This window comes from Oncorhynchus clarkii, chromosome 25 (genome assembly GCF_045791955.1).
Source record: "Oncorhynchus clarkii lewisi isolate Uvic-CL-2024 chromosome 25, UVic_Ocla_1.0, whole genome shotgun sequence".
Taxonomy (NCBI): Eukaryota; Metazoa; Chordata; class Actinopteri; order Salmoniformes; family Salmonidae; genus Oncorhynchus; species Oncorhynchus clarkii.
In genome coordinates, this window is record NC_092171.1 from 17277097 (window position 1) to 17421275 (window position 144179).

General features: G+C 42.7%; 6 protein-coding genes across 17 annotated transcripts in view; 2 read left to right on the forward strand and 4 right to left on the reverse strand.

Annotated features, from left to right (window-relative positions):
* The first annotated feature begins 2015 nt into the window (after positions 1-2015).
* Positions 2016-13278, forward strand: LOC139383925 (neuroglobin-like). Its single transcript, XM_071128537.1, has 5 exons — positions 2016-2302; positions 6148-6255; positions 7111-7231; positions 7333-7413; positions 11206-13278. The coding sequence occupies exons 1-5, from the start codon at positions 2142-2144 to the stop codon at positions 11323-11325; spliced, it is 591 nt and encodes a 196-aa protein (XP_070984638.1). The 5' UTR covers positions 2016-2141; the 3' UTR covers positions 11326-13278.
* A 1812-nt stretch (positions 13279-15090) lies between these two features.
* On the reverse strand, positions 15091-26131 carry LOC139383926 (signal recognition particle 14 kDa protein-like). The gene is made up of 5 exons (XM_071128538.1): positions 26030-26131; positions 25539-25611; positions 17064-17176; positions 15395-15427; positions 15091-15222 (listed from the first exon to the last, which is right to left on the reverse strand). Exons 1-5 carry the CDS (start codon positions 26051-26053, stop codon positions 15133-15135), a joined length of 333 nt encoding a protein of 110 aa, XP_070984639.1. The 5' UTR covers positions 26054-26131; the 3' UTR covers positions 15091-15132.
* An 83-nt stretch (positions 26132-26214) lies between these two features.
* On the reverse strand, positions 26215-31912 carry LOC139383313 (5'-3' exonuclease PLD4-like). Of its 5 annotated transcripts, none has more exons than XM_071127796.1 (11): positions 31816-31912; positions 31650-31741; positions 31312-31484; positions 30975-31158; positions 30775-30895; positions 28026-28153; positions 27737-27937; positions 27409-27548; positions 27122-27287; positions 26932-27028; positions 26215-26779 (listed from the first exon to the last, which is right to left on the reverse strand). In XM_071127796.1, the coding sequence occupies exons 2-11, from the start codon at positions 31722-31724 to the stop codon at positions 26574-26576; spliced, it is 1491 nt and encodes a 496-aa protein (XP_070983897.1). In that variant the 5' UTR covers positions 31725-31741; positions 31816-31912; the 3' UTR covers positions 26215-26573. The 5 variants fall into 5 exon arrangements, with proteins under 5 accessions (XP_070983897.1, XP_070983896.1, XP_070983898.1 ...); XM_071127795.1 differs by having other exon boundaries at positions 26219-26779; positions 31650-31725; positions 31816-31878; XM_071127797.1 differs by having other exon boundaries at positions 26233-26779; positions 27409-27509; positions 31650-31725; positions 31816-31878.
* Positions 31913-32080: 168 nt separating this feature from the next.
* Positions 32081-75593, reverse strand: LOC139383299 (centrosomal protein of 170 kDa protein B-like). 6 transcript variants are annotated; one of them, XM_071127764.1, is made up of 20 exons: positions 75262-75292; positions 70751-70888; positions 61144-61233; positions 60129-60209; positions 59498-59554; positions 57876-58026; positions 45038-45151; positions 43520-44005; positions 42655-43436; positions 42478-42618; positions 42100-42249; positions 41455-41572; positions 39668-41353; positions 38274-38502; positions 37431-37566; positions 36870-37007; positions 36619-36707; positions 36206-36299; positions 36060-36111; positions 32081-35912 (listed from the first exon to the last, which is right to left on the reverse strand). In XM_071127764.1, exons 1-20 carry the CDS (start codon positions 75289-75291, stop codon positions 35686-35688), a joined length of 4989 nt encoding a protein of 1662 aa, XP_070983865.1. In that variant the 5' UTR covers position 75292; the 3' UTR covers positions 32081-35685. The 6 variants fall into 6 exon arrangements, with proteins under 6 accessions (XP_070983865.1, XP_070983866.1, XP_070983864.1 ...); XM_071127765.1 differs by lacking the exon at positions 75262-75292 and adding an exon at positions 75366-75593 and having other exon boundaries at positions 42478-43436; XM_071127763.1 differs by having other exon boundaries at positions 42478-43436.
* Positions 75594-89545: 13952 nt separating this feature from the next.
* On the reverse strand, positions 89546-133608 carry LOC139384197 (RAC-alpha serine/threonine-protein kinase-like). Of its 3 annotated transcripts, none has more exons than XM_071128918.1 (14): positions 133423-133608; positions 120966-121133; positions 100546-100674; positions 99175-99286; positions 98934-99060; positions 98373-98504; positions 98181-98246; positions 97680-97748; positions 97391-97516; positions 96476-96604; positions 93045-93259; positions 92873-92960; positions 92640-92742; positions 89546-91502 (listed from the first exon to the last, which is right to left on the reverse strand). In XM_071128918.1, the coding sequence occupies exons 2-14, from the start codon at positions 121009-121011 to the stop codon at positions 91423-91425; spliced, it is 1422 nt and encodes a 473-aa protein (XP_070985019.1). In that variant the 5' UTR covers positions 121012-121133; positions 133423-133608; the 3' UTR covers positions 89546-91422. The 3 variants fall into 3 exon arrangements, with proteins under 3 accessions (XP_070985019.1, XP_070985021.1, XP_070985020.1); XM_071128920.1 differs by lacking the exons at positions 120966-121133; positions 133423-133608 and adding exons at positions 111367-112333; positions 115094-115189 and having other exon boundaries at positions 89556-91502; XM_071128919.1 differs by lacking the exon at positions 96476-96604 and having other exon boundaries at positions 89556-91502; positions 133423-133597.
* Positions 133609-137198: 3590 nt separating this feature from the next.
* LOC139383948 (zinc finger and BTB domain-containing protein 18.2-like) overlaps positions 137199-144179 on the forward strand; it is a 6988-nt gene continuing 7 nt past the window's right edge. Inside the window, exons 1-2 of the mRNA XM_071128568.1 lie at positions 137199-137363; positions 138707-144179. The exon at positions 138707-144179 is cut by the window's right edge and continues 7 nt beyond it. Coding sequence (XP_070984669.1) covers positions 138721-140295 — 1575 coding nt within the window. The 5' untranslated portion in view covers positions 137199-137363; positions 138707-138720 and the 3' untranslated portion in view covers positions 140296-144179. The remainder of the gene's footprint in view (positions 137364-138706) is intronic.

Consider the following 144179-nt stretch of genomic DNA (forward strand, 5'->3'; position numbering starts at 1 on the left):
CTCAATCAAATTGAGAATCTGTGGTATGGCTTAATAAAGATTGCTGTACACCAGCAGAACCCATCCAACTTGAAGGAGCTGGAGTAGTTTTGCCTTGAAGAATGGGCAAAAATCCCAGTGGCTAGATGTGCCAAGCTAATAGAGACACACCCCATGAGACTTGCAGCTGTAATTGCTGCAAAAGGTGACTTTACAAAGTATTGATTTTGGGGGGGTGAATAGTTATGCACGCTCAAGTTCTGTTTTTTTGTTTATTTCTTGTTTGTTTCACAATAAAACTTAATTTGCATCTTCAAAGTGGTAGACATGTTGAGTAAAACAAATGATACAAACCCCCCCAAAAACGTATTTTAATTCCAGGTTGTAAGGCAACAAAATAGGAAACATGGCAAGGGGGGTGAATACTTTCACAAGCCACTGTACGTATTTGAAATCAAATATACCTACTGTTACAACGTGTGTGTCGTTGGCAGGGAAGTCAGGCACAGGAGAATCGGACTTGGTATAAATGGAGTCGTTTAATAAACTTAAATAAATTCCAAAACCAAAACTACAACATAAATAAAAGTGGGTACAAGAACCCGTCGCGCACCAATACATAATACTCGAACATACAAACAAACAATCTCCAACAAGGACATGATGGGAAACAGAGGGTTAAATACACCACATGTAATTGATGGGATTGGAACCAGGTGTGAAGGAAGAGAAGACAAAACCAATGGAAAATGAGAAGTGGATCAGTGATGGTTAGAAGATCGGTGACGTCGACCGCCGAACACCGCCCCAACAAGGAGAGGGACAGACTTCGGCCATAGTCGTGACACCTACTTGTCTTTAAAAATAAATTACAAGAGGCTATTCATTTTTGTCGGCATTCATGTGTTATGTTCTATGTTGATTGTCAGTTATAAAAGTGAGAATAGACTATATTGAAATGTCTGTTACCTTAATTATTTATTAATTTTAGTAGTGTGCATAAGCATCTAGGAAGAGATGGTAAGGGGACTCTCATTAGCCCTTAAACGTAAGATATCTTGCCTATGTATTGCATGATGACAAGTGTCAGCAACAAGTGTCAGCCTCAACCACCTTTAGATTTGTATTCAAGGTGGGGTACCTTGGAGAAATTGATTGTTATAGTTAACATTTTCAAACCCCCTGCACTTGGGAAACATACCCCCCTGCAAGTCTTTCTTCAAGTCCTATTTTAAAGGCATTGTTCATCCACATTAATTAATGTTATTTTATATTTTTCTTTACACAATTCTTAGTGCTCTAATCTCTCAATGTTCATCTCAAAGTACACCAGATGAATGCATGTAGCTGCTGAAATTAAATAGTTATTCTCCGGGGGAGGATTCCCCCATACACCTCTACTACAATTCCACCTCTGGCTTTGGGCTAAGCCTCCATTGTCTTCAAATCTTGGAAACGCCCCTGGAAATATGATAGAACTATTATAAACCATGGTCATATTTACCTATATGAAGCCTATAAAATACATACATAAGATGCATAGACTACTACAGTATTCATCGTTGTGCTTTTGGCAGTAGTTATGGGAGAACATTTTTTTACCCCTCCCCTCAAGGTTACAGAAAATGAACTCTTATTACGAAGCACTCCTGCGCTCTGGATATCACTGAATCCCATTCATGCTGGATGGTGTAGCCCAGTTGTTTCCAATCTGTGTTCCGTGGTATTGTAGGTCGTCTGTGACTATTTTAGATGTTTTATAATAAATAAATGAATTCTAATAACAGCTGGGATTATTAATGGTATTATAATACATTTTATTTTACTTTTCACAATAAAAATTGTTTATAATAATAAAAATAGCCTTTTAATGTGTTACATTCATTTCAAAAAAATTAACTGCTAAGATATTTTATGTAAAAAAATATAATATACGAATCCACGATCTTTTGATAGCGATTTGGTGGTCCCCGGAACGGAACATTTTGGGAACCTCTGGTGTAGCCTAGATTTACAGCCATACGCTCAAGAGGAGTATACGTGAACCATATGCCAGGGGAGCAGACCTTTCTCTCGGCAGTAATTCGGTTATTTTTGCGTCTGTTGTGTTATTACTAAAGTAGGTTACCTACATTTAAGTTAATTGTACTGTAGCAAGAAGAATGGGCTGCGCAATATCAGGACTGGCACCGAAAACACTTGGAGAGACAAAAACGGAAGAAGATGTTGCGCATCTCAACGAGAAGCAAATCCAGATGATCAAAGAGTCCTGGAAAGTTATCCAGGAGGACATTGCGAAAGTTGGAATTATTATGTTCGTCAGGTGAGATGTTTTGAATAGTTTTTGTTTTAGTTATTTGTAAGCAAGTTAGATATTCGCTTTATCAGACTGAACATTTTCATAATACACATCTCGCACATAGAAAGGCAAAACTCTTCAACACTATTGCTCTCAACTTCAAATAACAGAGATAAATACATTCCAGAAATGATTGAATAAATTGTCTAGAACAAAGACAGTTTGACCGCATGATACTGTAAGTGACTAATGCTACGTTTATTATCATTCATGACCTATTTGTATTTAATATGGATCCCCATTACAGCTACTCTACATTGTGTCCAGCAAAATTAAGGCAGTTATACGAAATTAAAAACATGACAATAAATACATTCATTATTCACAACACACTATCTGTGTGCCCTCAGGCCCATACATGACTATAAATTAAAGAATATGCCAACTTCACATTACTCAAACTGTTATTACACAGTAGTTATTTGTCTATGTGTGTTAATTATAGCTGCAATACATATGACTTTGTGGAAACAGTAGGATCAAAATGTAGGATCAATACATTATAATTGTTATATTGTATGAGAATTAAGCCCCATCATCCTAATACAATTATGTCACTCCTTGTGCTGCCAAAAAGCTCTCAAGGCATTTTAGGGAGAGACATGATTTGGTTCACAACAGAGAGGAGTCTCGGGGCTCAATGATTGAATGTGACTGTGACATTGTGCCTAACCTCTGCTCACAAGCAAGCAACTGTACATAGTCATATTCTTTAACCTCTGCCACATCCTTCTGCCTTGGGGCTTGGAGACTTTCATGAAGGGGTTGGAGGGTGTTGCCTCCCTCCCATCATCCAACATTACATCTCAATGTTGCATAACAAATATACAGCACCAGTCCTCTTCCCATCTACTGACAAACAAAGACATTCACAGCAAAGAAAATACATTGCAACAAGCACGATGGCCAGCCTTTGAAATGTAATAGCTTGCAGAGAGAGAAAAAAAACATGAATATTGAGTGCACAATGCATTCCTAGTTTGGTGCTAATGTAGTCAGACATTATGGCTGTTAGTGGATAGAGATGGAGAGAGAGAGACCACCAGGCACAGCACGGCAGATGGCTTCAAGCCCAATCAGGGCAATGTGTCCCTGGCCTGGAGGAGATCCAGAGAGTTGAAGAGATTGACCTTAGCGTGTTGGCCTGGGACCACTGGGGCCTTCCTTGGTTTAAGGTCACTTCAAGGCCCCTAGAAACAAAGGCTGACCTCGGGTTATCAGCAAGGCTGTCCTCAGGTTAACAGCATGCACATTCAATTAGACCAGCAGCACTGTGAAGACTCCACCTTGTTGCCCTCCTCTGCTCTGTGTACTACTAGACCAAGAGTGTCTCACCAGGGAATGTATTTTCTATAAGCTGACAGTGGAAATGTAATTGATGGACTGTACAGATCATGCTGTGTGTATGCTATGTGAGGAAATGTAAACTCTTCTATCAAAGGCGAGCCTTTGAAATACCTACTGCATATGAGAGAGCAGGAATTAGAATTCCACTTCCACTTCAAACCCCTCAAGTACAGGGAATACACTGTAGATCAAAGTGTCGAGCTCTTGAACCGTGGTTTTCTGTGTGTGGGAGAAAACGAGACCAGGGTCATTTCCCCTGTGCTCTCACATCAGTGAGGTGTGGTATGAATTACATTGTGCCTATAAAGTGAGAATGACATTCACAGTAAAGAATATGTCCTCTAACAGCTTTGCCCGGAATAGGACTCATCTCGAAATCCACTTATCTTGACATCCATTTCACCTAGCCACAGAATTGTACAATTTATTCGGGTCTGTATTCAGTGCAGCATATGTCCAGAAAATGTTTTTTTCTTCAGCATGTATTACTTTGCTTCCCTGTTCATACTTTGTCATTCACTGTTGTTCTTTAACGGTTCTAGTAATTGTGGCATAATTCCATATCATTCATGTGTCAACTTAAGTCCCCTGAGACGTATCACTTATAGTACAAGTTTTATTGTCAGCCAAAATGCATAAAAAAAACATTAATTTTTAATGCAAGAACATAGCCACCATTCAAAGAGACCTATTTTGAAATCACCCCACACACCTCTTCTCTGCTCCTATTCATTTATTTCAAGGGCCTTGTGTTTCTGACAGTAGCAATGGACTGAGATACAACTCTGAGTGTAAATAAGGTTCTCTCCCTCACACACAGAGGCAGTAAGAGGTGCAAATCAAAGTGTATGTGCAAAGCTCTTATACCTCACTTCATAAAATGACTGACTAGAGGGATGAGGGAAAACACAAAAAAGAGGAGATGATTGGTTGATTACTATGAACATAATTAGCATTATAAAGCCAAGTAATTCATGCATGGTTCCTTTAGATCCTACAGAGCTGTATGGTATATTTATGGTATATTCCATAAATGGTGATGTATACATTTATGGAACTCACAATAGGGTATGTGTTTACTGATTTCATGACTATATTTAAGGTAGACACCTCTGCTGGAAATGCTCACTGATAGTATTGCAACATGAGTTAAATCTCTTGTTAAAGGACCAATGAAGCCATTTTTATCTCAATACAAAATCATTTTTGGGTAACAATTAAGTACCTTACTGAGGGGCGGCAGGGTAGCCTAGTGGTTAGAGCGGTGGACTAGCAACCGGAAAGTTGCAAGTTCAAACCCCCGAGCTGACAAGGTACAGATCTGTCATTCTGCCCCTGAACAGGCAGTTAACCCACTAGGCTGTCATTGAAGATAAGAATTTGTTCTTAACTGACTTGCTTAGTTAAATAAAGGTAAAATTGTGATTGTTTTCAATTAAAATAAACAGAAATGTCTATTTAATTTCTCAAGCAAGACATTTTATAGGACTTTCTGGGAGTGGTCTGAAAACTATCTGTTATTAGCAGAGAAGTTTGGAACTTTCTTTCTTATTGCTCTATTAAATAATTTGGTGATGTCACCAGGCAGACCAAAACTCCAGCCCATCAAAACAGGCAACAATTTCCGGTGGTCATTTAAAACAGCTCTTACACTAAACGGACATTATCATAATTTTCACAATTTGATAGTAACCTCATAGTGTGGAAATATATATAAAACAGAGGAAAATCACGTTTTTGACTGCAGCATAAAAAATGAAACAATTTACTAAGTCTGAATCAGGCCCAGAATGCATAAAATAAAATAGAAAATAGAAAAATTGTTTAAAAAACAATATATAGAACCATATCATGAAAGCAACAAAGTCTATGAGAAAGGCCATACATGAATGGGTCTGAAATGGCAGGGGAAGATCACACGGCCAGGGCCAGATCACACATCTGGGGACGGGAATTATGACATCTTAAATGGCAGGGGAACTCAATACAGGCAGCTCTATGAGGAGACGGACAAGTGGGTTTTACACCCCCCGGCACTGAGTGTGTTGATGTTGTGATTGCAGCCCATAGTAGGCCCAGAGCAAAGCAGGCAAGGACTGAGGGTTAGAGAGCAGCCAGGACTGATAGCTGCAAGGGGATCAAACGAACAATCAGATCTCAGAGATTTTCTTAAAATCACTGTGTGGATGAGATGTGATGACTTTAAACGCCACCTTGAAGATATTGACAAGGATAAAGACAGGAATGGCTTAACTAGAGGACCATATCAACACTTACATTATAAAAAAAACAATGGATGACTTTTAAGACCTTATTTACTTGCTTGAACTCTGTTACGTAGTCAGTGGGAGAATTTGGAGGACGGAGGGATGTTTGTGTGTGGGCATGAATACGTCAGTTTGGTTAAGGCAGGCTTAATGAAGCTGGCTCTTGTAGGCTCATGTCTGTTGTCTTGGTAACAGGTTATTTGAGACCCATCCAGAATGCAAGGATGTATTCTTCCTGTTCCGAGACGTGGAGGACCTTGAGATGTTACGAACCAGCCGGGAGCTCAGGTCACATGGCCTACGGTCAGTCGCCACACCACAACACTGTACAACTCTTAAGTTCAATACACTACAGCTGGTGTACCAGAGGGAATGGTATTTATTTAAAAAATAAATACATTTTTTTTTTTTTTTACATATATCTCGAAATCTCACAATGTACCATCACTGATTACATTGAAGCAAACTAATGTATGACATACTGTAGAGATTAAGTTTCCTATTTCAAAGATCTGTCAACACTGTTTGGGCACATATATGAGATTATCATTATCTGGCTAGCTATTATCAGGTCTGCTGCCAGTGAAGAACACACTTATCCTCCACATGCAGCTCCCAATGGTGTGTTTTCTCCATTCTGTTGTGTCACTGGGGTATGCTGAGCCTCTTAGTTTTTCTCCCCACAAAAGGCCAATAAACCTAATTAAGCCTGAGGACTCCACTTAATCAAAGGTATGAAGGCTACAGTGGTATTACAGGAGACAGACATGGATATGTACACTACATCTCCACACGGCCCTTCCGAGCTTATACTCCCAGGAAAAGGCCAAGTGCCCCTCAAATCACTTGCACAGGCATTAGTGCCAAATGTCCTCACCGGCCCCCAGAGGGAGTACACCCATTTATTATTCTTGTGCATATTTATCTTTCTGCATAAACTATCCCTAACATGCTCTTCGGCGTAAAATACAGGCCTACGGGAAACAACGGAACCATGTTCAGTTTCAGCGTTTAATGTCGGAGAACAATTGTTGAAAGAGAGGATAAACGATGACTAAATTAATTGGATCACATTAAGTGCCCGCTGTATGATCAAATGATGGTGATAATCAAGGTGTGCCTGTGGGTCCTAATATCCAGGCCTGTGTTTCCTCTCAGAGTAATGTCCTTCATTGAGAAAAGTGTGGCCAGACTGGACCAGCTGGAGAGACTAGATGTTCTGGCTGTGGAGCTAGGGATGAGCCATTACCATTACAACGCCCTACCCAAATACTACAGTGTAAGACACACACACTGGCGGTGCATCTTAAGCAAAGTTAGAGTTTGCATTTTTTGGGGGATACATGTATACATCCCTATTCTGGTGTGATTTCTTTCCAGTATGTAGGAGCAGAATTCATCTGTGCTGTCCAACCCATTCTCAAAGAGAGATGGACCCCTGAGCTTGAGGAGGCATGGAAGGTACAGAGTTCAGTCTTTCTTGGCGACCCCTGTGATTTAATATGTGGGTGTCAATCACATGCTCTTCTAGGAATTCACCCAGTATAAATGTTCAGCAGAATGCGTTGAATTGGTATAATCATGTGTGTAACCAAATATTGTCCACGAGTTCCCTTGGCTTTCTGCTGTGCCAGAGTTATTCACATCCAATGATTCATGTCAAGATGGAGATTATCACCAGTGGATGAGATAGGTTGACTGACATGAAAATTTCAATTAACCCGAAATGACCATATTGTGGAACCAGTGCATGGCTCTGTCACATCATGTAACCCTGCTTTACATAACTAACAAAGTATTATATCATACACTCTTATTAAGTAAAATATACATTTCAGTACAATGTAAAACTGCGCTGTGTGTGCTACTGTGTATGATGTGAATAATGTTTTGTTTTTTTGATAGTCACTGTGTTTTCTAATTAGTTTTATGGGTAACATGACTCCATGAAAACAATGGCTAATTTTACCGAGTGAACTAGCCTGGCTATTATAAATAAAATGAAATGAGTGAATGAAGCTCTGTATTTTATCATAAATGTTCCATTGAAACTGTCTGTACTTGCCTCTAGTGGATTCATGGAGAACTACCCTTAACTCCAACCTTGTGCTTACCAGTCCTAAAAAAAGTAAATGAGTTACCTCAGGTTCGTTCAGCCATTCCTATGGGGTAAATGAGTTACCTCAGGTTCGTTCAGCCATTCCTATGGGGTAAATGAGTTACCTCAGGTTCGTTCAGCCATTCCAATGGGGTAAATGAGTTACCTCAGGTTCGTTCAGCCATTCCAATGGGGTAAATGAATGACCTCAGGTTCGTTCAGCCATTCCTATGGGGTAAATTAATGACCTCAGGTTCGTTCAGCCATTCCTATGGGGTAAATGAATGGGGTTTAGGGATAAACGCCAAAAATAAGTTCTGAGGTTAACACAGGAGATCTTATACGTTTTGATCTAGAAGATAATATCAGTCAGTTAACATGACCTCCATGTATGAAGACTATGTGCTTGTTTTGAATACATAAATGCTTTAAAAAAAAATCACAAAAAGGGACGTTAGCTAATGAAGATGATCTCATAGAACAACATGTACAAGATCTGCATAAGCCTGTGTTTACCACAGACCTTTTTTTTCGGTCTTTATTGACCCCACGCACAGTGGAGGATGGTTAGAGTGGCCAAAAAATCTCCAAGGATCACAGCTGGAGAATTGCAGACGTTAGTTGGGTCTTGGGTTCAGAAAGTCTCCAAAACTACGATCAGACACCACCTACGTAACCACAAGTTCTTTGGGAGAGTTGCCATAAAAAAAATCCTTTGCTGTCATCAAACAACAAACTCAAGCGCCTAGTGTGCCAAACGTTACTGGAACTTGTAATGGGACAGGGTTCTATGGTCAAATGAGTCCAAAATAGAGCTTTTTGGAAACAAACACCAGAGGTGGGTTTGGCGTAGACAGAAAGATATCCATGCAGAAAAGTACCTCATCCCCACTGTGAAGTATGGTGGTGGTTCTTTGATGTTGTGGGTCTGTTTTTCTTCCAAAGGCCCTGGACAACTTGTTAGGATACATGGTATCATGGACTCCATCAAGTATCAGCAGATATTAATCAAAGCCTCTTCTAAGAAGCTTAAACTGGGCCTTCATTGGATCTTCCAGCAGGACAATGAACCAAAGCACACCTCAAAATCAACACAAAAATGGTTCACTGACCACAGAATCAAGGTTTTGCCATGGCCATCCCAGTCCCCTGACCTAAACCCCATAGAAAACCTGTGGGATGAGCTGAAGAGGAGAGTCCACGAGCTTGGACCTCAAATCTGAAGGATCTGGAGAGATTCTGTATGGAGGAATGGTCTCAGATCCCTTGCCATGTGTTCTCCAACCTCATTACCCATTTTAGGAGAAGACTCAGAGCTGTTATCTTGGCAAAGGGAGGTTGCACCACAAAGTATTGAATGAAGGGGTGCCAATAATTGTGGCACACATATGTTTGAGAAAAATATTTGTTTTATGTTAGAAATGAATTTTTTCTTTCAATTATTTTACTTTAATTGAAAGTTTGATTTCTGTGAATATTTTGAATGAAAGACCAAGAGGATAACCAATAAATATGTTTTTTACAGCCTGTTTTGCTCATATTTACAAAGGGTGCCAATATTAGTGGAGGGCACTGTATTCATACCCTTTGACTTATTTCACATTTTGTTGCGTTACAGCCTAAATTCTAAATGGATTAAATAAAATAAAAATCTACACACAATACCCCATAATGACAAAGTGAAAATGTGTTTTTAGATAAATACAGAAATATCGAATTGACTTAAGTATTCACACCCGTGTCAATACTTTGTAGAAGCACCTATGGCAATGATTACAGCTGTGAGTCTTTCTGGGTAAGTATATACGAATTTTCCACACCTGGATTGCGCAACATTTGCCATTATTATTTTCAAATTTCTTCAAGCTCCATCAAATTGGTTGTTGATCATTGCTACACAACCATTTTTAGATCTTGCCATAGATTTTCAAATAGATTTGAGTCAAAACTGTAACTCGGCCACTCAGGAACATTCACTGTCTTCTTGGTAAGAAACTCAAGTGTAGATTTGGCCTTGTATTTTAGGTTATTGTCTTGCTGAAAGGTGAATCCATCTCCCAGTGTCTGGTGGAAAGCAGACTGAACCCAGTTTTCCTTTAGGATTTTGCCTGTGCTTAGTTCCGTTGTTTATTTTTATCCTGAAAAACTCCCAGTCCTTAACGATTACAAGCATACCCATAGCACGATGCAGCCACCACTATGTTTGAAAATATGGAGAGTAATGTATTGGATTGGCCCCAAATATAACACTTTGTAGTCAGGCCACAAAGTGATTTTTTTTGCAGTATTACTTTAGGGCCTTGTTGAGAACAGGATGCATGTTTTGGAATCTTTTATTCTGTACAGGTATCGTTCTTTTCACTCTGTCAATTAGGTTAGTATTGTGGAGAAACTACAATGTTGTTAATCCATCCAGTTCTCCTATCACAGCAATTAAACTCTAACTGTTTTAACATCACCATTAGCCTCATGGTAAAATCCCTGAGCTGTTTCCTTCCTCTCTGGAAACTGAGGAAGGACACCTGTGTCTTTGTAGTGACTGGGTGTATTGATACACCATCCAAAGTATAATTAATAACTCCACCATCTTTTTTACCCATCTGCCAATAGGCTTCCCTTCTTTGCAAGGCATTGGAAAACGTCCCTGGTCTTTGTGGTTCAAATCCAGTGCTCGACTGAGGGACCTTACAGATAGTTAGTTATATGTGTGGGGTACAACGATGAGGTAGTCATTAAAAAATATTTTTGAACACTTTTTTTGCACACAGTCAGTCCATGCAACTTGTGCCTTGTTAATTAAACACATTTTTACTCCTGAACTTCCCATATCAAAGGGATGGAATACTTATTGACTTAAGACATTTCAGCTTTTCAATTATGGGATAGTGTAGGCCATGGGGTATTGTAGGCCATTGACAAAAACATCTCAATTTAATCCATTTTTAAAATTAGGCTGTAACACAACAAAATATGGGAAAAGTCAAAGGGTGGTATGACTACTTTCTGAAGGCACTGTATAAGGGTGGGAATACTTTGGAACAGATTTCCAAAATTAATAAACTCACCAGTTGGGGGAACCCTGCATTCAGACACCTTGATTCGAATTCTACATTATTACAGGTATCCTCATAATTCCTTGTGTGTTTGTGAACCAGACCCTGTTCCTGTACCTGAGCAAGCTTATGAAGCAGGGCTACCAGGAAGAGACAAGCAGACATCACCATGAGGCAGCATCCCGCAAGGAAAGGCCAGAGAAGAGGAACACACCCAGATGAGAGGCCTGGCTATGGCTGGCCTCCACCCAGAGACTGTTGAGCATAGCACAAAAATGTGGCACGTGGCTTTTAGCTGTGTATATAGTGTATTTATCGCTTACAGTATTCATTTTCTACATACAGTTGAAGTTGGAAGTTTATATACACTCAGGTTGGAGTAGTTTTTCAACCACTCCACAAATTCCTTGTTAACAAACTAGAGTTTTGCCAAGTCGGTTAGGACATCTACTTTGTGCATGACAAGTAATTTTTCCAACAATAGTTTACAGATTATTTCACTGTATCACAATTCCAGTGGGTCAGAAGTTTACATACACTAAGTTGACTGTGCCTTTAAACAGCTTGGAAAATTGTAGACCTCCACAAGTCTGGTCCAACGCCTAAACGTACCCTGTTCATCTGTACAAACAATAGTACGCAAGTATACACACCATGGGACCACTCAGCCGTCATACCGCTCAGGCAGGAGATGCGTTCTGTCTCCTAGAGATGAATGTACTTTGGTGCGAAAAGTGCAAATCAATCCCAGAACAACAGCAAAGGACCTTGTGAAGATGCTGGAGGAAACCGGTACAAAGTATCTATATCCACAGTAAAACGAGTCCTATATCAACATAACCTGAAAGGCCGCTCAGCAAGGAAGAAGTCACTGCTCCAAAACCGCCATAAAAAAAGGCAGACAACGATTTAAAACTGCACATGGAGACAAAGATCGTACTTTTTGGAGAACTGTCCTCTGGTCTGATGAAACAAAAATAGAACTGTTTGGCCATAATGACCATCTTTATGTTTGGAGGAAAAAGGGGGAGGCTTGCAAGCCAAAGAACATCATCCGAACCATGACGCACGATGGTGGCAGCATCATGTTGTGGGGGTGCTTTGCTCCAGTAGGGACTGGTGCACTTCACAAAATAGATGGCAGCATGAGAGGAAAATTATGTGGATATATTGAAGCAACATCATAATGCTTGGTTGCAAATGGGTCTTCCAAATGAACAATAACCCCAAGCATACTTCCAAAGTTGTGGCAAAATGGCTTAAGGATAACAAAGTCAAGGTACTGGAGTTGCCATTACAAAGCCCTGACCTCAATTCTATAGAAAATTTGTGGGCAGAACTGAAAAAGTGTGTGCGAGCAAGGAGGCCTACAAACCTAACTCAGTTACACCAGCTCTGCCAGGAGGAATGGGCCAAAATTCACCCAACTTATTGTGGGAAGCTTGTGGAAGGCTACCTGAAACGTTGACCCAAGTTAAATAATTTAACTTTTTATGGCTGCCCTCCCGTAAACGAGATAATTGTCATCAACAACCGCTGAATTGCATAGCGCCACATTCAAATAATATTACTAAAAATATTTATATTCATGAAATCACAAGTGCAATATAGCAAAACACAGCTTAGCCTTTTGTTAATCCACCTGTCGCCATATTTTGAAAATATGCTTTACAGCGAAAGCAATCCAAGCGTTTGTGTAAGTTTATCGATCGCTCGACAAAACATTATGTACACCTAGCATCAAGTAGCTTGGTCACGAAAATCAGAAAAGCAATCAAATTACCTTTGATGATCTTCGGATGTTTTCACTCACGAGACTCCCAGTTACACAATAAATGTTCCTTTTGCTCCATAAAGATTATTTTTATATCCAAAATACCTCCGTTTGTTTGGTGCGTTATGTTCAGAAATCCACAGGAAAGAGCGGTCACGACAACGCAGACAAATTCCAAATAATATCCGTAATGTCCACAGAAACATGTCAAACGTTTTTTATAATCAATCCTCAGGTTGTTTTTAAAATATATAATTGATAATATATCAATCGCAACTGTCTTTTTCAGTCGGAGAGGGAAAGGCAATGGCTGCCCAAACTCTTATGCATACAAAACGCAGCTGGCACCCGGCCATACAATGACGCAATGTTATCTTTCTTGCTCATTTTTCAAAATAAAAGCCTGAAACTATGTCTAAAGACTGTTGACACCTTGAGGAAGCGATAGGAAAAGGAATCTGGTTGATATCCCTTTAAATGGAGCAAAGGCAGGCTATGGAGCATGGAGTTTTCAAAATAGAAGCCACTTCCTGGTTTGATTTTCCTCAGGGTTTCGCCTGCAATATCAGTTCTGTTATACTATAATATTTTGACAGTTGGAAACTTGTGTTTTCTATCCAATACTAATAATATGCATATATTAGCAAGACTGAGGAGCAGGCCGTTTAGTTTGGGCAACTTATTCATCCAAGCTACACAATACTGCCCCCCAGCCATAAGAAGTTAAAGGCAATGCTACCAAATACTAATTGTGTGTAAACTTCTGACCCACTGGGAATGTGATGAAAGAAATAAAAGCTGAAATAAATAATTCTCTACTATTATTCTGACATTTCACATTCTTTAAATAAAGTCGTGATCCTAACTGACCTAAGACAGGGAATTTTTACTAGGATTAAATGTCAGGAACTGTGAAAAAATTAGTTTAAATGTATTTGGCTAAGGTGTATGTAAACATCCGACTTCAACTGTAGCTCGTGTTATCAGCCTACAATGTAAAGTTAAACGGCGTATTCCTTATTACAACAAATCGCTGCCAGATTGATATTTATTCCAACAAAGCACTTTATTTCTCATTTTACAGTAACAATTTGTATTCCTCAATGACATTGTGATAAACGATGACATGACATCATTCATCTGACATGTGTGTTAAAAGCTGCAGCTGTGTGTCATTCACTGGAAAGTAATTATAATCCTTAATGATAATTATCATGGTTAGGTTTACACCCAGTAAGGAAAACCAAGCCTGTTGATTAAAAACTAAATTTATCAAGTACAAGGTTCTCTCTGTATCCATAAATCAAATATGCCTTTCAGCCACCAGTAAATATACTATATTATTCAGAAGTTTCTAAATACTTTCCCCCTCACTCAATCTTCCATCAGATGGCAAATACATCCTACAAATTAAGAGGCTACAGCTTTTCTGCATTTGAATTGATAATACAACAGTACAATAAAGGCCTTACAATGTGTCAGCTAACTTTTGGATCCTCGCTTTACTGCTTAGCTTACAACTATGAATTTACCACCTTCATTAAGTGGACACATGAGTGACGAAGAACTAATTGGACCAATAAGGAACGTCTTAAGTAAAAACAAAAACAACTCTGTATCTCACTTTCCACCGTAAAATATAATAATCTAACATTTTCCGAATGTCAAAAAACCATTCAGCCCCAAACCTAACAAATATATGTGGCAGCTTCACTCGTAGTTAGTATATAGTTACACATTTAATCATCCATCCATAAATGGTTAAGACAAGGCCCGGTTGGAAGGTAAATCACAACTTTAGTGAACATGTAATCAAATTGATGCATGCAAACCGAACTGACTAAATAGGTAGTAGTTCAAATGAAAACGATTTGAAAGGCATTTTATCAACACGCTCCATCCTTTCCATGACTACATAAACGATGCAGCTCTCTGTGTAACTTGGATCCAGGCCAGAGATGTTGACATTGGGGTGGGGGGGGTTGATCTAAAAAGGCAGCTCACTTACAGTATCCTCTCTGAGTGTTAAACTCCTCAGCTCTCCCTTCATCCTTATAGACCGATACCATTCACTGGCCAGGGATGAGACACTGCTGTGTAAACAATGGCATGATGTCAAAGCAGTCCCCAGGTGGAAGATTGTGGGCCGCAGCCAGCAGCAGGAAGGATGGGGGTAGAGATGATAGTTAAGAGTGTCTAGGAGGTGGTACAGGCAAGTCTGGGTTCCGCCAGTATGCTATGAAAGAGTCTGTTGCTCATTGGGTGGCTTTGGTTTTCTTGCTTTTGCTTTTCTTGTCTTTCTTCTTAAGGCCGTCCATATGTGCTCTCAGGAGGTTAGAGTATGCCTGACAAGTTGAAAAGAGAGAGAGCAGACGAGGAGTTTGTCAAGAGGAACGTGTTTAAATGATTTGCTAAATCATTTTTAGCATTACATAGATCTAGTCAAACAAGACAATGTGCATTCAGTGCTCCAGTGTGCATTTGTTACAAAAACCATACCACAATGTCAGTACCTACCATCTGGAACTTGATTACTTCTTTGGTGCTAACCTGGCGATAAAAGGAAAACTGATTAGCACTACTGTCTGCAAGGTATAGCAAATCATTTGGATTTATTTCATCAGCGAAGTTAGAGTTCAACATCATAGTACCCTCAAAGCTAATCACTAAGCTAAGGATCCTGGGACTAAACACCTCCCTCTGCAACTGGATCCTGGACTTCCTGACGGGCCGCACCCAGGTGGTGAGGGTAGGCAGCAACACATCTGCCACGCTGATCCTCAATACTAGAGGTCCCCAGGGGAGCGTGCTCAGTCCCCTCCTGTACCCCCTGTTCACCCAAGACTGCATGGCCAAGCACGACTCCAACACCATCCTTAAGTTTGCAGACGACACAGTGGCTGCCTGCCATACAGGACCTCTACACCAGGCAGTGTCAGAGGAAGGCCCTAAAAACTGTCAAAGACCCCAGCCACCCCAATCATAGACTGTTCCCTCTACTACCGCATGGCAGGCGGTACCGGAGTGCCAAGTCTAGGACAAAAAGGCTTCAACAGTTTTTACCCCCAAGCCATAAGACTCCTGAACAGGTAATCAAATGGCTACCTGGACTATTTGCATTGTGTGCCCCCCCCCAACACCTCTTTTTATACTGCTGCTACGCTCTGTTTATCATATATGCATAGTCACTTTAACTATACATTCATGTACATACTACCTAAAATTGGGCCGACCAACCAGTGCTCCCGCACATTGGCTAACCGGGCTATCTGCATGTCCCACCCACCAACCCCTATTTTACGCTACTGCTACTCTCTATTCATCATATGTGCATAGTCACTTTAACCATATCTACATGTACATACTACCTCAATCAGCCTGACTAACCGGTGTCTGTATGTAGCCTTGCTGTTTTTATAGCCATTGCTACTGTATATAGCCTGTCTTTTTACTGTTGTTTTATTTCTTTACCTACCTATTGTTCACCTAATACCTTTTTTGCACTATTGGTTAGAGCCTGTAAGTCTACAACTGTCTACAACAGTTGTATTTGGCGCACGTGACAAATAAACTTTGATTTGATGTCAGAACACCCAAGAGCAATGGACAACATCTGATTACTAAGTAGACGGAATAGATTCCGACCCTACGCTTGCTTACAGCTGCACTGGGGTTGGATAGGCTTGCTGTTTACATTAAGTCACCGCAGATCCGGCTCAGAAATTGCACCTCAATCCAGGGATGTGAAATTGCGTTGGCTCAGAAATTGTACGTTTTGAAGTAAAGTGCTAGTTTAATTAAACTGCTGTTTTCATCCTCATGCTAGCTAGCAGTAGCCACAGCAACCATTATGGAGTGGCACGTTGCATTGAACAACAAAAGAGCTGATTGGCTGACGCTGTCATTACAAAATGGCTGTGGCTTATGCAACCGAGCATGAGGACGAAAAGGGCAGGTTCCTGAAAAACAAGCAATCTCGCACCGGTTCCAGTGTCTTAATCGAAACAGGAAGTCTGTCCAACCCCAGTGCAGCTGTACGCAAGCGTGGAGTCTGAATCTAGTCTGGCTAAATACTAAGTAGAGATGTATGGACTAATTGCCTGACTAGGTAAGAAAAATATTTGATTCTAAAAATCAACCAAACCATCATAAATCACTTCTTTGCCACATGATGTTTTAGACTGACCACTGTGCTGATTTTCTTCTTGCCGTCTGACGCTCTGAGTAGACACTTGTTGTCTGCTGGTTCATAACTCTCTGGGTGGCCTTTTCTGGGGACTGGTTTGGTTCTCCCGTCATCTGTAAAGTTCATGACGACAAACTACAGGTCAACAGGATTACTCACTGTAGTTGGACTGATCAGACAGCCTTAGATTCAATAACCCTGAAGCAACTACCAGCAGATAGTCACAAAAAAATTGAGAAAAAATAAATAAAAAAATCACAGAAAAATAAATATTACACAATTAAAACATTTGCGCTGAGAAAAGCACCGGGGATGGACAGCTTTCCCATAGAATTGTATTTTATATTTTGGGACAAGGTAGCGCCTCTATTTACGGAAATAACAACTCATGTCACTCAATTCAGTACTTCCTAGGTCCATGTATCAAACAGTTATTTCAGTGATATTAAAACCAGTCAATTCTGGAGTTCAACAGATTAGACCCATACATTTGATAAAAATGCAACAATAAAATGATTAAACTCAAGGGCAACAGAATAGCAGAAGTATTCCCAGATTTGATACATATTAATCAAACAGTGTTTATTAAACATAGACACTTAAATACAAGAACATTTCTCAGCATAATACAATACGCAAAAAGACAAGATGTAGATTTCTCAATGGCTGTTGATGCAAAAAATACTTTTGGCCGTCCTTGGAAGCATTCAACTTCCCAGCTGAAATAATACATTAAATTAAAATATATAAATATCCAAAAGCAAAAATACAGTACATACCCCATAATGACAAAGCGAATACAGGTTTAGAATTTTGAGTCAAGGACTGAGCCAAGGACTACATGCTTTCTGCTAAGTTTTGAGGGGTGTTAATTCACCTGTTTCCATATATGTTTCATTTTAAAACATTTATCTTACAAAGGAGTTGTTTAACTGCTTAACTATTTATCTCTACTTGGAATTGTATTTGGGATTTTTTTACTCATTTTTTCCTAATCTTTACAGGAAAATGCCACAGGCACTATCTGATGTGTGGAGCCATTTCAATGTAGAAGGAATAGCTGTGTACATTTGCAAATACTGTGCCAAATCATATGTGACAAATGCAACAAAGATGCAGAATCATCTGGCCAAGTACATCAAGTTCCCTCGGCGCTCACAACAAGCAACCTCTGACAAAAGTCCATCTACTTCTATTCGAGGTGAAAAGGATGAATCAGACACCTTACGATAGCAACAGCTCATGGTCCTCCTGGAATCAGAAGGTTTTTTTGACTCAATGGAGGAACATTGTCAGAGAAATGCTGATGAATGTTTTGCTTGAGCTGTGTATGCAATTGGTTCACCTCTGATGCTCACAGGCAATGTGTATTGGAAGAGATTTCTGAATGTTCTTCGCCCAACATACACCCCTCCAACCAAACATGCTTTATCTACTAATTTGCTGGATGCAGAGTTAAAGTGAAAGTCAAGCAAATCATAGAAAAAGCAGACTGTATTGCAATCATCTCTGATGGGTGGTCGAATGTTCGTGGGCAAGGAATAATTAACTACATCTCCACCCCTCAACCAGTAATCTACAAGAGCACAGACAAGGGACAACAGACACACCGGTCACTAAATTGCAGATGTGCTGAAGGCAGTCAACGACCTTTGACCACAGCATGTATTTGCAAGTGGAGTCCCTCACGTCACACCGATTGGCTGTGCTGCTCATGCATTGAATCTGCTCTTCAAGGACATCATGGCACTGAAAACAATGGATACGCTCTACACGAGAGCCAAGAAAATGGTTAGGTATGTGAAGGGTCATCAAGATATAGCAGCAATCTACCTCACCAAGCAAAGTGAGAAGAATAAGAGCACCACATTGAAGCTGCCCAGCAACATGTCTTCATGTTTGACAGTCTCCTGGAGGGGAAAGAGTCTCTCCAAGAAATGGCGATATCACAGTCTGCCGATATGGACTTCCCCATCAAGAGGATCCTCCTGGATTATGTATTTTGGAAGAGAGTGGTAAGCAGCCTGAAATCTATAGCAGTAGCCATTGCACAGATTGAGGGAGACAATACTATCCTGTCTGATGTTCAGACTCAGCTTGCAGATGTAAGAGAATAAATCCTTACTGCCCTGCCCACTTCACGGTTGCTCCAAGCAGAAGAAACTGCAGTTCTGAAATACAAAAAAAAACATGAAGACTTCTGCCTGAAGCCCATACACGCCGCAGCGTACATATGCTGGCAAGAGCATCCTGTCTGGTGCAGAGATCAACAAGGTCTATGGTGTCAACACTACCGTGTCTCGCCACCTTGGCCTGGATGAGGGCAAGGTTCTTGGCAGTCTGGCGAAGTACACTTCCAAGCAAAGGCTTTGGGATGGAGATGCAATATGGCAGTCGTGCCAACATATCTCATCAGCCACCTGGTGCAAGGGACTTTGTGGATCTGAGGCTCTTTCCCCTGTAGCCTCCATCATCCTTCAAATCCCACCAACATCAGCCGCCTCAGAGCACAACTGGCCCTTGTTTGGGAACACACACACACACACACACACACCAAAGCACACAACAGGCTGACCAATACAAGGGTGGAAAAATTGGTGGCCATCTGGGCAAATTTGAGGCTTTTTGGGCCTGACAACAAGCCATCCATAACAAGGTTGGAAAGTGACAGTGAAGATAAGGCCTCAGTCTGATGTTCCATATGTGGACATTGAGGAGGTCCAGGATGAAGACATGGAAGCATGAGAGAAAGACAACCAAAGCTTTAGTTTCTAGACTATCATTTTACAGATATTGAAAATGTTCTGGGGAGATGCGATGGATCATTGGGGATCATTCAATATTCCGTTTCCTTTGTTGTTCAGTGAAATCATCCCATGTGAAGAGTAAACTCATTTAATTAAAGTTCATTCAAAATGTTTATTTTATTTTAATTGGAAGGATTTAATAATTTGCAATTATGTCTATTTATGATAAGGGAATAGGTTTTTGTTTCTGTCTCCATATGATATGGTAAATATATAAAATGCAAAAAACACCTACATTTAAATGGTATTAATATTAATTTGCATATATTTCTGTTAATTCCATCGGAAAGTTTCCACCACTGAATATTCCCCAAAATGTGCAACCTTATAACCAACAAGACCCGAGGCTGTAATCGCTGCTAAAGGTGCTTCAACAAAGTACTGAGTAAAGGGTCTGAATAATTATGTAAATGTAATATTTCAGTTTGTTTAATACATTTGCAAAAATTTCTAAAAACCTGTTTTGCTTTGTCATTATGAGGTATTGTGTGAATATTGAGGAAAAAAATGTAATTTATACAATAAGGCTGTAATGTAACAAAATGTGGAAAAAGTTAAGGGTTCTGAATACTTTCCGAATGCACTGTACCCGACTAATATTGAAAAAGAATGCCCCCTTAATAAAAAAATATTTATAGAATCTCAGGATATGAAATTAATGTGGAAAAACATGTAATGGCAATAGGAAAAAAATAACTAACGATCTACAGCAGAAGTCTCCAACCGTTTTCTAGCATGAGAGCTACTTTAAAAAAAATTAAACGTCATAAGCTACTTTTTTCCCCCTAGCTTTCAAATAGGCACATTCTTCTCTTCTCCTCTCTCATGCAACTCTTCCCCAGGTCCTTAGTGTAAAAGAGAAAGTAGAGCACTATGTTCTGTCAATATACCTGGTAAAATAATGGTTACTAAACTACTAAGGGGGCCCTATTAAATGTTATTTTCTCCCAAAAATATGCTTTATATTTTCCCAAATTAACTTACGCTTTCCTGGTTTTAGATTTTTGGGGTTTTCACTCTTAAAATGAGAATTATTCATAGAGAAACAACAAAATTGGATGTTCTGAGTTAATGTCAATGAATAAATCACATTTAGATTTGAGATAAATTTAGATTAGAGTGTAAACCCCATTTAATCGCGCATCTGGCCCTTTAATTGCACATCTAGCGAGTGAGGAATGTGTGGTCTAAATTGCCGGTCTAGCAATGTTTCTGTGCTGCTGCTGCTCATTTCATGGCAAAGTGAACAAATAGCAAAGAATAGATACAAATTATATACTTACTCATGATATACTTCTGCCAGGTAAGCCTACTTTGCAGTTAACATTTAATTTAAATGTTTTTGGGGAAAGTACTTCTGCCAACCCACAAGATGGTTATCACATCCACTGGCTACCCACAGAGTGATAAACAAAAGCGCACATCACACAGACAGAGGGGCAATATTGTTGGAAATGAATAGGCAGATAGTGTGTTAGGTTTGGGTTTTTAAGCCAAGTGGCTATCCAGGGATGGTATAATCTAAATGTTGCGTTTCTTAAGATAGTAGCTGGGAGCTTGTAGTGTCTGATACTTGTGAGATGTGTTTATGACAGTTTGCTGTGGAGCACGTGAAAATTGCATGCACTTTCAGAAATCCCGCTATGCCCTCAGACTAACCATCAAACAAGCAAAGCGTCAATACAGGATTAAGATTGAATCCTACTACACCTGCTCTGACACTCGTCGGATGTGGCAGGGCTTGAAAACTATTACGGACTACAAAGGGAAACCCAAACGCGAGCTTCCCAGTGGCACGAGCCTACCACACGAGCTAAATGCCTTTTATGCTCGCTTTGAGGCAAGCAACACTGAAGCATGCATGAGAGCACCAGCTGTTCTGGCTGACTGTGTGATAACGCTCTCGGTAGCTGATGTGAACAAAACCTTTAAACAGGTCAACAGTCACAAAGCCGCTGGGCCAGACGGATTACCAGGACGTGTACTTAAAGCTTGCGCGGACCAACTGGCAAGAGTCTTCACTGACATTTTCAACCTCTGAGTCTGTAATACCTACATGTTTCAAATAGACTACCATAGTCCCTGTGACCAAGGAAGCGAAGGTGACCTGCCTAAATGATTACCACCCCGTGGCACTCATGTCGGTAGCCATGACGTGCATTGAAAGGCTGGTCATGACTCACATCAACAGCATCCTCCCGGACACCCTAGACCCATTCCAATTCGCATACCACCCCAACAGATGACGCAATCTCAATTGCACTCCACAACGCCCTTTCTCACCTGGACAAAAGGAACACGTGAGAATGCTGTTAATCGACTACAGCTCAGCATTCAACACCATATTGCCCACGAAGCTGCTTGTTTGTTACCTATACATAGTCACTTCACCCCCACCTACATGTACAGATTACCTCAACTAGCCTGTACCCCTGCACGCTGACTGGTACCAGAGCCTTGTTATTCTTATTGTGTTACTTTTTACTTGGTAAATACCAAGTTGGTAAATACTTTCTTCTTCTAGAACTGCACTGTTGGTTAAGGCTTTGTAAGTAAGCATTTCACGGTAAAGTCTACACTTGTTGTATTTGGCACATGTGGCAAATAAAGTTTGATTTGATTTAAAGAGGAACACAAAGGATGGAGCTAAGAATATTAACACCTTAGTTAAGAACACTATTACATGGAAGAAAATGAAACAGATTGTACAAAGAACCAATATTACTGCCTAAAAACACACCACTATGGAACAATCCTTGGGTAGCTTTTCAGAGTCCACTGATAAATTGACTCACATGGAAAACTAAAGGCATAGAAACCGTAAATGACGTGGTAAAAGTAAATAAATATTTCCCTGCCAGAATTAAAAAGCAATTTTGGACTGACCAATGTAGACATGATCAAATATACTGTATGCAACTTAAGTTTTATTTCACATAAGCTTTCAGGTCAAATAAAAATAACTGATATTGGAACAAGATGTAGGGAGTGTTTGTTATATTCAAACTAAATTACCGTTAACAAAAATGTGCCTAACCCAGTATAAATTAATGTATAGAATTTATTATACAAGAGACAAAATTCAAATTATGGCAAAGTCATGTCGTAAGTGTAAAACTAGCAATGACTCAATAATGATTGCATTCTGGGAGTGTTATAAAGTCCAAAAGTTATGAGCAGAATTCAAAAGCTGACTGTAGGAAGTTTTACAATGTAAATGTATGTTTAATCTGTCTTATCGGCATTTTTCAAGACATGGCATATGGGAGTGTGGAGGATAAACAATATTGTCCAAACCATTGGGTGTCACTTATATCAAAGAAGCTATTACTTAAATACTGGAAGTATAAATGATACTCCAATGTTGAGAGAATGGAAGAATCAAATGCTTTATTATTTAAATATTGAAAAAAGTCTGGCAACAAACAGAAACAACATAACACAATATAAAAAGTAATATGCGGTAGTCTTAAAAGTATTAGAAACAACATTGGGTGTGGATACTTTGGGGACATTTGGGTCTGAACATATGTGATGTTATACATCTAGGTGGAAAGGTATTACGGCTGTCCCAAACTAAAAAAAATATTGTGTGACCGAAAGCCGACAAATTGATTGGTAGAAATGTTTTACAATGTATTTTTCCATATATAGACACACCCTATGTGTTTTAATGAAATCAAATATACACTTGTCTGATGAAATACACCACAAATGACTCAAGAGGGAGCCAGAGATCAAGATAACCAGAAGCTAAAAACCTTAACCTAACCCCGACTATTCTCCTTCAGGTCCTACTGGCTTTCACAACAGTTACTATCCTGAAGATGGCGTTAATAGGCTACACGAGGAGTTGGTAACCTTTCTCATGTGGAATGCCAATTTATCTTACAATTCCTACCGATCTGCGTGCCAGTTATGGTTTTCTTATGCACAATTTCGTGGAACAGTTTCATTTAAATTTATAATAACGTCTTCATATCTAAAAATCATTGTCATGTGGTTAATCAAAATTCTATCCAAATGTAAATAAAAATTATACAAACCCAAAAAGTAACTTCTATTGCCAACTATGTAAAAAATAGCCTACACAAAGCAACAAATAAAAATATTGCAGCCTGCAGGTAGAAAATATCCTAAATATTGGCTACACATGGCCTTTCTGCAACGAACTTGAAACATTGTATCAACTATCAACTTGGCTCCAGCCAGAAGTTCAAGCTAGCAAACTTGCAACTATAAAATATTCTGGGCCCTCAGAGTTTCCCGTGCCAGTGAGCCCTGGAAAGATTTTTCAACTATTGTCATTCTCAATGCATGTAAAAACAGACTTTGTTTGCTTGTTGTTTGAGGTTAAGAAAACATTACTTTGAGAAGCTCCACAGCTCATTAGTGGTGGTGTGTTAAGCCAATCAGAAATCCTATCAGATCCCCAAATGGGCACATTTATATGCCTACATTTGCATGCCGGCCAGGTAGCCTACCTCTATGCGTAATCAGTGCGAGTCCTTACTCAACATTCACAGTAGAGCTCCAAACAAAGACAAACACTAAAATTGACATAACTTGTAAACGTAATGAACCAAAACTTGTTTGCACAAGTGTAGCATGGGTTGTGCGCTCTTCAAACAACGTGTCCACTCTGACAATGATCATGGTAAAAGACTGGAATAATAACATATTGAATGTATTAACAAATTACCATAACCAAACAAAAACTGTAGATTACAAATTAACGGTAAATATAAACTATGACTGATGATATATGCAATGTGGAATTGATATACTAACAATCAAGGCAAACAATTCACACAATTAAGTTATGAAATAATGAACGTGCACAAATTGGCAGTAGAGTAATTTCTGGAGTGAGACGTGCATTTTAGCCTCACAGACCTTCTTGGACTGTGCCATCCACCCGGCCTCCGCAATGGATTAAGATTAGTCTCAGCCTCCCCAATGGATTTGTTCACTGAGATGGGCGCGAATCAGACAGGCGTCTTGTGCCATAAAAATATATATTTGCTACTGCAAGACTAAAAAAAATCCCCGTCGACCAACAGCCAAACAATAGACCCGTCGACTAATTGGGGTCAGCCCTAAAAGGTATGCATGTTAAATATGCACTATGCAGAATCGCTACGCAATTTCATGGTTGCTAAAATTCTAATAGTTTGCGTGACAAAACAAGCAAGTATAGTGCAGAGTATCATTTTACTGTCTAAACCACTCTGAAATATATTTTCCATAACCAAAAACATTGTATTTTCAGCTGTTTAAAGCTGGTGTACAAAACTGAAAGTAAGAGGCAACATTTTTACTTAACAGGAAGCATAGAAATAGCACACATAACATATCTACCGTTTCTAAGAGACTTGCGTTCAATGAGAATGATAGTTCTATAACTCACATTTATATGGTGGAGTCGCCCAAAAAGTAACATATTGCTGCTTTAAGTTTATTGTTTTTGTCTATGCATGTTTGCTTGTAAAAAAAGCTGCAAAAAGTTAAATAAAATGTATAAATAAATATCACTGTAAATGTAAACCTCTGAGGTTGAGCTCAAAAGAGGATATAGGCCTAATATGAACATTTCCTGGAAGAACTGAAGGATAAACTCGGCCACCAAATAACGTTAAGTCACAGCTGACAAGATCTGAGCACTTACATTTCTTTAACGTGATGGCAACACTGCCTGTGGTCCTGCATTTCTGGAACAGCCGTGTCAGCTCCGTCAAAAACTAGAGGAAAATAATCAGATGTAATTTAGGTTCGTTAACAGTGAAATCAACTGTGGTGGTAGCTTGTAACGTTATGTTAATACTAGCCAGCTGGCTAATGAGCTAACGTTAGCTACCTAACTCGCCGACATATATCCATGTGTGTGTAACGTTAGATATATTTTTTCGAACTCACTCTCTGACCTAGCTATCTTGCTAGCTACTTCTAACTAAAAACTTGTCCAGTATTTCTTATTCTATAAAGCTGACCACAGAAGCAATCCAAATTAATAGTTAGCAAATGCTAGCTATGGCGACAGACGTGGTTTATTTTCCACTTATGCCAATGCAGAATACTTATCAAACTAAACCAGTCTTCTAATAGTGACAGTATCTAACTAAGATGTACTACATTAGTCGATGGGGCATTCTGTCATACCGAGTCGTTTTCAAGTAGTACCATGATTCCCACTGCAATTCTGTAACTTCAGCTAGCTGGCTAGCCCGTCAGAAGCACACGTACTACAACATGAAATTCTGCTCCGTGACCTTTCAACTTACAAAGTACACGCTGAATAATTTACGTTACCGCCATCTAGTGTAGAGGAAAAAAACACAAACCCTTGAATAAACTAGACAGTGCTCAGTCTTTTTCTGCCTTTATTTCAAATTAATGAACTTGTATAATACAATTTCGTTGCAAAAATAATTAGCAATAAAGCACATCACGAAACTGCATTTATCAGCTTGTGAAAGGTAACACAGTGAAGTATGAAACATTCCAAAAGTAAATTTTCAGTAGGATAAAAAGGTAACAAGTGGCCTAACAAACGATGATGCAAATCATGTGTTCAGTTGCAACGTCCCTTATAGAAACAACCCAAGGCTAGGAAAAGCAGCCAAACAGGCTTACTGTTATTTCCCTAAGCCATACTTAAAGTAAACATTGTTATAGCTAAGTGTATGGATGGTAGTCAAAGCACCTATCCTTTTGAGAGTGCACAATCAGGGTGATGGCCCAAGTCAGCAAAACATACAGTAAACTGAGAGTGCCAGTCCCTGTCAAACACTGCTCTGAGCTGCCCCTGCAGAGCCTGGGTCCCCCAGGGCCAGTTTGGTGTGTGTTGGGAAACCACCAGCCCCACTCCAGCTGTGGTGTTGAAGTAGTCAGCAGACCAGTTAGACGTCCCTGAGGGGCAGAAGGATTTGGAATTCAGGCTGTTCATTACATGTAATGTCTTCATATACAACTGTGTCTGTTCACAATAAAGTAGCATCATATTAAACTATTTTCTGAAAAATCTACTGTAGGCCTTGTTGTTAGACATGTCTAACACTTACCAATATATGCCACTCTATCAGTCACCATGTATTTATTATGGTTTACTCTGGAGTAGGGAATCTCTGACTGGTTCCCTACTGGCACAATGGACAGTTTCTGAAAAAGAAGACAATCTGGCATTACAGTACAGAAAGGAAGACAACCACATGGTTGAATAATAATACCAGTAGGCTATATGTGTCTTCCTACCACTTGAATGCTGATGTTATGGGCAGGGTAATTCAGGGAGGCTAGAGACTGAAGGAAAGGTAGCATGGCTGGATCAGAATCACGTCCACAGCTGACCAGCAGACGGACCTTAACATTCCGCTCAAAAGCAGCTCTCTTTAATGCATCATCAATGGCCGGCCAGTACCTAAAGGATGAATTAGAGGTTGATTAAATTCATCTAACAATAAAACAAGAAGGCAGAGTTGTAACTAAAACTCAAGGGCGTATTGAAAAATGCTATGAGCCTGGTAGGACAGTAGGTTCACCTTTGAGGGTGTATGAAGCGTGTGGTGGGAAAATACTCCATGACTGCCACATCAATGAAGTGCTGCGCCCCTGATATCACTGAGAGGATGGCATTCAGGTCCTGAGTCCGAGATGTTGGGCAGAAAGAGGGAGGAGAACCCTGGGAGAGAGAGGGCAGACATGCCATGGGAAGAAAGAGGTCTGTGAGGAGTAGAACCATTCAACCTGTTATGTGTTGGACAATGGGCACGCTCTTTAATTCTTTCAGGTTTTATTCAGATGCTATTGGTTTTATCATCTGGGCCCTCTGAAAGCACAGAATGGGGAAGTGAAACAGAAGGGACTCACTGTAATGTAGATTTTGCTTGAAACATTATCAGCCTTCAGCAGCAAGGGATGCTCTTTGTTGATGGCAGTGTCATATTTGGAGGGCCAAGGGTCTGGGATGGAGCTGTTGAAATGACCCATCACCCAGTAGGACTCAAATATCTTTTGGAGGTCTTCAGCCAGACTGGAGCAGTTGTAGATCACCACTCCCAGTTCCTTAACCTAAGATGATAGTGCATTGTTACCGGTCATGACACATGTAGGACCAAAGCGAGTGGAGTATTCTATTATATCATCACTAGACCTTTACCTGTGTAAGAGCCCTCCAATCCATGTTGGCACTTCCAAGGAATATGTGTCTCCTATCAACAATCCAGAACTTGCTGTGGAGTACACCCCCAGTCAAACGCCCAAAGTGCACCTTTCTTACTTGGACTCCTACAGAAAACCAATTAAATTACATTTAAAGATTAAAATACAGTAGGATAATTTACAAGGTACACTGGCTTCATAAACAAGTGCATCAATGATGTTGTCGCCACAGTGACCGTACGTACAAACCTCAACCAGAAGCCATGGATTACAGGCAACATCCGCGCTGAGCTAAAAGGCTAGAGCTGCCGCTTTCAAGGAGTGGGACTATAACCTGGAAGCTTATAAGAATCCCGCTATGCCCTCCATCAAACTTGCAAAGCGTCAATACAGGACTAAGATTTAATTATACTACACCGGCTCCGACGCTGGTCGGATGTGGCAGGGCTTGCAAACCATTACATACTACAAAGGGAAGCACAGCCGAGAGCTGCCCAATGACACGAGCCTACCAGACAAGCTAAACGACTTCTATGCACGCTTCGAGGCAAATAACATTGAAACATGCATGAGAGCACCAGCTGTTCCGGATGACTGTGATCACGCTCTCCGCAGCCGATGTGAGTAAGACCTTTAAACAGGTCAACATTCACAAGGCCGCAGGGCCAGACTGGTTATCAGGACGTGTACTGCGAGCATGCGCTGACCAATTGGCAAGTGCCTTCACTGACATTTTCAACCTCTCCCTGCCCGAAATCTGTAATACCAAAATGTTTTCAGCTGACCACCATAGTCTCTGTGCCCAAGAACACTAAGGTAACCTGCCAAAATGACTACCGATCCGTAGCGCTCACGTTTGTAGCCATGAAGTGCTTTGAAAGGCTGGTCATGGCTCACATCAACACCCTTATCCCAGAAACCCTAGACCCACTCCAATTTGCACACCGCCCTAACAGATCCACAGATGATGCAATCTCTATTGCACTCCACACTGCCCTTTCCCATCTGGGCAAAAGGAACACCTATGTGAGAATGTTATTCATTAACTACAGCTCAGCGATCAACACTATAGTGCCCTCAAAGCTCATCAATAAGCTAAGGATCCTGGGACTAAACACCTCCCTCTGAAACTGGATCCTGGACTTACTGACGGGCCGCCCCCAGGTGGTAAGGGTAGGTAACACCACATCCGCCACACTGATCCTCAACGCAAGGGCCCCTCAGGGGTGCGTGCTCAGTCCCTTCCTGTACTCCCTATTCACTCATGACTGCACGGCCAGGCACGACTCCAACACCATTAAGTTTTCTGATGACACAACAGTGGTAGGCCTGATCACCGACAACGACGAGACAGCCTATAGAGAGGAGGTCAGAGACCTGGCCGTGTGGGGCCAAGACAACAATCTCTCCCTCAAAGTGATAAAGGTTAAATAAAATGGAAAAAAGACAAAAGGAGATGATTGTGCACTACAGGAAAAGGAGGCCCGAACACGCCCCCATTCTCATCGACTGGGCTGTAGTGGAGCAGGTTGAGAGCTTCAAGTTCCTTGGTGTCCACATCGCCAACAAACTAACATGGCCCAAGCACATCAAGAGAGTCGTGAAGAGAACACGACACAACCTATTCCCCCTCAGGAGACTGAAAAGATTTGGCATGGGTCCTCAGATCCTCCAAAGGTTCTACAGTTGCACCATCAAATGCATCTTGACTGGTTGCATAACTGCCTGGTATGGCAACTGCTCGGCCTCCGACCGCAAATATTACAGAGGGTAGTGTGTACGGCCCAGTACATCACCGGGTCCAAGCTTCCTGCCATCCAGGCCCTCTATACCAGGCGGTGTAAGAGGAAGGCCCTAAAAATTGTCAAAGACTCCAGCCACCCTAGTCATAGACTGTTCTCTCTCTACCACACAGCAAGCAGTACCCGGAGCACCAAGAGGCTTCTAAACAGCTTCTACCCCCAAGCCATAAGACTCCTGAACATCTAATCAAATAGCTACCCAGACTATTTGCATTGCCCCCCCCCCCCCCCCTTTTCACTGCTGCTACTCTCTGTTTATTATCTATGCATAGTCACTTTAACTCTACCTGCATGGACATATTACCTCAATTACCTCGATTAACCGGTGCCTGCGCACATTGACTCTGTACCGCTACCCCATGTATATAGTCTCGCTATTGTTATTTTACTGCTGCTCTTTAATTACTTGTTACTTTTATCTTATTCTTTTTAATATTTTTTAAACTGCATTGTTGGTTAGGGGCTTGTAAGTAAGCATTTCACTGTGAGGTCTACACCAGTTGTATTTGACACGGGACTAATAAAATTTGATTTGTTTCCCAACCATTGTCCTCCAGTTCCCCCAACAGTACACATTTTCATTGTAGCCCTGGACAAATGCATCTCACTCAACTCATTGAGGGCTTGATGATTTGGGGCGGCAGGTAGCCTAGTGGTTAGAGAATTGGGCCAGTAACCGAAAGGTAGCAGGATCGAATCACCAAGCTGACAAGGTAAAAATCTGTCATTCTGCCCCTGAACAATGCAGTTAACCCACTGTTCCCTGGTAGGCCGCCATTGTAAATAAGAATTTGTTCCTAACTGACTTGCCTAATTAAATAAGGTAAAAATACGTTTTTTTTTGTCTGCATGTTGAATCAGGTGTGTGTGTCCAAGGTTACAATAAAAATGTCTACTATAGGGGCTACTGGAGGACCAGGGTTGGTTTAAGGGATGTTTTCAGACCTTTCTGTCTCAGAACTTGTAGATCTGTGGAGTTTGTCAGCATAGAGGGAATACTCGTCACAACCCTCACTGATACGTTTCTGGAAGGCAAAGCTCCAAGCTGCTCCAGTATGTCCTTTCCCTGTTGATGACATTAGATAAAGTGCAGGCAAATTTACAGGGATGAATTTGCCTGCACTGGCTTTTTTTTAATAACTCACAGGTAAGTCAGTGGAAGAGTTCATATTGATGTCATCACCGGTAAGAGTCCAGTAGAAGGAAGCCACATCGACTTGGTTAGTTGCCATGGACAGGAGATCTCTCCAGGCCTTGTCCACTGGGGTCCCAAAGGTTGCATTGTCGTCATATTTCATATACAGGGGAATGCTCTCTACAAGGATAATTCTGAGGAATTCACAACAGGACCTCTTAATTACTAGTCTTTGGGGATGATTACAAACGGGAAACAAAGCATCCAATTCCCTTGAAAAAAATGGCACTGTTTTACATTGTCAATTGTGTTAAAGCAAAAACGTATACTGTGTACATTAAGCTCACCGGCTTTGCTCATCAGAAATGTTATTTTGATCTGTTCTTGTTTCTTGGAAGAGCTTGTCATTTTGGAAATGCTCTTCTTCTGTGCACTTGTCCAATATAGAAAAGGAGAGCAGTGCACCCAAAGCAGTCAAACATCCCACAACCACAGCTATAGACACAAGCCGTTTTGAGCCCTGAGAGCACGGACACACAACCAAGTGTGATGTTTATGAAAAATGAGGACAGAAAAAAATGGATTTCAACATAAATATGAACAATAGTTAGAACAGACTTCAGTTGTAATCAACAGATAAGATTCTACTGAAAAGTTTGACAAATGCTTGACAAGCAACTCTTACCCTTCGGTTGGGAACATAGCTATCATGTAAAGTCTTGTAAGGAGAGGACATCTCTGGCACTAATGTTCCTGGCATCCTGTTGAAATTCAGACCTAAAATGTAATTGATCATCAATATAATTTTAAACATACATTTAAACAGCATTTAACATACAAAAACAACTTACAGAATAAAGCAGGTGTCTACTACAAGGGATTTGTTTCTTCCTCTGATCCACAGAAACTGATATGAAACTAAGAAGTATGACATTTACTGTACACAGTAACATACATGGTTCCTGTTTTTTCTTTCATTTCTCTTTCTGACAGATCAGGACATATAAATACAATGACTTGTAAAACATGTAAATGTGTTGAGTTCTACAATATTAGGCCTACATCAAACAAGTGACTTTGGAATAAATATTATGAAGATGACAGTACACCACATAATTGATTACAAATCAGTTTATTACAAAAAATGGAATCCCATTTTCTAAATTATGCACAAAATTATAACTTTTTCAATAGATTTAATTCTGGAAAACATCAATAAAAAATAAAGTGGAAACTTTTTTGTTTAGGGTGCAAGAGCCAAACAACCAAAAAACCAAACCATGGTGATGATATTGAAGGGATACGAACAGGTTTAACAAAATGGGACTCATGACTTACACCAAGGTATTTCTAATTTTGATGAAGAACTGCAATGAATAGCACAGAGCCATAGCAATCAAAAGCTCAAAGAGACAGATTTAACTGAGCTCATACAAGTGCTGTACTTTGTGGTATGAAACAATATATCCCAAAAGGCTTTGTGGCACTGAGGGAAATTGCGGTTACTACTTCATGGACAGCTACACAAACTGGTTAGAAAAGAGGAAAGCACTTGTGGTGGACTGCAGTCCTTTCATTTCATTGAACTTTCAGCCTCCTCTCATTCTGGACAGGAGAGCATTTATACAATCTTTAAAATAATTAACGCAACCCCATTAGTAAAAAAGGGGGCTTAAAGTGTAGCTTCTCAGCATATTAGGTTGAAGGTTCCCGATGGTATTACAATAGTGCAAAATACTAGATGAAGGTCATCTCCAGATCAAACATTTAGATATGTACATACATTATAAGACATGTTTATTTAATTTATAATTGCACAGAATTTCTGCTAATTGTCACTCCCAATTATAATTAGATTATAACAAAACAATGAACAGCATGTGCATCTTGCTTTTGACACTTCACTTAATAGGCCTAATAAACTGGCATCAACAACACAGGAGACCAGGTAGTGTGGTGTGCTTAATGAAGTAGTGTACAGCAATAAAACTGGAGGAAATATATCCAGAAAGCAAAACTGTCATAGAGCATTTGAGTCCGTAAAGTGTTCACTTTTACTATAAAAAAAATAAAAGGAGAGCTGCACACTCTAGGAGCTCTGATGCAATCATTTTAGAACCAATGTTTCGACAGCCAAGCATCGGGGTATAATGCCAAACACTGCGGGTCACTAGTTTATATAGTTTGAAAGGACACACACAAAAGCTTTTACTAGACGTTTCAACGGTAAACTTCAGCAAAATTGAAGCCACGGATCACAATTTAAACTGAGAAAGGGGAATCAAGAAGGGAACAGAAAGTAGACAGCGCTGCGATATCGCTGACCACACTATGGACAGCTATGCAATCAACTGACAGGTTGACAATCAAACCTATCGGCAATACTAACAAACATTTTCCAAATGGCGCTTGCTGGTAGAAGTCCTGAATGAGTCCTGTGTTTTATTCGGTGTTAAAGCTTAAAATCTCTGGGCTGAGCTATGCAACGACTCACTCCAGACAGTAGGCTGTTGTCAGGTGGTTAAACCTAGATGTTCTACCGCACCACTAAGCCCCACTGCCCTGCCCACCCAACCATACAGTACATTCTACACAGATGTTCAGTTCTGAGAACAAGGAAACTTCTAAAATCAGACATGAGGCAGACCTAATTGCTACTTTTGACTCTAAAGAATAAGGCACAAAACACATCTGATCATGACATGATTCTACTGGCAACGTGAGATACCTTGTGAAACAGTGACTCCTAGACCCATTCTTACATTTCATCTCTAAAATGATTCAGTCTCTTTTAAAAGACCAGAAAAATAACATTCTTCTCTTAGCTCAAAGCAAGTGTCCAAGTGCCAACTTATAAACTCTTTAATACTATATAAATCATTACAATTAAATACTTGATATACATTCTTCAAGTCTGGTCCATAGAGATAAAAAGTGGTCAATAGAAAAATAAAATACAGTGGGGAAGTCTTTGATAAACCCAGTCACTGGTTTATCAAGGGATCCTGGAGAACGCCTTTCTACTTATTCATACATTTCATCAATCAAAGTCAAAATTGTATTTAATTGCATTAGTAAGAGATACTTAATTAAATAAAACATACTCAAGCAGATTTTAAATATACTGTGCTTTAAGTTCATTGCAGCAACACTTTCCTAATTAATGGAAATCACCGAAACGTGTCAATAAAATGCATATAATCAAGTATGCTTTTGTGAAAGTGAGATCAACTGAGATAAGTATTCAGACTTTTTCCACATTGTTACGTTACAGCCTTATTCTAAAATGTACTAAATTATATTTTTTCTCCTCATCAATCTACACACAATAATTTTGTGCAAATGTATAAAAGAAATAAACAAAACACCTTATATACATAATTATTCAGAACCTTTGCTATGAGACTCGAAATTGAGCTCAGGTGCATCCTGTTTACATCCTTGAGATGTTTCTACAAATTGATTGGAGTCCACCTGTGGTCATTTCAATTGATTGGACATGACTTGGAAAGGTACACACCTGTCTATACAAGGTCCCACAGTTGACAGTGCATTTCTGAGCAAAAAAACAAGCCATAAGGTCGAAGAAATTGTCTGTAGAACTCAGAGACCCGATTGTATCGAGGCACAGATCTGGGTAAGGGTACTGAAACATTTCTGCAGTATTGAAAGTTCCCAAGAACACAGTGGCCTCCATAATTCTTAAATGGAAGAAGTTTGAGCAATCGGGGGAGAAGGGCCTTGTTCAGGGAGGTGACCAAGAACCCAATGATCACTCTGACAGAGCTCCAGAGTTCCTCTGTGGAGATGGGAGAACCTTCCAGAAGGACAACCATCTTTGCAGCACTCCACCAATCAGACCTTTATGGTAGTGGCCAGACAGAAGCCACTTCTCAGTAAAAGGCCCATGAAGTCTGCTTGGAGTTAGCGAAAAGGCACCTAAAGAATCTCAGGCCATGAGAAACAAGATTCTCTGATTTGATGAAACCAAGATTTAACTATTTGGCCTGAATGCAAAGCGTCACGTCTGGAGGAAGCCTGGCACCATCCCTACGGTAAATCATGGTGGTGGCAGCATCATGCTGTGGGGATGTTTTTCAGCAGCAGGGACTGTGAGACTAGTCCAGATTGAGGGAATGATGAACAATACAATTGTGCCAAGATTGTAGCGTCATACCCAAGACAACTCTAGGCTGTAATCGCTGCCAAAGGTGCTTCAACAATGTACTGAGTAAAGGGTCTGAATATTTATGTAAATATATTTCCGTTCTTCATTTTTAATACATTTGCAAACATTTCTAAAAACCTGTTTTTGCTTTGTTATTATGAGGTATTGTGTGTAGATTTATGAGGAGGAAAAACTATGTAATACATTTTAGAATAAGGCTGGAAGGTAGGAAAATGTGGAAAAAGTCAAGGGGTCTGAATACTTTACAAATGCACTGTATATGGCACAATAATGGCCTTGCCTTAAAGGGGTTTTCCCTCAGCTGAACTAACCAATTCATGGCTTTAGTATGTCTTCTACAATCTCCTTCTCACACCATGGCAGTTCAATACGCATTTCAGTTCTCTAGTAGTGTACACACAGTGCAGTAGTGTCATCGTGCAGTGGGGCCACAGTTGTCTCTAGCAGTACCCATTTCCCCCTCTCAAATCCACTCTCTCAACACCTGGGATTGTGGCGCAGCAGTGAAGAGGAGGCACTGTGTTCCAGAACCTCAGACCTCATAGCTCTCTGCCTCTGAGGCCATAGCTGATCTCCTGACACTCTCACTGGACCTGGAGCTGGAAGAGGAGACCCCACCCTCACCCCGCTGGGAACCTAATGATCTCCAGTCTCTCGAAGGGGCCCTGGATGGCCTTACACTGGCTGAGGAGGGGGAGATAGGAGTGGAAGTTTTGGCTGGCTCAAGGTTCCCACTGGGTTCAATGATGGTGTTGATGACTGGGAAGGGGACAGACAAATTTGGCACAAATCAACATCTGAAATGCTGAGGGAGAAAAGCAAATGACAAAAAAAGAAATAAAGCTTTTAAGTGATGCTTGTTTACATGGAGATTTTACTCAAGATTTGTGATGAAGGTGCACTTGCCTTCAAGTTGTCTCTGAACTCTTCTGAGCTCTTTGAGAATAGATGTGATTTCCTGAAATACAGATAGACATTTTACACTGCAGAGGGAAATAAACAATCATCGGAAATACCTATAAACCTGGTCCAATAAGTCTGGAAATACCAACCTTGTTTGAGCCTTTCAGGACAGGGATGTCATTTTCAGCATTGATCTTTGCTTCAATCTCCTCCCAAATGTCCTGTTTTTTGTGGAATAGTACCCTGAAAGCACAAAAAAAATCTAGCTTGAGTACAGACAAAGCAACCACGTATAAAATGAGGAATTACTAAACTGAATATCTGATGTCCCATATCTCCCTAAGGATAGACTATCTGCCCAACACAGCATATTCTACTCACTTTCAGTCCATTAACCATGCTGGCAGGCTGTGATCACTCACTTAGTCATGCAGAGCTAACTGCATATCAGAGAGGATTAATACAACTTCTCATCTGGTTCTGGTATGAGCTGTGGGGAGAATGGCCTGACAAAGTATTGTGAACTTTTACACATGCTTCTTGTCAAGGTAAACATTCTTACTTTATTTTCTCAGCTAGTTGCTCTGTGTTTTCTCGAATAGCCAGAGAGATCTGGGACACTGGATTCAGCATAAGGTCATCAACAACAACCTGGAGAGAGAGATGACAGACATTCAGTCAGCTCTCCACTTCACAAAGACAAGGCTGATCACCGCTGGGCTAAACAGCAACTTATCAAGAGACAATCTATTTGCTTTTAAATTTAAATTCTCAAAAGGGATTGAAATGGTATGAACAATGTTATTGTCTAACCTCTTCCTGGTTCCATCCTCTGTGCTTAGAGTTGTGTTCCTGCTCATTCATCATGGTCTGGTCGGGGGCCCCGGCAGCAGGTGAACCAGGGGGAGCTCTCTGGTCGTTCACACCAGCCTCAGGAATAGGATGGACCAACTGCAATACAACAGGAGCCAGACATTAGTTAAGGGTGGTTACGATATGTGCCAATCAAAAGGTAACATATAGGAACAGAGCGATCAAGATGAATCCATGGATACGACCCCATTATTGACAGCGGAATGTTTTGCATTGGCCCCAGATGTGAGAGCAACCAATTTAAATGTTGTTGTGAGAGTGAACTGATAAATCTGCACCTGAGAAGGCTGGGCAGCCTGAGGAGATGGCTGTGCTGTCTGATAGCATGGAGTGAATGGAAACTCTTGGTTTAAAGGTTGAGTATGTCTTCTCCAGCCATTGTAACATGAACCAGTAAAGGCAGGTACGGATATACTTTAATGGGTGCTAAAGAAAATATATACATTGAAAAGCTCTCCATCAGGCCCATAAGTGTGTGACTTGGCAGTGTGGTTAACATACCTCGTCCTGGGTGGTCATGGTAGAGGCAGGTGTGTTGGCCTCCACTCCAGAAGAGCTTGGAGGATCAGTATCACCAGCCACGTCATGGATCTCCCTGGCCAGGATGGCCAGATCTTTAGCCAGGTCCTGACTCAGTCTAGAAGGGGAGAACAGACCAACATAGGGACACCTCAGGCACTCTTCCAAGAGCGAAAAAAAGTGTTGCAGTTTTGAAGCAAGCTTTCAGAGGTTTTACACATTTTGCCATGGGGCGGAGAGACATTTTTGCAATTTTATAAGAAATGTAATGCTGTTTTTCTAATTTTGCCAAGGGGCAGAGATATTGTTTAGGGCATTTTTACAGCTAATTTCCTGTAATATCCCCACAAAATTGTCATGGGGTGGAGAGAATTCTTTTACAGTTTTAAAGCCAATTTTCTGCAATTCTATACATTTTGCCATGACTAATGCCATGTTAATTATATCTGAGTGAGAGTGACTAACAAAATCCATGGGGGCTCCCTGGATGTCAGGGTCCCGGTCAGTATTTGGCCTTGATTACTACATGTTTAGATAGCTTGCTAGACAGACTTACCAATCAAATGATTGCTAGCCATCATTGAGTGACTGCTAATGGCTAACATAAAAAGAGAAAAAATGCTGATGCACAAACACATTTCTAACTCAATGTTGAGACACCGATTGAGATCCTAAAAATAAATAAATGATATATATATATATATATATATATATATATATATATATATATATATATATAAATAAATTTAAAAAAGAGTCTGGTGCCCTAAGCGGCCGTTTATGCCTGGAGCCAGCCCTGGTTGTACCCCTGCTATCTCAACTCACTTTGCTATCTCAGCACTGTGGGAGGACCAGTTCTGGTAGGCGTCTCCCTCGTGACTCTCCTGGTCCGAGTCTCTTGAGCGGGCTCTGGGGCGCGGGGGGATGAGGGGCTGGGAGCGGGAGGCTGAGGGGGTCTGGGAGCGTTTGTGTTTAGGGGTGATCTGGTTACCAGAGTCATACTCCTCCTCCGAGGTGGAGGTATAGTCAGAGCCTTTCTGCCGTCGTCTGGAGCCTTGGAGCCATGAATTGGTTTGAACGGTGTTTGTGAGGTTAGGAGGATGAGGAGAAGGAAGGCAGGAAAAGACAGAGACACCATGAAAAGGACACCGCAAAAAAACTACAAACCCCAGATATCGCAAAAACACCCAAATATACCCCAGAGACCCATACAGAAGTGTTTTTGTAGAAGTGCTCATTCAGATGGTAAATGTACTGATGCAAGATCACAACCTGTCTTTCTGTATATGTTATTCATTAGGATTTTCTTTTATTCAAAAACATTCACAACCTGAAATGAGCACTCAACCCAACAATAGTAATGGCTACCGTAAAAAATAGTAATGCTGTTGAAGACCATAGAAGAAGTCACAAAGTAAAGAGAAATTTAATTATTATCGCTCAAAGGATAATGTACGTACAGTATTCGACATCTGACCCACAATACTCTCATAATTTTCTAGACAGTCGTGTTATAATTGAACGTTATATAATGATTATGAGAACATTGAGCAGATGGTATCCACTTTCACCACAGGTATTCTAGGGGAAATTCCACGGTAACAGAGTGATGCTGAGACTGATTTCACCTTAAAAGCCTTAAAAGCCTTTTACATTTTCTGTGGAAATTGTTAAGTCATTGTGCATTGAGTTGTATAGTTTGTTGAACTTTGCAATCATTGGGTTTTGTTTTGCATACATTTTAAAGTGAAAAATCCACATCTGTTACCGTGAAATTGCCCCTATAGAAAATAATTGCAGGGGTTATATTTAAATTACAAATAGAAATTCAGCATAAGTGTTGTTAGTGAAGGTCCTTATTAAAAGCCAAAGGTCAGGGACCTTTAAACCATGGCTCATGAAACAAATCTCCAGAAGAATACAACCTAGGCTTGCCCCCTTGTAACTTACTTGTTAGTTGAACTAATTGTCTCAAACTCACTTAAACCAATTCATCCAGATCATTAATAGGACTGGTCTCCTTTACGCAAACCTACATTGTGATGCTTCCAATCCAGAAGTTGACATTTTTATGTTTCATTACATTTCTGAAACATTTCAAGATTGTCTGGGACATATTTAAACACTTAAGACAGATGTTTCTACCTGTAATGACCACTTTGTCAAAAGACTAATGTTATATCATATTTTGCAAAGAGTAGATTGTGTGTGTAACTCACTGGCTGTGCTGCTGGTGTATTTGGCGCTGCTGGAGCGGCCGCGGGTGATGGGCTTGCAGGGAGCTCCAGAGGCCCTGCCTAGCACAGGCTTAGAGCTGGGTCTGGCGACGGAGGCCTTACGCCCAGAGCCGCTGTTGGACTCTGTGCTGCGGTTGGAGAAGCCTGTCCTGGGTGCGGAGGACTCTGTATCACTGGGAGTGGTGAAGGAGCTGGTCCTCTTCCGGGGCAGAGCCAGCATGTCCAGCCTGGAGAGCTGCTTCTTACTGTCCTTGGTGGTCCCACTGGCCTCCTGGGAGATCCTGTCCGTCTCTGTGCCCTCGTTGTCGGACGCCTCGCCCAGGCGAGCCCGACGAAGCATGGAGGCTCTAGTAGGCCTTGGGGCATACATGCTGTTGGAGCGGCTCAGGGCCTGGGACCCTTTGGAGGACTTAGAAGACTCCTCCTTCTGCAGGGGGGTGGTGTACTTCTTGCGTGCAGTGGGCCAGTAGCCCTCCTGGTCTGAAGAAATGGTATCAGGCCAGTAGGGTAAGCTGGAGCCCTGGGGGTCATCGCTAAGGTCCATGGAGCCATGTTTGCTCACACTACGTCTCATCCCCAGCCTCCTGCCTGGTTCAGGCTTACTATCTCTGCTATCTTCTCCCTGAGACCGCTGCTTTTCTGACAGGCGATTATGGGCTGACGGCTGGCGACTGGGCTCCTGGGTGAAGGAGCTGGCAGAGGACCTCTCCCTCTGAAGGCCACAGGTGATAGAGGGCTTCTTAGATCTGGTCTTGGGTGTAGTCTGGTTGCTGCGCTGGCTGGCAGTGCTGGCTGAGTCCATGTCAGACTCCCCAGACAGAGTGTCATCTATGGGGCAGGGAACTACATCAGTTTGGGCCTGGAGCTTGGCCTCCAGGGCAGCCAGAGCGTCCTCAGTCTCCTTGAGGTAGGAGTGGGTGTCCTGGCTGCAGATACCCTGGAACACCTCAGCAGGGTCTGGGTCATTCTGCGCAGGCTGGCTGGAGATGTGGGGGAGTCTGGTGACCTGTGCAGCATCACTTGGCTGGTCCTTAGTGAAGCTCTCCTGCCTGACCAGAGACACTGAGATCTCCTTGGGCTGAGGGCTGACTCTACCCTGGTAGTCCTGCTTGGGAGCTGACGAGTTGGGCTTCACAGTCTTCTGTGAGTCCTGTCCACCCCGTTGTTTGGTCAGGGTGGCTGTGGAGAACTGTGGTGTATTAGGAGGAGGTGGTAGTTTTCTCTCAGTCCTGGGCGTATTGGGTCTGGATCCCCGCTCCTCAGAGTCGATGTAGAATGATGTAGACTTGGGTGGAAGTCTGGGCCTCTCCTCTTCTCTGCTCTGAGATGAACTCTTGTCTGTCATATCTGGTGTGGGCGTCGTCCTCTGTTCTACGATGGAGCCGTCGTCTGACTTACTGGCATCACTCAGGCTGTCTGGGTCTAGGTCATCCTGTACAGACAGGTTGTGGAGTCCCTCCTGTGGACAGAGGGCTCTGGAGCTCTTCTCTCTGACATCATAGGTAGAGTAAGTGTCCTGATGGACAAGAATGCTGGGAGTTGGAGTCTCATTCTTCTCCACCAACGGTGCCTGAGGCAGAATCCGCCGTGTTCTGGAACTCTGGCCTTCTGATTCCACACTTTTGACGTTGCGACTGAGCATCGCCTGATAGCCGGTCCTCCCACCAACTGAATGGAAACAGAAGGATGCATTTTTTATGAAGTTGATAATCAGGACTATAACTCATTATCATTTCAAATTCTGTGCAAATTCCCATCAGGTGACTTACCTCCTCCTGACAGCTCAATCTGTGAGGGGATGTCAAAGAGGCCTGAGGAAGGGCCAGAGTCTGTGTAGCTGTCTGCCAGGCTGGCCCAGCGAGACACCCACTTAGAACCACCAGACACCTGCATGAAGGATCACTAGTTATTCATGTCACAACAGCAGTCAGTAAACACAATAACGCTTACAATACAAGGAAAAATAACACAATCCCGTTCAAGAAATTATAATTTACGCTTTAAAAATCTATTAGGGAATAGACACATATACAGCTAGGGATGTTAGTGTCATTTCCAGATATAAAAAAATATCCTAGGACAGCAAAAACATGCCAACCGCCACAAAGCCATTCCTATTCCTCAGATAGAAACCAAGGACACCACAAGAGAAAACCAGTTGGTCACATCCAAACCCAGCAGGAAGTAAAGAACTACAACACCAACACCCCCATAAACCAAAAGACACTACACAAAATCTGCGAGGGAGATAAGGAGAAACCATGGAGAATCAAGAGACCAAAACATGCAGATTTGTGCTTCCCAGTTTATTGACCCAGTAGATGAATTAAATGACTGATTGATTGATTGATTGTTTGTTTGATTGCGTTAGCTCTGGGAATCTGTCACCACACGGAGGCCGGCTGGGGGTTTACCTGCAGCTGATTCTGTCCCTGCCCTGGAGCTGGCCTTAGATCCACAGAGCTACTCTCCCTACGCTCCTCCCTGTCCTGAGCCTTAACAGGCTTATATGATGCTGCTGCAGCGTCGCTGGGCTGCTCTGGCCCCTCAACAACCCCAAACACCTGTCAGAAACAAAGCATGATGTGTGAATGCTGTCGCTCCAGGGCTGTCGGCTGCCAAGTCCTCTGCGCTCCTGTGTGACACCCATGAAAGCTTTTGTTAGATAGCATGGCTGTCGGATACTTGACAAAGCAGGTTCTCAGGCTGAAGCGCATGGCATGACAAGGTGTGATATTAAAACAAACTTGGAGAGATAAGACTATTACAGAGAGTAATGCAAAAAGACTTGCCTGGTCTATCTTGCTGCGTGCCTCCACCACCTCTTCATCCTGGACCTCTGTCTCGATGGTGTAGGTGCCTGCTTCACTCAAGGCATCGTCCTCCTCATTCCCCAAGCTTCTGGGGCTTCCAACCTCCAGGATCCGTGCGGCCTCCAGGCTCCGTGCGGCCTCCAGGCTCCGTGCGGCCTCCAGGCTCCGTGCGGCCTCCAGGCTCCGTGCGGCCTCCATGGTGTGGTTGACCAGGGATATTAGAGGGGCTTTCAGGGGCACAGGCTGGTTGACGGTGGAGGTCTGAGTCAGATATGGGACAGGGGGCTGAGGGGGGCTTGGTGGGGTATGGTGGGAGTTGGGCACTGCTGCCATTTCTGTTGGTGGTGGGCTGATGGTAGGAGACACAGGTGAAGTCTTCCTCTCCCAGGTTGTGTTCATGCTCGGTCTAGTCTCCTGTCTGGACTCCCTCAGGAACTCAGCAGTGAAGTCCTGGGCCAGTTTAGACCTCCGGCCCACACTTCTAAAGGGCCTGGGCTGTATGGAGGAGGATTGGGAAGAGAAGCTAGTATTGATCCGATCCTCTGTCTTCTCCCGCCTCAGGGAGCCGGCCCTCTGGGGGCCTCCAGAGCCCGGGCCCTTCAGGGGTATGGTGTACTGCTGGGTGTGGGAGCTGGGGCTCAACTTCTTCTCCAGCTTGTTCCTAAGGGCCGGGCTGTCGGGCTGGACTGTGTTGCTGGTGAAGGTCTGTGAACGCTTCTTGCGTGGATTGTCATCAAAGAACTCGATGACGAAGGCCTGCTGGGGGTCTTCTTTGCCCTGGCTCTGAGGAGGGGAGTGAGTCTCTGGAAGGGAGCTGGACAGAAGGTCCTCTGAGTCAGGGGGTGTGAAGGGTCTAGAGGGCTTTGACTGGATAACCTGCTTCCCGTTCACAACAGAATCCTCAGAGTTGCCCCGAGTCCCATCCTCATAGTGATGGCCTGACGGTAAATACAGAAACATGTTAACTTGAAAGCTCTGACAGTAACAGTGGATTCAGTGTATAAATCATTGAGTCACTCACCTGTGGAAGCATTGTTGTAGATGGGCAGGTCACTGTTGGTGCTGAAAATGTCCTCTGTCCGAGACCACCTCTGCATCATGCGCACATTGCTTTGGTCCAGCCAATCAGCCACCTTGCTCTCTGCTGACATCACCTCCGTGGGTGCGGTGACCGCCTCCTTACTCAGGAGCTTGCGTTGCTGGCGGAAGGAGAACTTGGTCACATGGTCTTTGATCTTGATTTTACCAGGCATGCATTCATCAAACTCGATGGTGAAGGAGGCGTGGCTCTGCACCACAGGGGGTGTGGGGGTGGGGGTTGGGGGGAGAACAGGGACAGCAGGGGGGTCAGTGTCCTTAGTGGGAACCTCCTGGAGCTCCCGCTGCTGGAACTCCTTGGTGGGGATCTCAAAGTAGCTGGGCTCCCTGTGGTGCGAGTAGATGGACTTGGCCTGGCTATCTGACAGGGAGCCGTTGACCTCTTGTCTGTAGCTCTCGTTAGTATTCTCTGTAGGGGCAGACACAGGGGACAATATAGATAAATACTATACAGACCAATACTGTAAACTAGTGATTTTGGGGGGACGGGGAAATCAATAAAGTTGAATATCGCAATATTATTTGACGATATTATATTGATATTTGATATCATTAGCATTAGCTAGCGCTTGTGAGCGCCAAAACTCACACTTTCATTTCCCTGACTGATCAAAACTAGTTTTATCATGCTCTCTCATCTTTCTGCAGCAGACATATAGTGAGAAATATTTTTGGAACATCAAATCGCAATATCGAATCACAATGCACAGAATTGTGAGAATCATGAGAAACGCAGGATATATCATAACGGCACCTAATTATCATGATAATAACGTATTGTGAGGTCCCTGGCAATTCCCAGCCCTACTGTAAACTGCAGGCACAAAGGATATGCAGTATGAGTTGGGTAAGGGAAGGAATCACAGACACTACTCGAATGAAATATTAAATATGCAAAGGAAAACAAATCACAGAAAAACTCTGCCAAGTATTCCCTATAAATCTGCAGCCACAAATAATAAGGTGGCTTGACTAAGTAAACAAACAAAAACATCAGCCAATCAATGGGTGCCAGGCCAGCTGTTCCAGCCAGGCTGGGCAGCATGAGGCTAACAGTCACCCTCCCTCCTCTCTCCTCCACCCTGTCCCCTGGTCTTACAGGGGTAATCCATCACGAGGCACTGCCCGCTGGCCTGGGATGGCCCTGGACCAACCTGGCTCAGTGTGACACTGGCAGCTCCTGGTCACTAGTCGGCACTACAGAGCTAAACACCATCCATCTCTCAATGGATGTATTGAAAACTTTTGGTGTGATGCATAACAAAGTATTATGCTTGCCACTCTAATCAAATACATTTGGCTGTAACCTTTATGAGTTATCACAGCTAATAACAATATTGAAGTGCCAGGCCTCTTTCAGAGTGACATGCTCACGCTCACATATCCGGAGAAACAAATGAACTGATAGTATACGAATAGTAGAGAAGTGTTTGTTCAAGACCTGCAGGATCCTCGTCTGGCTGCTGTCCTTCACCGTGTTCAGCATCATCCTCCCCCCACCACGACGGCTGCCCATACAGAGGAGTGGGTCTGGACACTGGAGCCTCGCTGGCCACTAACAGACACACACATGATAAGATACATGGACAGAGAGAGAACAGAGTGAGTACTGCAGCAACTGCCTTAATTTTGCTGGACTATAATAAATACAAAAACTGAGTGATGTAATAGTCACATAGCAGAATGATTGCAAACCCTATAAAGTCTGGGTTTTAAGTGAAGCTGTGCATTGAAACATTGCAAATAAGCGTAGCACAAACAGTCACAGTGGATAATATTCTGCATTTTGTCCTACTAAAATGTTTCATCAATTTAATAACTTTGATAAGAATCAGCCATTGGCAAAGCAGGTAGAGGGGCCTGGAGTTATGAGGTCACGTGATACACAATCCTCGGAGGAGGAGAATGAGACTGGACATGGTAATCCGAATCTTCACTAAAGGGGGGAGATGCAGAAATATAACAAATGAGAAGCTTTTCAAACACTGGTTTACGATGACTCATCTCTCCAGAGCAGAACATTGAGACGAACTGATAACCTTCCATGTACAGTATATGGTCATACAGTACTTGCTGCTGTCCTGCTTGAATGCATTATCACGGTTGAGCCATGTAGTGGTGGTCCCTAGATTCTAAAAGGTCACTTCTATAGATGCCAAAATACAGGTTGGTTCCACGCGCGTTTCCATATATGAGAGGTTGCTGACACAGTTAAATTATATTTATTGTTAATTGATTGTCACACAGATTCTAGGTTGGTAAGTGGTTTATAATTCAATAACAAATAAACCAAAATATATTCTTTACATTTTCTGTCTTTTATATAAAATTGCACTAACAAACCATATGAATCTGTTTTTATCCATCTCCTACATCTGACCAATAAGGGCACTAGGGCAGATTTCCTGTCACCCTCAATAATGTGATGACATCCAACAGCTGGTTGGCAAGCCCAGGGCACTAGCCTATATGGCATAAATCAGATTATCCACATGCCTGGTGTCTGTGAACTAAACAGACACATTAGGGCTCTCACACTGGAGTTGTAGTGCTTTGGTTTATTTAGGCCAAAGTGCTGTTGCCCAGGACACACAATAAGATATCAACAGAGAGGGAGGGAGGGAAACAGAAGGGCATGTCACTAATTCCATTTGGCTTACCCAATGCTTCATTTCTAGCTACACAGGATGGATGACACAGCCTAAAATGGTTTGTGGACTTTCTCTAGTGCTGCACTGAGTCATTTTAAGCTTTTCTATGTTGGTGTGTATCATGAATGATGAAGCCGCTAATGAAAGACATGAAAATAAACTTTAAATCCAGAGCTCTTCTCAGGCAGTGGAAACCATAAGGATACATTTCCACATTACGTTCTACACCGAACAAAAATAAAACGCAACATCCAACAATTTCAAAGATTTTACTGAGTTACAGTTCATAAAAGGAAATCAGTCAAATGAAATAAATAAGTTAGGCCCTAATCTATAGGTTTCATATGACTGGGAATACAGACTTCCATTGGTTGGTCACAGAAACCTTTAAAAAAAAAGTAGGGTGTGGATCAGAAAACCAGTCAGTATCTGGTGTTACCACCAAATCAAATCAAATCAAATTTTATTTGTCACATACACATGGTTAGCAGATGTTAATGCGAGTGTAGCGAAATGCTTGTGCTTCTAGTTCCGACAATGAGGTAATAACCAACAAGTAATCTAACTAACAATTCCAAAACTACTGTCTTATACACAGTGTAAGGGGATAAAGAATATGTACATAAGGATATATGAATGAGTGATGGTACAGAGCAGCATAGGCAGGATACAGTAGATGGTATCGAGTACAGTATATACATGAGGTGAGTATGTAAACAAAGTGGCATAGTTAAAGTGGCTAGTGATACATGTATTACATAAGGATGCAGTCGATGATGTAGAGTACAGTATATACGTATGCATATGAGATTAATAATGTAGGGTAAGTAACATTATATAAAGGTAGCATTGTTTAAAGTGGCTAGTGATATATTTACATAATTTCCCATCAATTCCCATTATTAAAGTGGCTGGAGTTGAGTCAGTGTCAGTGTGTTGGCAGCAGCCACTCAATGTTAGTGGTGGCTGTTTAACAGTCTGATGGCCTTGAGATAGAAGCTGTTTTTCAGTCTCTCGGTCCCAGCTTTGATGCACCTGTACTGACCTCGCCTTCTGGATGATAGCGGGGTGAACAGGCAGTGGCTCGGGTGGTTGATGTCCTTGATGATCTTTATGGCCTTCCTGTAACATCGGGTGGTGTAGGTGTCCTGGAGGGCAGGTAGTTTGCCCCCGGTGATGCGTTGTGCAGACCTCACTACCCTCTGGAGAGCCTTACGATTGTGGGCGGAGCAGTTGCCGTACCAGGCGGTGATACAGCCCGCCAGGATGCTGTCGATTGTGCATCTGTAGAAGTTTGTGAGTGCTTTTGGTGACAAACCAAATTTCTTCAGCCTCCTGAGGTTGAAGAGGCGCTGCTGCGCCTTCTTCACGATGCTGTCTGTGTGAGTGGACCAATTCAGTTTGTCTGTGATGTGTATGCCGAGGAACTTAAAACTTGCTACCCTCTCCACTACTGTTCCATCGATGTGGATAGGGGGGTGTTCCCTCTGCGGTTTCCTGAAGTCCACAATCATCTCCTTAGTTTTGTTGACGTTGAGTGTGAGGTTATTTTCCTGACACCACACTCCGAGGGCCCTCACCTCCTCCCTGTAGGCCGTCTCGTCGTTGTTGGTAATCAAGCCTACCACTGTTGTGTCGTCCGCAAACTTGATGATTGAGTTGGAGGCGTGCGTGGCCACGCAGTCGTGGGTGAACAGGGAGTACAGGAGAGGGCTCAGAACGCACCCTTGTGGGGCCCCAGTGTTGAGGATCAGCGGGGTGGAGATGTTGTTGCCTACCCTCACCACCTGGAGGCGGCCCGTCAGGAAGTCCAGTACCCAGTTGCACAGGGCGGGGTCGAGACCCACCATTTGCCTCATGCAGTGCAACATCTTCGCAAACATGCTCAATGGGTGACATGTCTGGTCAGTATGCAGGCCATGGAAAACTGGGACATTTTTAGCTTCCAAGAATTGTGTACAGATCCTTGTGACATGGGGCTGTGCATTACCATGCTGAAACATTAGGTGATGGCGGTGGATAAATGGCACGACATTGGTCGTTGTCCGTAGCTTATGCTTGCCTATACCATAACCCCATGGGGGTTAATCTGTTCACAACATTGACATCACCAAACCGCTTGACCCCACACAACGCCATACGCTGTCTGCCATCTGCCCGATAAAGTTGAAACAGGGATTCATCTGTGAAGAGCACACTTCTCCAGCCTGCCAGTGGCCATCGAAGGTGAGCATTTGCACACTGAAGTCAATTACAACGCCGATCTGGAGTTAAGACCCTTGTGAGGATGACGGGCACGCAGATGAGCTTCCCTGAGACGGTTTCTGAGACTTTGTTCAGAAATTCTTTAGTTGTGCAAACCCACAGTTTCATCAGTTATCCGGGTGGCTGGTCTCAGATGAGCCCAAAGGGGAAAAAGTCAGATGTGGAGGTCCTGGGCTGGTGTGATTACACATGGTCTGCGGTTGAGGCTGGTTGGACATACTGCCAAATTCTCTAAAACAACATTGAAGGCAGCTTAAGGTAGATAATGACCATTCAATTCTATGGCAACTGCTCTGGTGGATATTCCTGCAGTCAGCATGCCAATTGCACACTCCCTCAAAACTTGAGACCTCTGTGGCATTGTGTTGTATGTCAAAACTGCACATTTTACAGCTGCCTTTTACTGTCCCCTGCACAAGGTGTACCTGTGTAATGATCATGCTGTTTAAAATCAGCTTCTTGGATTATTTTAGTGAAGGAGAAATTCTCACTAACAGGGATGTAAACAAAACTGTGCACAAAATGTGAGAGAAATATGCTTTTTGTATGTATGGAACATTTCTGGGATGTTTTATTTCAGCTCATGAAACACTGGACCAACACTTGACATGTTGCGTTTATATTTTTGTTCAGTATATATTAAAAAGTAGTTGGCCTGTCAGGGTAGACTACAGTAGGCCAGACAAGGTCACCTCAGAGAGCCAGCAGGCTGCTTTACAGACAGCAGGAGGAGAAGACAGACTCCACAGTCCACACCCTATAAGACTTCAGGAAAAACAGACATTTCTGAGCCTCACAGTGTTGAGTCCCTTGACTGTCAACAGGGTGTGGCCTGTAGGGAACGGGACACTGGTCACCTCACCAGTCCAGCTGCTTCAGGAGGAAATAAAGAGTCAGACAGCAGCTACATAAACCCATCACATACAGGCAGAGTGGGATGAAGGCTGAATGTAAACATTTAAACTAAGTGTAAATGGCTGGAAGTCTGGCATGTCATAACCTTCTGACTGTCAGTAGTTAAAGACACTAGTGATGGTCCATCCTTGCATTCCACTGCTGGATAATTGGTCTGGATGAACTGGATTACAGAGTGGGATCAGCTGGGTTAAATGGTTTACTCTACTGTCATAGAACATGGTTGATCAACTTACAGTTATGGGAGCTATGACATCCAGTTTTAAAGATTGTGGAGCGAGACAGCAGTACTGCTTATGAAGAGTTACAGTATATGATCAATACAAGTAGGCTTGGCTGGCTTACACAACCAACTGATATACCCAAATTCCAAATCCAAGTCATCAAGGCTATGTACAGTATGATGACAATTCAAGAGAAAACATCAAGTGATCAGTGAATTGTGCGTAAAAATGTGCCCCAATCATTGGTAATAAAGAGCTCTTTTGTCAAGTAGAGTTCATGTCTGCATCTTGTAAATTGAAACTATTTGAGAGTAGTGTGGAAATTGCTCAGCCAACAGCAGTCGTGTGTGTTTTGACCCTGTGAATGAAACTCATTCAAAATGCACTGCTTGAACCTTCGATTCCCCTGTGCTATTTAGATGTTTAGCAATTTGCCAGAGGTACTGACTGTGTGTGTGAACAATGAACATCTCTACAATATTTGAAATAAGATAAAAAATAAGATATCCCTCATTGGAATCAGACAGTACATCCGTCAGCGATTTAGTAACATAACTGCCCTGAAAATCATATTAAAGTAGAGCCCGACCAATGCGTTTTATCGGGTCCGATTCTTGGGAGACAAAAATTACTGATACCGACATAGCTGACTATGACAGGGGGGGGGTCATTTTCCCACATTGAATTCTCATGATTTGTCATCCAGAAGAGCATTTGTCCTATAACTATGCTTCAAATGCTGATTTCATACATTGTGGCAATAATGACATCATGAGAATGGTCACAAGTGTTCAGATAAGCAAGTGTTCAAATAAGCATGAAATACCATTTTATCATCCTATTTATTGAATATTGGTCGAATTATCGTCCGATACTAGGGCTGTTACGGTGAACACATTACCACCACATCGGCGGTCGTGACCATTTAGTCAAGGTAACTAGGCTTCTTCAAGCTCTGATGCTGCCGATGGTCATTCGTAGCCTACCAAACTTGCTAACTGCCTGGTACTAATCACTGTGACATCAATGCATTTTTTCCCAAAATTCAAATCAAAACACTTCATGAGAGCCAATGAGCACATTGCGCAACATTTCTATAGACTCTGCAATTGCTAGAGAAAACAGAGTTTTGATAGCATCTTTTAAAGAAGTGGAGGACCTATCATCTTTCTATAGGCTTGGCCTACTATTTATTTCTCAATTTCTTAATATTAAGCACATTGCTTTGCAACAGGAGTATAGCCTACCTGGCTGGCATGAAAATTAACCACGGGAAAAGTGCTCTCCATTAGCTATTTAAGTGCATAGATGACATGTATTTATTTTCCCCATTCCCTTGAGTGCATGATAATGGTCCATTCTAAATCAAAACTTATTTCACACATTATTTAGAATAAGGCTGTAACGTAATAAAATGTGGAAAAGGGAAAGGGATCTGAATACTTTCAGAATGCACTGTATATGCTTAAAGTTATTTATGAAACTTTAGATGAGACATACGTTGGGCTATATGTTTTGATTTTTAATACATTCTAAGGTTGCATGATGCGACTCGAATGATGATGATTTGAAAAAAGGTACGAGTTCTGCTTTGTTTCTTGTGCAGGCTGCACACAATTCATCAGTCTCTCATTCCCTATTTAGCAAGCCCTTGATAATATTCCCACCAGGCCTTGAATTTCCTGGCAGCTTCCCCCTTGTGTGTCCATAACGACCCCTAAAAAAATCAATACCTTTTGAGACCAAAGTGGCCGTTGTGGGCTTAATAAAATAATTATAATTCCCTTCTCCCGGCTGCCATGCTCCGAAGCACCTCTCACTCACACGTCACGTGCTCTCGGGTCCTTCTCAAAGCATCTCGGCTAAGAAGTAGGCTACAAGTGAAGACGCACACATCGGGGATGCAACTGCGCACGTCCTTCTTATCGAATTTCGAGGCGCATATTGAAGATGCTAGAACTGTCCACGTTTAGCCTACTTGTCGTCAGCCAACAAGATGAGTAGGCCTAACAAACAGCAAAAGCACTGGCCTATGTCAATATGCTATCGCCCATAGTACAAAAGTTGACCTATTCTATTGGAAGAAGAAATACATATTCCAAACATACTCTGGGACAGTTGTGGGATGCAATAGACCCCAAATTATACAACCACTCGCATCAAAAAAACTTTAAAAGCAATGTGGCTGATGCAACAGATCAGAACGTTAGCCTAATAGTTTATCAACATTTTAAGCTATTTATTCGCATTATAAGCGCAGCAATGCACTTAAGGCAGTAGGCTATAGGCATGAATGTTCCAAGATGCAGTCAATTAGCGGGAAAACGCTATTCTCATAAGTAACCACAAAATGTGATTATGCATGTAATGCTTTATTATAAAAGCAGCATTTTTATGGTGAAAATGATCTTCCCCAAACGTGAAACTCATACACCGCCTATGTTTGCCAATAAGGCTCTTCACCGGTTGTAAAGCGGATTAATATGCTTAATTTTGAGTTATTTGGCCACTTTAGTCAAAACATATAGGCCTATGGGCTAGGCTACATGAGGTGTGCGACTATGAAAAGTTGCGCACAAAAAAAGGCATGCGCTTTTTCTTGCCTTGCTGCACGTACTGGGGATCATTCACAAGTGATAATACATCATTCACAAGTGATAATACATAATTCACAAGTGATAGGCTATTATCACCCATCAGACTATTCTTCATTTAATGTGGTCTTTACCTATTCTAAAATAGGTAAAATAACAAATGTTCCACAGAAATCTACACAAACACTTTTACAAATGCACAATAGAGAGCATCATGTATCACCGACTGGTACGGTAACTGCACCGTCCGTAACCGCAGGGCTCATTAGAGTGATGCGGTCTGCCCAACGCTTCACCCAGGGCACACTGCCTGCCCTCCAGAACACCAACAGCACCCGATGTCACAGGAAGGCTAAAAAGCTCATCAAGGATATCAACCACCTGATCCAAAGCCTGTTCACCCCGCTATCATCCAGAAGGCGAGGTCAATAGAGGTGCATCAAAGCTGGGACAGAAGCTGTTTTTCAGTCTCTCGATCTCAAGGCCATCAGACTGTTAAACAGCCATCTCTAACATTGAGTGGCTGCTGCCAACATACTGACTCATCTCTAGCCACTATAATAATGAAAAATGCATGTAATAAATGTATCACTAGCCACTTTAAACAATGCCACTTTATAATGTTTACATATCTTACATTACTCATCTCATATGTATATACTGTCCTCTATACCATCTACTGCATCTTGCCTATGCTTTTCGGCCATCGCTCATTCATATATTTTTATGTACATGTTCTCATTCATTCCTTTACACTTGTGTGTATAAGGTAATTGTTGTGAAATTGTTAGGGTAGATTACTTGTTAGATATTACTGCATGGTCAGAACTAGAAGCACAAGTATTTCACTACACTCGCATTAAAATCTGCTAACCGTGTGTATGTGACAAATAAAATTTGATTTGAAGTCCATGGAGAATAAGAGCACCTCCTCCCAGCTGCCCACTGCACTGAGGCAGTGAATTTCAATAAGCTTTTCTCTACGGCTAGCCATGCTTTCCACCAGGCTACCCCAACAGCTCTGCACCCCCAACAGCAACTTGTCCAAGTCTTCCCCCATTTCTCCTTCACCCAAATCCAGATAGCTGATGTTCTGAAAGAGCTGCAAAATCTGGACCTAAACAAATCAGCTGGGCTAGACAAAATGGACCCTCTCTTTCAAAAATGTTCCGCCTCAACCCCTTTTGCTAGCCTGTTCAACCTCTTTCGTATCGTCCGAGATCCCTAAAGATTGGAAAGCTGCCGCGGTCACCCCCCTCTTCAAAAGGGGGATGAACCAAACTGTTACAGACCTATACCTATCCTACCCTGCCTTTCTAACGTCTTCGAAAGGCAAGTCAACAAACAGATCACCGGCCATTTCAAATCCCACCGTACCTTCTCCGCTATGCAATCTGGTTTCCGAGGTGGTCATGGGTGCACCTCAGCCACACTCAAGGTCCTAAACGATATCATAACCGCCATCGATAAAAGACAATATTGTGCAGCCATATTCGTCGACCGGGCCAAGGCTTTCGACTCTGTCAATCACCGCATTCTTATCGGCAGACTCATCAGCCTTGGTTTCTCAAATGACTGCCTCGCCTGGTTCACCAACTACTTCTCTGATAGAGTTCAGTGTGTCAAATCGGAGGGCCTGTTGTCCGGACCTCTGGCAGTCTCTATGGGGGTGCCACTTGGGCTGACTCTCTTCTCTGTATACATCAATGATGTCGCTCCTGCTGCTGGTGATTTCCTGATCCACCTCTACGCAGACGACACCATTCTGTATACTTCTGGCCCTTCTTTGGAAACTGTGTTGACTAACCTCCAGACAAGCTTCAATGCCATACAACCCTCCTTCTGTGGCCTCCAAATGCTCTTAAATGCAAGTAAAACTAAATGCATGCTCATAAACCGATCTCTGCCCGCAACACTACTCTGCACGGTTCTGACTGAATATGTGGACAACTACAAATACCTATGTGTCTGGTTAGACTGTAAACTCTCCTTCCAGACTCACATTAAGCATCTCCAATCCAAAATTAAATCTAGAATCAGCTTCCTATTTCGCAACAAAGCATCCTTCACTCATGCTGCCAAACATACCCTCGTAAAACTGACTATCCTACCGATCCTCGACTTCGGCGATGTCATTTACAAAATAGCCTACAACACTCTACTCAGCAAATTGGATGCAGTCTATCACAGTGCCATCCATTTTGTCACGAAAGCCCCATATACTACCCACCACTACGACCTGTATGCTGGCTCTCGCTTCATATTCATCGCCAAACCCACTGGCACTGGTCACCATAGCAGCACGCACTGCAGCAGGTATAGTTCACTGGTCACCCCCAAAGCCAACTCCTCCTTTGGCCGCCTTTCCTTACAGTTCTCTCCTGCCAATGACTGGAACTAATTGCAAAAATCACTGAGGCTGGAGACATACAGTGGGGAGAATAAGTATTTGATACACTGCCGATTTGCAGGTTTTCCTACTTACAAAGCATGTAGAGGTCTGTTATTGTTATCATAGGTACATTTCAACTGTGAGAGACGGAATCTAAAACAAAAATCCAGAAAATTACGTATGATTTTTAAGTAATTCATTTGCATTTTATTGCATGACATATGTATTTGATCACCTACCAACCAGTAAGAATTCCGGCTCTCACAGACCTGTTAGTTTTTCTTTAAGAAGCCCTCCTGTTCTCCACTCATTACCTGTATTAACTGCACAGGTTTGAACTCGTTACCTGTATAAAAAGACACCTGTCCACACACTCAATCAAACAAACTCCAACCTCTCCACAATGGTCAAGACCAGAGAGCTGTGTAAGGACATCAGGGCTAAATTGTAGACCTGCACAAGGCTGGGATGGGCTACAGGACAATAGGCAAGCAGCTTGGTGAGAAGGCAACAACTGTTGGCACAATTGGGGCGGCAAGGTAGCCTAGTGGTTAGAGCGTTGGACTAGTAACCGGAAGGTTGCAAGTTCAAACCCCCGAGCTGACAAGGTACAAATCTGTCGTTCTGCCCCTGAACAGGCAGTTAACCCACTGTTCCTAGGCCGTCATTGAAAATAAGAATTTGTTCTTAAGGGCCTTGTTAAATAAAGGTCAAAATAAAAAAAATATTAGAAAATGGAAGTTCAAGAAGTCAATCACCCTCAGTCTGGGGTTCCATGCAAGATCTCACCTCGTGGGGCATCAATGATCATGAGGAAGGTGAGGGATCAGCCCAGAACCATACGGCAGGACCTGGTCAATGACCTGAAGAGAGCTGGGACCACAGTCTCAAAGAAAACCATTAGTAACACACTACGTAAACACTACTACTACTCATGGATTAAAATCCTGCAGCACACGCAAGGTCCCCCTGCTCAAGCCAGCGCATGTCCAGGCCCATTTGAAGTTTGCCAATGACCATCTGGATGATCCAGAGGAGGAATGGGAGAAGGTCATGTGGTTTAAAACTCCACTCTCCGTGTTTGGAGGAAGAAGAAGGATGAGTACAACCCCAAGAACACCATACCAACTGTGAAGCATGGAGGTGGAAACATTCTTTGGGGATGCTTTTCTGCAAAGGACGACTGCACCGTATTGAGGGGAGAATTATGGTCAGATATGCCAAATGGAGGGCTTCGTATGTGTGGAGTAAAGTTGGTCTAGAGTTGTTTTCTTCTTGTTGCACATGCTGGTAGAAATTAGGTGAAACGTATTTAAGTTTCCCTGCATTAAAGTCCCGGCCACTAGGCGCACCGCCTCTGGATGAGCATTTTCTTGTTTGCTTATACAGTTTTATACAGCTTGTTGAGAGTGGTCTTAGTGCCAGCATCGGTTTGTGATGGTAAATAGACAGCTATGAAAAATATGAAAACTCTTGGTTAGACTAAGTGAGGCGAGCAAAACCTTGATACTTCCTTAACATTTGATTTCGCACACCAGCTGTTATTGACAAATAGACACAGACCGCGACCCCTTGCCTTACTGGAGGATGCGGTTCTGTCTTGCACGGAAAAACCAGCCAACTGTATATTATCCATGTTGCCGTTCAGCCACGACTCAGTGAAACCTAAGATATTTTTACATTTTTTAATGTCCCGTTGGTAGGAAAGTCTTGAACCCGAGCACATTCAATTTATTCTCCAATGATTGCACATTGGCCAATAGAATGGATGGTAGAGGCGGGTTACCCACTCGCTGACAAATTCTCACAAGGCCCCCAGACCTGCGTCCCCTGCATCGGCCCCTTCTTTCATTCAAATTATGGGGATTTGGGCCTGGTCGGGTAACTGGAGTAAATTCTTCACGTCCGACTTGTTAAACCTCTAATGACTCCCCATCCCGCATGAGGGAGCGTAATCATAGCCTGACACTAATTAGCATAACGCAACAGACATAAATATTCCTAGAAAATATTCCTATTCATGAAATATATTGAGACACAGCTTAGCCTTTTGTTAATCACCCTGTCATCTCAGATTCAAAATATGCTTTACAGCCAAAGCTAGACAAGCATTTGTGTAAGTTTATCGATAGCCTAGCATAGCATTTTGTCCAGCTAGCAGCAGGTAACTTGGTCACGGAAATCAGAAAAGCAATCAAATTAAATTGTTTACCTTTGATGAGCTTCGGATGTTTTCACTCACGAGACTCCCAGTTAGATAGCAAATGTTCATTTTTTCCAAAAATATTATTTTTGTAGGCGAAATAGCTCCGTTTGTTCTTCACGTTTGGCTGAGAAATCGCCCGGAAATTGCAGTCACGAAAACGGCGAAAAATATTCAAAATTAGCTCCATAATATCGACAGAAACATGGCAAACGTTGTTTATAATCAATCCTCAAGGTGTTTTTCAAATATCTATTCGATAATATATCCATCGGGACAATTCGTTTTTCAGTAGGACCGATTGGAGTAATGGCTACCTCTGTATTTTACGCGAGAATCTCTCCGGGAGCATCAGGTGACCACTTGCGCAACGTAGCCGCTTACGGGTATTCTTCAACATAAATGTGTAAAACTACGTCACAATGCTGTAGACACCTTCGGGAATACGGAGAAAGAGTAATCTGGTTGATAGCCCATTCACTGCTCAATAGGGACGCATTGGAACGCAGCGCTTTCAAAACATGAGGCACTTCCGGATTGGATTTTTCTCAGGCTTTCGCCTGCAACATCAGTTCTGTTATACTCACAGACAATATTTTTACAGTTTTTGAAACTTTAGAGTGTTTTCTATCCTAAGCTGTCAATTATATGCATATTCTAGCATCTTGTCCTGACAAAATATCCCGTTTACTACGGGAACGTTTTTTTTCCAAAAATGAAAATACTGCCCCCTAGTCACAACAGGTTATTAAAGAAAAAAAATCTTTGTCCAGTTCGAGGAGAGTAATCGCTGTTCTGACATCCAGAAGCTCTTTTCAGTCATAAGAGACAATGGCAGAAACATTATGTACAAAATAAGTTACAAACGCCGCCAAAAAAAAACAATTGGTGAGGAGCCCGTAAAACGTCAGCCAACTCCTCCGGCTCCATTCTTCTACATTTGCAGAGAAAATTCATAGGCCTGGTCTATAATGTAGGATAGCACCTAAACTGTGGTCTCTAGAAGAAAAGGACAACAGGACTGGGCAAGGTTACCTGCTGCGAGGGCAGCTTTACCCTCGGCTTTCTCCTGTTTGGAGCGAAATGAGTCTCTGGTTCTCTCCTCAGCATGCTGCCTCTCTTTCTCCCTCTTCCTGGCTTCCAGGGCCTTCATACTCATCTCTAGCTGGCTGGTGTACTTCTCATGCTAATAAAAACAAAAGGGAAAACAGGAAATAAAAATAAAAAACACAAAAGGGAAAACAGGAAATTAAAAAGCCCCTACCGGACTATCACTCACATTCATAGATGACATGTACAGTGCATTCGGAAAGTATTCAGACCCCTTGACTTTTTCCATATTTTGTTTCTACACACAATACCCCATAACGACAAAGCAAAAACAGGATTTTAGACATTTTTTCATTTTTTTTAAAAATATCACATTTACATAAGTATTCAGACCCTTCACTCAGTACTTTGTTGAAGCACCTTTGGTAGCGATTACAGCCTCAAGTCTTCTTTGGTATGAAGCTACAAGCTTGGCACACCTGTATTTGGGGAGTTTCTCCCATTCTTCTCTGCAGATCCTCTCAAGTGCTGTCAGGTTGGATGGGGAGAATCACTAGACATTTTATTTTCAGGTCTCGCCAGAGATCGGGTTTAAGTCCGGGCTCTGGCTGGGCCACTCAAGGACATTCAGAGACTGGTCCCAAAGCCATTCCTGCTTTGTCTTGGCTGTGTTCTTAGGGTCGTTGTCCTGTTGGAAGGTGAACCTTCATCCCAGTCTAAGATCCTGAGGGGTCTGGAGCAGGTTTTCATCATAGATCTCTCTGTACTTTGCGTCGTTCATCTTTCCCCTCAATCCTGACTAGTCTCCCAGTCCCTGCCTCTGAAAAACATCCCCACAACATGATGCTGCCACCACTGTCCTTTACTGTAGGGATGGTGCCGGGCTTTCTCAAGACATGACGCTTGGCACTCAGGCCAAAGTGTTCAATCTTGGTTTCATCAGACCAGAGAATCTTGTTTCTCATGGTCTGAGAATCTTTTAGTAGCCTTTTGGCAAACTCCAAGTGGACTGTCATGTGCCTTTTACTGAGGACTGGCTTCCGTCTGGCCACTTTACCATAATGGCCTGAACCATCTCTGCGGCCTGAGTGCTGCAGACATGGTTCCAAACTTCTTCCATTTAAGAATGGGGGAGAAGGCCACTGTGTTCTTGGGGATCTTCAACGCTGCAGACATGTTTTTCTACTCTTCACGAGATCTGTGCCTTGACAAAATCCTGTCTTGGAGCTCTACGGACAATTCCTTCAACCTCATGGCTTTGTTTTTGCTCTAACATGCACTGTCAACTGTGGGACCCTTATATAGACAGGTGTGCGCCTTTCCAAACCATGTCCAATCAATTTAATTTACCACAAGCGGACTCCAATCAAGTTGTAGAAACATCAAGGATAGGATGGAAACAGGATGCACCTGAGCTCAATTTTGAGTATTATAGCAAAGGGTCTGAGGGTTTTCGCTTTGTCATTATGGGGTAGTGTGTGTAGATTGATGAGAGGAATAAATATTGTATCCATTTCAGAATAAGGCTGTAACGTAACAAAATGTGGGAAAAGTCAATGGTCTGAATACTTTCCGAATGCACTGTACATGTGGACGTTCTCACTTACTTTGAGAGCCTCCTCTGGCACCTTGTGTTGACTCCTCTCCAGGATGTACACATGAGAATGTGAAAGCAGAGTTAAGGAAAGCATATTCAAACTGGAGCCATTGGGTTAGAATAATACATGTCACTGACACTTGCCATTTTGGGTAATTATTAGTCTGTGCAGTTCTTGAAGCTCTAACTTTCTGAGAACTCATGTGACATGTAGCATGCATGGTAAGTTCTGGTAACGCATACTAAACGTCTACCTTTAAGCAGCTTTTGTCCCAGTTATCGAAACTCATTGTCACTATTCGTGTTTTTCAGCTCAGAGGTTCAAGGGTCCAAAAGATTTTCAGTCCAGAGTTGGACATAATCCAAAACCCCTGACTCAAACCACAGGGAATTAACATATTGGGAGGGTTTGGTGCACAAACCAGAGAGGGAAAAGAAAATGAATGTTTTAAATTCCTTTCAACCAGCAAGTATAGACCAAAGCCTTATGGAATTCAATTGTTTGTAAGAAACTAGCACAAAAGAGCACTTAGAGGTTGAAAAGTACACATCCTTCTGATCCAATCAAGAAAATCCCCAAACAATGAAGAATCAATAAAACAATAAAATAATTACAATCATTATCAGATAATCAAAAGGATATCATATCCAAAGCGGATGACATCAGCGAGCTTCAGGGTGATGTAAGTCTGGTCTGGGATTCTCAGATCATTCACAAAAGTCTGGGGAGAAAATAGATAAAAGTTTGTTTTGGTGTGTTTACATTGAAAGCTTCAGAAAAATCTAGAGGCTAATTATTTGTTTTCACAACAATCATGATTAGTTCAATACCATTGGAATAAAAACAGACACTGACAATGAGAGTTAGTTGTCAAACTGGCAACAGGTCATTAAATTGCTAGGTGCTGCTTAGCAGTTGCCTGTGAGTGAAATTGAAGCTATCCTACCTGTAAATTAAGGCATTAACGAGATTATGCAGTTCTGTAATGGCCATCTGCCCTGAGTAGGCTGAGAAAGGCAGTCAGGGGACAAGTGGGTAGAGAGCAGGCTGACACAAAGCACTCACACACCAGCAAAAGCTACACGACTTAATTACATTACACAATCTAAGTTACACACAATCCAGAGGTATAGATACTGTATCGCTTAGTGGAAGGTTAAAGCCTAACCGTGTTTAAAACAATGTACTGTAAGTAAGAGGGCTCACCACTATAAGTAGACTAAATAAAGAGAATTGTCAAAGTAAAAGGAAACAGCCATGGTACATTTCAGTAACAAGCCTCTGATGTTAAGTTCTGCTCTGTTTAGAGTTGGCTGCTACAACTGCTGGTGCCAAGAGAAACACTACAGTGAAACAAAGGGCAGTCTTTCCCTCTCCTCAGTCCTGTGCTTGGCTGGAACAGTGCAATGAAGTGGCAATAGTACAGGGGAAGGTGTCAGGGGGAAGGAGGGAGAAAGGAACACCAGAGAAAAGGCCCAGGCCAGCAGAAAACACAGTACTCATTACTGCTCTAGCAACTGTCTCTGGCACTGAGAGAGGGCTCTTTTGTGCTAAGGCCTGAGGGACTGGTAGTGGTGCTCTGGACCCTCCAGAGAGGGCTGTGGCTGGCTGGATCCTTTATTCAACTTGTAAGCAGGGGACATGATGAGACTCACCCCGTTCAGGCTGCCCAGGTCCTTCACCATGTGCTCGTCTGTGGCTGGGTCGTAGTTGACGACAGCATGCTGCTTGTCCACACTGCGCGACTGTAAAGAAACAGAGAACATACCTGAGCATCTCATACTGATGGGCAATGGCTAAGAAACTTCAGACTGGATACTGTCATGAGTATAAGCAGAAAAACAAAATATCCGCAATGAAGGCAACATGCATGTACAGTAGATCACCGTGCTCATAGTCAAACAGATAGGCCTTCGAGTTTGCTTACATTCTTGCAAATTATCCCTATTACTCCTAACCATTACAAGCCGGGTCATTATGGTACCCACTGGTTGAAGACAACCCCAGTCTGACACTGAACAGGCAGAAAGAGCACTTTACACAACTCAACCAATCATCCTGGTCCTCAACAAGCCACCAGCCAGCAGGGCAGGAGGACAAGAAAGACAGCTCTACTGTAGTTCTGCTCATTAATTAATGGGCAGAACAAAAGCAGTAATTAAGGCAGGCTGAGCCACTCGCTCTCTCTTCCACTCATTATTCACTCCAGGCCTCCTCTTCACCACAAAGACAGACCATTCACCCACCTAACTCATTTGCAGAGTTATTACTGTTACTATCGTTCCTTCTTATTGTTGTCACATGCTGCATGTTAACCACAGTGTCAGTTGGTGCCATTTAATATTAGGGAGGACACTTTTTTTTATGAGCATGGCCTTATTTCTATTACAGGATATTGGATGACGGTCATTCATTTTCCATTCACCCAGCTCAATGTGACAGATAGGTTAAGGCTTGACATGATAATAACATTTTCCCTATACCAATCATCAGGTTGCTACAACCTAGCCTACAAATTAAAGTTTAACATTGGTGCACACTTTCGAGAGAAAAATTGGCGTCATCAAGGTGACAGACAGTAACGCATTCAATTTGCACACTCTTGCCTGCATCTAGCTCCTCTAGGGTGTAATCATTAGTCCAAAACAGTTGCAAAACTTTGTGTTTAGTAACCAAAACTAGTGTTTCTATTAGACAAATTCAGGTAGATGTCCTTCAGGGAGACAGACCATTGCAAAACAGTGTATTTTAAAACAGTTATTTGGTGACGTTAATATATTTAGTATAGTTTTATCTAAAAATGATAACTTAATTAATGTTTCACTATTTTTCTGAAGTTCAGAGTTGGATGGTCCTCCCCTTCCTCTGAGGAGCATCCACTGGTTTACCACTAATTTTGAGATTTGAGAGGCTCTGGCTTTATGGAGTAGCTTTTTTCCTGTCTCAATTAGCACTGGGCAAGGCAATGGCTAGTATGATTATCCTGCTTTGTTTGGTATTATCATCAACACTTTGAAAGCTCTACAGTATTGAGTAATTTCCATGTAAAAGGATTAATGAGCATCAATGTGAAGTTCATTGTAGCATATCAAAATTGGGTGTTAAATGAAAGCAAAGATATATATATACACACACACACACTACATAACATACAGTGGGGCAAAAAAGTATTTAGTCAGCCACCAATTGTGCAAGTTCTCCCACTTAAAAAGATGAGGCCTGTAATTTTCATCATAGGTACACTTCAACTATGACAGACAAAATGAGTGAAAAAAATCCAGAAAATCATATTGTAGGATTTTTAATGAATTTATTTGCAAATTATGGTGGAAAATAAGTATTTGGCCAATAACAAAAGTTTTTCAATACTTTGTTATATACCCTTTGTTGTCAATGACAGAGGTCAAACGTTTTCTGTATGTCTTCACAAGGTTTTCACACACTGTTGCTGGTATTTTGGCCCATTCCTCCATGCAGATCTCCTCTAGAGCAGTGATGTTTTGGTGCTGTTGCTGGGCAACACGGACTTTCAACTCCCTCCAAAGATTTTCTATGGGGTTGAGATCTGGAGACTGGCTAGGCCACTCCAGGACCTTGAAATGCTTCTTACGAAGCCACTCCTTCGTTGCCCGGGCGGTGTGTTTGGGATCTTGGTCATGCTGAAAGACCCAGCCACGTTTCATCTTCAATGCCCTTGCTGATGGAAGGAGGTTTTCACTCAAAATCTCACGATACATGGCCCCATTCATTCTTTCCTTTAGATCAGTCGTCCTGGTCTCTTTGCAGAAAAACAGCCCCAAAGCATGATGTTTCCACCCCCATGCTTCACAGTAGGTATGGTGTTCTTTGGATGCAACTCAGCATTCTTTGTCCTCCAAACACGACGAGTTGAGTTTACCAAAAAGTTCTATTTTGGTTTCATCTGACCATATGACATTCTCCCAATCTTCTTCTGGATCATCCAAATGCTCTCTAGCAAACTTCAGACGGGCCTGGACACGTACTGGCTTAAGCAGGGGGACACGTCTGGCACTGCAGGATTTGAGTCCCTGGCGGCGTAGTGTGTTACTGATGATAGGCTTTGTTACTTTGGTCCCAGCTCTCTGCAGGTCATTCACTAGGTCCCCCCGTGTGGTTCTGGGATTTTTGCTCACCGTTCTTGTGATAATTTTGACCCCACGGGGTGAGATCTTGCGTGGAGCCCCAGATCGAGGGAGATTATCAGTGGTCTTGTATGTCTTCCATTTCCTAATAATTGCTCCCACAGTTGATTTCTTCAAACCAAGAGGCTTACCTATTGCAGATTCAGTCTTCCCAGCCTGGTGCAGGTCTACAATTTTGTTTCTGGTGTCATTTGACAGCTCTTTGGTCTTGGTCATAGTGGAGTTTGGAGTGTGACTGTTTGAGGTTGTGGACAGGTGTCTTTTATACTGATAACAAGTTCAAACAGGTGCCATTAATACAGGTAATGAGTGGAGAACAGAGGAGCCTCTTACAGAATAAGTTACAGGTCTGTGAGAGCCAGAAATCTTGCTTGTTTGTAGGTGACCAACTACTTATTTTCCACCATAATTTGCAAATAAATTCATAAAAAATCCTATAATGTGATTTTCTGGAGAAAAAAAAATCTTATTTTGTCTGTCATAGTTGAAGTGTGCCTATGATGAAAATTACAGGCCTCTCTCATCTTTTTAAGTGAGAGAACCTGCACAATTGGTGGCTGACTAAATACTTTTTTGCCCCACTGTACATACATAAACACACACAGTTGAAGTCGAAAGTTTACATACACCTTCGCCAAATACATTTAAACTCAGATTTTCACAATTCCTGACATTTAATCCTAGTAAAAAATGCCCTGTTTTAGGTAAGTTAGGATCACCACTATTTTAATAATGTGAAATGTCAGAATAAATAATGCTTTTATTTCTTTCATCACATTCCCAGTGGATCAGAAGTTTACACACAATTAGTATCTGGGAGCATTGCCTATAAATTGTTTAACTTGGGTCAAACAGTTTGGGGTAGCCTTCCACAAGCTTCTCAAAATAAGTTGGGTAAATTTTGGCCCATTCCTCCTGACAGAGCTGGTGTAACTGAGTCAGGTAGGCCTCCTTACTTGCACACGCTTTTTCAGTTCTTCCCACAAATGTTCTATGGGATTGAGGTCAGGGCTTTGTGATGGCCACTCCAATACCTTGACTTTGTCCTTAAGTCATTTATGCCGGTTTTGGAGCAGTGGTTTCTTCCTTGCTGAGCGTCCTTTCAAGTTATGTCGATATAGGACTCATTTTACTGTGGATATAGATACTTTTGTACCTATTCCTCCAGCATCTTCACAAGGACTTTTGCTGTTGTTCTGGGATTGATTTGTCCTTTTCGCACCAAAGTACGTTCATCTCTAGGAGACAGAACGCGTCTCCTTCCTGAGCAGTATGACGGCTACGTGGTCCCATGGTGTTTATACTTGCGTACTATTGTTTGTACAGATGAACGTGGTACCTTCAGGCGTTTGGAAATTGCTCCCAAGGATGAACCAGTCTTGTGGAGGTCTACAATTTTTTTCTGAGGTCTTGGCTGATTTCTTTTGATTTTTCCATGATGTCAAGCAAAGAGGCACAGAGTTTGAAGGTAGGCCTTGAAATACATCCACAGGCACGCCTCCGATTGGCTCAAAAGATGTCAATTAGCCTAACAGAAGCTTCTAAAGCCATGACATAATTTTCCTGAATTTTCCAAGCTGTTTAAAGGCACAGTCAACTTAGTGTATGTAAACTTCTGACCCACTGGAATTGTGATACAATGAATTATAAGTGAAATAATCTGTCTGTAAACAATTGTTGGAAAAATGACTTGTGTCATGCACAAAGTAGATGTCCTATCCGACTTTCCAAAACTATAGTTTGTTAACAAGAAATGTGTGGAGTGGTTGAAAAATGAGTTTCAATGACTCCAACCTAAGTGTAGGTAACCTTCTGACTTCAACTGTATATATAGAGAGATATTATTAAAAAAAAGTCAAACATTTTCCATCCTATAAATTAGGACTAAGCAAAAGCTTTGATTTCTGGTCAAAGAGATAGAAAAGGGGTCTTAGAAAACATCTAGCAGAAAAAGTCTTTAAAGGTATTAGAAATACATCAAAACACATATTTTAGAGGGTGACGTCCATAGACTTCAAAACAAATACTACAAACTGGCAGCTGCTTCCTGCTTCATATCAAAAAGGGTGCTTATCCTACATAAATGCAATTTACCCTTTACAATTGAAAAAAGTGGAAATGATACAGGGCAGATTTACTTACTTATGCTCCACTCTGTATGGAAGTAAAATAGCATTTGTATCAATTTATGCTCCTAACCCATATGACAAAGATGTTCTCCCTTCTGTAACCAGAAGCCTGATCAATTTAAATCGGATTATACGCGTATTATTGGAACTGACATGAATGCCATTATTGATGCTATGCTAGATAGATCTGAACCTTCTCATAGCTCATCACAAGTGAATGCTTCCATTGCACTTAACCAATTTATTAAAAGATCTTAATGACCGTAGGAGACTTCAAAATCCCACAACTAAGGACTATACTTGCTTTTCTGTTAGATTTAAGACTTTACTATGTTTCAACATCTACTGATATTACAGGTAACCTGGAACTTATAAAAACATTACAGGCCATTCCATCTGATCATTCTTCTGTAAATGTCAAATCTTCCCAATGAAAAAATGTGCACTGAGATGGTTTAATAACACTTCACTACACAACTGACTTCCTTTTTCAGTTTAAAATCCTTTAAATTATTATTCAATTTAAAATATTTTTTTTAAATAAATTATTACTCAGTGGAGGACTCAAACTATGGTATGGTTAGCTGTAAAAGGTTTTATAAGAGGAAACACTACACATTTTCCTCCCATTTCCAGAATGTAAGACTTCAGAAGATCAGTGAATTGGAAAAGCATTGGAAAATGCAGGAAGACAACTACTCAGAGAGAGAAATTGGGATAAAAACAAGTAGACTGAAACTTAATGACCTGTTGCAACAGAGCAGAGGGTGTGACAAAAATACTGTTTAAGGGAGTAGGCCTAGCCACTTACTGGCACTGCAACTTAAACATGCTGAAACAAGATCATCAATACAGCTATTCAGATCCCATACTAAGGGACTGATATCAGATCCTACAGAAATAAATAACTTTTAGAGCATATTAGTCAGTCATACAGTTCTTCAAATAGCTTGATAATTCTGCTTGTCGGTGATTGCTTGAGAACCTTACATTGCCCAAACTTTCTCAGGAAGGAACAGTTTAATTAGAGGAACCTGTCACTTATTCTGAACTGAAAGCTGCTCTTTTAAATATGAAGACAGATAAAGCACCTGGTATTGATGGAATACCTCCTGAACCCCTTCAACTTTTGGGATGAGCTAGGATCAGTTATTATTGAAATCGCTTAACATTGCTATTGAAAAAGGACAATTCCACAGAGATATCAACACAGCTACTATATCCATAATCCCTAAGAAAGGAAAATAACTCACAAATTGGGCTAATTTTCATCCACTCTGTTTAATTGGAACAGAAATGAAGATGTACAGTGCATTCGGAAAGGATTTAGACCGCTTGACTTCTTCCACAATTTATTACGTTACAGCATTATTCTAACATTTATTAAATAGGTTTTTTCCCTCATAAATCTACACACAATATCACATTAGGACAAAGCAAATACAGGTTTAGAAATGTATTAAAAAACAAATAAATAAAATATAACATAAGTATTCAGACCCTTCACTCAGTACTTTGTTGAAGCACCTTTGGCAGCGATTACAGCCTCGAGTCTTCTAAGGTATGACGCTACAAGCTTGGCACACGTGTATTTGGGGAGTTTCTCCCATTCTTCTCCGCAGATCCTCTCAAGCTCTCTCAGGTTGTAAGGGGAGCGTTGTTGCACAGCTATTTTCAGGTCTCTCCAGAGATGTTAGATTGGGTTCAAGTCCAGGCTCTGGCTGGGCCACTCAAGGAAATTCAGAGACTTGTCCCAAAGCCACTCCTGCGTTGTCTTAGCTGTGTACTTAGGGTCGTTCTCCTGTTGGAAGGTGAACCTTTACCCAAGTCTGAGGTCCTGAGTGCTCTGGAGCAGGTTTTCATCAAGGATCTCTCCATACTTTGCTCCGTTCATCTTTCCCCTTGATCCTGACTAGTCTCCCAGTCCTTGTCGCTGAAAAACATCCCCTCAGCATGATGCTGCCACCACCATACTTCAATGTAGGGATGGTGCCAGGTTTCCTCCAGACGTGACACTTGGCATTCAGGCCAAAGAGTTCAATCTTGGTTTCATCAGACCAGAGAATCTTGTTTCTCATGGTCTGAGATTCTTTAGATACCTTTTGGCAAACTCCAAGCAGGCTGTCATGTGCCTTTTACTGAGCAGTGGCTTCCGTCTGGCCACTCTACCATAAAGGCCTGATTGGTGGTGCTACAGAGATGGTTGTCCTTCTGGAAGGTTATCCCATCTCCACAGAGGTACTCTGGAGCTCTGTCAGAGTGACCATCGGATTCTTGGTCACCTCTCTGATCAAGGCCCTTCTCCCCAATTGCTCAATTTGCCAGGGCGGCAAATTTGTAGTGCTATGTGATTGGAGTCCATCTGCCTCATATCCAAATGGATGCGGACATGAGGCATCCGCCAGAAAATGTAGCCAAACTTTAAATTATACTTTTAATGACATAAATACAGGCTAAACGCCAGTCATGTTTGACAAATATAATGAAGAATAATTAACATTATGTTGACTGAATCAAGCCTTTGGACGTTACTCAAGGCATGGTTTGTTTATTTCAGATGGTCACAAGACCAGAGAGTGAAGGACAGTGCATGTTGCGCACCGCATATCACCCACCTTGATTCTGAGTGGAGGCGGTCAGCATTTTGAAACTATTTAACCATAAACTTAATTGTTTAAAACATGGATGTTTTATGTCATTTTATGAAGCATGTCTTATCTTGTTTCAAAGTAGCCTAGACAAAATATGACTTTAGAAATGTTGAGGGAATTATTTTATAAACACTTAATATGGCATTGAAATCAGCATTTTTCTCATGATCTATTGGTTTTCAAATCAACGTTATTTTAATTGTCCAGCAGGCAAAGGGATAATCCTCGTCATATTAGTAACCCATGCTAGCTGAAGCACCTTCAGAGCTCCCCTTTCTTCATTTCTAACAGATATTTTCATATCTGTCACATGATACTGTTTGCGCTTGGGGTGCGCGTTTGAGAATTGTGTTTTCCCCGCTAATTGCATTTTGGAACATTTGCGCATTGCCTATAGCCATGTACGCATTGTTGAGCTTTTAATATGAAGAAATAAAACATTAAGATTTTAAGCTAAACAGTCTGATCGGTTGCACCACTTATATGCAGTGGTTGTATGAACTTTGGATCAGTTGTCCAAGAGTCCGTTTTGAACCATTATTTCTTTGATGATGGGACGCCATTACTGTCGAGCCCTGGAGAGCATTATTTTACAAAAACAAAAAGTATTTGGTTGTAATTGTAGCCTAATGGTGCAATATGTTACAGGCTACCAAGGGTGGCCAACCATCCCCCAGGAGAGCCTTAAAAGGGGAGTGTTGTATTTTGAGACAGGCTTGAATATACAAATAAGCCAATAAAAAGACTGTAGCCTACATTTGTCTGATTCTCTGTGGTAAAAAAATAGTAATGCATTTTATTTTGTAAAGTAGCATGCTTGCATCTTCCAATGATGTAAAACAAAGTTTGGGGGAAATGTGGGACACAAAAAAAAGGAGGGAGATTTTACCGAAATTCTTTTACCAAACTTTGCATCTGCACAGTTCTTCCAGTAAATGTGTTTTTATACAATTTACAGTGTAAATTGTTAAAAGTGGTACTTGTGCATAGAGTTGTATGTATTGTTACATTTTGAAATCAATATTTTTTGTTTAGCATACATCTTAAGTGAAAATTCCTTTACCGTGGATTTGTCCTTGACATAAAAAAAAGTCTGGTCTCAAATAATAAATAAAACACCACTCAGTTACAACATTACCCCACTTTCCCAGAGGAATGTCCATTTATCTTATCTGAGACGAATGTGACCTTTGGCACCCCACAGCCGTTGCAGAGTGACGAATACAGTTTCTCTAAGGACTTCATGGCCTACTTGTTGGGCTTGTAGAGGCACATACTGTTCAGACAGACTTCTACAAAAAGAGACAACATCAAGGCCCTAAACAACTTTCATTTGAAATGGCCCCAGTTCCACATCTGTCAAAAAGCCAAACGGAATGCTCACATGACAGACAGTCACCAAACTTTGGTTTTTGTGGGTATTGTCATTTTACATTGTGCTGCAAATACAAAAACAAAAGACTGTACAATGCCAAAAAGGGACAAGACTGAAATATGCTTGGGCTGTAGCACATGCCAGACCAGAAAGCATGCACACTTAAAGAGAGATTATAAGTAAGCATAATTTCCAATATGAGAGGCTGAGGTTTTGCTGGAGCCAGTGATGCCTGAATGTGGAGAAGAGCAACTTTTCAATTCTACAAGCAGATGTGGTGGGCTGGGCATGTTGAGCAAACCACAGACTGAGGAAAGTGTATAAACTATTTTGAAGGTAGTGTTCTTTTTTCCAGTGGCAAGAGCTAGAAGGCAAGAGCGAGAAGTACACAGAAAGAAACTCCCAAATGATTCCAAACAGCTATTAGAACCAGAAAACATGGAGAAAAATAGCAGGATGGAATGTGTCAGTTCCATTTTGCGTTGACATTTGAGGGAGGCAATTCTCCCAGCAGGCACTGCTCTTAAAACACACACACGTGCACAAATAAACACCTCTCACGTACACACAGGTCAACTCCCACAGATCTTTTGTACATTAATAAAACTTGCTTTCCTTGAGTCAGGACCCTAATATAGGCGTCATCCTTTCACAAGAGGGTGGATGGCCAGTTGATTGGCTAAGGGTCACATGACAGGTTGATGGCATTTGGTGTCTAAACAGAAGGTGCTGCGGATGTCATTCGGTACTCCCTAAAAACACACCACCTCCATACAGCTACGACTGACAGTGACTTTTCATAGCAGGTTAGGAGAGCATTTTAGCTAATCCTAACCCTTTTCCTAACATTAATCTAATTCTCCTAACTTGCTACTTTAAAGCCAGTTCTGGTAGTAGCTGTATGGAAGTGCCGTGTTTTTAGGGAATCTTGACGTCATACACACCTGCAGCATGAGTTCGCACTCCTCCCGGCCCACAAAGATCATCTCCGGTGGCAACCGGTGTCTTGTGCCTGAGCTGCTGACCAGGAACCATGACGTCACACTCATCTTGGAGCCCCGACTCAGAGCCTTCTTAGCATCCTGGGAGGGGCGAAAAGACTTGATATATTAGTCAACATGTAGAACAGTAGATTCTTGTTGTCACCACATTCACTGCAATTCTGGTACCAAATTTGGACAACTAACAACTCAATTAAATATTTTCAGATCTATTAACACAATCACCAGGAATTAAGATATAAAACTAATTTTTGTTTAGGTAATATTATCACAAATATTCCCATTAATAAAAAAATAAAAAAAGTGATCAAGTCTTACTAGCTAGGTTTCTATCCAATTGGTGACAGACTTTCATGTGAATATTCTAAATTCCGCCTAAAGATAAAACGACACAACAGTGGTAGGCCTGATCACCGACAACAACGAGACAGCCTATAGGGAGGTCAGAGACCTGGCCGGGTGATGCCAGAATAACAACCTATCCCTCAACGTAACCAAGACGAATGAGATGATTGTGGACTACAGGAAAAGGAGGACCGAGCACACCCCCATTCTCATCGACGGGGCTGTAGTGGAGCAGGTTGAGAGATTCAAGTTCCTCGATGTCCACATCAACAACAAACTAGAATGGTCTAAACACACCAAGACAGTTGTGAAGAGGGCACGACAAAGCCTATTCCCCCTCAGGAAACTAAAAAGATTTGGCATGGGTCCTGAGATCCTCAAAAGGTTCTACAGCTGCAATATTGAGAGCATTGCCTGGTACGGCAATTGCTCAGCCTCTGACCGCAAGGCACTACAGAGGGTAGTGCATACAGCCCAGTACATCACTGGGGGTAAGCTGCCTGCCATCCAGGACCTCTACACCAGGCGGTGTCAGAGGAAGGCTCTTAAAATTGTCAAAGACCCCAGCCACCCCAGTCATAGACTGTTCTCCGCATGGCAAGCAGTGCCGGAGTGCCAAGTCTAGGGCAAAAAGGCTTCTCAACAGTTTTTACCCCCAAGCCATAAAACTCCTGAACAGGTAATCAAATGGCTACCCGGACTATTTGCATTGTGCCCCCCCAACCCCTCTTTTACGCTGCTACTACTCTCTTTTTATCATATATGCATAGTCACTTTAACTATACATTCAACTACATACTACCTCAATGGGGCCGACCAACCAGTGCTCCCGCACATTGGCCAACCCGGGCTATCTGTACTGTGTCCCGCCACCCCCTCTTTTACGCTACTGCTATTCCCTGTTCATCATATATGCAAAGTCACTTAAACCATATCTACATGTACATACTACCTCAATCAGCCTGACTAACCGGTGTCTGTATATAGCCTCGCTACTGTATATAGATTGTCTTTTTACTGTTGTTTTATTTCTTTTACTTACCTATTGTTCACCTAATACCTTTTTTGCACTATTGGTTAGAGCCTGTAAGTAAGTATTTAAGTAAGCATGATGTAGTGCACACAGCATTTAGTATCCACTTACGTTTTCATGCGACAAATACAAATCTAATGTTCAATGTGTTTCCAGCGCATTTTCAACTCTACCAAGAGTTTTGTCACAAACGGTTGCATTAAATAACAAATGTACCTACTCTGGTCTTAGCACTTTCACTACAGCCAACAGCTTGCAGATACAGTGCGGGTAGGCTCTGCAGGTAGGTTAGTCTACTTGATGAGATTATTATGGTTAAGAGAATATTTTTATTTGTCAAGCAGCAGTCTAGCATCGACCACCATGTCACCAGAACAAGAACCTCAACGGTTATTGGAAAGGAGCATCAAGCTCATTCTGTACACTTTCATCACCCTATGAAGTTCATCATAACTTATTTAATCTGTAGCCTAATAAACTGCATGATTTCCCGAGTCGTAGTGCGAGGACCACACACCATGTCATCAAGTGACTCCAAGTTGACCTCAATATTTGCGCAAAAAGGTGTTTCCACCACCATTTTGCGCATAATTAATTTTAGAGACACAAAATGACCCACCACGTTGAACGAACAAATGATCTATCAGCATTTATAAAATCATACTGCAACTTCCCGTTTCCATCACCGTTTTGTAAACGGTATGACTTTACTTGCATTAAAACTGTGGATGGAAACGTGGTTCATGTAATCAAGGTATGAAATGGTTGTATTGGAAAATACAAATCTCTTTTTGGGCTTAGTTGTAGTCAATTAGCAGTGTACAAGTTATTATAATTATGTTCTGGTCCCCCAACCTTCCGCTCCGACAAAAATAGACACGCGGCAGAATCTAGTTGTGTACCCCTCTTCTCAGGCACGGTTGGTTGTGTCATCAAGTGATGCTCATGCACACACCACACCCAGCAAAGGCAGACAACAAACAGGGATTCCTTCTTCAATACAGGCCTGGTGAAAAGGAGGAAATTCCTACATGTTTATTCCCCAATTCATTTTCCACAAAGCTGAGCATGACACTTACCTCCAACTGTTGCAGCAACCTACAGCAACCTACAGTCTACAATATACATGATTGAGTATCCATTGGATTTTCAGCGGTTAGCGTCGCCCACGGTTGGCCGCGTGTGAACTACAATTGGCACTATGTTCTCACGTTTAGAAACATCAATAATCATCACTTCACTTTTTGAAAATGATTTCTTGCTGATATGAAGGATAAGTTCCTTAGGTTTCCAAAAGCGCACCGCAAGCAATGCATTTTAATGTTCTTAAGCCAATTAGTCCCACTAACGCTGCCGTGTTTTGGACTTCGAACCTCTTTAAAACATTTTGAGTTTGAGTTACAGACTGAGTTGTACCATTGGATTAGTCTATTTCTTCTGCTTCCGTCTATGTGAATAACTGGGGCTGAGTTAGAGCGGTGTTTGTGAGACAAGGGCGGATCCCGAAGGGGCCCAGGGCCCGAGGCCCTGTATTTTTTTACAAAAACGTCTGTAGAGCCTGAATGGTTTGAGCTACAAACTATTAAAGATATCTATGAAAAACAGAGACTCTTAGGAACATGTAACATGTTTTGCTTTATGGAGCTCACAAGCTACACAAGAGTCGTTAGAAGGTAAGTGGTTCTTCTACATGGATCATAGGAAATCCCAAGACAGTCTAATACTGTAATAAGCTCACATTGGAGTCTGACAGAAACTCCAAACAGTTGTCACTGACTAGTTGGATATTCATTTCCCAGTAAGTAAACCATTTCTGTATTTAAAGCATTCATATAAATTCATTTTTCAAATCAGGTTTTTGCTTTTCGTGGACCTTATTATTATTATTTATTTTTTTACATTTGTCAATAAAACTCACAAATGCAACTGTTTGTGTCAACTTGTTGTGTCTTGTACTTGTAGCCCTGGTTGTCCTGAAAAGAAAATGGTTAAACACTTCATTGTGAGGCTAAATATAAGGTCTGGACATGCAGATAAATGAAAACCCAATTTTTGCTGGGGTCTCTTTCATATCGGTGAGAAATAATAATAAAAAAAGTGAAATTACTACACACCTTTTATAGGGTTAGTGTTCCTTGAGGGGCATATATCCATGTTACAGCGCTTGTTAATGGAAGACAGACAGAAGACCACCTGTGCTAATTAGCATGACCAGTGTAACTGGGGAGGAAGTGTAGTTTGTCAACTGGAGGTAAACACATTATGGATCTGTGCAAAACTGCTACAGTAAGTCTCTTTTATTTGAAATATTATTTCTCGCTGTAATGAAAGATAACGGGCATATCAGCATATGTTTGGAAAACCATTTCGTAAGCGATGATTGACGTTCCTAAACGTTAAGTTTACACGAAGCCAAATATGGGGGAATGTAATGGCTGAAAACCCTACATACTGAGTAGAAGGGTTTTAGAGCTAGCTAGGTCTTATCAAGTTAGGCTGTTTGTTCAGGTACCTTAACTATGCTAACTCCTCAATTCTGATCACCTTTGCTGATATTAGTCCTACAATTCTGCTCAATCATGCAGCCAACCTAAATTGCTGTTTGCTTAAACTGACCTACCATTCAACATTGGTTTGGAACGAGGTGCAACTAATTAAACATATGGCTATGCTATAATACCAGAATGATCTGGGGTCAATGAATTGTACTGTAGTAACGTTAGTAGGCTAGTTGCTATCAGTCTCAGCCACTTTCCTAACCAATAATTCCCATATTAATAGCTGGAAAATGATACATATGCAATTCATCATGTCTAGCCAACTCACTTGTCAAACAAGCTGGGCCAGGTAGAAAGCTACAAAAACATCAACAACAAAAAACGATTCTGAAGGTTACAATAGTTGTAACAACACTTGTTGCAACGTTAGCCAGCAGTTGACACTGACTTTATGGTGAGTTTGCAAGCAGACTGACCCTCCACTTTTAGCAAGCTAGCTATAGTAGCTAAATTATTTTATTTCGAAAGAATGTTGGAATTACTGGTCCGTTAGCTCCTGTCTCTGGTTAGTTAGTTACCTGTTTCAATTGAAGGCCAAACATCATCATACAGGAAATAGGAAAGGTTTTCCCGAACGAGAAAAAAACAGTACTAGTTCACGACTCCCCCTTCACAAGCATACCTTTAATCCGGACTCTGCTTTCTCCAGAATAGTAGCCAGCGTTAACACAATAAATAATAATTTACAGCTGTATCTATGTCCTCTTCTTTAGTAAAGTAGTTTCAAGAAACAATAATGTTAGCCCAGGTAAATGACGAACACAACCTCCCTTCAATATTTGACAAGCCGACGAAAATTGACATTACACTTCCACCGCCACGCGTAAGGATCAACGTTCTCCAGACGAGTGACGCAACTAGTCAGTCCCACATGTCAACTCAAATGCTTAGCACCTGAACGAAAGAGAAGAGTAATGAAATATTTGAAGTTGCTAAATAAAAGCGCCATACAATTATGGGGTATTGTCCAACTTCGATCAAAAATGTTGGAATGGAAAATAATGATGTCTTTACAATTAATTAAATCATGTCACATCAAAGTAGTAAATATAATTTTGTAATAACAGTTTTCGTGAAATTATGTTTCAGAAACGGTCAGTAATCTCAACTCGCCCACATGGAGACAGCGTTCCTATTAATATTAAATGACTAGATGCAGTTGATTTCAGCACAGTGTTCTTTCTGGTGGATGCAATGTAGTATGTAGACAGGTGTGGAGTTATTTTTACTGTCAAACCACAGAAGACTGGAAATAAGGTTATTATATGCACTATGTAAACTTTAGTAGCGTCATCAATCACTTTGATTAGCGTAACGGCAGCGACACTAGCTGGATCCTATCCACAATAAGACTTCCGGTGTTGGGATTTTCCCTTCAAAATAAAAGTCCACCGTAAAATGTATTTGTATGATATTTTTTTTGTTGTTTTTCTTAGTGCATAATGTTAAAATTATGAAAAACAAAACAAAGGTAACTAACTACACGTGGGAAAAATCTAAAGAGAATCACTATTTTATATAAGCTTAAGGGGCGGCAGGTAGCCTCGTGGTTAGAGCGTTGGGCCAGTAACTGAAAGGTTGATCGAATCCCCGAGCTGACCGGGTAAAACTCTGTCGTTCTGCCCCTGAACTAGGTAGTTAACCCAGTGTTTCTCGGCCGTCATCGTAAATAAGAATTTGTTCTTAACTGACTTACCTGGTAAGAATATAGAATATTATGGAGTGGAGCACATTGAGAAACGGTTGGAGCTTAAGTATATTAATGTCAAGAACATAATAATAGCCTACTGGTAAAAAAATATACAGTAAAAATATTGGACACATTGCAGGGTTTTTCTTTATTTTTTACTATTTTCTACATTGTAGAATAATAGTTAAGACATCAAAACTATTAAATAACACATATGTAGAAGAAGTGTTAAACAGATCAAAATATATTTTAGATTCTTCAAAGTAGGAACCCTATGTCTTGATGACAGTGTCATCTGGAATGCTTTTCCAACAGTCTTGAAGGACAGCACTTCACATCCCAAGCCATCTCAATTGGGTTGAGGTCGGGTAATTGTCAGTTGATTGTGGAGGCCAGCTCATCTGATGCAGCCAGTTAAGTGTGCCTTGAATTCTAAATAAATCACTGACAGTGTCACCAGCAAAGCACCCCTAAACCACCACACCTCAACCCTCCATGCTTCACGGTGGGAACCACACATGCAGAGATCATCCGTTCACCTACTCTGTGTCTCACAAAGACACAGCGGTTGGAACCAAACATCTGAAATTTGGACTCATCAGACCAAAGGACAGATTTCCACCGGTCTAATGTCCATTGCTCGTGTTTCTTGGCCCAAGCAAGTCTCTTCTTATTATTGGTGTCCTTTAGTAGTGGTAGTAGAAATTCGACCATGAAGGCCTGATTCACTCAGTCTCCTCTGAACAGTGTATGTTGAGATGTGTCTGTTACTTGAACTCTGTGATGCATTTATTTGGGCTGCAATCTGCGGCTGTTACCTCTAATGAACTTATCCTCTGCAGCAGAGGTAACTCTGGGTATTCCATTCCTCTGGCGGTCCTCATGAGAGCCAGTTTCATCATAGCACTTGATTGTTATAGCGACTGCACTTGAAGAAATTTAAAGAATTCTTGAAATGTTCCTGATTGACTGACCTTCAGGTCTTAAAGTAATGATGGACTGTCATTTCTCTTTGTTTATTCGAGCTGTTCTTGCCATAATATGGACGGTCTTTTACCAAATACGTGCTTCTACACCTTAAAACCCCCTTGCTGTTTGGGGTTTTAGGCTTGGTTTCTGTACAGCACTTTGAGATATCAGCTGATGTACGAAGGGCTATATAAATACATTTGATTTGATTTGATCTTCTGTATACCACCCCTACCTTGTCACAATACAAATGATTGGCTCAAACGCATTACGAAGTTAAAAGTTCATTTGTGGAATTTCTTTCCAAGGCACACCTGCTAATTGAAATGCATTCCAGGTGAATACCTCATGAAGCTGGTTGAAAAAATGCCAGGAGTGTGCAAAGCTGTCATCAAGGCAAAGAGTGGCTATTTTGAAGAAGCTCAAATATAAGATATATTAATAAAACAATCTGCAAAATCGGCGTCCAAAAATACCGATTTCCAATTGTTATGAAAACCTGAAATCGGGCCTAATTAATCTGCCATTCCGATTAATCGGTCAACCTCTATACTGTATATACAATTAAAATTAAACAAAATAAATTATTTTGATTGTATGATTATTGTTTATTTACTATTGTTCAAGGATGCAATTTTGTGTCCATAAAACCAGGGTTCAGCCTACTCATTAGAGTCCCTAGAATACAAAACAGGTTCGTATTTATATGGGGCAGCCATTGAGGGTGCCTCCTTTCAATCCAGCTCCTTCACCCAGACAGAGTTGAGCACACCAACAACAACCAGTATGCATCATTGAATGTGAGCAGTGAATACCAACATCCAATATTGCATAGAAAAGGACTAAGAACAGGACTTCCTCACCTCTGTTTTGTTTGTTTGGGATTTCATCTGCTAATGGCCGCCACATGCTTTATGGGTAAGTCATTGTGAGTTTATTGATCTGTTCCTTTGTTACATGTAGCTGGTAATACATGTTAATAGTTCACACACCTTTTGTCCAGCTGCCTTTTGTATGATAATTATTTACATTTTAGTCATTTAGCAGACACTTTTATCCAGAGCGACTTCCAGTTAGTCCATTCATCTTAAGATAGATAGGTGGGACAACCACATATCACAGTCATAGTATGTAAAAAATAAAAAATACATCTCAATAAAGTAACTATATGCAAAGTCAGAGCAAGTAAGAGGTAAAAGAGGGGGGAGTGCTGTGGGATTATTTAAGATTTGTTGAAGAGGTAGGGTTTCAGATGTTTTCGGAAGATGGACAGGGACTCTGCTCTTCTAGCTTCAGGGGAAGGCTGGTTCCACCATTGGGGTGCCAGGACATAGAAGATCTTGGACTGGGCTGAGCTAGAGCTGTCCTCCTGTATGGGTGAGAGGGCCAAGAGACCAGAGGTGGCAGAACTGAGTACTCCGGGTTGGGTTGTAGGGTTTGAGCAGAGGCTGAAGGTAGGGAGGGGCAGTTCCTCTTGCTGCTCCGTAGGCAAGTACCATGGTCTTGTAGTGATGCGAGCTTTGACTGGAAGCCAGTGGAGTGTGTGGAGAAGCGGGTGATATGGGAGAATTGGGGAAGGTTGAACAACCAGCAGGCTGCAGCATTCTGGAAAAATTGCAGGGGTTTGATGACACAAGCTAGCCAACAGTGAGTTGCAGTTTTCCAGACGGGAGATGATAAGTGTCTGGATTAGGATTTACTCCGCTGCCTGTGTGGGGTAGGGTTGTACTCTATGGATGTTGTAGAGCATGAACCTTCAGGAGCGAGTCACTGCTTTGATGTTAGCAAAGAATGACAAGGTGTTGCCCAGGGTCACGCCAAGGTTCTTTGCACTCTGGAAGGGGGACACCGTGGAGTTGTCAACCATGATGGAGAGGTCTTGGAGCAGGCAGGCCGGGAGGAAGAGCAGCTCCGTCTTGTTGAGCTTAAGGTTGTGTAGCCGACATCCTCTCTGAGATACGTGTCTCCACCTGGGTGTCAGAAGGGGGGGAAGAAGAAAAGTAGCTGAGTGCCATCCGCATAGCAATGATTGGAAAGACCATGTGAGGATATGACGGAGCCAAGTGACTTGGTGTAAAGATAGAAGAAGAGATGGCCTTGAACTGAGCCCTGAGGCACCTGGTAGGAGCGGCCTGCCAGGTAGGATGCAATCCACAGCGTGCAGAGCCTGAGATGCCCAGCCCTGAGAGGGTGGAGTGGAGGATCTGATTGTTCAAGGTGTCAAAGGCAGCAGATAGATCTAGGAGGATTAGAACATTGGAGAGAGAGTCCTCTTTGGCAGCGCAGAGAGCCTCCGTGACAGAGAAGAGCAGTCTAGGTTGAGTAACCCGTCTTGAAGGTTAGTGTCAAGAAGATCGTTCTGAGAGTGATAATGAGAGAGTTGGTCAGAGACCGCACACTCAATGGTCTCGAGAAGGGAGGACGGGATGGCGTCAAGCGAGCAGATTGGACCTCACTAGTCACAGGATTTCATCTGGAGAGAGAGGAGAGAAAGAGTCCAAGGCGTAGTTCTGTGAGTGGGACCAGTGGATTCAATAGGCTGAGTGAATGAGGAGTGGATGTCGTCAACCTTCTTTTCAAAGTGGTTGACAGTCGTCCGCAGAGAGGGGGGGGTGGAGGTTTGAGGGGTAAAAGGTGGAACAGAGTTTCCTAGGGTTAGAGGCAGAAGCTTGAAATGTATAGTGATAGAAAGTGACTTTAGCAGCAGATACAGAGGAAGAGAAGGTAGAGAGGACGGAGTGAAATTATGATAGTTCCTGTAGTTTACTTTTCTTCCATTTACGCCCAGCTGCCCGCATCCCTCTTCTGTAACGCTGCTTTAATGGCCATTGCTTGTTACTTGAATATTATTTCATTAGCTTTATTTATCGTTTGTTAGTTTGCCACATGCCATGCTACGGAGCCACTGTTCATGTAACCTGCTCTAGCTTCCCTCACCCTCACCTAAACCTTCATTCAGTTACATTGGTCCTTCAAGACAGATACAACACACCTACTGTGACATGCCCCCCTTTCGGAAAAGCTGACCACGACTCCATTCTGTTGATCCCTGCCTACAGACAGAAACTAAAACAAGAGGCTCCCACGCTGAGGTCTGTCCAACGCTGGTCCGACCAAGCTGACTCCACACTCCAAGACTGCTTCCATCACGTGGACTGGGACATGTTTCGTATTGCGTCAGACAACAACATTGACGAATACGCTGATTCGGTGTGCGAGTTCATTAGAACGTGCGTTGAAGATGTCGTTCCCATAGCAACGATTAAAACATTCCCTAACCAGAAACCGTGGATTGATGGCAGCATTCGTGTGAAACTGAAAGCGCGAACCACTGCTTTTAATCAGGGCAAGGTGTCTGGTAACATGACCGAATACAAACAGTGCAGCTATTCCCTCCGCAAGGCTATCAAACAAGCTAAGCGTCAGTACAGAGACAAAGTAGAATCTCAATTCAACGGCTCAGACACAAGAGGCATGTGGCAGGGTCTACAGTCAATCACGGACTACAGGAAGAAATCCAGCCCAGTCACGGACCAGGATGTCCTGCTCCCAGGCAGACTAAATAACTTTTTTGCCCGCTTTGAGGACAATACAGTGCCACTGACACGGCCTGCAACGAAAACTTGCGGTCTCTCCTTCACTGCAGCCGAGGTGAGTAAGACATTTAAACGTGTTAACCCTCGCAAGGCTGCAGGCCCAGACGGCATCCCCAGCCGCGCCCTCAGAGCATGCGCAGACCAGCTGGCCGGTGTGTTTACGGACATATTCAATCAATCCCTATACCAGTCTGCTGTTCCCAAATGCTTCAAGAGGGCCACCATTGTTCCTGTTCCCAAGAAAGCTAAGGTAACTGAGCTAAACGACTACCGCCCCGTAGCACTCACTTCCGTCATCATGAAGTGCTTTGAGAGACTAGTCAAGGACCATATCACCTCCACCCTACCTGACACCCTAGACCCACTCCAATTTGCTTACCGCCCAAATAGGTCCACAGACGATGCAATCTCAACCACACTGCACACTGCCCTAACCCATCTGGACAAGAGGAATACCTATGTGAGAATGCTGTTCATTGACTACAGCTCGGCATTCAACACCATAGTACCCTCGAAGCTCGTCATCAAGCTCGAGACCCTGGGTCTCGACCCCGCCCTGTGCAACTGGGTACTGGACTTCCTGACGGGCCGCCCCCAGGTGGTGAGGGTAGGCAACAACATCTCCTCCCCGCTGATCCTCAACACTGGGGCCCCACAAGGGTGCGTTCTGAGCCCTTTCCTGTACTCCCTGTTCACCCACGACTGCGTGGCCGCGCACGCCTCCAACTCAATCATCAAGTTTGCGGACGACACAACAGTGGTAGGCTTGATTACCAACAACGACGAGACGGCCTACAGGGAGGAGGTGAGGGCCCTCGGAGTGTGGTGTCAGGAAAATAACCTCACACTCAACGTCAACAAAACTAAGGAGATGATTGTGGACTTCAGGAAACAGCAGAGGGAACACCCCCCTATCCACATCGATGGAACAGTAGTGGAGAGGGTAGCAAGTTTTAAGTTCCTCGGCATACACATCACAGACAAACTGAATTGGTCCACTCACACAGACAGCATTGTGAAGAAGGCGCAGCAGCGCCTCTTCAACCTCAGGAGGCTGAAGAAATTCGGCTTGTCACCAAAAGCACTCACAAACTTCTACAGATGCACAATCGAGAGCATCCTGGCGGGCTGTGTCACCGCCTGGTACGGCAACTGCTCCGCCCTCAACCGTAAGGCTCTCCAGAGGGTAGTGAGGTCTGCACAACGCATCACCGGGGGCAAACTACCTGCCCTCCAGGACACCTACACCACCCGATGTCACAGGAAGGCCATAAAGATCATCAAGGACATCAACCACCCAAGCCACTGCCTGTTCACCCCGCTATCATCCAGAAGGCGAGGTCAGTACAGGTGCATCAAAGCTGGGACCGAGAGACTGAAAAACAGCTTCTATCTCAAGGCTATCAGACTGTTAAACAGCCACCACTAACATTGAGTGGCTGCTGCCAACACACTGACACTGACTCAACTCCAGACACTTTAATAATGGGAATTGATGGGAAATGATGTAAATATATCACTAGCCACTTTAAACAATGCTACCTTATATAATGTTACTTACCCTACATTATTCATCTCATAGGCATACGTATATACTGTATCATCGACTGTATCCTTATGTAATACATGTATCACTAGCCACTTTAACTATGCCACTTTGTTTACATACTCATCTCATATGTATATACTGTACTCGATACAATCTACTGTATCTGCCTATGCTGCTCTGTACCATCACTCATTCATATATCCTTATGTACATATTCTTTATCCCCTCACACTGTGTACAAGACAGTAGTTTTGGAATTGTTAGTTAGATTACTTGTTGGTTATTACTGCATTGTCGGAACTAGAAGCACAAGCATTTCGCTACACTCGCATTAACATCTGCTAACCATGTGTATGTGACAAATAAAATTTGATTTGATTTGATTTGATTTGATGGCAGAGGAGCAAAGAAACACAGCAAAAGTCTCATCGTCAGAAGATCCCATCCCAGGACATGATCTCAGAAACCGATGAATACCGATACCTCTACAACATCCCATAGCAGCACATGCCCAACCTCTCCAACCAGCCCCCACAGTTTTACCTGACTTCCCCAGCAGGAGGATTACAGGTACAGAGTGCCAGCACCATTAAGCTGCAGCCCATCGGAGGGCAGGCCGAGAGTTCACTACCCTCGACTACATTATATCAAAGGTAGTCAACCTGAGTGCCCAAATCACCGCCAGGGCCTCCCAGCTCGGTCAGGCCGTACTAATCCATTCCCCTGTATCAAGCCTGCTCAGTGAGGGTCCAGGTCCCTACAGTCTTCCAACCACCAGCTGTTCCAACCACCAGCTTGTTCCAACCAGCAGCTCCTGCTCAGTCTGCATCATCCACTGCTCCGGTCTTTTCTGGGTATCGGCCATCAGCTACTCAAACTCAGTCCACCTACCAACCTCAGTCATCTGCTCGATCCTATTCAAATGACCAACCGTGGACTGCACCTACCCAGCTAGCTTATCCTCCATGGACCGGTCCTCTCCAGCTGGCCTATCAGCTACTACCTGCTGCACCTCTCCAGCCAGCTCACCTGCCTGGACCTGCTGCACTTCTTCAGCCAGCCCACCTGCCTGAACTTGCTGCACCCTTTCACCCAGTTGATCCTGCTCCCCATGCACCTGACTTTGGATGAGGCCAGGCTGATAACACAAGCATGTAGACACTACCAGCAGCCCTACACTGCAGCCATGCAGGTCTTGCAGATGCAGTACAGGCAACCACACTAGCTGGCACAGAGTGAGATCGCTGCAATCCTCAATGCCCATGACATCAGAGGTGGGGATTCCAAGGTCTTCCAGAGCTTCGCACTCAAAGTAGACCTCCTGGTCAGCATGCTGAAATCCCTTGAAGGTCCCCAAGGCATAGAGCTGTCATACACAAGCCATGTGGGAGTTTGCTCAGCAAACAGGTACTACAGGGACATCTTTGTGGAGCACTTACAGGCACGGTGCAGGCTGCAGACAACCCGTACAACCTGACAGACCTCTCTAAATGGCTCAAGACCAAGGCCGAAGCAGAGCAGCTCTCCTCCAAGATGAAACAGCGCCACCAAGCAAACGACCATCTCCAAGGCCAAAAAGTCAACCTGTCACCACCATTTACCATTGCTCTGTCCAGTTCAGGTTGAGAGACGTCCAGGTAGGCAACACTCCGAGTCCAGACATCCAATGTCTTAAGGAACCACATCAAACATCTGTGCCTCTTCTGCCATTGTGTCAAGCATTATATACAGTATCAGTCAAAAGTTTGGACACAACTACTTATTTCAGGGTGTCTTATTTTTTTTTACTATTTTCTACATTGTAGAATAATAGTGAAGACATCAACTATGAAATAACACATATGGAATCATGTAGTAACCAAAAACGTGTTAAACAAATCAAAATATACCTTATATTTGAGATTCTTCGAAGTAGCAACCCTTTGCCTTGATGACATCTTTGCACACTCTTGGCATTCTCTCAACCAGCTTAATGGGGTAGTCACCTGGAATGCATGTCAATTAACAGGTGTGCCTTGTTAAAAGTTAATTTGTGGAATTTCTTTCCTTAATGCGTTTGAGCCAATCAGTTGTTGTGAAAAGGTAGGGGTGGTATACAGAAGATAGCCCTATTTGGTAAAAGACCAGATCCATATTATGGCAAGAACAGCTCAACTAAGCAAAGCAAAAGGACAGTCCATTATTTTAAGACATGAAGGTCAGTCAATCGGAAAATGTCAAGAACTTTGAAAGTTTCTTCAATTGCAATCTGAAAAACCGTCAAGCGCTATGATGAAACTATCTCTCATGAGAACCGCCACAGGAAAGGAAGACCCAGAGTTACCTCTGCTGCAGACGATAAGTTCATTAGAGTTACCACCCTAAGAAATTGCAGCCCAAATAAATGCTTCACAGAGTTCAAATAACAGACATATCTCAACATACATTGTTCAGAGGAGACTGTGTGAATCAGGCCTTCATGGTCAAATTGCTGCAAAGAAACACTACTAAAGGACACCGTTAAGAAGAAGAGACTTGCTTGGGCCAGGAAACATGAGCAATGGACATTAGACTGGTGGAAATCTGTCCTTTGGTCTGATGAGTCCATATTTCAGATTTTTGGTTCTAACTGCTGTGTCTTTGTGAGACACCGAGTAGTTGAACGGACGATCTCCGCATGTGTGGTTCCCACCGTGAAGCATGGAGGAGGAGGTGTGGGGATGCTTTGCTGGTGACCCTGTGAGTGACTTATTTAGAATTCAAGGCACGCTTAACCAGCATGGCTACCACAGAATTCTGCAGCGATACACATCCCATCTGGTTTGCACTTGATAAATCTGGTTGAGGGAACACCAAAAGTGTGCAAAGCTATCATCAAGGCAAAGGGTGGCTACTTTGAAGAATCTCAAATCTATTTTGATTTGTTTAACACGTTTTTGGTTACTACATGTTCCCATATGTGTTATTTCATAGTTTTGATGTCTTCACAATGTAGAAAATAGTAAAAAAAGAAAGAAAAATCCTTGAATGAGTGTGTCTAAACTTTTGACTGGTACTGTATATTTTAGTGCACAGAGATGGGGAATCAGTCGCCAGAACAGATCAAAAAGTGTATCAACGATGGCAAGCGTTGGCTAAATTGTGGTCTTACTTGCCATGGGCAACGGTATACAGTGATTTCCTTACAAAAAAAAAGATTGACGTTTTGAAACTGCAGTCGATTGTGGTATATTTGAAGCGGTAGTTGCAGAATTTTACGTTTATTTAACTAGTCAGTTAAGAACAAATTCTTATTTTCAATGACGGTCTAGGAACAGTGGGTTAACTGCCTGTTCAGGGGCAGAACGACACCTTGTCAGCTTGGGGGTTTGAACTGGCAACCTTCCGGTTACTAGTCCAACGCTCTAACCACTAGGCTACCCTGCAAATCCAGTAAAGAAAACTATTTTTATGCAGTATTTTCAGAATACTGCATAATGCACTATACCTGCAGTTGTGGCCTGCAGGTATATCTGACTGCAATCTTTTTTGTAAGGGTTTGCATTGGGGCCAATGTACTGGGCGGAGGCCAGCAACACTCTGTATTATTCATGGCCACGTGAAATTACGCCATACTGTATATCGATTCTACAGAGCCTACTAAGTATTCCCCGCTATATTTGTACCGTATTGTGTCCAAGCACCCCATTTTAAGCTGTTTTGACCACTGTAAAAGGCCAGCAACACTCCGTATTATTTATAGCCACGTGAAATTATGCCATATAGATTCTACAGACCCTACTGATACTCCCCACGTCCCATCGGCACAAAGAATAATTTATTCTCTGTAAGCCAATATACACTGCTCAAAAAAATAAAGGGAACACTTAAACAACACAATGCAACTCCAAGTCAATCACACTTCTGTGAAATCAAACTGTCCACTTAGGAAGCAACACTGATTGACAATAATTTTCTAATGCTGTTGTGCAAATGGAATAGACAACAGGTGGAAATTATAGGCAATTAGCAAGACACCCCCAATAAAGGAGTGGTTCTGCAGGTGGGGACCACAGACCACTTCTCAGTTCCTATGCTTCCTGGCTGATGTTTTGGTCACTTTTGAATGCTGGCGGTGCTTTCACTCTAGTGGTAGTATGAGACGGAGTCTACAACCCACACAAGTGGCTCAGCTAGTGCAGCTCATCCAGGATGGCACATCAATGCGAGCTGTGGCAAGAAGGTTTGCTGTGTCTGTCAGCGTAGTGTCCAGAGCATGGAGGCGCTACCAGGAGACAGGCCAGTACATCAGGAGACGTGGAGGAGGCCGTAGGAGGGCAACAACCCAGCAGCAGGACCGCTACCTCCGCCTTTGTGAAAGGAGGAGCAGGAGGAGCACTGCCAGAGCCCTGCAAAATTACCTCCAGCAGGCCACAAATGTGCATGTGTCTGCTCAAACGGTCAGAAACAGACTCCATGAGGGTGGTATGAGGGCCCGACGTCCACAGGTAGGGGTTGTGCTTACAGCCCAACACCGTGCAGGACGTTTGGCATTTGCCAGAGAACACCAAGATTGGCAAATTCGCCACTGGCGCCCTGTGCTCTTCACAGATTAAAGCAGGTTCACACTGAGCTGTGGAGAACATTCTGCTGCCTGCAACATCCTCCAGCATGACCGGTTTGGCGGTGGGTCAATCATGGTGTGGGGTGGCATTTCTTTGGGGGGCCGCACAGCCCTCCGTGTGCTCGCCAGAGGTAGCCTGACTGCCATTAGGTACCGAGATGAGATCCTCAGACCCCTTGTGAGACCATATGCTGGTGCGGTTGGCCCTGGGTTCCTCCTAATGCAAGAGAATGCTAGACCTCATGTGGCTGGAGTGTGTCAGCAGTTCCTGCAAGAGGAAGGCATTGATGCTATGGACTGGCCCGCCCGTTCCCCAGACCTGAATCCAATTGAGCACATCTGGGACATCATGTCTCGCTCCATCCACCAACGCCACGTTGCACCACAGACTGTCCAGGAGTTGGCGGATGCTTTAGTCCAGGTCTGGGAGGAGATCCCTCAGGAGACCATCCGCCACCTCATCAGGAGCATGCCCAGGCATTGTAGGGAGGTCATACAGGCACGTGGAGGCCACACACACTACTGAGCCTCATTTTGACTTGTTTTAAGGACATTACATAAAAGTTGGATCAGCCTGTAGTGTGGTTTTCCACTTTAAGTTTGAGTGTGACTCCAAATCCAGACCTCCATGGGTTGATAAATTTGATTTCCATTGATCATTTTTGTGTGATTTTGTTGTCAGCACATTCAACTATGTAAAGAAAAAAGTATTTAATAAGAATATTTCATTCATTCAGATCTAGGATGTGTTATTTTAGTGTTCCCTTTATTTTTTTGAGCAGTGTATAATGCATGTACAGTGATTTGCATGGAGGGCATTTATTTGACCTTGGAACATGTTAAAACCCCAAATTAAAGCAAATGTCACTTACATATGAAAACACATGAATCATTGTTAATGTTTAGACAATTTTTCATACATTAATAAACAGGTTACACTTTTCTTCTACAGCGTGGGGGACTTTTATTTAGAAAATTCCGTGACCCGGCAGTACTGACAATCACTTTGTCTGCGTTACCTATCAAAGATGTTCTGCTACTCTCCACTAGGTGGTGCTCTACCACTAAGTATAAAATGTCTGTCTCAAAATTGCAGTTGCTACTGTAGTAAACACCTGCAACTACTTTAACATAGTAACCAGATCACTATATTTACTTTTCCATAGCTTATGCAGGTGCAACATAACTACCAAGGGCTGAGTACATGGTATAAGTCCTAGAAGTTGGTTTAATCACAGCTGGGTCCAGACTAGCTCACATTGACACCAAACCCAAAGACTCTTCTCCATTGTTAGACTTAATCCCTGTCCTTCCTTATCTGGCTTTTCTGAGGTTGTGACCTCTCTCTCAGGGCAACCCCCTTTTGTTTCCCTGCTCACTTCGAAAGCAAAGAAATCTGTCCTCCTAGTCATTTACAACCACCAGTTTATTTTAATCTTACTCTCAACATCTTAACACACCCTACTTTATTCTAGCCATTGAGGGCAGCCGTGTGAGGAGGGAAAGCACATCCTATTTATTCCAAAGGCCTTTTCTTGGAGCCCTCTTCCCATCCTTCCTGGATGTAAATGGCCGCAAGGGTTTGTTCTCCTTCAGTAAACCTTACATGAAGACTTCAACTTTAGCAGGAGACCTAGTCAGTTGCACAGCTGAATGCATACAACCAATCTCTTCCACATTTAACCCCGGGGAGCAGTTGTTGTGAGGTGGGTTAACTGCCTTGCTCAAGGGCAGAACGGCAGATTTTTCCACCTTGCTACTAACCTTTGGGTTACTGTCCCAACACTCTAACCACTAGGCTACCTGCCGCCCAGGGATAAAGCATAGATGCGTTTTCAACCCTCAGAGATGATAATTGGAAAGATCGGTACACTGAGGTAAGGAGAAAGAGGTGGAGTCAGTATTTGACAAGTTCCCTACAACACATCCCAAGAGCGGGCAGAACCTCATTGCTAACACAGAGGTGCATTGTGGGTTGTACAGCTGGAGCCAGGTCAGGAGCGGTTGTCAGGTGAGCCCCACACTGGGCACAACCATGGTCCTGCGGTGAGGAGCAGTGCTGCTGGCCAGACAGACAGACTGAGCCCTGGCTGTCAACATCTGCTCCAGAGACTGTACCATCTGGGTCTGGCCCAAAGGAGCTTCTCCTCCAGCTCTAACCAGCTGCAGATCGAGCCAGACAGACATGGACCTAAGCAATCCTGTGGAGGTACATGGAGGTACAGAAACAGGGCCAAGTCCAACCACTCAGTCATTAGGTTTATTCATCATTTGTTTCAGACGCTCGCCTCATGAGTTATTTTTTTAAGTACTTCACTCAGCACAAGCTTGACTTGCTAATGCTTTGGATCTATGACTGTGGGTTAAAGCATATTAGAGAATATAAATGTTCTGTAACGACTGAAAAAAAGACAAGTTGGCACAAATTTAGTTAAGACATTTTATATAAATTTGAAAGAAAAACTGTAAAAAGTGTACAAAGGTTATACTATTTGTTTACTAAAGCTGGTGTCCTCAGTTTCCGGAATGGGAAAGGGCAGGTACAAAAAAATAAAAAGGTATTAAAGGCATTTCCCCATTTTCAGGGGGTGACAGCAAAGGGTGCACAGGAGGGGGCACAGCGCACAAGAATAAGTAACAATCCAATCAAGGAATTGAGGTGAAAATAAAAATGCCTTTACATTCAATAACATTAACTTCATAGTTATCAGTCCTCTGGAAACACTGTGAAGTTTCCCCAAAAAGCATTTCCAAGATTCTCAGTTTATCTACAGCAACCTGTATAGGGGGGTTAATTACGCAAACAAGCCTTTAATAGTTCACACCTTTCAGAATTGACTATAAAGTGTAACAAGTACAAATAAGTGTACAAATACATGTTTTGGGGCAGGAAATTGCATATCATTGGCACAGTCACTCGTTTTCTATAAATAACTCAGAACCATGTACCCTGATCCCTACCTATAGAGATCAAAGCGGACTCAACTTGTTTTCCCCTGAACCACAGCCCAGCTTGTTTATGGAGTAAGTCCTAAAGGACTCTATGTTGTTACAGTGACCTCATTGAGGCTGTAGTGAATACACTGGGAGGAAAACACCCAATATACTGTGGAAGAGGAAAAAACCCAGAGACAGAAGATTCCCTGATTGGGCAGAAAGGATCGGTACCTGACTGGCCAGTTCAGAAAGAAACAGCCAAGAGTGTTTGAAACACAGCATTCAGACAGGAAGGCATCATGATCCAAGCACATAGTCCAGAGAGATTAGAGTAACTGTCTTTTCAAATGGGACAACAGCAAAAGGATATCCAATTGACCATGTAGACACAGTTCTGAAATTCAGTGACGGCAAGCTTGAACACATTTACATTGTATGCCTGCTCCCACTATCAGTTCTTTAAGTGTCTGCCATTGTATTGCACAATTTGTCATTAGCCTGATAATGGAGCGGAGCGCTCTGACAGAGGTCAATAGACCATGTCATTCTCCCTTTGTTCTAGAATGTTTTTGGGCTCTAACACACAGATAAGAATGTTCTTTAGAGGAATGGAAGTCCTATGAGAATCAACCATGTTCTACAACAGTTAGGTATGCAGAATTATACATTTTATTGATTAGGTACATTCAAATGGCAGAACAGGTTTCAAAGTGTTGGTCAAATAGTGATTAGTGTAATGTGAAAGTCCTGATAACAATATCTAAATATGATTAAACCTCCCACTACATGGAAAATTAAGTCATTGGTCATATTTTGTTGTTGCTGTTGGTCCACAATATGTCTTTGCCTTAAACAAAGAACATCAAAAAGACATTTACATTTTACATGGCTAATTCCGATACAATCCTTATGGTCCCGTAAAATGTTCACTTTGTGAATAATGTGTGACAAATATAACAGGTGCTGACAGAAGCAAGGCAAATAGAAGTTTAGGAAAGTGTAGTCTGACCATTCTAAATTGATATACCACATTGCTGCATTCCCACCCTTTTCCTATAAAGTGTGGTTTTATGAACATCAAGCTTGTCTGACTCAACTCATCAAGACAAGCAACACTGTAGTGTTATCTCTCACCATTAGAAAAGTCTTAAGAAGCCACAGAAACAACCATTTTTTCATTTGTGTAGTATGAAGTCTTTTCCCCTATAATTACCGAACTTGCAGATAGCAAATGTCTGTTCAACAATACTATATGCGACACTGGAAGTTAAAAAAAAGGATGGGGCGAATGTAGTTGGATGTGCAGTCTGGTAGGGTGAGGGGAAATGTTGGGACCAGAGGAATGAGAGGGGGTGTTTAGGCTGTCCCACTCGCAGAGTAGGAGAACTGTGGGAAGTGGGGCCTCCGTTCGCTGTCAAACGACTCCATGCTGTCTTCTGGAATACATACAAAATGGGAAGGAAAGAGCGGGATGGCACAGAGAGAATTCAATTAGTGTATAACTTTAATCTGATCATCACATTTGTTGAATTCAATTTGTTCTTTTTCATCTCAGTGACGACAAAAAGCATTATGATTTAGTCCTAATACATACCTAGAACTAGCACAGGGTGCAGTTCGGCACACATTGCTAGTGCTCTAGCACCACCATTTTGAGGGACACAGTGAACTATGGAATAACAGATGTTACACGCGCTTTCCAGAAGAGGGCACAAATCCCCCAGAGGAATTTGAATAAGCTCTATGTAATTTGACCTAGCATTAATTGCACTGGGATAGGGAACATGAACCTTCCCCATTATCAGTTCAATACTCACCTTTGAGAGTGCAATCTATACCTCTAAATGATGTTCAAACTTTTATTTCTTTCTCTCGTGGGATTTAATTCCTTGACTACTACAGTACAGATAGATATACAGTATCATCTACATCAAGGGCTATTTGCACGTGGAACTCTTACGGAGTAGTGCACCTTTTAAAATGGTTGTTCAATTAATAGGTTGTAAATCTACTGGGAGTACCCAACACTTACATGTCCTAGGCAGTCTGATAGTAAGCAAAGATAGGACTGCATTTAAAGTAGAAACAAGGGGCATTCTCTCATAAACCTGACAACAAGAGAAAGAATATTACAGTCCTCAATCAACATTCTATCTACAACTAAACCATGTAGATCAGCTTGGGGTTTTCGTTTGGGACACTGCAATTCTGTAAACCCCCCTCAAAATAAACAATTACCTTTGGAGCCATGATAAAAACATTTAAAGTTCAGTTTAAAATCAACATTTTCAGAAAATCTCTGAAGAGGGGGATAGAAATGTCAGATTCTGAAACTCAGTAAGTGGTTGTCGTATTCTCAACAGTAATGACATTCAGAACCACGTGTGTCCCCAGTTTATTCTTACTGAGTCAGACTATGATCATCACAATTAAACAAAAGCATTCCGGTCCAGTGAGTCAGTGAAAAACATTAGTATGATGATTGTCTATTTGGGCTCGTAATTCTGTTCTCTGTGATGCGAGTCTGGTGTGTGTCTCCTGTAACGATACAGTGGCAGTGGGTGAGGTAGTACCTTGTCCGGGCGGTGTAATAGTGATGGTCTGTGCTGTGAACTCCTCGTCAAAATACCGCGTGTCTGTTTCTGAGGTAACCTGCGGCTTAAAAGGCGGGACCAGCTGTGAGAGAAGAGAGGACATCATGGAGCACATTGGCACATCTGTCCTGTCAGAGAGTGTAGACATTTGCAGGCCTGGTCAAATCTATTGGTTGTTCTCTGCAGTAATGGAAAGTGTTACACCGATTTACCTTCTTCTCATAAACATCTTGCCATTCAATCCCAGCAAAGAATTTGTGCTGCATGATCTCTTTAGCATCATGCTGTCCACCACCTAACCTGGAAGACACAGGGGCCAAATGGACAGGAGTAACTACAGAGGCCTTTTTGGTTGGAATGAGAAGGGAGGAGAGGCCTACTTACCGCTGCTTGGGGTCCTTTTTGAGCAGGCCGGAGAGCAGGGACCTGCCCTCAGGGCCCAGGGTGCGTGGGAAACGGATGTCCTCCATGAGGATGAGCTCAAACAGCTTCTCGTGGTCCTGGTTGTAGAAGGGCAGCCTACCACACATCATCTCGTACATGACCACGCCCAGACCCCACCAGTCCACCGCCCGGCCATAGTCATTGTCCTCCAGAACCTAGACAACACAGGACAACCACAACTCAATAGAATACAGCTTTACTAATACCACTATGGACAATTACACAATCATACCTGGAAGCATACAGGACAGTACAAGGACAATACTAGGGCTAGCAGGAGTTCAAATGTACGGTCAGCCCTATGACGGCATCAAAAGAGACACATACTATACATTCTTGGTTTAGATCTCTGAAACCTATCTATTAACTAAGTGGATGGACATTAGGTGAGTAGTGAGGTCAGCAGCTCTCCAGGCTGTATAAAGAACCCTAAGGCCAGTTCCCCCCCCCCCCCAGTCTGGGCTTTCTGACCAGCCACAGCAAGCACTGACTCACATCTCACAATAGGAGCAGGGATAGAATTTCCCCAGGAGCCCTGCATATTTAATCACCAGAGGTCTGCAGTACACACCAACATCCCGAATGCACTGTATATCCAACCACACTACACCACAGCCCTTAGTCATTTAGATGGAGGCTCACACACCATGGAAGTTGACATGTCCACACGTTCTAATCAAGCTTCAGCTCTGTGCTGACCAACTGGGGCAACCTGTTGAACGTCAGTACACTCTTCCATTTGTTACTATACAAGGCCTTCTGGGATGTGTCGTTGGGTCAACAGTACCGGAAGGATGTTGTAAGTGAAATCAAGTCACTGAGAACAGCTGTTCTTTAAAACATCAAAAGGTTATATGAGGTGAGATAGACCGGTCCAGGAATAGATTCATAGGTAAGGGGGCAGCCTAATATAATTAAATATGGACATGAAGGTACACAGACCCAGAAAGAGGAGGCAGGCAGAACAGATGGACGGACGTGGCCGTAAATAGAACAAAACCGAAGTGTGTTTTGTGCGCGTGGGTGGGCGGCGTGTGTGTGAGGGGCACGCTGCTTGGCGCTGCGGTTAGGGGCGAGGAGGCCTCGGCGGGCAGGGGTAACCTGAAGCCGGCACGGTGCTAGGATTACTGGACCGTCTCTATTTCCAGCGCTGCTGTCGTGCGATTCACACCGTGAGACAGCTGGGTCTGCAGCTGCCCCATATACAGTATGTAGGAGAGCGCCACAGCTGTGGAGCTGCCAGGACCACAGGAGCCAAGCTCATCCCTCACAAGTAACCAGGGCTGCCTGGACCAACTCTGTTACACTGGCCCCAAGGACAGCACAGTGCAGAGTGGAGGGAGGAGGGGAAGATAAATATCCTCCACTTGATACTACTCTCCATCTTACTCTGGCCCTTTTTCTCCCTCTAAACACAAACACAGCTACCGTCCCTCTCTCAAACACATCACTGGCTCACATTATATGTGATTCCCTTCACTCTCCTTAACTTCCTTGTTCATAACTTCCCCAATTCAACTTCAGTCATTACTGTTCCAATGTTTCTATAAAACGACCCTATTTCACAGTGGCTTAAGTGAAACTGGTACCATGGGTCTTCTCTAGAGGAAGGTTTACAGTGCTGGGCTCCTGGCCTGTGGAATATTCCCAGACGTTACAGGATTCCTATGCAGCACACACAACAAGGTCATTGTTTACTGCAGAACAACCTGTAACACTGCCTGGCCCTGGCTCCATAGAGACGCTCTGCGGCGACCCTGTCTCCACGGAAACGCCCCCTGATGTCTCCGCTGCTGGAGTCTAGCAGAGCTGGGGCTGTTATAGGGTAGAATGTTACTGTGTACAGAATGGCAGATGAAGAGCTGGGGCTGAATATGGGGGGGGTTCAGTTAATGGAGGTTGTCTTTCATTTCTAACATACCCCACATAAAACATGAAATTATATAAACATATTGTGTTCATCCCTTTTACTTATCATGTGCCTTTTCTGGCCCTAGTGTGAGTGGGGGACATTATGATGACATAGTAATTCATGCGCTGGTTGGTTTTTGTGATGATAGCTACTGTAGACTTTGCCCTAGATCAGGACGGTCCTCGAAGAGAGATGAAGATGTCAGATGAAAGCGCCATGGGAGAATGTTACTGGGGAGAAGTGAAGTAAGGACAACGTGCGTGGCCCTTTTCCCAGGTCAGGATAGGCATCCTGAACAGGGGTGTTCAGACTGTTGGGGCTTTTTAAAGCAAGCCTTAAGACTTATCTTTATTGGCTGGCCTACCCTTCATCCTATATTTTGATTGTTGCTTTTATGATATGGTTATATATATACATTGTTTTTAAAAAAGCACACAAATGTGTGTATATGTATATATATGTATATATGTATGCACACACACACATTTTTCTATTTTACCTTAAATTTTATGCACTTTGAGATTCATCTTGCTTAATGAAAAGCATTAATTGTTATTATTATTATCATCATCCCGGGCAGCAGTGGGCTAGAAGCAGCAGCAGTGGGCTAGAAGCAGCAGCAGTGGGCTAGAAGCAGCAGCAGTGGGCTAGAAGCAGCAGCAGTGGGCTAGAAGCAGCAGCAGTGGGCTAGAAGCAGCAGCAGCCAATGGGGACTTTTCTCCAGGGATGGAAGCTCACGTTTCTGAGGCGCTGCCAACCCCCCGCCCCCCCCACAGCAAATTCCAAATGGCGGCTAAAAACAACGAGCCGGCAACTGTGTCAACATGGTCACCCTTCTCCCGGAGAAAAAAATCCTACGGCAAGAGGGCTATCACACACACAATGCCCTATCGCGTTACATACACACCACTCAAACACACGTCACACCTGCACGCAATGGGGAGCAGCCACACCCCTGTACACATATCCTCTCAACCAACAAATATGGGCACACCCTGCCCTACCCTTGTCACACTGCAGACTCATTAGCTCCATGTCTTATACTGAAGATTAGACAGGCATTTAGGAACAGCTGTCCCAAAGCCACTCTTCCACATAGCTTGTATGCCTTAACAATATGCCCGACAACATACATTTATGATGTTGTGTGTAGTGGGATATATTCTCTGCGCCACAGTTCCTCTCTTCAAACAGTATTTAGTCTGTTAATCCTTTCAGGTACTTACCAATTATGTGACTTTATTCTGTTCAGTTGATTTAAACTCAAATTTGATACAGTGTACTAACAAGAACATGTCAAAAGTGTGTGAACCATCAGGTCTTTTCACAACGTCAAATTCTAAACATCTGAAGAGGAAGAAGGCCACATGGGTTGTGCTCCAAAGGCTACATCTTTATTGACTCAAAATGATAAGATTTAATGACCCCCATATTGGTGATTACAGTGAGAATACACTACCTCTGGGGCCAGGTACTCTGGCGTCCCACAGAAGGTCTTCATGGTGGCCCCGTCTGTGATCCCCTCCTTACACAGTCCAAAGTCAGTGATTTGTATGTGTCCGTCTTTGTCCAGCATGAGATTTTCCAGCTGAGGGGAGGAGACAGAATGAGACAGGAAGTATCCGCATCAGCAGGGAGAGAGCCTGTGTGATTGAGGCCTAGCTGATTTAGCTTCAGCTCAGAGGAATGAGTTAGCGATGCATTGCCTTTTAATATCAGTGTCCTCTCATTAAACGTCACCTGGCATCTGTAGCTCACACGTGACCAGCAGCACCAGGCCAGAGTCAGCACATCCTCCAATACTGCTACCCTGGCATTTTCAGGAGAACCTTAGCAGGTTGGAAGCCTGCCTCATAAACCCATGGGAAGATCACAGGGAGGGGGGAACGAGGAGGGAGGGGGGCTATGCTGACCTGGCTGGTATAGTTTCATCAGATGGAAGAAACAGGGCTACAGATGCCTCCCTCCCCTCCCTCCTAAAAAACAGTCATATACTACCTCTGCTCTTACGCTATGAATACAGTTCACTGAGTTTTTGTACCGGCCTCTTGCTTCTGGTAGGAACAAATTGCAGCTTTACGGAATAAGTTTGATGTTGGGGGTAAAAGATGACTCAATACTCTTACACACTTTCCAAAATACAAAATGTCTAATTGTTGCCCATTTACATTAATGGTGAAAATAAAATTAAAATAAACGAGTGGAACAGCTGTCCAGTTGGATATGTGGGTTATTCTATTCCTCCTGCCATAAGAGGTCTGGGCCTAAGTTTCCAGCTGCAGTGAGGCCTGAATCAGGGGGAGGCAGATCGATGCGCCCCTGGCGGATGCTATTTATATCCCGGTCGGGGACTGACTGTGTTCCAACACCTTACCTTCAGGTCTCTGTAGACCACGTTCCTCTCAGCATGCAGGTAGTCCAGTGCTGACACTATCTCCGCCCCATAGAACCGAGCCCGCTCCTCAGAAAACACCCGGTCCCGGGACAGGTGGAAGAACAGCTAGATGAGGGAGGAAGCGAGGGAAGGAAGGAAGGAGGGAGGGAGAGGAGACAGAGGGAACAGGGTGAGCGTACACAGAAGGAGGGGTGGGAGGCGTTATTGGCTACTACTAGCTAAATTGGATCTTGTGTGTCAGGTGTTATTGACAGTTTAAAAAGCTCACCTCTCCACCGTTCGCATACTCCATGACGAAACACAACCGGTCATGAGTCTGGAAGGAGTATTTCAGGCCCTGGAGATATACACTAATAACTTTAACTGCAATCAATGAAAAAATAAGCTTGCAAGTTCTCCAAAAGAAACCCAAGTCTTTGTTGATGTGATATCTGCCTTTGGGATATTACTGTTGTGTGCCAACTGCCCATTCACCATAGTGGGATGAACACAAGCTGCATGTGTTACCACTTAACGTGGAAGAGTTTGGCATTGTGAGCCATCACAGACTTTGAGAAAGGTGGTTAACTGACAATGAAAGGTCTGGTGTCCTCAATAGAGGCCAAGTCTATTGCTGTGTTTGTAAACATTGCTCAACCTCTCCCAGCACAGATTCAGCATCTCCCCCTGCATGGAAGCTCCCAGGCTGAAGTGGAGTGGCTCCTCAGAGTCTTTGTGGCCAGAGGAGAGTTTGGGTTAAGTGTATGGAATGGATGGAGGGGTCTCTCACCGTCAAGAACGGATGCTTGGAATTCTGGAGCACTCGGTTTTCTGTGAGTGTGTGTGCCACTTCATCCTGAAAGAGATCACAAAGAGTGTTTGTGCAACTCCCACAATGGATGCCGTTTAGGTATCCATGATCGCCCCCATGCTCTCTCTCTCGCACTCATGCTTCCTGTAACGGTCAGTGGCCTGTACTCACTTTCGCTACGATTACTTCCTTCTTCAGGATTTTCATGGCATAGTAGCGTCCTGTGGCCTTCTCCTTCACCAGGATCACTTTGCCAAAAGTGCCTTTTCCTAGGAGTTTGAGGTATTCAAAGTCGTGCATAGTCTGAGCGAGGGGAGAAAAAGAGCCACCGGGTTACAAAACAGCAGCTATAACAAACTAGTCAAAACATATAATCCCACTGACAACACGGAAGCATTACAGGTGCTAGATCATCCACTCCGCAATTTCCACTCTTCTAAAGGTGGGACTATATGCTGCAGTGGCTAATTTAACCTCTGACCCCCAGGGCTGGTGAGAATGTTGAAAACGGTTGTGTGGGGGGGACATCCAATCCGGTGCCCTTAGACGTTGGTTTCATGAGTTAACAGCACATGTGTGGTGATGAAACAGAGTGGACATGCTATGTGGAGCTAAGCCTCTCAGGGCTGATGTCAGGAAAGTGTCAGGGAGCCGGGTGAGCTGGGGTGAGGCAGGAAGGGCCGTGAGGAGCGGGGTGAGGCAGGAAGGGCCGTGAGGAGGGCAGGGACGCACCACTTTGAGTCTGGGTTTGGTCAGGTACATTTCCATGTCCATTGGGTCTGGGGAGGAGTCCATCATCTCCTCCTCCTCTTTCTGTAGACTGTCTGCTACGGCCTCAATGGCCTTCGTCCATTCTTCCCTGAGAGAATGAGAAAGGCGACGAGTTAGAGAGGAAAAGAGGGAGAGAGAGTGGAAGGGAAATTACAACACCTCATTTAACATGAGGTAATGCAGCCCAATCATGCAAGCTTGCCTCTCCTCGGGGGTCTCCACGTGGAAGGTGCGCTCGATAACAGTGGTCCACTGCAGGCAGCGGATGATGAATGTGTTGGGCTTGGGCCTCTCCGTCTTCATCAGCTGGCACTCTGGCCACATCCAGGGTGAGAAGGCGCAGGAGGAGAGAAAGACCCGCAGTTACAGCCATTTCTCTTTATCACCACCCTAACAGACACTGCAGGGACTGCCACCATACACAGGGAACTGAACAGGTGCACTATGGGTGAAGGGGGAAGCCCTGATCACAGATCTCTTCATACTGAATATTTGAACCTCAAGATTTGGTCATTACATGGGACTGTGACATGGATAATGTGAAATAAGCAGACGTTTCAATCAATTCCAGAAAATGTCAAAGATATAATATGGGCCACAGACAACATTCACTTCAAAATAATTTGCTTGAATCAAAGTTAGAATTCTAAGAGAGCAGCCAGTTTCCCAGTGCAGCTCTTTCACATAGTCAACATACTGCGTGTGCCAAAAGGAGACATGGAGGAGTTTGTCAGGATGTCTGTTAGATGGAGGATATGGGGCTGGGCCACCACTGAGCTCCAGCAGGGCCCTGTCAGTGTGGCTGTGTAGCCCAGACCCACCACCCCCCATCAGCAGCACCACACGGCCCCTCTGTGGGTCTACTGCAGGTCTGCTCAGTGACTCTCCCTCCCCGTACTGCTGATTGAGACAGTGCTACAGAGCAGCGCACAGATAAATAATTGAAATCAGCCAGTTAATAACTACTATAACTCAAGAGTGTCAGGAGGAAACGTTTTGTTTAACAAACAGTATGATGTCTAATTACTCTGTTCAATCATCTGCAGAGCCTGTCCCACTAACTTTCTGCCATCTAGGGTTGCTCTGCTCTACAGAGTCACAGCAGAGCAGTCTCTTAGACAGGACTGGAATTCACACATAGCCAGAGAGAATACACCAGGCTGTTTCTTTCAACTGTACCAATTAAGGTAAGACATTGGCATAGGAGCTACTGAACAGAATATAACATTTTTTCTATGGGTGATTATGCAATATACACTGAGTACACCAAACATTAGGAACATATTTTGTCTTGCCCATTCACCCTCTGAATGGCACACATACACAATCCATGTCTCAATTGTCTCAAGGCTTAAAAATCCTTCTTTAACCTGTCTCCTCATCTACAATGATTGAAGTGGATTTAACAAGTGACATCAATAAGAAATCATAGCTTTCACCTGGTCAGTAGTCTACAGTACGTCATGGAAAGAACAGGTGTTCTTAATGTTTTGCATACTCAGTGTAAAGCGCTATATGAACTGAAAATGGGTGAGGTAATGTAGATAGTAGTCTTGAAAGCGTAGATACTCACGTGCTACTGAGAAGTTATTTAAAGGGGTTTCAAGTGCCTCAACATGTTGTGGTCGTTCCTTGTAGCCTATGAATGTACCATCAGTCTTGAGTAGAAAATACCTGGGCCTCCAGGTCTTAATGTACTCTCCTGCAAAGAGAGATGGACAAAATGGATACGCATAATTGGCGTCTATAATACAATGTGCTGGTTTCACAAGATTCCATTTTTTTAGGATCCCATTAGCTGACGCCATGACGACAGCTATATTCTTCATGTTGATTGGTCTATGACAATTTAGCTGGGCGGTTTGATTTATGATGCACAAAGTTATTCTTTTCAAGGCGCCACCCTTATTTCAGCGGTGTGACCCATTTCCTGTGATCTAATTACCATGCCGTTCACTAAAATGACCATCTTTTCACCCATTTTCCGCTATAGTAGGACAAAGCCAGGACAAATGGCTGTTTTAGCCAGAGTCAGGACCCTTGCCTCTGCCTCTTGTGTCCCATACAGAGCTCCCAAAGGGATCCATCCCTTCCCCATCCACTTCAATACAACACACCCACAGACTAATCTCTCAAAGGCAACAAAACTCCATTTATTCTGTGGATGGTTGAGGAAACGTTGTGCCAGATGTTCCCAAAATCGGAGAAAAAAAAACGCTTACGCACCATAAAAAAGGCAGTGGCTCACATCGGAGAGGGGCTTGAATATTTATATAGGAAAAGTGTAATTTATTTTTAATTATGGGAGCCGGGTATTAACCCCATGCAGTGCCTGAGCAAGCTGTCCTTAATTGCCCCATTTCCTCTGATACAGAAGTCTGGGGGAAGTGGAGATCAGTCAATGCCGGCGTCGTGCTCCTCTTCTCCCCGAGCCTTGCCTGGCACAGTTAGGCCACAGGCTCCAGTCTGAGGAAACTGATCCCAGACCTGTCTGTGACGAGGCAGACAGACCGGGAATCCCTCTAACACAGTACCTAAATGACCTCTAGTCCACTCATCACAACTCATATAAACTTCTCTTAGTGAGAAGAGGCCATGTCTATCCACATCACTAAGTGGATAGTACGCTATATTCTAAAAGTCTCACCTCAAAGTGATGGTTAAACTGTCCGACTAGCAGAATGCCACCTGAGGGGATGGCTCTGATTCACTCAAACACCAACCATTACAGCAGTAACACACACACACAGTGTAAAACACCTGCTTTACTGCAACCTGCGAGGTGGCGGCACAATTCACAGCACTAGAGAAAACATCTGCCTCAGAGCACTGTATACTTTAAATTTCAATCTGCAGCAGATGTCCAATATGTTATTACGTCTGTTGCCATTTTTCATCATGGCAAGGGGAGGAGATTTTTCCATCTCCAACCTGCTGGCTAAGTGTTTTTACACCAAACGCAGCTCATTTAGAAATTAGTTAGACTTTGTCTGCCTTCAGATTGCAATGCTTACTGCTTGCATACAGAGCTGAGCTCACTACATCCTCGTTGAAAAACACACGGTGTGATATAGAGTAAAAGCTCTGTGGATTTCCCCATGCCTGTCCAATATGCTGCAATTACAGTGATGAGTCATTTGTCTATTTTACACTACATGGCTCATGAATCAACATTCACAACACTAATCCACACACACCGGTCCCCAGAGAATCCACATCGTCAATGTGATTTACAACTATGGGTCAATGGCAGCTTCACACGACTGACTGAATTCCTGGTTACATCAGCACAGTGGTGGGCATTGGTGAGGAGAAACAGAGATACTCTTATAAGGAGCAGGATCATGGGTGAGAAGCCAACAGTTTCCAACACCTGGACCCACACAGCCTCCATATCCAAGACCCCTTTCCAGACTCATGACAAACCTGAGGGACATTGTGTCCAGAAAAACACCCTCTCAGACCTGGTCTCAGCCCAGCCTTAAACTAAGGCCTAACTTCTGCCCCAGCTGGTTTGTCAGTCTGTGGTGAGGTCTTGGTTGACCCATATCCCCAAGCCCACCCCTGGCAGGGCAGGCTGGGGACAGTATGTGCACAATGCAGAGGCAGCATAATGAGCCCCTTACCTCCAAGCCTGCATCACCCCAGCACAGTGACAGAGGAAGGGTTAGCCTGACAGACTGGCAGGGCTCCGCTCAACTCTTTCAGGAAGAATACAGAAAGAGATTCAGGAAGTAGGCTAAGTCTACTGTTTGGGGTTTTCAACAATGACGCTAACTGGCTGAGTGATTACCTTAATTGTGTCGAGGCCACAAACTGGCATCTAGACCATGGTCCCAACACAAGAGAAGAAGAGACAGATGTTTGTTTATGTGCACGAAAGTACACTCTACAATGTATATGTCTATGTTTGAATGTACAGTATATCTGACAACCGCTATTTTTGCCCTCCCCAAGCACAGAGGGCCTGCATGGGGTCTGGATTTGGCCTGCCAGCCCCTCTGACGCACGATGCCCACCCAGGCTGGCACGAGTTGGTGTCCACCATGCCTTGTGTCTGGAAAGCACCACAGAGACATTCCTCCACGCAAAGCTTGGCTCTGTCACATGGCTCTCAACGAGGTGACGATGAATACACACTGTACCCTGTCATAGTGTCACTACATAACAACAAAGACAAGGTGATGATGAATACACACTGTACCCTGTCACAGTGGCACTACATAAACAACAAAGCCAAGGTGACAGGCACTTCATGGTCATCCTTCACTGTAATACAAATGGCATCTCAGGAGACACTAGCATGAAAAGACCAGAGAGTAGGGAGTTCAGTGAACGAGGTCATCATGGTGGAATGTGACACCTCTCCACCTAACCCCACCCTGAGACTCCACAGCAGGCTCGAACCACAGCAGGCTCGAACCACAGCAGGCTCGAACCACAGCAGGCTCGAACCACAGCAGGCTCGGTCCACAGCAGGCTCGTACCACAGCAGGCTCGGACCACGGCAGGCTCGGACCACAGCAGGCTCGAACCACAGCAGGACTGACATTGGTGCAATTGGCAGAACAAAATTGTTTGTGTGCTTCTTATGCTCTTCCAAATAAAACAGTGGTGAAAACAATGGCTGTGAATGTTTAAAAGCCCTTCGATAACATGCATACTGCCAGTGTCTCCTATGAGACAGGTTATAAAATGAGACGATGGTCTCTGGTCTGGCTGGAGCGAGGACATCCTGACCAACCATAAGTGTCCACATCCTGACTGGGGCCTGTGGAGTCATGTGACGGTAGAAATGCCCACATCCGTCGGTCTGTGTGCCCATTTCTGTTACATGCAGTCTGTGCCACCCCCCCCCCCCCGTAGAAAACAGCCATGACTGCTGTGTTTTCTATTTACATGCACTTCCCCTTTCCATTGTCACTTCTACTTTTTACAATGACCTTTTTCTAAGACTAAAAACCCAGCCCACTACTACACTGTACTGTACTTCACTGTGCTAATGTTATGTTGATGACATCCTACAGTGCTATCCCCACAACTTGGGACTGCAGGCTTATGGGATATAAGGCTATGGATATGCAGACAACAGCAGCAGCCCACTGGTTGGCAATGAAATTACGTTGAACCAATGTGGACTAGATGTTGATTTGATGTCTTTGCACAGTGAGAGGGGATGCCAAGACTCATTCATAGACAAATTAAATTACTCACTAAGTATGAGTGTTTGACACACTATATTTTGACAGATTGGACATGTTGCAGGATTGAGAGTAAGAGAGGAGACAACATGCTGACTAAGAAAAGGGACTCTGGGATAAAAGGAGTCCCCTGCTATCAACTCTATCTTCAAAGTCTTTCAGCTGCAGTAAACTGGCCTATTTCATCTCACTAGAACGTTTTGATTGTAGAAAACAGGAAACAACTGGACAGACAGCCTGACAACATAGCAGATAAGATCAAGAACTGAACAATCTTTGAGATGGGTAACTTTGTAACTTTGACTACAGACTCATCCCGGAAACATATGCACAACAACAACCACAAACAGGATCCATTTCCACTGTTGGAGCCTGCTCTACATTTGTTCCAGAGACGTCAGATAAAGTTATAGGAGCAAAGGATGTAGACGAGAGTACAAACTGTAAATGAATGAGATGAGGGAGGAGAGAACCAGAAGGTAGCGAGAGAGATTACTACATATGTTCACTACACACGTGTCTGAGAGCGTGAGTGAAGTCTATACGCGCATGTTTGTGTGTGTGTGTGTGTGTGTGGGGGGGGGGGGGGGGGGCATGCGAGGAGCTGTCGGGGGCTGATAGAGTGTCTTTACATGACAAACAGCTGCTGAGGTCTGGGATGCACGCTTGGCAAAGTGAAAAATAATGAACAGTGAGAATCTGCCAAACACAAGAGAATTCATCTTTATTTGCCAACTGCTACATGGCTTGTGTGTGGACAGCCACAATGTTCCAGTGCCACGCCCTCCACACACACACACTCAATGACTTACAGCTGCATAGACGGCCAATTGTCCAAATACTGTATATGGTCAGTTCCATGTAAAGCCCCATGAGCACCAACATGTGAAGCGCATAGGAGCACATCACATTTGGTGTCATATGAAAGCTGAGAGTATGAGAAATGAAGGCGTTTATACATTTTTCCACCACCAAAAAGTTGTAATAAGCAAAAGCTTTCGATTTCTGGTTAAACAGATGGAAAAAGGGGTCTTAGAAAACATCTAGCAGAAAAAGTCTAAATAAGGTATTAGAAATACAATAACGTTGAGGTGAAGACCCCTGACAACTAATATCAACATTTAACTTGCAGAAGTGTTTCGCCTTCTGTAAGTTAAAATAAATATTGCCTAGTGTTGTCATTCTGTTACCAAAAAAAAAAGCACATTTGTAAAGACCCCCGTGCAGTCTTTGCAAATTATCACTGTATGTCTAATAAATAACTGTGTGTGTGTGTGTGTGTGTGTTCATTTAATGAACATAAATGCTAAATATATTTGGGAGGTATTTCCCTGAGTCTCCTTAAGCCCTTTAAATGCTCAGTCTAATCATTTGGGCATTAGGAAACAAATTTGAAGATATTTACATACACAGCCTGGATGCTCTCTAGAGCCCACGCACTTATCCAGATGAGCTTTCATTGGTATATTATAAATCAGATCATTGTGATCAGATCAAAAGTTCCATCCCACCTGAACACGAAAAGGGCAATATCATAATTTTCAAAATGTCAGTCGCATTTCAACCACATAGCGTGGAAATATCATTCAAATGTTTTAGATTTTATACATTTTTAACTGCACTTTTGGTATTTTATCAGGATCCCCATTAGCTGTTGTGAAAGCAGCAGCTACTCTTCCTGGGGTCCACACAAAACATGATATAATACAGAACATTAATAAACAAGAAGAGCTCAAGGACAGAACTACATCAACATATCAATACATACACACTAGAGGTCGACCGATTAAATCGGAATGGCCGATTAATTAGGGCCGATTTCAAGTTTTTGGTGCGCCGATTTCCAATTATTTTTAAAAAATGTACAAATGTATTTATACCTTTTATTTAACTAGGCAAGTCAGACATCCTTATTTTCAATGACGGCCTAGGAACTGTGGGTTAACTGCCTTGTTCAGGGGCAGAACGACAGATTTTCACCTTGTCAGCTCAGGGGTTCCAATCTTGCAACCGCACAGTTAACTAGTCCAACGCTCTAATCATTGTACTCCACGAGTAGGCTGCCTGTTACACGAATGCCAAGGTAAATTGCTAGCTAGCATTAAACTTATCTTATAAAAATAATCACTAGTTCTAACTACTAATCCAGTTTAGCAGGCAATATTAACCAGGTGAAATTGTGTCATTTCTCTTGCGTTCATTGTCAACAGTTTGGGCTGCCTGGCTCATTGCAAATTAATTTGCCAGAATTGTACGTATTTTTTTTATTTTATCTTTATTTAACTAGGCAAGTCAGTTAAGAACAAATTCTTATTTTCAATGACGGCCTAGGAACAGTGGGTTAACTGCCTGTTCAGCTCGGGGGTTTGAACTTGCAACCTTCCAACTAGTCCAACGCTCTAACCACTAGGCTACCCTGTCGCCCCGCAATTATGACATACATTGAAGGTTGTGCAATGTAACAAGAATATTTAGACTTAGGGATGCCACCCATTAGATAAAATACCGAACGGTTCCGTATTTCACTGAAATAAACGTTTTGTTTTCGAAATGATAGTTTCCGGATTCGATCTCGTAGTTCTGTGTGTTATTATGTTATAATTAAGTCTGATTTGATAGAGCAGTCTGACTGAGCAGCAGCAGACCCGTAATCATTCAAAACAGCACTTTCGTGCGTTTTGCCAGCAGCTCTTCGCAAGCACAGCGCTGTTTATGACTTCAAGCCTAATGGCTGGTGTAACCAATGTGAAATGGCTAGCTAGTTAGCTGGGTGTGCGCTAATACTGTTTCAAACGTCACTCGCTTTTAGATTTGGAGTAGTTATTCCCCTTGCGCAAGGGCCGCGGCTTTTGTGGAGCGATGGGTAACGATGCTTCGAGTGTGGCTGTTGTCGATGTGTTCCTGGTTCGAGCCCAGGTAGGGGCGAGGAGGGGGACGGAAGCTATACTGTTACACTGGCAATTCTATAGTGCCTATAAGAACATCCAATAGTCAAAGGTATATGAAATACAAATGGTATAGAGAGAAATAGTCCTATAAATACCATATTAACTACAACCTAAAACCTCTTACCATGGAATATTGAAGTCTCATGTTAAAAGGAACCACCAACTTTCATATGTTCTCATGTTCTGAGCAAGGAACTTAAAATGTTAGCTTTTTTACATGGCACATATTTTACATGGCACATTTTACTTTCTTCTCCAACACTTTGTTTTCGCATTATTTAAACCAAATTGAACATGTTTCATTATTTGTTTGAGGCTAAATTGATTTTATTGATGTTTTATATTAAGTTAAAATAAGTGTTAATTCAGTATTGTTGTAATTGTCATTATTACAAATTTGAATGACAAATAGTCCGATTAATCTGTATTGGCTTTTTTGGTCCTCCAATAATCGGTATCGGCGTTGAAAAATCATAATCGGTCGACCTCAAATACACACAAAATATCTAGTTCAAATAGGGGAGCGGCGATGTACCGTGAGGTGTTGCACTGCCTCTAAGATATTTTCTAATTTCTTCCCTCATGAGGGAGGATAATCAAAGAACAAACAAGGTAGACCTACCAATTTTTTTTTATTACTGATAACAATTTGGTTCATAATTTATTACGTGAGTAAAATCGGTAACAGAATGACCAAAGAATCAGTAACAGAATGACTGCAACTGAATTGGCTACAATGAGAAATAGTAGTCATAAACTAAAGTTTACCTGCTACTGTCCTCCCTTCCATTGGCATACTGTTATGTTCAGCCTATACCGGTTCTCTTTCGGTTACGTGGTGGTCAAAGCAAGAGTGTGAAAACAGTCTGGACAACTCCTCTCTCTCATTAATGTCACATCTCCCAACTCGTACTACAAAATGTGTAAAGTCAGGGGGTCTGAATACTTTCCGAATGCACCATGCAGTACTTTTTTTGTACTGAATTATACTCTACTGAACTCTACTGAATACTACTGTATTGTACTTTACTATGACACCCAAACCTGTGAAACTGGTACAGATGTGGTCTGGTCCAGACCAATCAAAATTGGTCTTGTTTGTAGATAGAACTCATAAAATGCAAAGGAGGATATTGCATATTTCTACCTTTGTGTACCTATTCAAGATACATGACATTCATAATTATGCATTTCTCTATAGTACAGATCAGACACCAAAGATGTCATTCTGTTACCATCATTCTGTTGCTGGGTGTAAATACGCTTTAATTATTTACTTTAGTTGTATGGTTCAATAACCAAAATACATTTTTCAAAGTCAAGGTGTGAATCTTAATTCGGTCACATAAATTTTTTTTTTTTAAAACTGAGGGAGATTTAACCATCATTCTGTTATATCTGAACTGAGTGTTTTTGCATTTTTTTCTGTGGAAATTGTTAAAATTTGTATTAGTTGTTCAATGGTTTTGTTTGGCATACTTTTTCCTTTTGAATTTTTTACCCCTTTTTCTCCCCAATTTTGTGGTATCCAATTGTTGTAGTAGGAACTATCTTGTCTCATTGCTACAACTCCCGTACGGGCTCGGGAGAGACGAAGGTTGAAAGTCATGCGTCCTCCGATACACAACCCAACCAAGCCGCACTGCTTCTTAACACAGCGCGCATCCAACCCGGAAGCCAGCCGCACCAATGTGTCGGAGGAAACACCGTGCGCCTGGCAACCTTGGCTAGCGCGCACTGCGCCCGGCCCGCCACAGGAGTCGCTGGTGCGCGATGAGACAAGGACATCCCTACCGACCAAGCCCTCCCTAACCCGGACGACACTAGGCCAAATGTGTGTCGCCCCACGGACCTCCCAATCGCGGCCGGTTACGACAGAGCCTGGGCGCGAACCCAGGGACTCTGATGGCACAGCTGGTGCTGCAGTACAGCGCCCTTAACCACTGCGCCACCCGGGAGGCCCGTTTGGCATACTTTTTAAATTGAAAATTGGAGTCTCAGCATAATTCTGTTACCATGGAACTGCCCATATGTTACCGTGTTGTGTTATTTTCTTCAGAACTGGTGCCATTACTGAATGTGTCTGAATGGTTTGTGAGCTGACGCCGTACTTTAAAAGAGCTTTAAAAAACAGACACATTCATCAAAAAACTTCTACTTAACTTACCAAGGTGAACAGTCTATTCTGACAAAAATAATTCACTCAAACTAATGAAAAGTTATCTAAAAAAAATCCAGATTGTACCTAGATACGGTTTTCAATGTCAGTACATTGTAAAAGAAAGAGCGGGCGACCGATTTGGATCTACAATGAACAAAAATATAAATGCAACATGTAAAGTGTTGGTATCATGTTCCATTGCATTTTATCGATGGCAAGTTGAATGCACAGAGATACCGTGACAAGATCCTGAGGCCCATTGTCGTACCATTCATCCACCGCCATTACCTCATGTTTCAACATGATAATGCACGGCCCCATGTCGCAAGGATCTGTACACAATTCCTGGAAGCTGAAAATGTCCCAGTTCTTCCATGGCCTGCATAATCACCAGACATGTCATCCATTGAGCATGTTTGGGATGCTCTGGATCGACGTGTAAGACAACGTGTTCCAGTTCCTGACAATATTCAACAACTTCGCACAGGAGTGGGACAACATTCCACAGGCTACATTCAACAGCCTGATCAACTCTATGCGAAGGAGATGCATCGCACACCATGAGGCAAATGGTGATCACACTAGATACTAACTGGTTTTCTGATTCACGCCCCTACCTTTTTTTTTCAAGGTATCTGGGACCAATGGATGTATATCTGTATTCCCAGTCATGTGAAATAAATAGAATAGGGTCTAATGATTTTTATTTCAATTAACTGATTGCTTTATATGAACTGTAACTCAGTCAAATCTTTGAACTTGTTGCATATTGCGTTTATATTTTTGCTCAGTGTACATTAATACTACCATTTGACACAGAGGACATTCGCAAGTCAGCTTAGCTTAAGAGGCCCAGGCAGTCAGTGTGTCATTTGAAAAGAAGATTAAGGGAAAAATGTAAAAGGGAGAGCATGCTGTATAGAGTGTCAGAGGTTAGCTTGCGAGTCTGAGAAGCGTCATGTTCGCTCTGTCTCTACGTGACAACGGCAGGAATGTGAGGTCCCGGCTGCCACAGCTAGCTCTTTAATAAACACATCATGCAACATTCATCACACTGCAAAGGAGAGGCCAACCCCTGTGATCTGTCTGGCATCACAGGCACATAAGAGTACAGACACAGACAGAGAGACATAGACACAGAGAGAGACAGAAAGAGAGAGGGAGGAATGAGAGTGGAAAAGAAATTTTAAGAAAGGGGAGAAGAGGTCAGACAAAACAAGCCCCTCTCAGCACAGTGCCCACACCCAGTGGTTGGACTTCCTGAGGGGGCTGCTGTGGTGGTTTTGTCCCTGCCTGGCCGTCCATTCATAGTTTGGGGATGAGAGAGAAGGGAGTCAGTTGTAACTGTGTGAGTGTATGTGTAGAGCTGAGGTTTTCAACCTGTGGTCTGCAGGTGGTCCACACACTATATCTATCTATTTATTTATTTTTTTAAATCATTTATATAAAAAAATATATATCAAATAAAAATCTTCCAAAATTAGTAACAGTTGGGAGTATTAATGGTATTTAATACATTTTACATTACTTTCCACAATGCCAATTGTTAATAATGATAAACCTTTAATTTGTTAGTCACTGCTAAAATGGACAATTTGACAGCCAAGATAAAGGTAAAAAAAAACAAAAATCTGCATCTCCGCGAATGGTGGTCCTGAAAAGCTTTCGACAGTGATTTGGTTGTCCCCGGAATGGAAAAGGTTGGGAACCGCAGTTGTAAAGCACATCGGGAGGAGAAGGGTTGCGGATTAAGGAATTCAAACGCCAAAGCAGGGGGAGAGGGGTGTGTGTGTCTCTTTTGTTGGTTATTCCTCAGTCACCCCCTCCATCCCTTCAGCCCCTTTCTGCTGGGCCCTGCCTTTAGACTGCAGCTGCAGCCTACAGCCCTGCGCCCTGCATCTCAATGAGCCTCTGTGCCGCTCCAGAGGAGAAGGGGCTCCCTGATGGAAGGGTCACCACTCTGTACCACCACCCCAATACTGCTCCCATCCTCATCCCAGCCAGCCCCGGGACTCAGGGCCTCTGGGCAGCCCCTCTCCCCATGACCATATAAGGCAGACAAGGCTCACAACAGGCCCGCTCACATGCCAGGCTAAACCGCCCAGGAGTTTGGGCTCCTTCATTCTTTCTTTTCTTCCTGCTGTCCCCCTCTTCTTTTGTTGGCCCATCTCTTTCTCCCATGCAGCTGGATGGGACTGCACTGCCGGGGCTTTGGCAGCAGCCTCAACAGGTCGCAGGGAAGGGCCGCCTCAGCCTCCACTGCAGCCCTCTCTTCATCTCCCCCTCCCGCTTTGCTGCTGCGGCTGCTGCTGCTACAGGAAAAAAGGGGGGACACGGGGAGGGGGTGCGGAGTCTGCCCCTCTTTCTCACGCTCGTAAGAAAGCCCTCACTTCTTCTCCACAGCAAATGACACCTGCTTATTACCATAGACACACTGTGGGAAGTACACCCTGCTTTTCTGTGTGTGAAATTTGGCCCCTCCTTTTGGTAAACAAGCCGACCATGGATTAGTTAACTGGGTTACTGCATGACAAACAAATAAACACACATTATTCAGTTCAAATGAGTGCCAATTAACTTTAAATGACCAGGGAACAGTCTATCACTCTTAAATGATACAATCATGTATAATAAAAGGGGGACATTACATTTCTACCTTTAGGAGAGGTAAGGCCAATTCAAATACATTTGTTAGGGTATATCTGTCTGTGATCCATAATGACAAGTTGTCCCTGAGCCAGATGAGGCACTATGTGTAATCTGGGTGTGTATCATGATGATGGTCTGATGAACGTGACAGCAGCCTGAACATACAGTCACAGTCAGGCTCTATGGACAGCTGAGCAGCCCTGCCTGTCCACACTCCACCTCTCTCGCTGTCCCAGCTGCCGGGGAGCCAGTGATGTGATTGATGTCAGACTGGGAGCGCCACACCAGTCAGAAGCAGCTTCCGCCTCGGCTCTGTGTTGTCAGCAGGGTCATTATCCTGGCAAAGGGGAGGGAGGAGCTGGAGAAGGGAGAGAGGGCGAGGAGGTTGTGGTGGGGGGGCGACTGGCAAAGGCAGAGAAGAAATGAGGATTAAGAAAGAGGGAGAGGAGGAAGAGAGTGGGAGTAGGAAGCAGGATATGGGGTAAAGAGAGAAAAGGGGGACAGAGAGAATTGAATAAAGAAAGTAAGTGACAAATACAGAGAGAGAGAGAGGGGTAGGGGGAGCACAGCCAGGAGCCACAGTTGTGGAGCAGGAGGATGTTGCACAGAAAAGTAAGCACACAGCGGGCTCACTGCGAGCGGAGACAAGTGACGGAGGTGGCTCTCCCTGGCCTCCTGTTCCCCTACCATCCAGCCTGCCTGTCGACAGCTGTACCCAGACAATGTACTTATCTCCACCACATTTAGCAGGAGGCTGCTTCCCATTACCAGAGCAGGGGGCCCTGCTGACACCCAGACACCAGGCAGAGCACTCCCCTCCTGGGGAGCAACCCTCTGCTGCTGCCCCTGACTCTGCTTCTGGCGTTTAAAGTTTGGTTACTGGTACAGTTTTAGCTAGCAGGGTGGCGTGAGTGTGGACAGGGCATAATGGCCCTGGGGCAGCCCCTGCTGCTATAGTGAGGTGGTGTGTGTATGAGCAGGACCAGTGTGTGGCCTATGGCAGGCTGTAACCTAATGAAGGGTGTGTGTGAAGGAGGCGAGGCGAGCCTGTCGGTAAGCTGGCAGCCAGACAAAGTCCTGGGGTGATCAGCATTGCAGTGTCATGAGACAGAGTTAATCAGTTGGGTCGGTTCCTTTGAAAAGCAAAATCAGAACACACCCAGTTCCCTTTTACTGCTTTGATACTGAGAAAATATATCTTGAAAGATGTGTAAAAACAAGTTTCTAAATGGTGTGTGGTTGTATGAGAAGCAACCATATTAGGTACTCAAAAACGTGCATGCATGCTTACATAAAGTCGTGGCCAAAAGTTGAGAATGGCACAAATATTACTTTTCACAAAGTTTGCTGCTTCATTGTCTTTAGATATTGGTCAGATATTAATATGGAATACTGAAGTATAATTACAAGCATTTCATAAGTGTCAAAGGCTTTTATTAATTACATGATGTTGATGCAAAGAGCCAATACTTGCAGTGTTGACCCTTCTTTTTCAAGACCTCTGCAATCTACCCTGGCATGCTGTCAATTAACTTCTGGGCCACATCTTGACTGATGGCAGCCCATTCTTGCATAATCAATGCTTGGAGTTTGTTAGAATTTGTGGGGTTTTGTTTGTCCACCCACCTCTTGAGGATTGACCACAAGTTCTCAATGGGATTAAGGTCTGGGGAGTTTCCTGACCATGGACCCAAAATATTGACGTTTTGTTCCCCGAGCCACTTAGTTATCACCTTTTCCTTATGGCAAGGTGCTCCATCATGTTGGAAAGGGCATTGTTCATCACCAAACTGTTCCTGGATGGTTGGGAGAAGTTGCTCTCGGAGGATGTGTTGGGACCATTCTTTATTCATGGCTGTGTTCTTAGGCAAAATTGTGAGTGAGCCCACTCCCTTGGCTGAGAAGCAACCCCACATGAATGGTCACAGGATGCTTTACTGTTGGCATGACCTTGCAGGTAACCATGGCTGACAGAGGAAGAACAATGATTCCAAGCACCACCCTCCTTTTGAAGCTTCCAGTCTGTTATTCGAACTCAATCAGCATGACAGAGTGATATCCAGCCTTGTCCTCGTCAACACTCACACCTGTGTTAACGAGAGAATCCCTGACATGTCAGCTGGTCCTTTTGTGGCAAGGCTGAAATGCAGTGGAAAATGTTTTTGGGGGATTCTATTTATTTGCATGGCAAAGAGGGACTTTGCAATTAATTGCAATTCATCTGATTACTCTTCATAACATTCTGGAGTATATGCAAATTGCCTTCATACAAACTGAGGCAGCAGACTGTGGAAATTAATGTTTGTGTCATTCAAAACATTTGACCACGACTGTACATACATACCCACATAACAAAACGACCGATAATATGCCTGAACCGATGTATCGGGCCGATATCGGCCTCTTCTAGTCTATCGGCTATCAGCCCTTCTCTATCGGCTTAGCCGATAGTCCCTTTACATAGCAAAGCTGCTGCTATGCCAGCTACCTCTCACCGCCCGAGCCACAAACACTGCTCAATGCCGAGGAATGTCTAGCTGGGGAGAAGAAAAAAAATCAGCAGTAGCAGCAGGCAGCAAGCTAGCTCACTTCAACATGAATGTACAGTATTGAGAAATGGATGAACTGACAGTGACCAAAATCAAACTTCTGTGTCAAATATTAGATTAGTTAAGTCATTAATAATAAGGCTTGTGTCAACATGCCCGGACATGCATGCAATAAGCAAGCTAGATAAGCAGATACCTGTTAGCAAAGATTACGTTAACTAACACATTCATCTGTGGTGTTAGCTAGCTATTAGCTACTATGCTAGAAAGCTGGCTAGATCAAATCAAATTTTATTTGTCACATGCTTCGAATACAACTTGTCCCAGCTAGCGATGAGGAATCAGCCCAGAAGCGTCCGTTTCCGTCTACCGAAATTCTGCAGAATTTTCGGCATCTTACCAGAATCCCCCCAGAAGTGGCCCGATGAAAATGTAAATAAATTTAGTCATTTTAAATATTACACATACAAATTATACCCATCCACAAAAAAACATTTTGTGTCAGAGAAAACACCATGGTGACCGTGTCAGTGTGCATGCGCCTAGCCCACTACAGGAATCGCTACAGCGCAATTGGACAAGGACATCCCAGCCGGCCAAACCCTCCACTAACTCGGATGACGCTGGGCCAATTGCGCGTTGCCTCATTGGTCTCCCGGGCGCAGACAGCACGGGTCTCAAACCAGCATCTGTAGAAACGCAGTTTGCACTTCGATGCATTGTCTTAGACTGCTGCGCCACTCGGCAGGCTCCATCCATAAAGTTTTTCATTCATATCAATTGCCTTGCAAAGTATCAAAATACTACACAGGAGTATTAAAATGTTAATTGTATTTTCTGATCACAGAAACAAATGAGGATTTTTTTTTAAATGAAATTATGAAAAGTTAATTACATAAAGCAGCCAGTGTAATCATCTGCCAGAGAGTAGCCCCAATCGGCCCGAGACCAAAATAATACATTTGGGCCAGATCTCAGTCCCAGAATCCTAGCCATAAGTAATACTGCCGAAGGCGGCCCAGACTCTGGCTACATGACGTCGGCCGAGTCTCACATACAGCCGAGTGCCCCTACCCTCAGCTGGAATCGGCCTAGATCCACTGTGCTAACTGGGGTGTAGACCTTACAGTGAACTGCTTCCTTACAATGCAGTTAAGAAAATATCTAAAAACATTTTTTTAAAGAAAGAGATATGAATAACAACTAATTGAAGAGCAGCAGTAAATAACAGTAACGGGGCTTTATACAGGGGGTACCGGTACAGAGTCAATGTGGAGGCTATATACAGTGGGTACCGGTACAGAGTCAATGTGCAGGGGCACCGGTGTTGAGGTAATATGTACATGAAGGTAGAGCTATTAAAGCGACTATGCATAGATGATAAACAGAGAGTAGCAGCAGCGTAGTAGGGAAGGGGGGGGGGCAATGCAAATAGTCTGGGTAGCCCTTTGATTAGCTATTCGGGAGTCTTATAGCTTGGGGGTAGAAGCTGTTTAGAAGCTTCTTGGACCTAGACTTGGTACTACAGTACCGCTTGCCGTGCGGTAGCAGAGGGAACAGTCTATGACTAGGGTGGCTGGAGTCTTTGACCATTTTTAGGGCCTTCCTCTGCCATCGCCTGGTATAGAGGTCCTGGATGGCAGGAAGCTTGGCCCCGGTAATGTACTGGGCCGTACAAACTGCCCTCTGTAATGCCTTGCGGTCGGAGGCAGAGCAGTTGCCATACCAGGCAGTGATGCAACCATGTTCTCAATATTGCAACTGTTGAACCTTATGAGGAGCTGAGGACCCATGCCAAATCTTTTCAGTATCCTATGGGGGAATATGTTTTGTCGTGCCCTCTTCACGACTGTCTTGGTGTGTTTGGACTATGATAGTTTGTTGGCGATGTGGACACCAAGGAACTTGAAGCTCTCAACCTGCTCCAATACAGCCCCATCTATTAGAATGGGGGCATGCGCGCACCTCCTTTTTCTGTAGTCCACAATCATCTCCTTTGTCTTGATCACATTGAGGGAGAGGTTGTTGTCCTTGCACCACACGGTCAGGTCTCTGACCTCCTCATAGGCTGTCTCATCGTTGTCAGTGATCAGGCCTACCACTCGTGTCATCAGCAAACTTAAGGATGGTGTTGGAGTTGTGCTTGGCCGTGCAGTCAAGTGTGAACAGTGAGTACAGGAAGGGACTGAGCATGCAGCCGTGAGGGGACCCGTGTTGAGGATCAGCGTGGCAGATGTGCTGTTACCTATCCCTTACCACCTTGGAGCGGTCCGTCAGGAAGTCCAGGCTCCAGATGCAGAAGGAGGTGTTTAGTCCCAGGGCCCATTGTTTAGTGATGACCTTTGAGGGCACTATGGTGTTGAAAGCTGAGCTGTCGTCAAAGAATAGCATTCTTACATAGGTGTTCCTTTTGTCCAGGTGCAAAAGGGCAGTGTGGAGTACAATAGAAAATTGCGTCATCTGTGGATCTGTTGATGCGGTATGCAAATTGGAGTGGGTCTAGGGTTTCTGGGATAATGGTGTTGTGACTCGCAGGTGTCCAGTCATGATTTACTCCATGGGATCACATCCAATAAGCATCAACTCAGTCAGTGTGACACAGAGAATAAACCGAACACCCCACTTCTGAGGCAGGCTGGGTAAGTGAGTAACGGACTGCACACAGTGATGATGTTCTGGGAACATCATAAAAACCTGTGTGCTGGAGCTCTCTTTCTTCTCCTCTCTGCTTCCTCGCTCCCTCCCTCTGCTCTCGCCTCTAAGCCAGCTGAGCGTGCTACCCAAATTCAACAGTTGCTGTGGCCTTCGTTAGCCTAACGAGGGGGTCAGCTCTTTATACTTGTCAGAGAGCAAATGAGTCCAATGAACAAGGGCTGCCTGGAAGAGAGAGGGATAACGAGCACAGTTCTGTTATACTTCACTGAGTTATTGGCCACGGCGCTCACATGGAATCTAGAGAACCTACAATCTGCCTCTGATGTTGGATGGTGCACTCCACCTTTGATGGAAACTTTAGACAAATAGGCTTTAGAAGAGCCCTTGAATGTAGCCACCACTAGAGGTATAATATAAACTGTGTGGTTGGTGTCAAGGAGATCCAAAACATTTACAGCAGGGATCATCAACTAGATTCAGCCGTGGGCCATTTTTGTTCTTGAGCGGATGGTCGGGGGTCTGGAACATAAAACAAATATTTTTACAAAATAATTTCAAACCTTAATTACATTCGGGGACATTGCCCTGAGTAGGGTGCAGTCTTCCGGATGGGACGTTAAAACTGTTGTCCTGACCCTCTGTGGTCATTCAAAATCTCATTGCAATTATTGTAGGAGTAGCTAAATTCACCCAACATGGCCAGATAATCATCCCCCGTCTTTCCTAATTGGCATATATCACTCCTCACCTCTCCACCTGATGTGTGGTGAGCGTTCTGGCACAAAAATGGTCACCGTGCATCACTGAGGTGGGTGCTACACATTGCTGGTGGATGAGGGGAGTTTCCCACCACTTTGTAAAGCGTGTTGAGTACCTCAGTTGGTAGAACAGCACTATAAAAATCAAATTAACCATTTGTACACAATCACATATTATGTGTGGAAATATTTGGGAATAGATTTCCAAAATTAAAAATCACTTGGAGCTGTTTTCCTGGTATTTTTACAGTCTTATGTCCAACAATGAAAAATTCACCAACAAAAATATATATATTTTTTTGCTAAATAAAACCACTCGCGGGCCAAATTTGACTCAAGAGGGCTAGTTGGGGACCCCTGATTTACAGATTAGGTTATGACCACATTGAGATTGTGTCCCAAAACCCTGGATGGAGCCAGTGGTTTTTCAATGGGAGTCATCAATTGTCAGATGAATGACAACAGAAATGATTGTCAGACTAAAAATGCAAAATAATGACATGTCAATGATGTAGTGGGAAGGCTGATGGAGTGGGAAGGTGTGGTCTGATGTTGGGCATCACCCGACTGAGCTGGGCCTATCTGGAACAAAGATACAGAACAGAACACACTGGCCGTTCTGTGGCTTAGACTGGCTGGAGTTTACTTTCTTTACTCTGCCATTGTCTGGCAGCAAAAGGAAACTGCAAAACTGGCTTACAGTCACGTGCCCAAATGATGAATCAAACAGGAATCAGGGTTAGGAGGGTTAAGGGTGGTATGGATGTTCTCAGTTCCCAGCCAGGCTAGACCTGAGCTGCTTCACTCCGTGGCGTGTCTGGAGCATAGAATGCAGTCGCGATAGCACGTCATTAAAGGGGCATTTCTGGGGCACTGGGCAAGCCACAGTCAACAGCACTGCCACCTACCTGGAAGTCCCTTCAGAATGCTGCAGAAGCCTGCCTCAATCACGTGCCATCAAACATATACTGTAATGAGTTGTAGACATCAGTCCTGCATTGTCCTGTGACTGCAGTCCACAATATTAAACAGTGCTATCATAAGACATGGTAGTGGTAGGGTTAGAGAGTCAGATCAAACTAAAAGGTTCACAGAATAAGGGCGGCTGGCTAATGGTGACGGCCAGCAGAAGCTCGTTACTGCATACTCAACTTCTGTGCTGTGGCACTGGGGCAAAGACGGGGTGACAGTGACGTGACATTAAAATCCGTTCTGTCAAGTAACGGGCAGCAAGCAGGCAGACGCCCTCCAATCAAAACAGAGTTGCTCTGGGTGACATTTCACCGGGCACAGCTGCTAGGGTATGACAGCATGCCAACTCCCTATTCCTGAAGGTTTGTTTATTTGTATATTTTCTTTGTTCTTCAATAATTCAAGGTTAAGATGTGACTTTAGCTCAAGGAGTTTGTTTTTCCCCTCACCTGTCACTATTTGACATTTTACGCTGGCAATCTTTCAGATACCTCCCCGCTTCCTTATCACTCTGGCAAGGAATAGCGGAAATAGACATAATGTATGCCAACTTACCAAGTGTGTCAGTGAGGTAAAGATGTTAAAATCACATGCACGATGTAAAAATAAATTGACCCCGTCAGAAGAACTAGACACCCTTAGAAAGATCCTCTTTAGCTAACATTTGTTATTAAATCAGAACTCTTCTAAATTATGAACTTTGGTCCATATACTTCCAACAAGGCAAATGCTGTTTAATCTTTCCTTGTTATTTGTCTCGTTTGGTTTTTCATATATTGCCTCTGGTTATCCAGACAACATCTCTTACATCTGAAGGCATCAGACTGATCTGTGTTCCTCAACCTCTGGCCATGTCCCAAGAATCCAAGGGTGTCAGATATTGATTACCTTGGTGTTTTATGTAAACGAGAAGGCAGTAGTACTGAAACGACAAGTCAGTAGTACCTAGTGTTGCTCTCTCCACCCCAGGGAAGCATCGTCACTGGTTGCATCAGTGTGCATGGGCCTGGGTCAGCCTGCGAAGCTTGCCTCGGGTGACTATGTTATGACACAGGGCCCTGTTGTGTTCCTGCTGAGGCCTTAGGGAGAGCATACTGCGTAGCATGCTGTTCCCTGGCTTACAGCCTCTGGGACTCTCCTCTCCTAGGGGGGAATTCCGACCCGAGTTAAGCGTATGTAAATGGCCATGAATTCCCTTTTGATGTACTTTTATCTCTATGCATATTCTGACTTTGAATTTAAGCATGCGAATAGCACGCTATTCATCCCCTATTCGTTTGGGGTGGAGATCAAAGAAATGAAGATGTGGCAGAGGTGTGTCTACAGATACGGCGTATTCTGACCTTGACTTAATGCCCTCGTAACTCTACCACCTTCACGTGCAATGACATCATGAATAAGGTGGAACAACCTGTCGGTTCCAAGTGGAACCACATCTACTTTATTTTCCCCACTAGAAATAACACTATTCTCCATGCACTATGAAAGCCAGACCATACATTGGCAGAGTTTAAACCTGGAGCACAGTTCACGACAACTGGACCGTTGTCCCAGTTCCATGATAAATGAGAATTATGAGGGTTGATTAAAATACCACTATAACCCCTATTGTACACTTTTCTCACCTTCCAATATTACATGGATTGAACAATTGAATATGGCAACTTTCAGGATGAATCAAACTGTATTTTTGATTCTAATATATTTTGTGCATAAAGGCTCTCCAAATAAATAAATAAGCAAGCGCAAGGGAACCACACCTGCAAAGCCCGTTACACACCTGCATACGGTAAGTCTGAATACCGACTTCAGAGAAGTGCATAGGAAAGGCGTGCGTAGGAAAGGCATACATTTGCTGAGTCTGAATCTGGCCCCTAGTGACATGTTCCCCTGTCTGTCTCCTGAGCCTGTGTCCCTGGGACCACACCCCTGATCCCACTCTGTGCTGGAAGATTCCCTTTTACCCTGTGTTGGGGGAGCTATAGCTCCAACTTTGAGGAGTGTGTGTGTACACACACACACACACACACACACGCTCAAAGTATCTAAATAAAGAGTAAAGCATCTGTTGATGCAGGGAAATGGTCCAAACCCACTCACCTCTTTTGTGCAGCCATCCCTCCTTCACTATCGCCACATCGGTCATGTTGGTGTACAGGTTGGTGTGTCCAGGGTTGTGACAGGGAGAGACACAGCTCTGTCCCCAAATGTTCTTCGCTCAGGCCAGGGCAGGAGCCTGGAGTCTAGGGCCGTCTTTTCACCAGTTACCTATTAGTGTCAAAGGAAGAGTAAAGCTTAGCCTCATCTGGACAATAACGTTAACCCCCCAGTGAACATCCGTGCAACTCAGTGAAAACAAGTTGGTCTGTTCAGACAGTGGAAAATAGTTGTGGTGGGTACTACTCCAGCTCAGAATCACTCCCACACGAGGATCTAGTCAGAACCTCCGACTCCACCACAGGGGAAACCACTTCTAAACGAATGACAAAGTCCTGTGACCAGTGGAAGGGCCTGCAGAAATCCCCTTCCGTGGGCCATCAGTTTCGCTGCCATTTCAGGGGGGGAAACCTGTTCCACCGTCAAGACCTTTCCATCCCGTGAAATGGAATAGAAAGACATCCTTGAGCTTTATGTGGATTCAGAGCACAATCAATTCCCATGCCTTTTACAAGATAGCTAGCCCCGTTGAGCCACAGATGACTCTCATACCATCCACTGAAATCTACTTATCCTCCAGAGCGCCATCAGCCCATCATCAAAAAAGAGGCCGGTTAATGTGACCTCATCACTTGGTGACAACAACAGGAAGCAGAGTGGATATTGACAGGCTGGGAGTTAGTCCCATCTGAAGGAGCCCTGGGCCTAATACTGCACATCCCACAATAAGCCAGCCTGATAGGTCCCTTTCACATCCATTGAATTGTTTACAAATCGTTATGAGTGAAGCAATATTCATTGGAAACACTGTTGGAATTAGAGGTCGACAGATTAATCGGAACGGCCGATTAATTAGGGCCGATTTCAAGTTTTCATAACAATCGGAAATCTGTATTTTTGGGCACCATTTTTTTTTTCTACCTTTATTTACCTAGGCAAGTCAGTTAAGAACACATTCTTATTTTCAATGACGGCCTAGGAATGGTGGGTTAACTGCCTTGTTCAGGGGCAGAATGACAGAGTTTCACATTGTCAGCTCGGGGGATCCAATCTTGCAAGCTCACAGTTAACTAGTCCAGCCCAATAGGAGACTGCCTGTTACGCGAATGCAGTAAGCCAAGGTAAGTTTAATGCTAGCTAGCAACTTATCTCATAAAAAAACGATCAATCATAATCACTAGTTAACTACACATGGTTATGATATTACTAGATATTATCTAGCGTGTCCTGCGTTGCATATAAGTATCTGACTGAGCGGTGGTAGGCAGAAGCAGGCGCGTAAACATTCATTCAAGCAGCACTTTCGTGCGTTTTGCCAGCAGCTCTTTGTTGTGCGTCAAGCATTGCGCTGTTTATGACTTCAAGCCTATCAACTACCGAGATGAGGCTGGTGTAACCGAAGTGAAATGGCTAGCTACTTAGCGCGCGCTAATAGTGTTTCAAACGTCACTCGCTCTGAGCCTTCTAGTTGTTGTTCCCCTTGCTCTGCATGGGTAACACTGCTTCGATAGTGGCTGTTGTCGTTGTGTTGCTGGTTCGAGCCCAGGGAGGAGCGAGGAGAGGGACAGAAGCTATACTGTTACACTGGCAATACTAAAGTGCCTATAAGAACATCCAGTAGTCAAAGGTTAATGAAATACAACTCGTATATAAGGAAATAGTCCTATAATTCCTATAATAACTACAACCTAAAACGTCTTACCTGGGAATATTGAAGACTCATGTTAAAAGGAACCACCAGCTTTCATATGTTCTCATGTTCTGAGCAAGGAACTGAAACGTTAGCTTTCTTACATAGCACATATTGCAATTTTACTTTCTTCTCCAACACTTTGTTTTTGCATTATTTAAACCAAATTGAACATGTTTCATTTTTTACTTGAGGCTAAATTGATTTTATTGATGTATTATATTAAGTCAAAAATAAGTGTTCATTCAGTATTTTTGTAATTGTCATTATTACAAATGATTTATTTATTTATAAAAAATGTTGTATTATTATATATTTTTTTTTAATTATTTTTTTTTTGTTTTAAATCGGCCGATTAATCGGTATCGGCTTTTTTTGGTCCTCTAATAATCGGTATCGGCGTTGAAAAATCATAATCGGTCGACCTCTAGTTGGAATCAAATGTATTCAATTATTGCAGTAGCACATTGTTCTCCAGTCCTCTCTGGTGGTGGCTGGGACTGTCATATTTGGTAGAGACAAAGCTCTGAGGGAAACTGTCCACTGGAGCAGAGTAGACCACATTGAGATCATTTCAAACTGTGATCACAAACCTAGACCAAGCTTCTGCACTCTCAGACATCGCTACTGTGGGCTGTGGAAAAGCTGGGACACCGCCAGGACTCAGCCACCACTGCAGCCACTGAATGAACCCAGTACCCCGACAGCAGGTCACATGGTCCAGTGGGCCACGCCTGCGTGCCTTGCTCGCTCACTCTAGCTCCCTGCCTGCTTGCCTTTCAATCATTCATCATTCTGGCTATCGCTCCAGGGGCCACCCCATTCAATGCAAATCAGTGTCATGCAGCAGGGAAGCCACACACAGAGCCAGAGAGAGCCAAAAAGAGAGAGAGAGACCTAACACACTTAAATTAAATCAAAAACAGAAGCATTTTACATCTGGCTAGAAATAAATAAGGAAATGATCTCAACAGAGAAAAATGTCCTCCTGTTTGCTACCTATATTCCCCCTATAGAATCCCCATACTTCAATGAATCCATTTCTCCATTCTAGAGGGGGAGCGCAACAATTTCCGGGCCCAGGGACCTTGTACTGGTCTGTGGTGAACTAAAAGCCAGAACTGGATAAGAAAAACTGACACCCTCAGCACACAGGGGGGACAAACACCTACCTGAAAGGGACAGCATTCCATTCCCCATACTCCCCCCTAGACACAACTACAACAACCTAACCCCCCACAATTGGTCACAACTCCTGCAGCTCTGTCGCACACTGGCTATGTACATAGTGAAAGCTATTCTTTGAGGGGACTCCTATGGTAGTACTAGGTACACCTACAGGTCATCCCTTGGCAGCAGTACTACAGTCTACTTTATCAGACCTCAACCCAGAATCTCTCAGGGGGTTCACAGTCAGTCCACTGACACCCCTATCAGATCACAGCAAAATCACAGCCTACTTGAACAGAGCAATACTCAACCATGAAGCCCAATCAACTGGATGCTATAGATGGAAGGATGATATCCAATCCAAGAAAATGTCCCCAAAAATTTCCTGGACAAAATGTTTCCCAGCAATAGTGAAGGTATACACTTAACAGTAAGAAAGCCTGAACAGTATATTTGACATAACAGCTTAACATATCAAATTGAAAAAGATTTAAGGAGAAAACCTAAGAACATTTACAATGAGAAAGGGTTTGCTGTAGCGTGCAAAAACCTAGGAAAGAAATTGAGAAACCTATCCAACCAAAAACACAGCTACCCAGAAAACCATAACATACGCCTTTAATATGGGGAAACACTAGAACAGTAGGGCCTTTCCATTGAAAAGGACCCAATGAGCAACAACATCTGAGATTCACAGAAGCATATCAAATTGGGTGTAAAATGAAAGCTAAGAGTTATAGGAAATTAAGGTATACAGTGCATTTGGAAAGTATTCAGACCCCTTGACTTCTTCCACATTTTGTTACATTACAGCCTTATTCTAAAAATAATTATATTATTTTTTCCACCCTAAATCTACACACAATACCCCATAATTACAAAGCAAAAACAGGTTTTTAGGAACGTGTGCAAATGTGTAAAAAAAATAATAACAATCAGAAATTACATTTACGTAAGTATGCAGACCCTTTACTCTTTGTTGAAGCACGTTTGGCAGTGATTACAGCATCGAGTCTTCTTGGGTATGACGCTACAAGCTTGGCACACCTGTATTTGGGGAGATTCTCCCATTCTTCTCTGCAGATTCTCTCAAGCTCTGTCAGGTTGGATGGGGAGCATCGCTGCATAGCTATTTCAGGTCTCTCCAGAGATGTTCGGTCGGGTTCAAGTCCATGCTGTGGCTGGGCCACTCAAGTACATTCAGAGACTTGTCCCGAAGCCACTACTGCGTTGTTTTGGCTGTGTGCTTAGGGTTGTTGTCCTGTTGGAAGGTGAACCTTCGCCAAAGTCCTGAGCGCTCTGGGGCAGTTTTTTTAATCAAGGATCTCTCTGTACTTTACTCCGTTTATCTTTCTCTCGATCCTGACAAGTCTCCCAGTCCCTGCCGCTGAAAAACATCCCTAATGCATGACGCTGCCACCACCATGCTTCACCGTCATGATGGTGCTATGATTTCTCCGGACGTGAGGCTTTGCATTCAGGCCAAAGAGTTCAATCTTGGTTTTATCAGACCAGAGAATCTTGTCTCTCATGGTCCGAGAGTACTTTAGGTGCATTTTGGCAAACTCCAAGCAGGCTGTCAAGTTCCTTTTACAGAGGGGGGGGGGGGGGGCTTCCATCTGGCCACTACCATAATGGCTTGATTGGTGGAGTGCTACAGAGATGGTTGTCCCACAGAAAAACTCTGGAGCGCTGTCAGAGTGACCATCAGGTTCTTGGTCACCTCCCTGACCAAAGCCCTTCTCCCCCGATTGCTCAGCTCTAGGAAGAGTCTTGGCGGTTCCAAACTTCTTCCATTTAAGAATGATGGAAGCAACTGTGTTCTTGGGGACCTTCAATGCTGCAGAATGTTTTTTCTACCATTCCCCAGATCTTTGCCTCAACACAATCCTGTCTCGGAGCTCTACGGACAATTCCTTCGACCTCATGGCATGGTGTTTGCTCTCACATCCAATGTCAACTGTGGGACCATATATAGACAGGTGTGTGCCTTTCCGAATCATGTCCAATCAATTGAATTTACCACAAGTGGACTCCAACTGAGTTGTAGAAACATCAAGGATGATAATGGAAACAGAATGCACTTGAGCTCAATTTCAAGTCTCATAGCAAAGGGTCTAAATAAAAAAATCTGTTTTAAGTTTTTAATAAAATGTGGAAACATTTCTAAAAACCTGTTTTCGCTTTGTCATTATGAGGTATTGTATGTAGATTGATGAGAATCATTTTTTCAATTTTAGAATAAGGCTGTAACCTAACAAAATGTATAAAAAGGGAAAGGGCCTGAACACTTTCAGAATGTAGATATACATTTCTAACATTTACCCATCTTAAATATTAGGCAACGGTAAAGGCTTTGATTTCTGTATTAACTTCTCTAGGGTAGGGGGCAGCATTTGGATTTTTGGATAAAAAGCGTGCCCAAATTAAACTGCCTTCTACTCAGGCCCAAAAGATAGGATATGCATATAATTAATAGATTTGGATAGAAAACACTCTAGTTTCCAAAACTGTTAAAATAATGTCTGTGAGTATAACAGAACTGATTTGGCAGGCAAAAACCTGAGAAGAATTCATTCAGGAAGTAGGATTTTTGTTGTTGTAGTTTTCTATTCAATGCCATTACAGTATCCATTGACTTAAGACTCAAATTGAACATTTATTGAATAAATGAATGTCTTCTGTAAACATATGAAGATCATCAAAGGTAAGTGATTCATTTTAGCTCTATTTTTGACTTGTGTAACTCTTCTACTTGGCTGGTTACTGTTTGTAATGATTTGTCTGCTGGGCTATGTTCTCAAATAATCGTACGGTATGCTTTCGCCGTAAAGCATTTTTAAAATCTTACACGTGGTTGGATTCACAAGAAGTTTATCTTTAAACCTATGTAAAATAGTTGTATCTTTTCTGAATTTATATAATGAGTATTTCTGTATTTATATAATGAGTATTTCTGTATTTGGCGCGCTGTAATCTCATTGGATGTTGGCCTGGTGGGACACTATCATCCCACATACCCAAGGGGGGTTAACCGATGGAAAAGATGTCTTAGAAAATATCTACCAGGAAAAGTCTTAAGACATCAAAACACAATGTTGACGTTACGACCCCTGGCAACTATCAACACTTATATTTACTGTTGGAGAAATTGTGGCTTGTTATTCCGTTACTAATTTCTTTCCCTCATGAGGAGGGAGAATAATGAAAGTTTGCTGAAGTAACAAGTAATGGTAGACCTACCAGTTAGTTATCTTGATTTTACTGGTTAGTGAGCAAATCTCATAATTCTGTTACCAAATTGATAACAGAATTACCAAAAAAAGCCTGTGCAACCAGTACTTACTCCAGGGAGCCACTAGTTTTGTCCTTGCCGTTTGCCCTTATTTTCCCAAATAAAATTGTAAACTTAAGTTTACAAAAATAAAATTGCTTCTGCAATTTTGACACTCCAACAACAAGATGAGAACAAAACTTATTTCAGATGTTTTTTTTTATTATTAAAGAAAAGTTCAAGGGTGCCAATATATTTGCCCGCAACTGTATCGCTTTGCTATTTACACTACTCCAGCAGGAATTATTTAATGTCCTTCAAGAAGAAAACAGCCATTTCCAGGTGCAGGGAAATGTGCTGCTATGTGGAGGCTGGAACACGAGGCCCGGGCCCGAGCCCGACTGTATAGACTAGAGGTCGACCGATTAATCGGAATGGCCGATTAATTAGGGCCGATTTCAAGTTTTCATAACAATCGGAAATCGTAATTTTTGGGTGCCGATTTATTTTGATACCTTTATTTAACTAGGCAAGTCCGTTAAGAACACATTCTTATTTTCAATTACAGCCTAGGAAAGGTGGGTTAACTGCCTTGTTCAGGGGCAACCTTACAGTTAACTAGTCCAACGCAATAACGACCTGCCTCTCTCTCGTTGCACTCCACAGGGAAACTGCCTGTTACGCGAATGCAGTAAGCCAAGGTAAATTGCTAGCTAGCATTAAACTTATCTTATAAAAAACAATCGATGATAATCACTAGTTATATTGCCTGCTAAACTGGATTAGTAGTTATATACCAGGTGAAATTGTGTCATTTCTCTTGCGTTCATTGCACACAGAGTCAGGGTATATGCAACAGTTTGGGCTGCCTGGCTCATTGCGAACTAATTTGCCAGAATTTTACATAATTATGACATACATTGAAGGTTGTGCAATGTAACAAGAATATTTAGACTTAGGCATGCGACCCGTTAGATAAAATACCGAACGGTTCCGTATTTCACTGAAATAAATGTTTTGTTTTCTAAATGATAGTTTCCGGATTCAATCATATTTATGACCAAAGGCTCGTAGTTCTGTGTGTTAGTATGTTATAATTAAGTCTGACTTGATAGAGCAGTCTGACTGAGCAGCAGCAGGCCTGTAATCATTCATTCAAACAGCACTTTTGTGCGTTTTTGCCAGCAGTTCTTCGCAAGCACAGCGCTGTTTATGACTTCAAGCCTATCAGCCTAATGGCTGGTGTAACCAATGTGAAATGGCTAGCTAGTTAGCTGAGTGTGTGCTAATACTGTTTCAAACGTCACTCGCTTTTAGATTTGGAGTAGTTATTCCCCTTGCGCTGCAAGGGCCGCGGCTTTTGTGGAGCGATGGGTAACGATGCTTCGAGTGTGGCTGTTGTCGATGTGTTCCTGGTTCGAGCCCAGGTAGGGGCGAGGAGGAGGACGGAAGCTATACTGTTACACTGGCAATTCTATAGTGCCTATAAGAACATCCAATAGTCAAAGGTATATGAAATACAAAATGGTATTGAGAGAAATAGTCCTATAAATACTATATTAACTACAACCTAAAACCTCTTACCATGGAATATTGAAGTCTCATGTTAAAAGGAACCACCAACTTTCATATGTTCTCATGTTCTGAGCAAGGAACTTTAATGTTAGCTTTTTTACATGACACATATTTTACATGGCACATTTTACTTTCTTCTCCAACACTTTGTCTTTGCATTATTTAAACCAAATTGAACATGTTTCATTATTTGTTTGAGGCTAAATTGATTTTATTGCTGTTTTATATTAAGATAAATAAGTGTTAATTCAGTATTGTTGTAATTGTCATTATTACAAATTTTTAAAAAAATTGTCCGATTAATCTGTATCGGCCTTTTTGGTCCTCCAATAATCGGTATCGGTATCGGCGTTGAAAAATCATAATCGGTCGACCTCTAGTATAAACTGAATCAAAAATACAGATGGGCTCCAGAGAGCGGGGAAATTTCATTCAAGCGCTCAAATCGGCAGAATTAAATGACAAATCACTCAAATGTATTGATCAATTTGCAAGTAACACAAATTATGTTAAGATGGCTGTTAACATCATCTTCCAAAAGGGCAGTAAGAAAAAGCACGACTAAAATAAATACAATTGTTTGACAACAAACATTAAAACATCAGAAAATAACTAAGACATTTGCCAAACCTAAAACATCAGCAGCCAGAGAACCCAGATTTACATTTCGATATGCTTCAACTCTCAAACAATACAAACTCCCCATAATAAAAGGTATAAAACACCAGTCAAAAGTTGACACACCTACTCATTTCAGGGTTTTTCTTTATTTTTTAAAACTATTTTCTACATTTGAGAATACTAGCGAAGACATCAAAGCTATGAAATAACACATACGTAATCACGTAGTAACTAAAAAAAAGTGTTAAACAAATCTAAATATATTTTATATTCTTCAAAGTAGCTACCCTTTGCATTGATGACAGCTTTGCACACTCTTGGCATTCTCTCAACCATCTTCCTGAGGAATACTTTTCCAAAAGTCTTGAATGAGTTCCCACATATGCTGAGCACTTGTTGGCAGCTTTTCCTTCACACTGCAGTCCAACTCATCCCATACCATCTCAATTGGGTTGAGGTCAGGTGATTGTGGAGGCCAGGTCATCTGATGCAGCACTCCATCACTCTCCTTCTTGGTCAAATTGCCCTTACACAGCCTGGAGGTGTGTTGGGTTATTGTCCTGTTGGACTTGGACTTGAAATCCCCCCACAAATGAAATGAACCCCCTTCACCCCTAAAATTGTTTCATCAGTGTTCAGCTTTCGCGCTACAGTTAGGCTAGGCAGTAGGCTTGTATTTGTATGATGATCTGTGAGGTGATAACATTTTATTTGCGATTTGTCAAAAACAGTAAATGACTTGTCAAATCAGGTGCTCTGGGTCTTGTATACACTGTAACAAGTTAATCAAATATATGTAATATGCTGAAAAGTGGCCAAACTACAGTGGGGCAAAAAAGTATTTAGTCAGCCACCAATTGTGCAAGTTCTCCCACTTAAAAAGATGAGAGGCCTGTCATTTTCATCATAGGTACACTTCAACTATGAAGGACAAAATTAGAAAAAAAAATCCAGAAAATCACATTGTAGGATTTTTAATGAATTTATTTGCAAATTATGGTGGAAAATAAGTATTTGGTCACCTACAAACCACCAAGATTTCTGGCTCTCACAGACCTGTAACTTCTTCTTTAAGAGGCTCCTCTGTCCTCCACTCGTTACCTGTATTAATGGCACCTGTTTGAACTTGTTATCAGTATAAAAGACACCTGTCCACAACCTCAAACAGTCACACTCCAAACTCCACTATGGCCAAGACCAAAGAGCTGTCAAAGGACACCAGAAACAAAATTGTAGACCTGCACCAGGCTGGGAAGACCAAATCTGCAATAGGTAAGCAGCTTGGTTTGAAGAAATCAACTGTGGGAGCAATTACTAGGAAATGGAAGACATACAAGACCACTGATAATCTTCCTAGATCTGGGGCTCCACGCAAGATCTCACCCCGTGGGGTCAAAATGATCACAAGAACGGTGAGCAAAAATCACAGAACCACAAAGCCTACCATCAGTAACACACTACGCCGCCAGGGACTCAAATCCTGCAGTGCCAGACGTGTCCCCCTGCTTAAGCCAGTACATGCCCAGGCCCGTCTGAAGTTTGCTGGAGAGCATTTGGATGATCCAGAAGAAGATTGGGAGAATGTCGTATGTTCAGATGAAACCAAAATATAACTTTTTGGTAAAAACTCAACTCATCGTGTTTGGGGGACAAAGAATGCTGAGTTGCATCCAAAGAATACCATACCTACTGTGAAGCATGGGGGTGGAAACATCATGCTTTGGGGCTGTTTTTCTGCAAAGGGACCAGGACGACTGATCTAAAGGAAAGAATGAATGGGGCCATGTATCGTGAGATTTTGAGTGAAAACCTCCTTCCATCAGCAAGGGCATTGAAGATGAAACGTGGCTGGGTCGTTCAGCATGACAATGATCCCAAACACACAGCCTGGGCAACGAAGGAGTGGCTTCGTAAGAAGCATTTCAAGGTCCTGGAGTGGCCTAGCCAGTCTCCAGATCTCCACCCTATAGAAAATCTTTGGAGGGAGTTGAAAGTCCGTGTTGCCCAGCAACAGCCCCAAAACAGCACTGCTCTAGAGGAGATCTGCATGGAGGAATGGGCCAAAATACCAGCAACAGTGTGTGAAAACCTCATGAAGACTTACAGAAAACGTTTGACCTCTGTTTGACCTCAAATACTTATTTTCCACCATAATTTGCAAATAAATTCATTGAAAATCCTACAATGTGATTTTCTTTCTCTCATTTTGTCTGTCATAGTTGAAGTGTACCTGTGATGAAAATTACAGGCCTCGCTCATCTTTTTAAGTGGGAGAACTTGCACAATTGGTGGCTGACTAAATACTTTTTTGCCCCACTGTAAGTTCAGATTTTTCTGGCAATGTGCGCAGCCATCTTTGGCTTTGTTTATTTGCATCTTATAGTGAATGGGCATTGAAAAGTAGTAGAAATTTGGTCAGTCCACCCAGGCCTTGATGTGAACGTCCAGAAAGAGACAGGTCTGGACTAAATTTGATCCTATCAGACGTATGTTTCACAAGTTTGGGTAGCACAGCACAGTACTGTAGTGAGTAGAGCACAGTAAAGTATACCGGACAATACAGTACAGTGAGAAGAGCACAATAGAATAGAGTACAATAAAGTAGAGAAAAATAGTACAGTAGTGTAGAGTACAATATACCCTACTTTACTGAACTCTACTACACTATACTCTACTGTGCTCTGTTTCACTGTAATGTCAAAAAAAATTAACATTAGGAGAATGACATTCATATCCATAATTATGCATTTCTTTGTAGTACATATCAGGGACCAATGATGTAATTCCGTTACTGTAATTCCATTACCAGGTGTAAATCCAATTCACTTAGTGTAGTTCAATAAACAAAATGTTCTGAATCGGAAAGGCAGTAACTCTAACATTCACCTGTCTCCTCTGCAAAAATCTAACAATTGGTTACACTTCATCAGCATCTTGTATCTGCACATGGAATTCCAATCACATTATATGCTGTTGGTGCTGACTTGAGGGCTTGAAGTTCAGAATGTAAACAACTTGCTTGCAGCCACATGGACAGAAGCAGTGTTGTGACTGTGACAAAGAGAGACTGGGGAGAAAAGGACAGTCATATGATGTGCATTGAGGGCCAGGCAATGTGCAGATCCTTCACACTGCTGTTCTCTTAACTCCTGTGACATACAGACCTCAGACTGGGCACAATAAGCCTGACTATGTAAGGGCTGATTTCAAACAGCATTCCACAGATTCTGCATTCAACTGGTGGCACGTTTGCGTCAACGGGGGGCGGGTGTCAGCATCTCCCAGGAAGGACAGGGTCATCACTTCACCAGCCTCAGACCAATGTCACAAGCTGCTGCTGTGCTTTGTATCAAGTAGTGTTCTGTTTCAGGCATCGCAACATTGTAACAATGCAACAACGTGGCTGACTACCTTCAGATAATCCAAATTTAAAATATCGTGGAACTTGGAATGAAGCTATCAAAATCTGTCATCTCGTGTGACATACAGAAGAGCAGATTAGAAAACAAAATAAATTGTCTTGACGAACGTTCAGAGAAATGAATGACTGAGTTGCAGTGTTGCACTGGCCACCCGCACAAACACAACATCAAAGTGTGTTTTTAAGACCCGTTGGATAGTCATTTAAAATGTCCATAAAGTTCATTTAGAAAACTGAGAGTTCCTGTAGTAGGTGACTTGTATGAAATTAAAGTGCAGTAAAAACGTCACAAACATGTCCGGCCTGCCTTGTAGGCTGTCTCAAAGGCTGACATAAGCGTCCAGTTCAAAAAGCTCCCAATAAATTACAATGTTAAAATAACCCATTTTAGTATTGTTTGAGGCACAACCTCTAAGGTTAAAGTTTGAACACTTAACTTCACCAGTAAAACAATAACTACACCCGGGAATAAACTGTTTTCACGAATGGACTTCAATTTAGGCGCACATTTAACGATTTTAGACTGGATATGGGGCCTAGCAGGGCAGCGTGAGTGAGAGTAACCGCATCCTATGTAATACAATGGGACCTACCCTCTAGTAGCAGTCGACCTCACAGTCAACACGAGAAACAAAATGTAGGCATTTACCTGGACAGGATTTCAATAGTGTGTCCGTTGCATTATAATGAGCTGTTTCGTCGATTTACTTAGTTGATAAATCCTTCAATAATCTGGACAAAACGTGCTCTCGTTTACTCCGTTTTCCTCGCCTTTCTTCCACTACACCTCCCAAACGTTCTGCCTGCAATGCTTCTGTGGCATCCCCCAGGTCCTAGCTCCGAGTTTCCCGTCAGCGATCCACATAAGTGGCTACACAGAGCCTCGCATAGGCCAACATTAACATAGGGTACTCTAAAATATTCTGAATATATGCTTTTTTCTCTCTATATTTGGAGATAATAAATATTTGTATATAGGTTGAGACATCAGAGGCATCCCATTCTAAAACGTATATTGTTTTGCTTCATTTTCACATAATTTCACCTGTTGTCACTTTGACAGTGTTGTCATCAATTTGATCAGCTGGTATTGTATAGCCTAGTCCACAGAATGCTTGTACAGAATACTTGTCCACATCATTTATTTATTTTTATTTAACCTTTATTTAACTAATCATAACTAATTCGAAAATTATAACCAACAGTTAGCCTATCTGGTCAAATATCATAACGTTCTGATCCAATGAAAATGTATATTGTATTTGCGCCATGTGTTTCTTATTATATGAACAAAGGTTCATATTAATGTATTGCCGCATATGATACTACCAGTCCTATGTTTAGCATTAGACATATTAATGTGCTGCCTCCAATAACATACTTGTTTTGACAGAGACTTGTTGAAATGTTGCGTAATAATTGAGTAATATCACAACGGCAGGCGGGTGGAGGGGGATGGGCCTACTGGCAACCCTCTCCCTTTGATGAAGCATTTATTGACCCCTGCCTCCCCCTCCAGTTCTGTGCCATTTCCCCTCATTGTCACTTGTACTGTAAATTAAATCTTCACAATTTGAAACAGGGCTGACCATCTGTAGGCAATAACCTCATAGAAGCAGGGCTGACCGAATGTAACCAATAACCTCCTGTTGTTGTTTTTCAGTGATGACTTCGTCCTCCCTCGATTGAAACTTTGCCCTAGTGGAGAGTAGTGTAGTGGTGTATCCTACCATGAGATGTTACTGATCTCTCTTTCATAAGGTCAAAGGACAATGTTTAGTTTGCTCTACCAGACAAGCATAAATCCTGCTTCCTCACTGCCTGTCTCTCTTTTCCTCTTTCTATCTGTTCAAAAACAAAGAGAAAAAACTAAGCAGACAGTGTACCTGCTATCTGACATACGCTATTTATGTTTCTGTATAGCTATTGACTCACATACTTTGCTTAGCATTAAATCTGTTTGGTGCCAAATGATATGGTTTGGAAAAACTTGAATACTGCATTCAATATTTGAGATAATGTAAAAGGATATATAGGATATATAGGAACATCGAAGTGAATAGCTTCTATGTCAAAGCAAAGGCTCAGATCAAGAGAGAGTATGATTTTCCTACAGTTAACTCTGCAGTGTCAACCAATACCAATACAATACCATTCATGATAAAACAAAACAAAACCACAGTTGCTTTTTTATTAGTATAATTTTTTTTGACACAAATAGTAAATAGTAACAATTAGGCAGAATGCTTAAAATGTATAAATCCCTCAAGTAAACAGTGGTCATTTACATCCAGCCCCCCCTGATGAGTTCATTGGTCCAAATGAGTGATATGGTTCGACTGTGCCTGGCTGAGCTGGCTGCAGACTGCAGAGGAATGCAGGGTCTTTGTCTGAGTGAGGAGTGGTTCTGGGGTAGAATGCCATTGATGATTGCAGAGAGGAGGAATTAACCTCCAGAAAGTGCTCTCTCTCTCTCTCTCTCTCTCTCTCTCTCTCTCTCTGATTATAGATGTAATGTCAATGGTAGACTAAAATGGAATAAAGCAGAACTGGATAAGAATCTTTAACCATGGCCTCTTCTTACCAGTGCCTGACATTTCTCGTCACATTACTCATTTCCCCTCTGTGTCAAGGGGCAAAGAGTAGCCGCAAATGGCCCTTCAAAACACACAACAGCTGGAACATAGGGCAAAGATGACTGAAGCAGTTGCAGGGTGGGTAGGGAGGGGGACACAAGATGAGCAGCTGCACCTTGAAGCCCCTATCTGTACTGTGCTTTATAAACTCCAGCAATTTAAATGTTCAACGAATGAGAAACTTCTTTACCTCAACATATGTATTTAGAAAATATGGAATTAGAAATCCATTAAAGGGATACTATGGGATACCATTTTTTTGTCTCAGATCAGAATATTTAGCTTAAATTATCAACTATTATTGATCAACTATTATTTCTTCACCTTTTAAGCACAGAAACGTGCACACAGCCATAGACCTACGCTCAAATGTTCCAAAATGCAATTAGTCAGAAAACACTATTCTAAAATGCTCACTGCACATGCGAGTGGTTTCATGGACAGAGATAGAAATATCCATTTGAAATGTTGAAAGACGGGAGATCTACAGAGAACAGGAGAGTGCATAGGAGAGTGTCTTTATAAAATATTTGCCTCCACGTAACTGTGGTGGGATTTGGCCTATAGGCTACTTTGAAGTAAGGTAAGACATGGCTCATAATATAAAGTAAAACTTCCAGGTTTCATACAATGAAGGAACAGAAAAAATATAGCAAATCTAATCATAGACCTAACTGGTAGAAGGAAAGGCTTTCCCCCCAAACAACTTCTCAATTAAATGTTAACTAGCTACAAAGCAGCCTATGCCTACCTGGCAGAATGATATGATTATTTGCATCAATCCAGAGGCCATTTGTTTGCAAACACCATTTCATGTGTGCTATAGAAACATCACCAACCAAACAACAGTGATAGGTGCCTGCACAGTTGAATTAAAGGGTAACTACACAAATTGTTTGACATTTCTTTGATTTTTCTCAGACCTCAAAAGTGGTCTCCTGATGGGGCAAGCATTGTTATGGATTTAGGAAACCCAAGTTTTTTAAATTTTTATTAAGTAGCAGAAAATGTTTGGAAAAATCTGAAACCTGTGGATTTCTGATGCAGTTGACAGTCTCATTAATCTATTTCAATAGTAGGCCTACTTACACAATACAGCTTGGGTTGACTGAGAGAGACCAATATGAGATTGATCATTTTAGGTCATTCAGAGTGTGTGTCACTGTTTGTCATATAATTTTTCTATGACCGGGGGGGTCGTTTTCTTCACTGGGTGGGTCATTGGGAAATGTCTTGCCAAAGTAGAGTATACCCACTTCTACCACTACAGCACTGCTTGTGATCAACTCCTCATTGAGAAATAAAAATGTTAATTGAACAGGTTCCACCAGTCCAAAAGAAAATATCAAAGTGTATATGTTCTTATAGATGTGACAGAGAGTTGGGGTTATGGCAAGTTGCAATAGCTTCATGGTTAGATGTATTCTGGGGCCAGGGAATTCCACCCCATCCAATATAAATTGTACCAACAAGGTAAAATACATATCTGTTGGAATAGCCTATCAAATGTATTGTTCTGACTCCTTCTCAGATTCAAATATAAAGAACCGGAGCATTACTGTCTCTTCCATATAGACCTACATTAAAGACAAGAAAGACATTTCTCAAAAACGTTGGCACATATTAAACACATAAGTCTTTCAAAGCGTCAGTCAATTCCCAGGTGGACATATTCCAGAAAAGGGAGATGGATTTAGGTCAAATTGTGTTATCAAGGAACATTGCTACTTGCTGCCTCTGTGCGAGTTCATGCAGTAGTACAGAACGTATTGTGGTCGGCGTTATCGCGAGACTGGTCCATTAACAACCTGCTTGACACACAGCACTGAGTGCAGCTTGCCTGCCTGGGTCGAACTGAGCTAAAGAAACGACAGGAGAAGCTGCGAACATCTGGCCTAACATCATGAAAGGACCTCGGAACATTTAGAAAAACACGGTGACTTGGCAAATATCTGTAAGTATTGCGTTTTGACAATGAAAATGTTGAAACCGAAAGTTATAATACACTGCGCTACCTCCGTGCAGCTCAGTTGGCTTGGTCAGCGACAGTTGCTGAGTTCCTTTGCTGTTAAAGGCTTCATGCCATGCATTACGACCATGTAGGCTTATCTTCCTGCGTTCTTGCCTGCTTGTAGTTTTCCTTACGTTTAAAACAGGCCAAACTAGTGCGCGTAAAGCAAATTATTGTATGGCCGGGTTTATTATAGGTTAGGCCTAATTAAAAGTATGCTATGGGCATTGATGTTTGTGCTTTTCGTCTGGTCTATTGCTATTTTATTTACTTTAAATGTTGTTACACCAATATAAAGGTTTTTTTTTTGTATATAAAGTATGGTTGACCGGTGCGTAAATTGAACAACGGCTGTTATAAAGTTAACCACATTGACTGTTGTCAAGTGTTTTTTTTGTTACTTGAATAATAGACGAATTGTCGGAAAAAGTTAAATATTTTAGTGCTGGGACTGATGCAACCTCTGAAACAAGTTTCTCTTTTGTACGTAGCTCGATTCGGAGTAGGCTAACATATGGTAAGGGGAGCACAGCTGGAGGTAGCGTTTCCATTGCGGTGATGTCAGAGTAGCTGACTCCACAGCTTGCAGTGTATTTAGCGAACAGAGCACCAGTTTACTCACTCCCCCGAGCTTTTTTCTTAACCTTGCCCGATGGGCGAGTGCTGGTATTCACAAGCCTGAGTGTTTGTCCGTCTATTTTGCGTTCTAGGTCAATTGAACGGTTCCTCATGATTGTTCAGTGATTACGAACAGCCGAATAGACATAGTTTAAGGTCTGTGTATGCGACTGTGCCCGGTCCGTCCTGTCCGCATTTTCATGGGAAGCGCAAAAACTAATGATCAACTAATCGGACTGCTGTTGGTCACTGGAGAGAAAGGTAGGAGACGTTTAGTTACTGGATAACACTGATAAACTGACACCGCAAGTTGTAATCAAGAAATCTGAATAATATACAAATGTTACATTGATTTAGTAGGCATATTGATGCGTAAAGAAGTCGATATGAAAAGGATATTTACCATATTGTAATAGGGAAATTAAGTCCGATTTTTACTTTTTTTTGTTGACAATTGTATGTGGAAGTCTTCCGTTTTGATTGCCAGTGAATGACTACTTAGTCGTTTTCTGCAAGTTGCATTATTTTTCCTGTACATTTCCTTTGGGGTTGGGATACTTTTGTTTGTAGTTGTCTCAAACACCAGATGAGTTGTTAACTCTCTGTGGCACCCTCTAAATGGCTGCATTTCGTTTATTCAATATCCAGTTTTTCCTGTTTTTCATCAGGTTATGAAGGAAGAATGGAGTTCCCAGACCATAGCCGTCAGTTGCTGCAGTGCCTGAGTCAGCAGCGTCACCAAGGTTTCCTCTGTGACTGCACTGTTCTCGTTGGGGAGGCGCGATTCAAAGCACACAGAGCCGTGCTGGCCTCATGCAGCATGTACTTCCATCTCTTCTACAGGGACCAGCCAGACAAAAGGGACGTTGTGCATCTGAACAGTGACATTGTGACAGCCCCGGCTTTCAGTCTGCTCCTTGAATTTATGTATGAGGGGAAGCTGGAATTCAACACTTTGCCAGTGGAGGATGTCCTGGCTGCGGCCAGTTACCTTCACATGTATGATATAGTGAAAGTGTGCAAAAGTAAGTTGAAAGATAAGGAACTATCCACCCTGGATGAGAAAGTTAGCGAGGGGATAACACTGGAGAACTCTTCAGACAGCGAGCTGCACAGCAAGCAGCCAGGGCCAGGCCGGCGAGAGACACAGACACAGCAGCAGCACCAGAGAACCCCCCCGGGAGAGGAGTTTCACATGGACAACAGCAAAGTCAGGCTGGCTGTCACAGATTGTGATAGGTCTGCACAGAGCAGGCAGAAGGCAAATGGTCACCCTGGCAGGTCCCCGGACCTTGTAGGTGTCAATTATGTGTCAGCAGAGGCCGAGCCCTGCGTCCAAACAGCTGGAAAAACAAAAGCTGATGTCAGTAGTTCCACAATATTGTTGTCCCAGAGGTCCCGGGCTTCAGATGACATGGACTGCGCTCTGGATTTGTCTTTCAAGCCACTGTCTAGCAGAGATCCCTTACACCCCTCCTACGTCTCAGGACAGCTGGCCCTCGACAGCCAGCAGCAGGGCACTGAGCCACTTGTTAAAGACGAACACGACTTGCTGTCAGAGCAGGAGGACAGTGAGCCGATGAGCCCGGAGAGCCAGCGCTTTGGGAATAGTGCCAGGAGCTCAGTGGTGACAGGGTTCACTGCCCTCTTCCCAGGCAACAACGGCTCCACGGCGGCCCTGCTCTCCCAGGAGGAAGACCTGATGGAGGAGGGGGAGAGCTGTGGGGGAAGGGATGGCACGAGAGGCAGAGAGGGTGAGGAGAGGAGGGGGAGGCTGCTGGGGGACAGTGAAGAGGAGGATGACCTGGCCTCCTCGGACATCTCCACTTCCAGTGGGATGCTCCTGCCCCCGGGGCAACAGGTGTGTGTGTGCCCACTCTGCAGCAAAGTGTTCCCCAGTTCCCATGTGCTCCAACTGCACCTCAGCTCGCACTTCCGCGAGAAGGACGGGGCGCGCTCCAAGCTCTCCCCTGACGGCTCTGTTCCCACCTGCTCACAGTGTGGCAAGACCTTCTCCTGCATGTACACCCTGAAGCGGCATGAGCGCACACACTCTGGCGAGAAGCCGTACACCTGTGGCCAGTGCGGCAAGAGCTTCCAGTACTCTCATAACTTGAGCCGGCATGCCGTGGTTCACACACGTGAGAAGCCTCATGCCTGCAAGTGGTGTGAGCGGCGCTTCACCCAATCTGGGGACCTGTACCGCCACATCCGGAAGTTCCACTGTGGCCTTGTCAAGACCCTCGCCATTGGATAAACCCCTCTCACCAGTGCCATGAAATAAGACAAACGTTTTATCACTCCCTGAGTACTACTGCGTATACTTTTCTAGTTATACATATTTACAAATGAATAACGACATAACCTTTTGGAATTCTACTCTGTGGCATTTCTTAAGTTAAATTGTAGCAACTTTAGAATGCACAAAACTGGATTTCACTGGAAAGATGTTGGGCTTTGTCATTGGACTATATGATTTAGTTGCACAAAACTAACATGCTTTTCAACTCAAGCTGGATATACTGTATGTTAAAGGTGGACAAATCAGTTGCACTTGTCTATTTCTGTATTGGTACTGCAAAACTGCTGAGCTGGATGAAGAGTATTCTGCTAAAAGAAACATTTCTATGTACATACCTTATGTGCAAGGGAATTATAGCCCAATATCCTGAATGGATGAACAACGTCTGAGTAGTGCACATGGGGAAGGAGAAACAAAAACCGTCCAAGAGTAGCAGTATATTTTATTTTTAAATCCAACCTTATTTATTAGTCAACCTGCTTAACAGGAACAAATATCAAAAGGCACTGAAAAAAATATTTGAAGTTGGAATACTGGATTTTTTTGGGGGGTAGCTAGTATTTACATTTTCTTTATGGTAGGAATGAAGCAGACCACATAAATAATGTTACCTAGAATAGAGGACTAAAAGAAAGATGAGTGGCAAGGGTTTTTAATATCATAGTAAAATGGAGCTTGTCCTGAAGGAATTAATTTTGCTGCACTGGCCTTTCAATGTTCATCACAGCTTGCTTAGAATCAGGCTGCTGAATGAACATTAGAAGTGAATTGTATTATCACCTTTACACTCTAGCATGATGCATACAGTTTCACTATGAAGTGAAAGAATGCCTGTATCACTGGTGCCTACTGAAATTCTTGACACTCCTGTTGTTCTCAGGCAAGCATGGGACCTCTTGCCATCAATACAACTAATCTGTTGGCCTTCAAAAACGTGGTTAGCACTTTCCGTTTACAGTGCATTAATACCAGGAAATAACTTGGTCACTCTGTGATAAAATGCCAGTTGACTAACCAGTGTACTTAGAAAAATTTAATAAATGTGCCATAAATCAAGCTTTTATTGATTAACAGTTGACTTCTATTTAGTAAGTTCAATTTCTGGGTTAATTTTCTGTATTTCGGCACTGTAAAAGAAAGGGTAACCACGTGAATATTCTATTGCTATCCATGTAATAATGCTGGAGACATGCCCCGATAGACAGGGCAGAGAGTGGGTGAGGTGGTAAATATATACTCTGTGTGCCTCCGTGCTTCTCTGAGGAGATGGTGTACTGTGGATATCTTGTCGCCACGCTGTTCGTTCATCAGAACTTCATCGGTTTATTTCGCCCCTTGCATTTACTCTTATACTGTCCTGTCTATTTTTCTGTTAATGTTGAAGCACTACTGATAATGTTTGAGTGAAACCTTTGGTGAAACTTAGCTTGACAGAGTCCTTGGACAGAATATGTACTTTATGAGCCTGTTATGTGTTGGAAGGATTTCATTATAGTTGGGTTCATTTTGATGATATACATATGGATTCCTACAAGGTGAGTAGCACTAAAAGTCCAAGAAATTTGTTTAATCTGTCCTGAGAAGACTTGATCAGAATTATTTATTAGTTTAACTTGGTTCAGGGTTTACTTTAGGTGTGATCTGTTAAGATGAGCTAATTTCTCTAAGCTTGAAATACTTTTGATGTCTTTCCTTGGTATTGGGGCTGTTTTTATTACTTTCTGCAAATCCTGTTACTGTAATGAATTGGTCTGTTAATGTATCTTACACAGAATTCTTTTAAGTATTCAAGATTTGTCTCACCAACCGTAGCGAAGCACTTGTTTTGAGCATGCATATAGTTTCAACACTGATATTGTCTAGGCTGCTATTTCTTACTATTTGTATATTTAATGTAAATATATATTCTATTTATCAGTGTCGTTTCTCTTTATTACAAGAACACATGTAGAGTTGAGAAAGCAAGGTGTCTTACGAAGGCTTCAATCTTTTAGGGAAGAGTTCATGTCTTCCCTCCCCCCATTGATTTGGGCTTCCTTTTTCCTCTCTCACTCCAGTGAATTTGGTTTCCTTTTCATATTTAAGGTCTCATAGGCCATCTCTTCACTACATATCAGAAAAGGGAATAATATTGCTATGACTGCTGTTCCAGCAGAGGAAGCAGTTATTCACAAGCCCAAACACACTGATTATGGTATAGAATATCTATAGAATTCCTACAATACGAGCATTGTTCTCCTGTCCCAGGTAGTTCTCAAGGGATAATTTTTCATCTCTGCTTTCGCTGTGGGGAAAAAGGCTGCATGAGTCTCTCTTGGCACTTTTCGTATTGAATGGAGCCATTGGAATGTGAGAAATGCATTTAGCAATGGGAGATCTGGGAGAGAGTAAACAGGTGCATTGTCTGGAGGCATCAAAGAACAGCCCTCAATTCCCAGCATGCATTAGATAAGTGCTTAATTGTTCTTTTATGTGGAGAGGATACCACAGCGACTCCATAGCATCTTTATCAACACAATCTCTCTTTAATTGTTGGTGTTTCAAGAACCTGTTTGATTTGAGGTATTGCAACACTGATTAATCTGATTTTTATAATAGGAAAAGTAGGTGGGTAGTATTTATTAACATCCTGTTATACCTATTTCATCATCCACCCACTGGAATGAGTTTCCCAATATTTCATGAAGCTGTGTGTTTTCAGAAATGTCATGTAGTGTTAACAATGAGTGGTATTTCAATCAAAACACAGGAATGTAGATTCATTCGTGTATTTTTTTTCTCACTGTTTTGAAATGTTTGTTTTTTTTACATGATGCCGTTGAAACAATGATTTATTGTTTTTCTCATGTACACATGCAGCTGTGCAGGGTTAGAAAACTATGTAAAATCTTCTTGCTGGTTTCTCAGTCATTATTTATATCTCCAGGATCATCACAGAATGTGCCTTGCAGACACAAGTGTTGCACCTGGAGTTGCCCTTTTTTGTACACTAAGTTTGCCACAGACTGCTGTGATGACCATACAAACTTCTGTTAATTATTATTTAAAAATAATTCATGGTATCAAAATGTCAACAAAGCCCATTGTTTCTTCCTCCTTTTAGAGATGAGTTTCAGAATTGGAGTTCACTACTGTTAAATTCATTGAAATCTTTGTAAAAGTTTTTAATCTGGAATTCAATGTAATGTTAAGCAAACTGAACGCAGTTATTTGTTTTGTTTGGCTCTAAGCCAAGTCCATGTTTAGGTATGAACCTAATTGTGTTCCATATGATGTCATGTTTAATGTGAAACACTGAGATATAGATTTAATTTATGTTTGAAAACTCATGCCGGTGCTCCTGATCGTGGGGTTACGTTTTCCTAATTCATGCTATAGGATTTTACGGTCTAATACTGGAATTTAATACTGGAATTTTGCCTTTGGCAGGTTAAGACTGTGAAATTGTGTATATTCATGAGAAATATTTATTGAATAGTTTCTTGTGCAACATTTGACTGTCTCAATTTTGATTTGTAAAATGAACGATGCTACTAAATGTCAATGGAAATCTTTTTAATAGAATTTTTAGAAGTGCCATTAGAATGTAATATAATTTTTTAATAAGAAAGGTATATTTTATAGTAATCAATTGCTTCTGTGTTAGTGGTTTATAGATTAGGGGACAATCTTATGCAGAATTGACATTGTAGAACTCGAGGCAATTTATTTGTATGTTTTTGTTTTTGTGTGCGTTTTGTTTGCGCTTTCCGAGTGTTGTTGTGTGTGTGTGCTGTGGAGATGTGACAATCTTGAGTTAGGTCTTTTATTAAAATTATGCATAGATTAAACAGAACCCT

Bases quoted from the DNA above. Each gene is read 5' to 3' on its own strand.
- LOC139383925 (XM_071128537.1), top strand. From the start codon at position 2,142: ATGGGCTGCGCAATATCAGGACTGGCACCGAAAACACTTGGAGAGACA. The intron at 2,303-6,147 runs GTGAGATGTTTT...TCTTGGTAACAG, and splicing joins GGAATTATTATGTTCGTCAG to GTTATTTGAGACCCATCCAG. The intron at 6,256-7,110 runs GTCAGTCGCCAC...GTTTCCTCTCAG, and splicing joins CTCAGGTCACATGGCCTACG to AGTAATGTCCTTCATTGAGA.
- LOC139383926 (XM_071128538.1), bottom strand. From the start codon at position 26,053: ATGGTACTACTTGAAAACGACTCG. The intron at 15,428-17,063 runs GTCAGTCTAAAA...TTTTATCGCCAG, and splicing joins AGAAGAAAATCAGCACAGTG to GTTAGCACCAAAGAAGTAAT. The intron at 15,223-15,394 runs GTAGGTACTGAC...TCAACTTGTCAG, and splicing joins AAGTAATCAAGTTCCAGATG to GCATACTCTAACCTCCTGAG.
- LOC139383299 (XM_071127763.1), bottom strand. From the start codon at position 75,291: ATGATGATGTTTGGCCTTCAATTGAAACAG. The intron at 43,437-43,519 runs GTGAGTGACTCA...ATTTACCGTCAG, and splicing joins CTACAACAATGCTTCCACAG to GCCATCACTATGAGGATGGG. The intron at 35,913-36,059 runs GCAAGTGCACCT...TCCCCTTCCCAG, and splicing joins AGTTCAGAGACAACTTGAAG to TCATCAACACCATCATTGAA.
- LOC139383313 (XM_071127794.1), bottom strand. From the start codon at position 31,793: ATGCTGTTTAAATGTATGTTTAAAATTATATTGATGATCAATTACATT. The intron at 27,938-28,025 runs GTAAAGGTCTAG...CTATCATCTTAG, and splicing joins ATTGGAGGGCTCTTACACAG to GTTAAGGAACTGGGAGTGGT. The intron at 27,549-27,736 runs GTGAGTCCCTTC...TCTCTCTCCCAG, and splicing joins CAAGCAAAATCTACATTACA to GGTTCTCCTCCCTCTTTCTG.
- LOC139384197 (XM_071128918.1), bottom strand. From the start codon at position 121,011: ATGACCGATGTGGCGATAGTGAAGGAGGGATGGCTGCACAAAAGAG. The intron at 98,505-98,933 runs GTGCGTCCCTGC...CCCCTCGCTCAG, and splicing joins CCAAACCCAGACTCAAAGTG to ACTATGCACGACTTTGAATA. The intron at 97,749-98,180 runs GTGAGAGACCCC...GTATATCTCCAG, and splicing joins CCAAGCATCCGTTCTTGACG to GGCCTGAAATACTCCTTCCA.